The sequence below is a fragment of the Mus musculus genome, chromosome 13, assembly GCF_000001635.26.
Source record: "Mus musculus strain C57BL/6J chromosome 13, GRCm38.p6 C57BL/6J".
In the NCBI taxonomy this organism is placed as follows: domain Eukaryota; kingdom Metazoa; phylum Chordata; class Mammalia; order Rodentia; family Muridae; genus Mus; species Mus musculus.
This window is the reverse complement of record NC_000079.6, coordinates 118,539,493-118,672,526: the sequence shown is the minus strand read 5'-3', so window position 1 is coordinate 118,672,526 and position 133,034 is coordinate 118,539,493. Positions and strand designations below refer to the sequence as shown.

At 37.3% G+C, this 133,034-nt stretch overlaps 2 long non-coding RNA genes and 2 pseudogenes across 2 annotated transcripts; 3 read left to right on the top strand and 1 right to left on the bottom strand.

Annotated features, from left to right (window-relative positions):
• Positions 1–13,783: 13,783 nt before the first annotated feature.
• Positions 13,784–69,117, top strand: Gm10732 (predicted gene 10732). Its single transcript, NR_131153.1, has 7 exons — positions 13,784–13,910; positions 32,477–32,637; positions 43,977–44,167; positions 50,374–50,448; positions 58,836–58,953; positions 67,071–67,278; positions 68,689–69,117. It is a non-coding gene; the product is annotated as a predicted gene 10732 (long non-coding RNA).
• Positions 73,609–74,488, top strand: Gm18361 (predicted gene, 18361; annotated as a pseudogene).
• On the bottom strand, positions 83,898–116,359 carry 1700003P14Rik (RIKEN cDNA 1700003P14 gene). The gene is made up of 4 exons (NR_045982.1): positions 116,308–116,359; positions 107,388–107,534; positions 85,305–85,355; positions 83,898–84,641 (listed from the first exon to the last, which is right to left on the bottom strand). It is a non-coding gene; the product is annotated as an RIKEN cDNA 1700003P14 gene (long non-coding RNA).
• Gm9098 lies at positions 102,744–103,755 on the top strand (annotated as a pseudogene).
• Positions 116,360–133,034: the final 16,675 nt, after the last annotated feature.

The following is a 133,034-nucleotide window of genomic DNA, read 5'->3' as shown; positions in this document are numbered from 1 at the left end:
AATAAAACTTTATCCCAGGTATAAACATCCCAGATAGAACTTGATGACTGAGCTCAGTGCAGATCATGGTTGAAGGAGTTACAGGGTCTCTGAGTGTTCCTAGCAAATACTGTGGACTACTGAATGCCTTTTGTGGTCAATTCTATGAAAGCAATGACTTTTCAAGTAAAGGTGTTGAAAGAATAGATGAAATATTTGTAAGACTAAGTGGGATAGAGAAGCTATACTAGGGCTTGGTAACATTCTAATAAGTTATTTTCAGGTTCCTAGCTTAAGAAAAAAACTGAAGAAGAAATTTCACACTGATTTACATAATTTCCAAATGAAATGATTTCTCCTATTCGTTTTTTACTTGTTCCCAAGGAGACATCCACACAAAGAAAGGCTGAGCAAAGAAGCAGAGGAGCACAGGATTTGTCGGGGATGTTTCCCTGGGCGCAGCATTTGACAGTTGGAAAAAAGGCTATGGAAAGAGGAGTATTGTGAGTTCAGTTTCCCCAAATAATACCTTCCCTTCAGTTTAAGACTTACCTAGGCAGTAAACACAAACACAGCTGTCCCTCAGACCACATCCTTCCTGTCCCTATTCTTGTGTTCCGTGTCCCCACTCTTAGCTCACACAGTCCTGGATAGTCAGATACATGCCTAAGCTAGAGTTAGGTGAGGTGAAGGTCTTCCGGAGGCTTAGTGCATGGAGAAAGCAGAAAAGGCCACAGGATCAGAAGCCTGGATAAATAGTAGAGGGAGGAGCTAAATGATGTACTTCTTCATTCAAGAAGCAACTGAAAATATGAGTTGAGGCTATAGCCTTAAGGATATAAAAATCAAAGCAAACTTTTTTCATTTCAAAGCACTATAGTTGAATCATTTTTCAGATATATCAGACATCCAATGTAATCAACCAGTGAAGAGAAAGTTTATTTTGGCTCTTAATTTGTGAGATTTTTGTCCCTGAGCAAATGGTTCTTTGGTTTGGACTTGTTCAGGCAGTGTGTTATGACAAGAACTGAGAAGAACAAAGCCAATCACCTCTTAGGGGTAAGAAGACAAAAGTTTCAGGCTGGAGACCTTGGCCTATGGCTTTTTAACAGGGTCTACCTCTAAAGAAATTCCAAATTCAAATCCTGCTATCCTAGGTAAGCCTGAAATGCATAGCCCCTTTAGGGCTCAATTAAGATACAACCTTAGTAAACACTAGTGGTGATGATGATGACGACGACGACGATGACAATGACGATGATGCTGGTGGTAGAGGTGATGATGATGGGAATGATGGTGATGGGAATGGTGATGATGATGGCAATGACAGTGGCCATGGTGGCAGTGGTGGCAGTGGCAGTGACAGTGGTGGTGTAGACACCACCTAAAACTTAAGCTTAATCAACTTCAGTAATTGTGTTTGTGGTCAGAGGGGAAGAGGCTACATTTCAATTGACTTATTATCTATTTCTGTTTTCTTCCTTTTTGCTTTTAGGTTGACATGTCCTAAAAATCAAAAGCAAAACAAATGAAAAAAAAATCCAAACAAACCCATGAATAGAATAATTTTGACCCTTATTGGAGCCATAAGTTAGCACATGACAAGAGTTCATGGATATGAAATATAACTGGACGTCATCTGCAGTAGATCCTTCTCTTGGAACTCTGATGCTATAGAGAACCTAAGGGCTAACAGCATCATCAGGCACTCCAGGCACTAGACAGTTTAGCATGGCACAATGTTTTCAAGTCTCAGTACTTTTCAAATTTTTTGTTACTCATCTCTGAATATAATTTTTAACCCTTAGAGGAGTTTAAAATAAATGAAGGGATAAAGAAGTAAACATGGATAAAGGACAAATCAATTTGAAGGGACATGCACACAAAGACAGAACTCATCCATTCCATTATATAAGGGAAAATTAACAAATCCAAATTGATTATATCAATGCAAAAATCTAGAGGGAACTATTATTCATCATTTACTCTAAATTTGTGGGTCTTGTTGTATTTCAGATATGAGAATTTTTGTAATTAATTAATTAATAAATAATATTTAGTTTTATACATAATATTTAACATGGCATCCCTCCAAAGGCAATGTTAGATATTAATACTGTACTTTCAAAATCTCAATCTATGATTTTAACCTTAAATTGAAAAAATATAGCATATGGGATTCTCTCTGCCTTTTATAAAAGATGGTCTTTAGAAGGTGGAGAATTTTAGCCCCAAACTGGAAGATGTTAAGCATAGAATACAGCTTAGCAGACAAAAGACTCAGAGAAAGGCATAAAAGATCACGATGATGTTTTTGTTTGTGTAAAAGCCCGTGTGTGACATCGGTACATTCTAGCCCTCCCTGGTAGACCTCCCTGTTTGCTTTCTTCCCCAAGACTGATAAAAGGTGAGACCTATATTAGGTAACAGTTTGTGGAAGAAAATTATCACGCTGTCTGAGGAATCTGAGTGGCTAGATAAGAAGAAAATTGCTGAGAGACTTATGTTAGCCCATACCCCACACTCCCGCCATAAATTTGTTTCCATAGACGAACAGGAAAAGGTAAAGGAATGCTAAGAATGGTTAGCTACCTCTATAGAAAATGCCTGCTTCTAATCCTCAGGATTTCAAAACATTAGGAGAATTTTGCCAACATGTCTCAACAGATCTAGAGAACGGCAGTGGAAAAAAAGGCAGGAGACAGATCAGAAGAAGCGATCCTTGTGATATAAGGAACTGAGTGCAGCTCCCTTAATGTTGGGATTAGAACGTTCTCCCCATTCAGACCTTGCATCCGAGGAACAATAAGGTTCGGAGATTGGAATTTTGAAGCATTGGAAGATGCTCACACAACTTCTCATTATTTTGGTTTTCAAGTCTCAAAACCAAACCGCTATAATTCAAAGCCAGCTTAAGTCTTCAAATTAACATTTGCTACCAATTAGTTCATAACGAGTGTTTGTCTGAAACATTTAATGACCATAAGAAATCTTTCAAAACTGAAGAACTTTTATGTTTGAGACTTATGTTACCCTGCCCAACTTCTTATTGCAAAAAGTTTGATCACCCAAAGAGTTCATAAGGTTTTTTTAAGAAGAAGAGTTGGCCCTCAATCAGGCTGACAGGGCCTTTGCCCCTCTTGAGCACCAGGCCTAGGAAATCCTTCGAACAAAGCATAGATCTCAATTGCTTGTTTTGTATTTAAACCTCACACTAATCCCATTGCCTTCAATAGAAAGCCCCTGTATGGATGGAGTGTGGAAGACCATTCATAGAGCCACTGAGGAAAGGAAGTGCCTCTCGTTGTTAAATCCAGTTTTCTTAACTTTTTTTTTGGTCTAATTAGTACCTCAAAGAATCCTTCCTAACTTTATTGGGAACACTTCTAAAGTTTCACTATTAAAAGCACTGTTTACTTAAAAGTTTTTCTGTTCTTGGTTAACTTTTTTTTTTTTTAATCACAAATGAGTACTTTTATTGAATGCTAGATAGCACACTTTTACAAGGTTGTAGAATTTTTCCGTCTTATTCTGCCCATGGATCTTACACTAATGGCTACTCTAAATTAGAATCATCCTTATATTATTTGGGAAGCTCACTTGATCATGGTATTTTCTTTTCAAAATCTAGCTAAATTTTATACAACACTATCTTGTTTAGATTTTTCACACCAAAGTTAACATTTAATTCCCCCTTGAATGCTATTTCTGTTACTCCACAAAGCAAATTGAACTACCCTTTTTTTTTTAATTTTCCAGGGATATATTCAAAATTATAAGCCTGAAGTCTGTTGTGGAACTACCTCATTTTTTAAACTAGTAACTAAATTCTCTTTATTGCATACAATATCTATTTGCTCTTATGAATTTATCTCTTAATCGGTATTTTTAAAAATGTATTTTTCAGTTTTTTAAAGGATCACACATAGAAAATAATCTCATATCTCTTTGCACTTTCCCACATGAGTTCTGCTCTTGCTTCCTTCTTATTGCTTGTGAGTCCAGTTTGCCTGTTCTAAATTTGGAGTTGAATGTGGCATCATTATTCTCCTTTCCACAAACTTCTTGATTTAAATCCGTAAACACCTGGAACAATATGTAAATATACTCCACACATTTTAATTTATACTCATTTCAGTATTTTCAACCTCCACACATTCATTTACGTATTACTTTTTAACCCATGACATATTTGGAAGTTTTGAAACCTTTAGAGAAAAATTTTGTAAATAGTCTTCGAAATGATAATAATCTTATAGGTCCTATTTCAAAGTCATTAACTGCCTGAAGGTTCACCATTACTGTAGCTTCTTAGTTGTTTGTTAGATCTAATTTTACATAATATCTTAATTCTATTTTTGCAGCATTACTCTAACAAGTAAGTATTCTTTTTATCATTTCTTAGATCCTGGCTGGTTATTGGCTTATCCTGACAGGACTTTGTGGTGGAAGCCACTGGGTAGGGAGGAGAGGGGGTGGGGCAGCTCTTCCTGAGCAGTCTGGCTTCATGCTCTGCTTGTCTGCCAGATAGTCAAAGCTAACAGTCCTACTTCAACCTGAGATTCTGGATCTCTTGCTTGAAGCTTCCATGCAGGCTGACAATGCCTTCCTCTTTCTGGTTTTATGGGGCCTCCCACAGCTTTTGCCTTTGCTGGTAATCAGGACCACACAAAACAGTATTGTAGTCCTTCTTTTTTTCCCCTTTAAGGTAGTTTTCTGGGGTAAGAGTTAGAATGGCCATAGTCCTATGCCATCCATGTGGTTGATACTTGCTCCACAAGATATATTCGTAAGATCGACATGTAAGAGTTGTCTTAGGACAGTCCAGTGCAGGGCAGCAGCTCACTCTGCCTTCACCACCAATGATTAGCAAGATTGCAACTCTGAGATATCCCAAGCAGATCGCTTTGCCCAGTCTATGGGGCCAATGTGTTTGGTGACTTAGTGAAGACAAAGACTTCTGGTCTTAAGGGAAGGAGGTTATGGTACATCACTGAAACACTGCAAACCTCATCCCACAACACACACTGCATATACTTTCAGAGAAGTATTTGGAATTCTTAGCTCTGCTTTTCTAAGAACATTCTCCTCAGACTGCCCCCCTACCCACACCTGGACAACTGCTACTTATTATGAATGTACACAAATTCAGACTAACATGGGCATTTTCATTGAGTCATTGGTCTAGTTTTTCTTTACATGAAAAAATTATGCTGATTTTCCTTCTATCCCTTTGTTTCTTGTCCTTGTTCTGAAGTTGTACATATTAGCTTCTTTCTGTCAATGGTTTTCTCTAAATAGCTAAAGTATGTGAATTATATGTAACTTTATATTTTTTCCCAAAAGCTTAAAGATTATAGATACTTTTTATCATTCCCTGTCAAATAAAAGAGAGGATGATTGATTTTTCTTTGATGTCTTTTATATTGTTCTTATACCTTGTATTTAAAACTAAATATTTGTATTTAAAACCTAAGTTTTTGATTTTTAGGAAAGTTAATATTTGTTTTAATTAATGTAACATCAAGAATTTAAAACAGTAAACTGTACTACTAAGCCATTTCCTGAGAGATGGAAATGCACTGTCAAATATGATATGTTTTTCTACCATTTATCATTGTCCATTATTTATTGTCCTGTTCTTTTGCTCAACAATTATCTCTTGACATTCATTTTCTAGATGAAATAATTTTTATGTTGAAAATGTTTATTTTTAATAGTTATTTCAGTAATACTCTTTACCTACTTATCTCAAGTAACCATTGCATTACCATATTTCACATGCATTTAAGAAACTGTATTACATATTTCAGGCAAAGGTCAGCTAAATACTTTGAATAAACTGTCAATTAGAAAATAAAATAGGTCCAACCACACAAAATTGAGCTCATGAAATAACCCTGAAAACATAGTTTTAGTAGATCTAACCTCAGTTTATTCCTAAAGATTTTCCAAAAACAAACAACAACAACAACAACAACAACAAAAAAAACCCCCTGAAAACTAAGAATGGTCAAAGATAAGGCCAGCACCACAGTTCAATGGGGTGGGGGGGGAGAGGAGGCAAAAAACTAAGAATGGCCAAAGATAGGACCAGTATGATAGTTCAATGGATAGGATGTTTCGGTTATGAGTGAAAGCCAGAGCTGATCTCTGAAACCTGCCGAGTAGGAGAAGAGATCTGAAGAACTGCTAAATCAAGGTACAGTAAACACACACTAGTAATTGTTGTTGTTTGAAAAAGTATTAGAAGAAGGAGGATGTAGCTGGGGGGGGGGGTTAAGTACTTTCCTGACAGGTGCAAGAAACTTTCTTTGGTCCACAGCATCATTAAATAAAATAATATAAAATGGAGAATCAGATAAATGTGCATGTTGTTTTCATTTTAGTCTCATGTCCATTTTCTATTTATTGAAGTAATATTGAAGATAAATATGCGATGTAAAAATAACCTTACATGCAATAAAACTGCTTGAACTTTTCCTGTTTTTACAACATGATTAATTTAATTCTAAAAGTAGTATGCAATTATTCTTAAATATTTCTATTCTATCAAAGAAGATATAGACAGCTTTTCTTACATGTTATTTCTCTGTCTTGTGGACAATCTATACGGTCCTGTTTTACTTATTAGTAGAGATAAATCCTCAGCAGTGTGCTGTCAGGTAGGTTTGCTTTTGAGTGAGCACCATGTCATAGGTTTATGCAGACTGAGATAGGCATGATGTTACCAGGTTTAATTCATAGATGGTTAGGTCTATGAGAAATCTAACCATTAACTAGAATGCTATGTTATTATAGACTGAGTTGGTTTGGTTTAATGTGAACTTGGTCCTCTAATGAGATGTCCAGCGGGGTGATAAACTATGATTTCTGGCTTTGCTTGCACAGACCAGCATTTGAATTGGAGTAAAGATGATTTTCCTCATTGTGTGCAGGCATCCTCTGGTCCCCCAAAGGCACTGATAACAGGAAAACGTCACATCTTAAGAATTTGGATCTAGATAGACTTGATTGAACTGTATCCCCAGCTGTCTATTTAGCAGATGGCACGTTGGAGGAATACTTGATCTTCATCAGCATATGAGTTAATTTCTTCTTTTAAAGTTTACTTTATTTTTATTTATTTATTTATTTATTTTTGTTTGTTTGTTTGTTTTATGTATGAGTGCGCTGCAGCATGTGTACCTGCACTACAGAAGAGGCCATCAGATCCTTCTGCAGATGGCCATGAACCACCATGTAGGTGCTGGGAATTGAACTCAGAACCTCTGCAAGAGCAGCTGGGGCTCTGAACTGTCGACTGAGCCCTGTGAGTTAATTTCTTAAAAAGAAAATAAATGTTTCTGTGATAAATCTGTGAATAGTCCATTGATTCTGTCTCTATAGAGAACCCTGACTTATACACAGGCCTTCAGTGGTGACCTAACAGAATATGAACAGTAACTGGGCTATGTGCCCAGACTGTTATCAGCTATATTCAAATCTTGCATTTCACCACTGCATATCCACTAGCTGTATAATTTGGGGGAAAATTACTCAGTTTTTCTGTTTATTATTTTTTTCTCATGTACAAAATGGGAAAACACAGCAACTATACTTGTTCTGTACGAACAAGGTCTCTGAATAAGAACAGTAAGCTTGGACACTCCCACAAGGTCTATGCCACCTTTACCCCAGCACATCTTACAGGCAGGACAAATTGGAGGTGGATGGTTTTGTGACTGGGTTATTGTCCCATCCCCCCGCCCCCCTTGAAAGCCTTGCCTGATGACAGAAGATGTGGGAATCAGGCTCCATATTCCTTGCTACTAGGAGTCCTTGCTAAGGCCACCCTTTTAGATTCCACTGTTCTGTGTTTCTACCTTACCCTCTTGAAATGCACCCCTACTCCAATTCTAGTTGTCTCTCCTAGTACTCTGTCTCCCATCTCCACCCCAGCCCTGAACCGATTCCCCCCTGTTCCCATCCCCATCTTCTCCCAATCTATCCTTGAAATCTATTTTATTTCCCTTTGCCAGGGAGATCCATATGTTCTACCTTGAGCTCTTTTGTTATTTTGACTTTCCGGGTGAGTCTGTGGACTTTACAGCTAATGCCCACTTATCAGGGAGTACATACCCTGTTTGTCTTCTGAGTCCAGGTTGTTTCGCTCAGGATGATTTTTTTTCTAGTTTCATGCAGTTGCCTGCAGATTTTATGATGTCATTTTTTAACAGCTGCATAATGCCCCATTATGCAAATGTACCACATTTTCTTTATCCATTTTTCCATGGAGGGACATCTAGGCTGTTTCCAGTTTCTGGCTATACCCTGAGAGGGAGTCCATGTCTGAAACTGCCTGGAGGGTCAGGAACCTGAGACTGAATAGCCAGAGACCTAGGATAGAACCAAGCACAACTGGCAAAAGAAAAAAAAAAGAGTCAATGAAATGATTTTTAATGATATGTTACTATACTTAGACCAGAGCCTAACATAATCATCAGTAGAAAGGCTTCATCCAATAATGATGGAAGCAGAAACAAAGACCATAGCTAAACATTTGGTGGAACTCAGGGAATTCTGCAGAAGATGGGAAGGATTAATTGGAGGGGCCTGAGGGGTCAAAATCAACACAAGAAAACCTACAGAATAAATTAATCAGGGCCCACAGGCCTTACAGACACTGAACCCCCAACCAGGGAGCCTGCATGAGTCTGACCCAGGTTTTTTGTATATTAATGTTACAGCCCTGTACCTTGATCTTCATGTAGGAGTTCTAGTGGTGGGAGCAATGGCTATCTCTGATTCTTCTGCCCACTTATGGGACCCTTTCCTTTTACTGGGTTGCCTTGTGCAGCCTAAATGTGAAGGAATGTGTCTAGTCTTGTTGCTGTGTTTAGTTGATATCTGTGGGATGTCTGCCTCTTTCTTATGGGAAATGGAAGAAGAGTGGATCTGTGGAAGAGAGGAGGTATAAGGAGAGGGGAAACTGTAGTCAGTATGTAATATATGAGAGAAGAATAAATAAACAGATAACTTTTACAAAAGAAGAACAATGTGCCCATGCTGATGTGGATGAGGGAAGACCCATGAAGCCAGTATCCAGGAAGTACAAGAACTAATGAATGTTGAGAGCTGGAGAAAGAGTCTTCCCTACGGAAGAGCACACAAATTGCTTACCCAGTACAAACGGTCAGCCCTGAAAACATACATACAGATAAAATTATACCTACTAAGCAGGAGCACTTCAGTATTTAGGCATATATGCATGTTTGTGTGCAACAACAACTCATAAAAACAAAGGGTCATAAAGTTGATGAAGAGCAGCAAGGAGAGGTATGCGGAAAGGTTTGGAGGGTGAAAGGGGAAGTGGGGGTAATTGGGTAATTATATCATACTCTCAAAAAAAAATGGAAAGAAATAATTTAAGAACATACATTCTTTGGGGTCTTGCTAGGTGGCTCAGTGGGCAATGGCATTTGTAGCGAGAGCCCAGCAAACAGAGTTCAATCCCAGGATCCTGTAGAACCGTGGAAGGAAAACCTCGTCCGGAGCCTCTGGTTGTTAGAGGCACTTGTGTGTGGCATGACCAAGTGTTGTCTTGCTAACTGGTCACGCTGGCAAACTCCATTTAGAACGCTTATGTTATACCCACAGACCAGCTCTATGCCAAGCCTTCATCAGAGAAGCCTCTTGCTGGAGCGGAAAAGCAGAATCTGACCAGACTGCTGAGAAAGGGTGCTGGTGGAGTGCTGTGACCCCTGGGAACTATATTCCTGAGGTACTCTCTCATTTCCCGTACCGGATGTTACAACAAGAATCCTTATTTACTCAAGATAAATTCCATTAGTATCAATTTAACTTTATCAACATTTTAACACTTTTGTTCTACCATTTACTTTCCATTGATTTGGAGGCTATTATTTTGCATATTACATGTAATATTGTTTAAAGCATAAAAAAAGTTGTGTAACATTTACATTAACAGAAACTTGGGCTTAAAAAATAAAAAGTGTGTGTGCTTGATTTTAATTTATGGTCAGATTTAATATTATTTCAGCATTTCTTCTTCTTCTGTCTGTTTTACTCTCTACTTTTAGAGGATTTGCGATAAAAACAACTTTTTGTTAGGTTTCGAAAAATAGTGGTTTGGGGGTAAAGAATTTATGTTTGCAGTTTTCTTCTTTATCTTTCTCAACACCATGGATACCATTTTGCCCCTTTGTATCCATTGTTTCTGAAGTGGTCAACAGCTAATTGGGTCATATTCCTCTGTTCCTAAAACTCACATTAGACGTATGTTGGTACATTTGATTCTTTCTGTTTTGTATTTTGTAATGCTTTGTCAATTTTCTTCAGAGACATTTTTCTGCATTCTATAGATTTATTAATTTTATACCCTTAAGCTCATCCTTCTTGCTTATTTTTTTTTGTCACTTGAACTGTGTTTTTGGATCTCATCAGGTGTATTGTTTCATTACTAAATGTACTAGTCTATTTTCAGTTGTCAAAACACAATACTCGATGCTGGGTACTTTATAAAGAAAACAAACTTATTTTGTTGGCAGTTTGGAAAACTAAAGGTCCAGCTTCAGGTGGCCTCATCTATTTGTCCTCTGCTGAGGGTTTCATGGCAGATGACATCACAATGGCAACTGTCTGTACAGTGTCACATGATGAGAAGGAAGACAGAGAGAACCGGTGGTTAAGTTATGCTTTGTGCAATAACTCACTTTCATAAAAACCACATTTCAGATTGCCAGCACCCTCAATGAGCTAATCACCTTCTAACTGAACCCTGCCTCTGGAAGGTTCCAACAGCTACTAAAACAGTATGTTAGGAAGGAAAAGTTCAGTGCAGGAACCTTTTGAGAAAAGCCAAACTACGCCAGAGTCATAGCATATACTATATTTGCTACTATATTTGTCTTAATTCCTTTGAACGTAATTTTTATATGAATATATTTATAAGATTTCAATTGCAGTCTTGGCCAGGTCAGCTTAACATCTGCTCCCAACAAAAGCTGGATGTTTTCATTTCTATGTCTGATGATAATTCACACTTCTTGTCTTGTTTTTATCTTTCAAATTTTTGGTTGAAATACTTTACCTCTTTACCTATTTATGTGTTTATTTATTTACTTATTGAGACAAGATCTCACTTTTTTGGGTCAAAGTGGGCTTTCCCTTTTTATTACTTCTTTTATTTTTGAGATTATAATATAATATCATCTTCTTCTTCCCTTTCCTCCCTTCAAACCCTCCCATAAAGCCCTCTTTGCTCTTTTTAAATTTATGGACATTTTATTAATGGTTATTACATATATATTTCTAGATACAACCTGTTTAGTCTGTGTGGTACCACTTCTATTCATGTTTTCAGGGCTGGCCATTTGGTATCAGATAACCAGCTGGTGTGCTTTTCCATGGAGATGATTTTTCCCACGCTCAGCATTCCCTAGTTGCTTGTGCTTCTTCATTGATTTTCCTGCATGTATGTCTGTGTACCATGTGTGCACCTGGTTCCCACATGGGTCAGAAGAGGGACTTGAGTTACAGATGCCTGTGAGCCACCACATGGATGCTATGAACTACACCCTGGTCTTCTGTGAGAGCAATAATCACTCTAAACTGCCTAGCCATCCTTTTACACATACCCCACCCTTAAGGTTTATGACCTGGGGTTAGACAGCAAAAGGAAAGAAGAGGGAGGGAGAGGACAAAGGGAGAGGAAGAAAGAGAGGTAAGAAGGGTTTAAAGTATTTTAATCTCCATTTCTTGGTGGATACAGACCCAGTGACATAAAAATCTCCTACTGGGCCATCCATTGCTTAAAGTTTCACTGCGGCTAGATAGCAATCTATTCTAACACATCATCCGTTTTACACATTAGGATCCACATAAATCAGTATATCCTAGAAATTACTGCTTTTGCTAGTTAATGGTGTTTCAGTATTTTGCTTGGAGTTACCCCAAATCAAGCAGAATCTGGTTTCCCTTGTGCTGTTGATATGTTTGCTCAGGGTTTATTCTAATGTTAGGTTTTGCTTGGGTTGTTTTTGTAGATCAACTTTGCATCCGTATTATTCAACACTGAGATGAGGTCTATACTCAAATAGTTCTAGTCTGTAACTTTTCTCTTCTGCTGATGTACCTATGGGTAGTGAAGCAAGAACCACTGCTCAGGTAGCTGTAAACTGTTTTGCCTTATATTTTCTGAGAGGTTATTGTGAATTTCCTTGCAAAATGTCTTGTTTTTATTATTCTTTCTTTCTTTCTTTCTTTCTTTCTTTCTTTCTTTCTTTCTTTCTTTCTTTCTTTCTTTCTTTCTTTCTTTCTTTCTTTCTTCTTCTTCTTCTTCTTCTTCTTCTTCTTCTTCTTCTTCTTCTTCTTCTTCTTCTTCTTCTTCTTCTTCTCACTATTATTATTTTCAGCCAAATTTTATTTAATCCTTCATTTATTGTTTTTATTACATGTCTGTCTAGTCCACTACTGCCCCCTAACTTGAATACAGCCTCATGCTGATAAAGAGGCTTACTTCTGGTTTCGTTCTCTCTAAAAGTATTTGAATTTGATTTAATTTTATTTTCAAGGTTATAATATAATCACAACATTTCTTTCTTTTTCTCACCCCCAATTACTCCCATACATTTCTCTCACTCATGGCCTTTTTTTTTTATACCAATTGTTTTGCATGCATCTATGCATATGCATATACATCGATACATTCCTAAATATAACTTGCTCAGTTCATGTAATGCTGTGTGTATGTATGCTTTCAGGGCTGACCATTTAACATTGGACAATCAGTGGTGTGCTTTTCCAGGGGAAGGCCATCTCTTCTGCCCCCAGCTTTCGTCAGTTCTGTGAATAGAGTTGAGGCCTCTTGGGCCTTTCCAGTTCACTTAGGGATGTTTTTGACAGAATTCACTTCTCTATTCATCTCCTTACATCTGTTTCTACTAACGTGCTACTGCTGCCTGTGGTCACATTATGTAAAAACCTCCAGTTTTACAGATAGCAGCATCCCAGGAAAGAAAGGTTCAGAATCTTGCTCCAACTCACCAAAGTTCTAGCCCAGGAGATTTTGCAAAGAATTAACTAAACCATCCATACCATAGTATAAAGTTCAAAATTTTGACTCTGTTAACATAATGGCTACAACAACAACAACAACATTTATTTATTTATTTACTTATTTATTTTTGTATCCTAAAGAAAATCTTGAGATATGCAAAATATAATCAGAACCTAAATTTTAAGAGATTTAAAAGTGTTTGATTGTTGTTCATATTTTAAAAATAATTTGTTTAAACATTTTTACATATACTTATTATCTACTTACTCTAATGAATACATGCGTATATGCACTTGCCATGCACATGTAGAAAAGTCAGGAGAAAACTTGCAAGAGTCAGTTCTTTCCTTCTGCCATGTGGGTCCCAAAGTTGAGTTCGGGCTAGACACGTCAGCAGATACATTCAACCACTGAGAGTTGCAGGCCCTGGTTGTTGGTTTTAAACTGTGTGACATAAACTTTCTCCCCTGTGAAGAGTTGGTAATTGGGTCTTTGGGTCTTCTGGAACAAACTAACAATGGACTGGCTAGGCTAACAGGAGATGAGATACTAGCGTTCAGAATCTCAAGTACTCGGGTGACACAGGGTACTCATTAACCCACTGTGATAGCAAAGTGTGTATAGCCTTCTTCATAAGCAAAAAAAAAAAAAAAAAAAAAAAGGCAAGGCAGGAGGCAATTTTAGTAAATGATTTTTTTAGCAGAGACGAATGAGTCCAAAGAGTAGACTGTGAGTAGGGACAAAGGTTCCTTGAGGTTTGGAGTGTGGTGTTTCACTTTCAAGCTCTTCTTCTGTGGGAACTATTACTCTGCGATGAGATTATAGAGAGGACTCTCATGACCACTGCAGGCTTCTAGAAGTACTGAGTCAGGTAAGAGGCTTTCAGAGACGCTCTTCTTGGATTTTGGGAGAGACTGTTCCAGACGGGGGAGTCCAAGAGAACTTGAGCCTTCTTTTCTAGTTCAAAGCAGCCGGATGGTTAAATGTCACGCTGGGAGCATTTCTGAGTCCCACACAGCATCTCCTCAAATGAAATGCTAGCTCTAGATCGTTCTTAAGCAGATGACGAAAGAGCACTTTACAGGGTGGAGGCAATTTTGAAGGACATGGAAAAAAATTGAAATTGTACAGAGCAGTTGTCAAGAGAGCCCCAAGAACTATTAGAGTTTTAGAAGGACTTTTGAACTTGGAGATTTAAGTGACCTAAATTGAGTCTTAATTACTCTTCCTCTGGAGTAAGACAGTGCCCTCCCAGGTGGGTGGTGGTTCTCTGTAATGAAACAGTAAGGTAAACTGGCCTCTCCTTTCAGCAAAACATCCTGTTTTGGTTTTCAGTTGCCCCAGGCAGTGGCAAAGCTCAAGTGCGCAAATTTGTTTCTGAGGGTATTTAATTGGAAAGTTCATTCTCCTTTGGTTTTGGAAACACACACACACACACACACACACACACACACACACACACACACACACCCACCCACACCCACACCCACACACACACACACCCACCCACACACACACCCACACACCCACGCACACACACACACACACGCACACACGCACGCACGCACGCACGCACGCACGCACGCACGCACGCACGCACGCACGCACGCACGCACACACACACACACACACACACACACACTTTCTTCCCGAGTAAAAAGTGGCGAAGAGAAAGAGCTAACAGATGGTAGAACTCTCTCAGCATGGATTTAGCCACTTCTGACTGATAGATTTTACACTCTGGCCTTTTTCAGCTCTTGAGGCAGCAGAGTTGGGTCCTTCAGGCAGAGCAGAGCAGGCTGGTGGAAGTAGTCTAAACACCATTAAGTGATTCTCAGATGTAAGAAGAATTTCCCTTGACTACTACACCACAGCAATGATTTCATTGTACCTTAAGTCCTCCACAGAGGGATGGGCTTTTGGGTGAGTGTACTGCCTGAGTCTGTATAAAGCTTTCGAGTCATTTTTGGTTCATTTTTATGTTATGAGGCCTGCTGCCTCACTCTTACTACCACAGGAAAGATCTCCCCCAGTAGATAGATAAGTTGTAAGCTCTTGCACACTTGCTTACAATGAATATAGTTATGGTTTCAACAAAATGACTATTTTAAGCTATTTGGGGAGCTTTTGGTAATAGGTGTGATATTAACTCAACTTTCATTAAAAGAAAGGTTGCAAGTTCCCTATTCTGACTTTTCAGGACAGGGCAGAATTAACAGGGATTTCTCTCACTTTGCCAGCAATCTTTCATGACATCTGGCCCCTCTCCTTTGATAAGCCATTCTTGACAGATGGCAAATCAGCCGGCACACAAAGGTTCCCGGGACGATCAGTCTCACCAGACTTGGAGTCACCGGCTCCACATTTAATACCACCATGCAGTTCTAGGAGAACCTTTGGGGTATAGAAATTGCACTAAACATAGCGGCATCTTTAGTTGTGTCAGCTAAATACCTATTGGGAAGTGTGTCTTCTGTCTATGTCAAATTCTGGCTTCACTCCCTGTCATCTTTAGTTTTGGGGAGACTGAACTGTAATGTGGTTTAGGAACATAGACTTAAATCTGTGCCTTCGTTTGGCTGCATGGCAATTTTCTTGCATTTTATTTCAAGTATAGGTCTGCCACTGAAAATTAGTAAGGATAGCAACATTTACTGCTGTTACTTCTTAGACACTGTGTCAGGCTCCGTTTGTTTCAAAGTCTGTAACTTTTAAAACAGTGTAACTATTTAGCCCTCACCAACCCCTTACTTGAAACTCATGATCACTGCAGCACAGAAGTGGGAAGCATCAGCTCTTAAAAAAACCCTGTCCGTCAACAAGGTCAAAGTAGGACAGCAGAGCAGGACTCACAGGATAAAATACTTCCAGAGCACATTCCTCCCAGTGCCTTCAGCACAAAGCCTTCCTCTGTAATATATGATGTAATTTTCATTATAAACAAAGTTTACTTTATAATTAAATTTCTCCTTTTTCATAAATGGTGCTTATTCAAATGTTTCATCTGACTTCTGGGGGAATCAGCATCCTGGGCCTCAAGCTGTATTACAGAGCAATATTGATTAAAAACTGCATGGTATTTGGTACAGTGACAGGCAGGTAGATCAATGGAATAGAATTGAAGACCCAGAAATGAACCCACACACCTATGGTCACTTGATCTTTGACAAAGGAGCTAAAACCATCGAGTGGAAAAAAGACAGCATTTTCAGCAAATGGTGCTGGTTCACTTGGCAGTTAGCATGCAGAGGGATGCAAACTGATCCATTCTTATGTCTTTGTACAAAGCTTAAGTCCAAGTGGATCAAGGACCTCCACATAAAACCAGATACACTGAAAATAATAGAAAAGAAATTGGGGAAGAGCCTTGAGCAGATGGGCACAGGGGAGAATTTCCTCTACTGCTGGTGGGATTGCAAGCTGTTACAACCACTCTGGAAATCAGGTTGGCAGTTCCTCAGAAAATTGGACATAGTATTACCTGAGGACCCCGCTATACCACTCCTGGGCATATACCCAGAAGATGCTTCAACATGTAATAAGGACACATGCTCCACTATGTTCACAGAAGCCTTACTTATAATAGCCAGAAGCTGAAAAGAACCCAGATGTCCCTCAACAGAGGAATAATGCTTTTTTTTTTAAAACAAGTGACCAATAGCTAATATTTTGGAGGATCAACTACATATCCATTAGTTACTCTAAAAATTCATATAGACTTTATAATAAAAAATTCCTGTAAGTAAATAAATACATCCCACACTAATGGTACAAAGTCTACAGAACTCAAGCATGTCTATACAAGCACTCGGAGTGAAGGCTGTGAAGCTTCGTGTTAAATGTTACACTTCAAGTATCATATATATCTTATGCACTTAACTACCACTAAACACCAAAAACTCATGGCAAAATTACAATGAGAAATCCATTAGTTTTAATCCTCTTTCATAGCTAGCATCTTTTCCCTGCATTCTTGTGTTTCACATACCCTTACATTTTAATCTTCTCTTTATGTTTACTGCATCAGCATGCACATCTGTTACTTCATCACACTATGCTATAAAAATGTTGCTTTATATCTTGAGTCCTTATGCTAATTCTTCATCTTCCTGTACTCTATCTACCTCTTCTTGTCTGTTTACCTAATATTTCTTTTTCATTAAACTATATCTTAGAACAGAATTGCATTTTGGCTCCTTAGCCCAATGTTCATAGTTCAAGTTGGGAGATGTTGGTCCACAATTTAAACTTTCCTTTTTACTATGTAATGCATCCTTGCATATAATACATGTAAATAGGTGTTAATTTCTGACACTGAATTAAAATCCTCTAGGATGCAGGAAAGCAAACAAACAAACAAACAAAAAGCCTGCTAGAGTATGTAGAATGCTAATTGTGCATTTGTATAGAAAACTTGAATTTATAGTAATCACAGATTATTATTTATTTAATGTATTCCTAACAATGCTTCATTGATTTAGCCTGATTATAGAATGTTTACAATCTAGTAGATATTGAGGATCATTTTTCCTTATACATTTAAGTGAACAGTTAACTTGTTGTTTCCAAAAGAAAATACTGCAGAGAGGAAGACAGAAAGTGTTTTGGATTATTTACATTTTGTCACGAGTGTTGAAATGGCAGCTGTTTATGTGATGATGTGCCCATGCAGGTAAGAAAGGAACTTGCAGGACTCAGTTCTCTCCTACCACGTGGGTACTAGAGAGCAAACTCAGGTGCTCAGACTTAACAGCAGGTGATTTTAATCACTACACCATCTTGCTGACCCTGATTTGGATTTTTATTTAAAGTTCTAGAATTAGTTAAATGTTTTAAAGACCAAACTGGACAGTACTGTTTACATAATGTATTGATAAGTATTTCCTAAAAAAACTTCTCTCCCTCTCCCTCTCCCTCCCCCTCCCTCTCCCCCTCCCCGTGTCTGTCTCTCTCTCTGTCTCTCTCTCTCTGTCTCTCTTGGTCTTTCTCATTTTTTTTAATTTCATGTTTTAGCAGATTTTTGATTACATTTTGTATGACAGTTACTCTTCTAAGCATAAAGGCTATGCAAGGAGCCACAAACTATAGCAAAATATTATGGAGACACTCTCCTATTCTTATCAGAATACAGTTCTATGCCTGGCCTTTCTACGCTTACTTTAAATATTGGTTTAATACTAATACTAAAAATTAAGTATTGGTTTAATACTACTTGTATTCTAATGCTAAATACTGGCTCCTCAAGATGTGATTGCCCCCAAAGAGCAGATCTTCACATACTCAATTTGATGCCATGTGAAACTTTGCCCCAATTTAGCTGGTCAATAAAATGCTAGAATGTGTGATTGGCCAGTGGAGGGAGAAAGGTATGACTTTAGGTTTGAGAGAGGGATTACAGCTGGAGAGAGAGGAGCAGAAAATGGAGGACGAAGAAGCTGCATGGTTAGATCAGAACTGCATGGCCAGGAGAAACAGCAAGTAACAAGGGAAGGACTCCATAGCTATATAATAAGTCAGTATAGCTTTAGATCCATCTAGGCTTATAGCTTGCAAATAAAATACCTGGATTCTGTGTCTTTTATATGGGCTTGTTAGGATTATAAATTCATTCTACAGTAAACAAATGTGCTGTTCAATTCTGTGGCTTTGAAACACTTCAGGAACATAATGTCTTCGACTAAAGTGGCTCAACCATCTAGACTGTAGAGAAACAATATTCAGGGAATAGACTTTCTTCTTTTTTTTATTGGATACTTTCTTTATTTACATTTCAAATGTTATCCCCTTCACCTGTTCCCCCCTCCCAGAAATCCCTTATCCCATCCTCCCTTCCCCTGCTTCTGTGAGGGTGTTCCTCTACCCAACCTTCCACTTCCACCTTCCTGCCCTTGATTCCCCTACACTAGGGTATCTATCGAGCCTTCACAGGACCAAGGACCTCTCCTCTCATTGATGCCTGACATGGCCATCCTCTGGTACTTATGCAGCTGGAGCCATGAGTACTCCTTGATTGATGGCTAAGTCCCTGGGAGCTCTGGGGGGTCTGGTTGGTTGATATTGTTGTTCTTCCTATGCAGACCTGTTTATAGCAGTCTTATTTATAATAGCCAGAAGCTGGAAAGAACCAAGATGTCCTTCAACAAAGGAATGGATACAGAAAATGTGGTACATTTACACAATGGAGTACTACTCAGCTTATAAAAACAGTGAATTCATGAAATTCTTAGGCAAATTGATGGAACTAGAAAATATCATCCTGAGTGAGGTAACCCAATCACAGAAGAACATACATGGTTTGCACTCACTGATAAGTGGATATTAGTCTAAAAGCTCCAAAACCCAAGATACAATTCACAGACCACATGAAGTTCAATAAGAAGGAAGACCAAAGTGTGGGTGCTTCGGTCCTTCTTAGAAGGGGAACAAAATACTCACAGAAGTAAATATGGAGATAAAGTGTGGAGCAGAGATTCAAGGAAAGGCCATCCAGAGACTTTCCCACCTGGGGATCCATCCCATATACAGTTACTGAACCCAGACACTATTGTGGATGCCAAGAAGTGCATGCTGAAAGGAGCCTGATATGACTGTCTCCTGAGAGGCCCTGCCAGTGCCTTACAAATGCAGAGGCACCCCTTCTTAGAATTGGGAACAAAACACCCATGGAAGGAGTAACAGAGACAAAGTTTGGAGCTGAGACAAAAGGATGGACCATCTAGAGACTGCCATATCCAGGGAACCATCCCATAATCAGCCTCCAAACGCTGACACCATTGCATACACTAGCAAGATTTTGCTGAAAGGACCCAGATATAGCTGTCTCTTGTGAGACTATGCCAGGACCTAGCAAACACAGAAGTGGGTGATCACAGTCAGCTATTGGATGGATCACAGGGCCCCCAATGGAGGAGCTAGAGAAAGTACCCAAGGAGCTAAAGGGATCTGCAACCAAATAGGTGGAACAACATTATGAACTATCCAGTACCCCGGAGCTCTTGACTCTAGCTGCATATGTATCAAAAGATGGCCTAGTCGGAGTCGGCCATCACTGGAAAGAGAGGCCCATTGGACTTGCAAACTTTATATGCCCCAGTACAGGGGAACGCCAGGGCCAAAAAGTGGGAGTGGGTGCGTAGGGGATTGGGGGAGAGGGTATGGGGGACTTTTGGGATAGCATTGAAAATGTAAATGAGGAAAATACCTAATTAAAAAAAGAATATAACTGTGTACTGGCTAGTTTTGTGTCAACTTGACACAGCTGGAGTTATCAGAGAGAAAGGAGCTTCAGTTGAGGAAATGCCTCCATGAGATCCAACTGTAAGGCATTTCCTCAATTAGTGATCAAGGGGGAAAGGCCCCTTGTGGGTGGAACCATCTCTGGGCTGGTAGTCTTGGGTTCTATAAGAGAGCAGGCTGAGCAAGCCAGGGGAGGCAAGCCAGTAAAGAACATCCCTCCATGGCCTCTGCCTTGGCTCCTGCTTTCTGACCTGCTTGAGTTCCAGTCCTGACTTCCTTGGTGATGAACAGCAGAATGGAAGTGTAAGCCGAATAAACCCTTTCCTCCCCAACTTGCTTCTTGGTCATGATGTTTGTGCAGGAATAGAAACCCTGACTAAGACAAACTGTAACAAAGATTGGAGCTGAGACAGAGGAAGGACCAACCAGAGAATGCTCCACCCAGGGATCCATCCCATAATCAGCCACCAAACGCAGACACTACTGCATATGCCAGCAAGATTTTACTGACAGGACCCTGATATAGCTGTCCCTTGTGAAGCTATACCAGTGCCTGGCAAATACAGAAGTGGATTCTCATAGTCATCTCTTGGCTGGAACACAACCCCCCCCCCCACAATGGAGGAGCTAGAGAAAGTACCCAAGGAGCTCAAGGGGTCTGAAACCCTATAGGTGGAACAACAATATGAACCAACCAGTACCCCCAGAGCTCATGTCTCTAGCTGCATATGTAGCAGAAGATGGCCTAGTCGGCCATCACTGGGAGGACAGGCCCTTGGTCTTGCAATGACTATATGCCCCAGTACAAGGGAATGGCTCGGCCAGGAAGCCGGAGTGGTGGATTGGGGGGCAGGGCAGGGGGAGTGTATAGGGGACTTTCAGGATGGCATTTGACATGTAAATGAAGAAAATATCTAATAAAAATGTTTTTGTTTTTTTTTTTTAAAGAAAAAAAAAAACAAATACAGAGGCAGATACTTGCAGTCAACCATTGGACTGAGCACTGGGTCCCCTGTAGAGAAGTTAGAGAAAGGACTGAATGAGTTGAAAGGGTTTGCAACCCCATAGGAAGAACAACAATATTAACTAACTAGACTTTGTTCTCATTCAACCATAAAAGATATTCTCGGTCATTTTGCTCTAACTTTTCTCCTGTATTTCTGTAGTTCACAAAAAAAAATTCAGATATTTAGTGATTTGATGGAAAAAAAATCTAGGTGGTTTGTTGGGTGTCTCATATTACAAAGCAACCTGGTATTTATTTAAACATTAGTCTGTGTGATGTGGTATCCTATATTTTATACCTAAAATAAAATATAGTTTATTAGATGAACTAAATTTAGCTTAGAAAGATATCACTTAAGTAAAAGTAGAATCAGTTTTCAGGGCAAGAATTATAGGTAAAATTAAATCTGGGAGCAAGTGGATTTTATGTAATTAACCTCAGTATAAGATTTTCAAGAATAAGCCTTTATATTTTTAACTGCATTAATTCTTATTACTACTTGATAAGTATTTGAGAATGAGAGAGTATTATAAAATAAGAAAACAAAGTATGTCATTCAAACAATGACAAAAATAATATAGTATCAAATATGATCTTCAAATACTTTTGAAATGGAACTTTGAGTGAAAAGAATAACTTCAATCCACTTTGAATCTAAATGCCTACAATGAATAGGCCCACATACGAACATAAACACAGCTATATTCTTGTCTATGCTTCCTTGACTATGTGTATAAAAATTTGACATCTAAAATGCTTACACTCGTGAAAGAACATTGTATTTATTATTGCCTCTAGTACATTTATTCAAAACATTAATGTTAACCTTGCTAAAATGGTTTCTACTGATAGTTTGCTTTTTCTTCTATCCTCATGGAAGTACTATTTCAAGTATTTATTCATGTTTTCCTATTTTCATTCTGAAGGGTTTAGGCCCATTCGTCTTTCCAACTGCATGACTTATCTTTGTAGTCCACCTATTCCATGGGAATGTCTACTTTGCTTTTGAAGCCTTCCATGCATCTTCATGGTATCCGTGGAGGGAATTGACATAGTATAGTCTGTCTGGAGATAATAAAAAGCAAAAACAGAATTTCAATCTTAAATATGATCATATCTTCTGTGCTTAAGAATATAATATTTTTCTTCTATAATCCAGTGTTTGATGAGGGTTTCCGAAGCATTGACATTTCCTTGTGTATTTAGCTACATTCAGTTAATAAATACTTGAACTTTTCTTATGCAAAGAAGTAGTGTATTAAAACTAAAGGTCAGAACATGTCTGAAATGCTTGCGTTTATCAAAGCAAATGTGAAATAAATCATATGTAGAAAATTGGTCCATAATATCTTTGTTGTTAGATGACTTGCAGTAGAACAAAAGTGTGGGCTTCAAATAAACTCTATATTTAGAACATAGTTATCCTTGTTTGCCTTGGTAATATAAGATCAAGAATATAGAAAAATATAATTGTGGATCAAATAACTTTTTTCCTTGAGCTGTTAGATTGCATCTGATTTTGCAAGTCTAGTGTTTCAAGTATCTTTATGCCTCCATTTTTAGAGTTAAAAATGGAGGGCAGATGGACACCATCTGTATCTGTCATTAATGAACCAATATGTTTCTACAATGGGCCATGAAATAAGAAGGCAGACATTTTCACAATACTGTGCAGTAAATGAACCCTTTTTACTAGAGACCATTAAGGATATGACTTTAAAGTAGAACTAGTCATCTGTGTACTATTACAAAATGTAACCATCAGGTACTTTAAGAAAGCATAAAGGAATGAATCAGATAATGTAATTTGATATTTTGCTAACATGGAGTCTTTTAAAAACTATAGAGCAATTTGTAAGTATAATAAGCAAATTTACTCTGACATAACAGTAAAAATAAAAAAAATCATGTTGAGAGTTTCTCTAAGGGAATCCAGTAGGGAAAGGAGAGTCATTAAAAACCTGGAATTCTTCTCTCTGAAGGGATTTATAGATGACTCTATCACTTCTAAAAAAAATCTAGATGACGGACATGGCTACCTCCAGACAAATCTACTTATATAATAAAAATACACAGACCCTAGCCTTTTCATTCCTCTACTGCTAGGCACCTTATAAAAATCTTCATGCATCAAAATTAGCTATATCTAATATCTGTAAAAAAAAAACCACTGGATTTTGGTAAAGTTGAAAATAGTCATGCTGAAGTTGTAGAGCTTCACATTGGATTTTACACATCTATGGTCAGATATATTTTGCCTCACTTATTTGCCATACATAAAATAAAGAAAATCCTACAATAGAGCTAAAACTAGGAAAAACGTTGGCTTTATAGCTTCTATCATGACCCATGTGGCCATTACATGCATCTGTCCTACCCCATCACATAAATCTACTCTTTTCTCTTACTATCATTATTGTACCCATGGGTACATTTATATACACCGCCACACCCTTACAGTATAGGATACCTGTAAGAAGGAGATCATGCCGCTTTTATTTCTTATTGAAATTGTGTGACCTCACTTAATATTCTACCTCTCAACTCCATACACTTTCCTGCAAATTTTGTAATATAGTTTTTCTATAGGTGAACAGCATTTCATTATCCATTCACTTGCTGGTGGTCATGTAGGTTGATTCTATTCTCTTGCTGTCATGAATAAGGCAGTAGTAACTATGAGAGCTTAAAGAACTCTGTGGCAGGGTATGGTATTTTACAGGTGTATGTCCAAGAGTGAAATAGCTGAGTCATAATGCAATTACAATTGTAATTTTTGGAAAAAAAATCTCTAATGGATTTCCGACTGGCCCTATTCATAATCCACCCAGCACTGAATAAGCTTTATATTTCTCCATCTCCTCTCTACGTTTGATGTCAGATTTCTTTATGATGGCCAGTCTGACTGGGATGAGGTGTTTCATTTTTTAATAAATATACAAGCCTGGTTTACAAAGTGAGTTCCAGGACAGCCAAGGCTACACAGAGAAACCCTATCTTGAAAAACAAAAAACAAAAACAATAAATAAATAAACAAAGAAAATAGAATATGTTTAAACACTGGATACACCTGGGTATGGTTCTCATTATGCGATCCCCTCAGTTGAAGGCTAAAGAAGAAGGATCATTTCATCATGGGTTCAAGACCAATCTGGAATTCAAACTGGGCTAGCAATGCAAAAAAAAAAAAAAAAAAAAAAAAGACACTGAGGATCACCAGCATGCGACTGTGCAAAAGGCTTCAGGACATTAAAACAGTAATTCAGAAAAGGCTTTTGAAGACTTATACAAAACAGTAAAGCCATATCACGAGGATTTTTGTCTTAAATAAATGTGGTTTACTTTGAATTTGTCTTGGCTTTTCACTTGCTATTATGTTATAGTATCCGTTAAAAGTCAAGCATTTATGGTTTGTTTTATTTATACATTTATCATTATTTATTTGTATGTATGTGTACTGTTTGGAAGCTGGAAACCAAACTCTGGTCATCTGCAAGCAAAGCAAGTGATTCCCCGCTATTGAACAATTTCCCCAGCCCCACTGATGGTTTATTTATTTTTAGATGCTTTTCTTCAAATCTTTAAAATGTTGCTACTCAAACTTCATATTTCTAAAATATTTTTATTTTCTTCAAATCTTTAAAATGTTGCTACTCAAAATGTATAGTTCTAATATTTTGTTGTTAATTAATCAAGACACTGTAGTTGACCTGACATGTAATAACAGCCCACACAAACATGTAGCATATGCATGGAGGAAAACTTCCTGTGAAGAAAATACACATCAAAGCACAGAAATGTATGCTTTTCATATCTTGTCAATGTTGATATGATACCTTATAAGATGATATTATACATTGTATGACCCATGTCTTTTATATTTGTGTTATGTCATTTAAACAGTGTATCTCTTAAGAAAATTATCAAGCTAAAAGCAAGCCAAATTTTAATAAACTACCAAATTGACTTAAATTGCTTCAGTTCTGAAAGGCTGTGCGCATTGAGTTATACTTGATGGAAGTGGGAAGAGATAAACCATAGAAAGACCTCAGATCTTTGGTAACAGGAGGATATTGTGAGGAAACGTTTACACTTCGCGGCGCTTGAACAGGCTTCCAAACTCCATGTCAGTATAGTAATCACTGGTTACCTCAGTATCTCTGAGACAGAGAGTGAGGGTAACTCCAAAACCAAAATTAAAAAACAAACAAACAAACAAACAAAAAAAGGATGGAGATCTGGGCAGCACTGTCTGACACAGAATATTTAGAATATTTCCTCCCACGAAGCTTTTAGTCTCCATATTTTCCCAGAAAGGCAAAATGTGCAAATCTCATCCTTCTAAATACCCAGAAGTCAGTTGGGGTTAGTCTATTTTAGTGGGGTTTAGCTTTAAGCTCTTGTATGGGTTGAGTTCTTTATTCTCTCTCTCTCTCTCTCTCTCTCTCTCTCTCTCTCTCTCTCTCTCTCTGTGTGTGTGTGTGTGTGTGTGTGTGCATGTGTGTGGGTAACCTAGGAAAAATGTGATAGAATACCATCGCTTTATCCACTAGGAACAAATAGTCTTAGATGCCTGTAATGTCAGCGTTACCTGCTCAGTCTGAACGGACTAGGCTAGGGTCTATGTGTTTGTATACTGATGGCGAGTGGCTAGGATCTTACTCCTGCTTCGCTGAGGCTGTTAAAAACTCTTATCTACACTCCTAGTCCTATCCAGACCAATCTTCAGACAAGACTTGTAATAGTAAAATCATAGCACATTTTTACTGGATTACTGAACACGCTGGGGTGTGTTGGGTGCTGTCTGTCCTTTAGTCTTCATCTTGACACTCTATTAGAGAAGAGCCTTCTTCATGTTGCCTGTTTTACAGAAGATACAGAGGAAGAAACTGGGTCTCAGAAATATTTTCTTATTTGCCCAACATCATTTAGCTATCAAATGAGGAAACATGCAGAGTCATGTTTCTATACCATCTTGCTTTTTAGATGGAGAGATAGGTTCTCTATAGCATCTTGCTTTTAGGATAGATAGTTGGGTTTTGGTTTTTTTCTTGCTTGCTTGATTATGCTACTGTTATAAAATATCCTGAAAAAAAAACTTATGAGAGAAAGGGTTTATTTTTAGCTCAGTTTCAGGTTCTGGTCTGTAATTGTAGGAAAGTCAGTGTGAGAGAAGCTTAAATGAGTGCAAGCATATTTGTGATGATCTCACTTTCTCTATCCTTATACTCTTCAATATCCCTGCCTACGGAATGATATCACTTACAGTGGGTGTTCTAACATCAATTAATGTAAAATAGGTAATCCCCTAAAGTCATCACTGATTAGCCTTATCAGGTGACTCTAGATTGTTTCCATTCGACAGTTAAAACTAACACACACACACAAACTTGTCTGACACAGAATATTTCCTCCCACGAAGCTTTTAGTCTCTATATTTTCCCAGAAAGGCAAAATGTGCAAATCTCATCCTTCTAAATACCCAGAAGTCAGTTGGGGTTAGTCTATTTTAGTGGGGTTTAGCTTTAAGCTCCTGTATGGTTTGAGTTCTTTCTTTATTCTCTCTCTGTCTCTCTCTGTCTCTCTGTCTCTGTCTCTGTCTGTCTCTGTCTGTTTCTGTCTCTGTCTCTGTCTCTCTCTGTCTCTCTCTGTCTCTCTCTCTTTGTCTCTCTCTCTCTCTCTCTCTCTCTGTGTGTGTGTGTGTGTGTGTGTGTGTGTGTGTCTGTGCGTGTGTAGTTCACGTATTCTAATACTGTGGCAGGGCGCTGTGGCAGAAGACTGCAGAGGGTTATGTTCTGGCCTGTAGGCCTTGTTAAACAAAGATTTTCCCCTTCTCAATACAACCAGTTATATCCTATTACACCTCACAGGACTGTTTAACTGAAGTAGTATACAAACAGATAAGCTGAGAGGTGTCTACTTTCTCATTATTAATTGTTTGCCAGAATAAGAAGTATCTTCTGTCCTGGAACTCACTCTGTAGACCAGGCTGGCCTTGAACTCTGAAATTTGCCTGCCTCTGCCTCCCAAGTGCTGGGATTAAAGGCGTGTACCACCACTCCCGGCAAAATGTATCTTAAAAGAGATGAGAATTCAGTCTTTTGTGAGATTTGGATTTAATCTGTGACCTCTTTTACAGCATCATAATATTTTTCAAAATTTCAAAGGTCATTTTCACAAACAAAAATAGCACACAGGTCTCTGTCTGCTATTTCATATCGCCAAGTTGTTATTTGTAATTTGAGGTTAAAACTTAGGGACCCGCCGGGCATGGTGATGCTCGCCTTTAATGCCAGCACTTGGGAGGCAGAGACAGGTGGATTTCTGAGTTCGAGGCCAGCCTGGTCGACAAAGTGAGTTCCAGAACAGCCAGGCCTATACAGAGAAACCCTGTCTCAAAAAACAAAAAACAAAAACAAAAACAAAAACACCCGAAAAACCAAGACTGTAGGGACCCAATGAGTAAGAGCACTTGCTATTTGTGTAGTGGACCTGAGTTCAGTTGCCAGTACTCACATGGTAGTTCATAGCCCCAATTTCAGAGGATCTGATCCCTCTTTTGGCCTCTGATTTTTATCAGGCATGTACATAATACATATACATATACATATACATATACATATACATATACATATACATATACATATACATATACATATACATATACATATACATATACATTATACACAGGTAAAATACTCACACATAAATACATCTTTAAAACATTTAAACATTGAGGCTATGAATCATGTGCCTTTATGATACATGTTAGGACATAGCTAATAATTTGCTAGAGATATTATTTTTATTCACTCAAATTCTAATATATTTTCTTAAATTGAATAAAAAATATAATGCATGATGGTTAAAAAATCAGAAATTGTTCCTTACTACTATTTTTCAAAATTGCTTCTTCCTAAAATGAATTAAAATTTATCGTATTTGGAATATTGTCTCTAATATTTGGTATGCATGTTTACTGATTAATCAGGCTGATTTATATGTCTTTGGAACACAGTATGCTAGATAAATGGACAACAATTCTACTGTGTAGTCATCAAACAACTATGACCCTGTAATGCTGGGTGGTTCTACAAATCAAGACTTGGCTTTTCACACCTAGTTCTTTTAGCCTGAAAGTCATGAATGGCATGGCATGTATAAATTAATGTTGAAATTTGATTGGTGGCATGCTGTTATCATGAACTTTCAGAGCAAACTTTACTTTGAAAGCTAAAATCTTTTAAATCAAGGAAATTACCAATTTGCTGCAAAACAGTATATATAAGAAAAAGGGTGATGCAACAAATATTTTTGGGTACAATCAACTCAAAATACTCATGCATTTATTCTATTGGCTGTTGGTAATATGCTTTAATGCCCAGTATGTCGGTCTTGTGACAGTTGAAAAAGACAGAATTCAATGCTGTTTATATACAGAAATAGCATTTTTACATAGAAAACATTCCTTTAGAATATTGTTATTTCATTTATTAAATTCCATTTTTAAATTCCATTCATCAAAAAGCTACAAATCTCCCCCTGTTTGATACTTCATAGTCTTTGACTAATTTGTATTGTTATATGTTTATAAATATTAGTATTTTCAGTGACTGGCAGTAGGTTTATACATAGGGCAAGTAAAGAAGTGGAACAGAGAATGACAGACCCTGAAGCTCTACCAATGTCATGTTCAGAACTGTGTCTTGAACACATCCACCCATTGTCACTCTCTGTTCCTTCTTTGTTTGGTTAGGATCAAATACCAGTCTTTTGTTTACTATGTAGAGAGCCTACAAAGAAAAAACAAATTCTCAACCATTTTGGCAGACATTCGAATACTGTGTTTTAGCACGTGGATCATCCAAACAGAACCTTGGGCATCCCTACCATTAGCCGGGTCACCAGCTAGGCACACCTGAGTAACCTGAGCAGTCTTCAGCCTGGCTCTTTGATTTGGCTTTCACAGGCCAGTCGTTTTTATTTCTTCTCATCTGTCGGCTATCATGTTAACAAGCCAAGCACATCTCAGCAGCTCATTGACAGCATAATAAAATGAGATGAAAATTTCACCGGCTAAAGAAAGTCTTATTTTTATGGCTTTTGGCCTGAGACGGTTTTCATCTGTGTCTTAATAATCAAATAAGGGTAAAAATCCCCAACACAAATCAAACAAACAAACAAGCAAATAAAACCACAGTGGTTGCCTGCAAAGAACTAGGATCCCCTCTGTGGCTGATTGAAAACCAAGGTAAGTTCTAGACCAAAACAAGACGGTATTGTTCATATTATGACAAATTGCTGCCAGGCTCATCTCGATGTTGTTTTTGTAGCACTAGAAACTGTTACCTAATTTACATTTTTTAATATGAAGCCTGGTTCAAGAAAAAAAAAAAAAACCCAAGTGATGATGTTTGGAACTGCTGGGAGCCAGCTGCTTCATGTCAGGGGTTGAGAACAAATGGGTGGAGTTGTGGTCATGGAGTTCCTGAGGTGAGTATCTCATGGCTACTGGAAATTTGGGCAGCTTCTAAAGGCAGTTCTAACCAATGAAAACAAAGCTTAGGCATACAAACAAATAAACATTTCCAAGCTGGAAGGAAACAAGTATTGCTTATCGCACAGCAGGAGCTCTTATGAGCTACAAATTAATATCTAATCTCAAATACATGCAAGCCTTAATCATGTTTATATTTTCAGTATATACCATATATAATTAAGCTATTTAAAATTCTTTAATGGAAGTACTTGCCTTTAATAATAAGGTCTAAGCTTATTTGATTATAGTGTGACTTGGTATGGTTAAGTGTCTAATGTCTTATTAAGGAAATTGCATTGGCATCTTTTGTATGAATCTATACACTAGCTGTTTTCTTTATAGGTTAGACATGGTATGGAGATAGACTTGGAAAATCAGTTTACTATGTTCTATTCTACATGGTCCAAGAGACAGGGAGACACATCCAATAGAAAGGCAAATAAAATGACTCTCGACTGCACTATTCATTATTAATTAGTACAACACAAGAACTCAAAATAGCCCAGGCCATTTTAATGAGAATCAAAACATATTAAAATCAAAGAAAACGGTGGTTTTGTAGCAAATTCTATTCCATCAATATTAATTGATTTCCTTACATTTAAATCCTTGTGGTATTGAAAGGTAAAATAAAGCAGACAGTTGCAGGGCTCCTACAACAAACAATTCTTAAAATTTTCTTCTTGCCTAGCCCTATGGCTTCAGAAATCACAATCTGGATTACATACAGTATTCAGTGTTTTAGCTCTTGACATTTAAAAACAATATCCCTATGAAATTTAGCATGTTGTTTTATGATAAAATAATTGTGCTATGTATTAAATCTCTCTCTCTCTCTCTCTCTCTCACACACACACACACACACACACACACACACACACACACACACACACAGACACAGACACACACTCACACGATTCCTCCTCATGTGTCTAAAGTGTATGTGAAGACAGACTTTTCTCTTTTCTTGTATTGTTACATTAGAGTGTAAGGTTGATAAAGAGAATGAATAAATTATTAACTCTAAATTCATTTGTATTTAGTTGAGCAAATTTCATAGATGAATATGTCAAATCCTGACTCACTTTGGTTAATTAATATCTGAGTAATCAAGATGCTTCTTTCTTAGTGCTTTCTTTTTTATTAGATATTTTCTTTATTTACATTTCAAATGTAAATAAATATACTCTTTCCCGGTATCCCCTCAGAAAACACCCTATCCCATTCTCCCTCTGTTTCTATGAGGGTGCATCCCCCTCTCCTGCCCCCCCCCCCACATTCCCCAACACTGGGACATCAAGCCTTCACAGGACAAGGGCCTACCCTTCCATTGATGTCCACAAAGCCATCCTCTGCTCCATATGGGGCTGGAGCCATGAGTTGTTCAACGAGCACTCTTTGGTTGGTGGTTTAGTCCCTGGGAGCTCTGGGGGGAGGGGTATGGTTGGTTGATATTACTGTTCTTCCTATGAGTTGCAATCCCCTTGAGCTCCTTCAGTCCTTCCTCTAACTCCTCCATTAGAGACTCCATGCTCAGTCCCATGGTTGGGTGCAAGCATCTGCCTCTGTATTTGTCAGGCTCTGTATATTAGGCTCCTGTCAGCTAGCCCTTGGCATCTACAAAAGAGTCTGGGTTTGGTGTCTGTATATGGAATGCTCCAGGTGGGGCAGTCTCTGGATGACCTTTCCTTCAGTCTCAGCTCCACAATTTGTCTCCATATTTCCTCTCTTGAGTACTTTGTTCCCCCTTCTAAAAAGGACTTTGGTCTTTCTTCTTCTTGAGCTTCATGAGGTCTGTGAATTGTATCTTGGTTATTCTAGGGTTTGGGGCTAATATCCACTTACTAGTGAGTGCATACCATGTGTGTTCTTTTGTGACTGGGTTACTTCACTCAGGATGATATTTTCTAATTTTATCCATTTGCCTAAGAATTTCAAGAAGCCGTTGTTTTTAAATAGCTGAACAGTCCATTGTGTAAATGTATCAAATTTTCTGTATCTATTTCTCTGTTGAAGGACATCTGGGTTCTTTCTAGTTTCTGGCTATTATAAATATGGTCAGGACTTTAAATATAATTTTCTTCCAGAAAGATGTGGTAGTCTACACCTGTAACCTCAACACTTGGGACTCAGAGACAGGAGGTTTCCCTGAGGTTCTCTGGTCACTTTCATCTGAAAGGCTAGTGGTTCATTGAGAGACTCTGTCTCCAAACGTAAGTTAGAAAGTAATAGAGGAAGTTCCCTGGTGTCACCTTCTGGCTTCTTCCTGAAGACACACAGGTGCTCACACTCAAATACACAAATGGATACCACCCCCCCCCCACACACACACACAAACTGTCTTACTTATGAGTTCATATTGATGTTGATCTGTGTCAACCAGGATAGGTAACAAGCTCAGTGTAAGTATTAATCTGTAGACTCACAATGAAGCTTTTTATGTCTAGAGGCAGCCATGTCTTTCTGACTTTAATTGCAACTGCTTGCAGTTGTGACTAGATCCATAAAAGAAAGATAATTCAAATCCATTCTGCAACATTATCGCATTCTCACAAGATGTAACATTTGTTTCCTATTTTCATCAGGCATTAATTGCAAAATTCTAATTATGAGTGCTTCTATCCTGTGGATGTGTGTGCTATTTCTCTTTTTATAGGAATAAATTCAAAATGCTTTTGTAAATGGAAGGCTTCTTCGTTGGTCAGCAAAGAAAGGCACTGAGGTCCTCTGCTTACAAAAAGCAATCGGAAAGCACGATGTATTTTCCCACTGCCATCAGAGTTGATGAAAGGCTCTAACCAAAACTGACAGAAGCTGGTATGGCCGTATTCTTTTGTTTCCTTAAAGAAGTACTTTTGAAAGAAGATTGAGGCTAATTGTAGGAACTGTGTGATTATTTAATAGACTAGCTCTTATGCAACATTTTATTTAAAAGGGAAAAAACATCACAAACTGTTGGCAGAACCAAAAGAATGATACATTTTTAGTTACACGGAGAATAAAGTAGATAGGCTGGTGTAATCCTAAGGAAACCCTAATCACTAAAGCCAAGCATCTGAAAGCACTGAGCAATCTGTCCATTCCTCTTGTGATGGTCCAAGGATGCTGTGTTGCTGCATCATAGCAGGTCCTCTTACGTTTAGTGCCCATTGCTTTAGTTATTAACCATGTTCAAAGAGTCTGTTCCTTTGAACACTGTCTGTGGAAATGCTTATACTTACATGTGTGTATGTATTTTTACATAGAGTTCTTTGAATGAGTCATTGTCTTAGGGAGAAATTAGATCCAACAGCCTTTAAAAGTTAAGAGAGGAAATCTCTTATCCCAAGGATGAAACTCTCAGGGTTTGACAGACAGAGCTCTGTTGATATTATCTGTAATACAAAAAACATGCACTTTTAACAATCTCATTGACTAGTTTGTGTTGGTCTGTTTTGTGGAAAAATGTTATAAGAATTAGTCTTTTTTACTATCTGACACAATTTAGTGCAGGCATCATTAGAATGAAAAATAACCAAGCAAATTACTTGGTGAATATTTAGTATTTCTATGATATCAATCTTAATTAACAAATAGTAGTTTCCATGCCATATATATTATATTTATGCTTAATCTAACTTATGACTTAGAATAATCTGACTAGGAAAAGAACTTATTTTTTGTTGCAGTCTTGAAATTCAATGTTTTTAAGTTTTATTGATTTACCTTTTACCAGTACTTAATCACTTAAAATTTTCTTCTGCACATAAAATGGGGAAGCTACATGCATAAAAGGGGTGTTCAATTTGAACATAGTAATTATACATTTAAACATTATTATTATTATTATTATTATATTATCATTATTATTATTATGAAAAAATCTTTGAAAATATTGACCAAAAGAAACATGTTTTTGTTCCTATTGGAATTATATTTTTATAGATATATAATTCTCAGAACTCTTTAGACTTACAAATACTGTCCCAGAATTTTTTACAAGGACAAAATGAATTATGCATATATGTCAGAACACACTAGCTTCTAACTGCATTTTATTGTAGTGTTGAGCACTTGAACTCTAACCAGTTTAACTGAGGGGCTATAGTTTTTATTTCTGTTTAACTGGTAGAAAATTTAGTGCCGCATTCTTGTATAGCATGGAATAGAGTATTATCTTTAAAAAAACAAACAAGTGGATAATTGTCTTTGCCCTCAGAATGATTATTACTAGGAAATTAATAAACAGTATTTTCCAAGTATCATGAAGCATTCGTGCCCCTGTAATACCTGTAACTATATCTTTACTTTTTCTGGGATTTACTCTTGAACTATCTTCAGGAACAAATTACTTTTTGAATGCCTGGACTATCCTTTGGAAACTAATGACTATTCAAAATACACTAGTAGAATATGCAATATCGTAAGGCTGATTATTTTCATGATGTATGTAACTCTAAAGAACAAATTCTATTTTGAGACAAAGACAAACATCAGAAATATACCTAAATTACATATAATCCTGCAAAATTAGTCTTTTTAAGTAATGAGATTGTCAGGCCAATTCTTCAACTGCAGGCTAAGCCAGTTTGAACACTTAACAACCAAAGTGTCAAAACCTGTGTCAAAATGTTACAGTGTAAAAATTACTGTATTAATTAATTTTAACTTCTTCAGCACCTGATCATCTCTCTTTCATTTCTGGAATGCTTGTTTTCTGTGTGAGCCCTGTTTTTTTTTTTTTTTCCCCTCAGAACATGTTATTGCCCCCGCTTTTCCAGTAAAAGCTCTTGGCTTCTGTGTTTCCAATCAAGAACTCCATTAAACAGTCACCGACGTGACTGGTTATGTTTGCAGTTAGTAGCTCTTGGTTTTATCTACTAAGTGGCAGTTTACAAATTCCTGCTAATGCTGAATTAGAACTGTAACTTCTGGAGGCTTCTACTACTCCTATCTTCTTTTCTTGTTCCCCAGCTGCAGATCAGAGATGGAGAGGAGAGGAATTGCAGAGAAGAGATGGAACACTTCAACCAGCTCACCCTATGGGATAGTGGATAAGGCAGGTCACAGTGGTTTGGCCTGGGGATCTGGGACTTACTAATGTCACCAGGCTTCTCCAACCTGCGGTGGCAGAAATTTGGACTCTTTCTGTTCTTAAGAGACCTTCCTGTGAACTGAAGTTCACTAAACTTTGTAACTAAATAAAGTCAGGGTTTCTTAAAATCCCCTCCTCCCTTCAATAGCCCAACAATTGGGTTAGTATTGCTAATGTCTCCATGCAGCTGCTTGCTGTCCAGAACCTGATGTGCCAAACCATATCACTTGGGCAACTCCTCTCAGACATTAACCTGCTCTCTAAATTTGTGATTCCAAACATGTAGTTTATGAAGTCCTAGAAGGGAACATGCTGTGTTGTATTAACAACCCAGTGCTGGCTCCTGAAGTCCTAATGGAAGAAAACTTTTGGTTTTGCAATTTAACCAATGTTCATTTCTATCAAAAACATGTAAGTTAGTGAGAAATTAAAAAAAAAAAGTTAAGTGTTAAATGTTAAGATTACCTATGGAGAAGGAGGAGATTTTAATCCTTCTTTTATAAAACATTTGGAATATTTATGGAAATGAATTTTCATTCCATTAAGCACAATCTCCCCTCCTCAGTACATACATTTATATGAACATATATTTGATGACACTTAATCTGATTCAGGAAAATAGCAAATGCAAGTATGATAGAAAACTGTATGATCTTGATCATGCCTTTTATTGTGAGTAGTTGACAGTATTGATAGTAGTGGTAGGCTTGCATGCCTGAAATGGCAATAGTTAAATAGCAAAATATTTAAAACTAACTTTAATTTGTTCAATTCAATAAGACTAATTATATGAGAGGGATGTAATTTATTAGATTGAGTGGAAGAAAAATCAAAGCTAGTGAAAAACTTCATAGATTCCACTCTAATTTTCTATCTCAGAAGCTTGTAGAAATGTGAAAAGAAAAATGTTTTGACACAAAGGAAAGAACTCAGTTTGTTTTCAAGCATTGAAAGAGGCCTCTAAATTTGCCAGACTTGACTACTTGATTTATTGATGTATTAATGAATACATAGCTTCCATTCCACACTTCCACTTTACATAGATTATCCTGTGTAATCATAGACACGTTATCTGTTTAGTCATCTTGGAAACCCTGTGAGGTAGGTACCAATGACCATCTGCATTCTAAGATAATGATGCTAAGACACCAAGCTGATAAGCTTCAGGCTAGGATTTTAACCAAGAGTGTCTGGCCTAATGTCTCTGGCAGTACTTTGGATTACGATCCACCATCCACTCTTCTATTTTCAATGCGGTGGATCTAGCCTGAGACCTCATGCATAGTTGAAATAGTTTTAAAATTTTTTTTTCTTAGCATTGCTTTCAACCCCACTGTCTTACATGACTACCCTACTTACTATATCTAAATAACTGTATAATTCTCGGAACACTTTGGCTTATCAAGGTTAAAGCAGACTTTCCAGAGACTGTGACTAAGAAGGCTCACCAGAGATGGACTGTGCTGGCTCAGGAAAGACTGTGACCCTTAGTCTGTCTCTACTTGGGAATCTTATAGCTTAGTGTGACTTTTGCTCTGCTGGTCCTGTCCTTCTGCGATGTCTATAATATTCTATCAAAAGCCGTGAGAACTCCAAAAGCTTTTCTCTCTCTGTGCCTTCCAAGGGAAATGGTGAGCATAAAACAGCATAGCTCATTATTTTTACTATTTTGAGATTCAACCTGTAAGTAAAAAGTACGGGGTGGGGGGAAGCAACACCAATCAACAAAGTCATCTTTGCTGTTGAAATTTGTAAATATTATGGAACAGATAGTATTTATTATTGGTCTGGTTGTTGCCTGTATCTACACTTTAAAAGGTTTTAGAGATGTTCGATGGAGTGAGCTTCATATGTTGTTGGTACTAGTTTCCAGCTTTTTGAACACATAGCTTTTCCAGTAGAGTAAAAGGAAGGTGCATCCAATAAAAAGCATACTGTAACTTTTGCATTTTTAATCTTTTCCGAGACTGGTGATAGGGAGAAGCAGGCTTCCTGGTAGAGCTGGGCAGCAGTGGGAACCTCAGCTGAGAATTGCTTCCCTCAGATTAACATGTAGGTGTGTATAGTATTTTCTTGTTACAAATCGATGTAGGGGTTCCCAGCCCACTGTGAGCCATACCATCCCTTTACTGGAGAGCATGAGCTATATGAGAGAGGTAGATGAATGTGATTCAGAAAGCAACCCAAGAGGCAACACTGCTCTATGTTCTCTCTACTTCAGGTCCTCCCTCCGGTTCCTTCATAAGTCCCTGCCCTGGCTTTCCTTAGTGACAGAATGCAAGCGGCAAGCCTTTTCTCCCCAAGTTCGGTTTGGTCGGTGCTTTGCCACAGCAATAGAGAAGCAAACTAGACCAAACCTTGAGCCAAAGTAGCCTTCTGCCAGAGGAGCTTATTGATGGGGAAAATGCAGTCTATTACTCAGTCTTGGCTCACACCTTTTATCACTATGGTGAACTAAGCTATTCTTATTTGCGTATACTATAGACACTTGAAAATCCCAATTTCTGTGTAACTAGGGGCTGGAGATGGAAGAGGCTATGCTTTGCTTATAGGAGGTGAACAGTTGTGAAAAAAAAAAAAGGAGCAAATGTCTTGCTTTCCAGAGACTCACAGATAAGGGTGGAATGTTGTCTGGAGACCTTCCTTGGCCCTTGTGCCAATCCTTAAAACAGTAGCTCAGAAATTATAAGGTTGTACACATGCAGTATTTTCTTCTGTGTTTTTCAGTGCGTTCAGCCCAACTGTTTTTTCATGTACTTTATTGTTTTAGGAACCTTGAAAGGAGATCACTGTTTCTTGTTTTGGGAAGAATGTTTTAAATATATTTTATTTTCAGTTATTTTTCAGGTTGAGAGTCTGGCATGATCTGCTTTTAGATCCTTTCTGAGTCCTCTCCAGATATATTTACTGGCTGCCCAAACTGGTGTTGCTTACCACTATAAACAATGAGTTCTCCTTTGTATTTCTCCATTTTGATTGTTTTTAATTTTTTAATTTCCAGTCTTGTTTTTTTCCTCATGGTCTGACTTCCAAGTTGGAAGAGGAGGCTTCCTTGGCCCTTTCCTCTTTATATCCACTTCTCAATGAATTACCAAGTCATGAGAACCTTACTACAACCCTAAGTTTTATCAAATATATTTCCTTTACATCAGCCAACATTACTATTTGTCTTAAAAACTAAATTGTTTTTTTTTATTGTGTATGTGTGGATTTGATGTCTGTGTGTATGTGTACATATGTTTGTAGTATACATACATACATGTGTGTGCACATATATGTGCTCTGACATGTGCACATATCATAGGACAATTTGGAAGAGCTGTTTCTTTCTCTCTTTCCACTGTGAGGATTGAATTCAGGCTGTAAAGCTTACATGGCAAGCACTAGTCTAAGGCACTGACAAGGAGTAGAAGGTTGTTGAGGGTGAATGTCCCTCTTCACATACAATTTGGATCTCAACTCTAGTTTCCCTAGTAAGACTAGAAAGAAAGAAATAAAACCTCTGTAAATGCCATACATTAGGCCTCCTTGGCAAAAGAATGGAATACTTCATTCAAATACTTCACATTCAGGAGAATGGAATTGCATTATGGTCTTTTCCAAAGATTAAAGCTTGCAAACTTTTGCTTTCATTCTTAACAATTCATCTGAGGTTGTTGATCTCCTGGGCCAGGGTCCACTGCCCTCACAGCCTCACCATTGCGAAGGTTGATTTCTCCAAGCCATGTTGAGGAAATGGGAGGAATAATTATCACCTTAATTAAGTACTGCACTTACTCTTTCTAGAAACATCTTCCCTAATTCATGCGCGTGTAAAGCCTCTGCCATTCAGTCTTACCCACTTTTCTGCGTTCTATCTTTAGCTTCTATCTATCTATCTATCTATCTATCTATCTATCTATCTATCTATCTATCTATCTATCTATCTATCATCTATCTATCTATCTATCATCTATCATCTATCTATCTATCTATCTATCTATCTATCTATCTATCTATCTATAATCTGTCATGAATTTATATCTTTCTATAATATTTGTCTCTATCAATCATCTCTATGTCTGTCTGCCTGCCTGCCTGCCTGTCTGTCTGTCTGTCTGTCTCTCTCTCTCTCTCTTTCTCTCTCTCTCTCTCTCTCTCTCTCTCTCTATATATATATATATATATATATATATATATATATGTATCCCATCTGTCTCTCTCTGTCCATCTGTCCATATGTATGTGTCCTCTATCTATCGTTTGGATACAATTCTGTTTTCTCTAATACCGTTTCTCGGAAGGCTCTTCTCCTTTCCTCCAGGTATCTGCTTGCTCGCCTCCATTACTGATGGTGCTGGCCCTCTTCAACCAACTCAAAAAGACATGACTGTCTTTCTATCATCCCTCCTGGCAGCTGTCAGGATTTGCAGCTTTCCTGCTCTGTGTTTTTTTTTCCCATCAAATTCAAATAAAATAATTCTCAAGTTTCCTATTGAGAAGTTTTAAAAAATCTTTTTATTAATGAAACTAAGGTTCCAAAAGTGAACCATAATTTTCCTGGTGACACTTTCACATGCTCAGATATATTGTTGACCCTATTTGCAATTTTTAGCTCACACACAATTATTACTCATTTTTATATTCTTTCAACCCTGACTAACAGTAAAAACAACCTTCCATTCATGCATACGCATACAACTCTAGGACAGCCAGGTCATGTGCAATAGGCCCCTGGTCTGCTTGTACCATTTTTAGGGAATTTCTTGTCTTGTCCTGCTTACCCACATCTCTTTCTAGAACACTCATCACAGTTGGGGTCCCCTCTGGAAAGTCTTCTTACATATCTCAGGCTGTATGATGTGAATAATCAATGCTGAAGTATCACCCACTGACTATGTCTAGAAATTTCCATTCTGTGATGGTTTCTGATCCTGCTGTCCCTACTCTAGTGTGAACATTTTCTTCTAACTTCTCAAAGAATACCTGGCAAGTTTATAAATTTGGATAAATTAGAATTTCAAAGATATATCTAAAACACAATCATTTTCATTCTCCTTAAATATCCCAATGGGGAATGCCTTCAACTTCCTGCTGGATATCTTTCCCAGAAATTGTTTTGAAGAGTATCCTCCTGTTAAAAGCGCATGGAGCAGCAAATGGAAGCTTCAGGGAACTCCTTTCTGATCTCTTGTAGAACAGAAGGCTTTCCTTCAGAGTCCCTCTTTTCCCTTTAAACTCAAGTGTCACATTCTCTATCTGTACTCTCTCCCCAGCCCCAGGCTTCCCCAGAGTCAGTTCTAGCCCATTCTCTCTCCCTTTCCCTTCTCTGATCTCTGAAGAGCAGCTCTGGAGGTTTGAGATCTTTTTTTTTTTTTTTTTTTTTTTTTTTTAATAAAAACAACATTTAATTGGGGCTGGCTTACGGGTTCAGAGGCTCAGTCCATTATCATCAAGGCAGGAGCATGGCAGAGTCCAGGCAGACATGGTGCAGAAGGAGCTGTGAGTTCTACATCTTCATCTGAAGGCTGCTAGGAGAAGACTGACTTCCAGGCAGATAGATGAGGGTCCTAAAGCCCACGCCCACAGTGACACGTCCATTCCAACAAGGCCACACCTACTCCAGGCCATACCTAATAAACACACTATGTTCCAGATAGCTGCTGTAGTAGCCATTAGAAAGCCCCACCTGACCCCGCTGTATTGCTTTTTCTGTGTCAATGCTTTCTTCACTCCCTCAATGTCCACAGTCAAGGCTCCTGAATGTGGAATTTAGAGATCACAGCCCAGGGGGTTATGTATGTCCTCTGCCATTCACTTCTTTTGTTTTGGGTTTCCAGTAAACGTGAGGTTTGAGATCTTATATCGAGGGGCAAGTAGTCCTGTCAGGATGTCATAACAGACTTATCCTCTGATAGTGAATCTCTATGATCATGTTCCTGCTGCTCAACCTTGATAAACAGAGCCACCCATAACAATATTTCTATCACAGTTTCCTCTACTCACTACTTCTTGTGCTTCTGAAGGCCATATACACACCACCACATCTTATCAAGCCTGTAAAATTGGTAGCCTCTTTCCTTAGATTATATTTTCTCCTCATCTGGCTTTGTGAAGAACAATGTTCCTAATTTGAGGAACTAAGATTGGTTCCTCTTCCTTTAGTATTTCTCTTTCCCATAAAATCGAGGGCATCAATCATTTCTACTGCACAAATCATTTATTACTTTCAAATTACCACCTGTATCAGCTTCTAAATTGCAGAGTTTTGTTATTCGTTGTTGGACAATTTTCCTCCTCCACAAAGAGAACTTCAAAACCATAAATTTCATACAATAGCAGAGAGGAACAGCTAGCCCAATTTTTATTAATAAAGAAGAAAGTAGAAAAAGACAGGTTGTACCATGTTCTCTGAATCACGAAATTGATATCAGTGTAGCCTAGATCCTGCAAATTTCAATTAAGCTGTTAACAACCAAGTCTGGACCTCATGCCTTCCCATCTGGTCATTGATATTATTACCACTATAACACCCTGCTTACTTTACTATTTTATACACGTATAAATGAACTATTCTCTAGTTTTCTTTCCTAGAAAAGGCAAATGGTTTGGAGGTGTTGATTTATGCCCCACTAGTTGAAAATGTATTACTTTGGAAAGTAGATATTACCAAATTTCTCTATACATGAGATGACATTATTTATAAGCAGACAAAGCAATGCAACTTTCTTTCTAATTTGGATGCCTTTTGGCCCTTTCTTCTTCTTCCTTGCTAAAACTCTATATTTCTTTTCTCACAATCCCAAGGGTATGAAGTAGATACTACTCATAATCAATAATTGTTATTCTCACTTGTGTAAAGATTGCTTGAGGCTGAGAATCTTTTTATATTTTTGATTATTTTTATGTCATTGCTCTCCACTGAGTCATTTTCTTTTTTCTTTCCTTATTTCCTTCCTTCTTCCTTTCTCCCTTCCTCTTTCTTTCTTTCTTTCTTTCTTTCTTGCTTGCTTGCTTTCTTGCTTTCTTGCTTTCTTGCTTTCTTGCTTTCTTGCTTTCTTGCTTTCTTGCTTTCTTGCTTTCTTGCTTTCCTGCTTTCTTGCTTTCTTGCTTTACCTGATTACATTCCATAGGACTTTTAGCACACAGTATGCTAAGTAGAAGTGATGAAAAGTGGGCTTCTGTGCCTTGTTCATGATCTTAGACCAAAAGCTTTTAGTCTTTCATCATTGTTTGATGTTAACTGTGGACTTTGATTATTTTTCAGTGTTTTTGTTTCATGTCTCAAACTCTTTCAGATTTAAAATGCTGCTATAGTATTTCTTCTTCCCACAAGACAGCTTTATACCCCTAAAGTGACTTACTGGAATGCTCAGTCATATATGGCTGCAGATTCCATTAAGAGATACATGCACCTGTTTAATTATGATACTTGCCATGACACTTCCCCAGGACTGATTAGTTACCATACATAGACCTTGGCTCACTGGGATTCAAGTGGGAGATTGATAACATACCTGAGTTTATCTCACATTTTAATTGGTCATAATTCATACCTGCATGCCTGTGTATATGGCATTAATTTGTTTTTGCTGCAATGCTGGTGAAATAACTCATTGCCTATGGCCCTTCACTTCCCTTAGACTAAGTTTTGTGAGTGTGATGAATTTAGTATTTCACAGAAAGCTAGTTCTGATAAATGTGACTGAAGAGTAGTTAGGGCCTATGGAATAATTTCATTGTGATAACAATCACGTATCAACAGTCACCAACAAAGTTTGCTATTTAGGGCAGTAGTATTTCACAGCTGCTAATAAGTTCTGTGAGCAAGTACAGCTGTTGTCTGCAGTTGAAGATAACAAAAACAGCCCAGGAGCAGCAGCAGGAGACAGGGCTGCCTCTGTTAGAAACGTGCTAAAGAATCTTGATGTGTATAGTACTCTCCTTGATTAAAGTCAACAAGCATAACTAAATTAAGCCAAAAGCGAAAATTAAGATTTATTTATTTTAATGGGTTGAAATAAGTTTTGGCTTGCTTAAGCTTTAAGTGGAAATTATTATTTTTTAAAATCATGAAATACTTTAGAACTGAAAAGGGAATTTAAGTATAACTACATTAATATTTCTCTGAAGCAATAGGGTCATAATATTATAAACAATGTATAGTTCTTAAAAAATTAAGACGTGTTTTCAAGTCTCTATTGAAAATTAAGTTACCGTGGCCTGACTGTCTTTTGACCGTAGGCACTAATGTAGCAAATATTTAGATTCTTTACAAGGAAGATAAAGTAATGTGTATGGAGCAAATTATTTTAAAAGAGGTAAAATGAATAGCTGTGAAGTCAGGTCAATTGTTCTCTGGTAGAGTTATATTTAATAAAGTCCCAAACATGTATTTCTGGGAAAAATAAATAGCTGAGAGTATGAGGATAATATATTTGGAGTGATTCAGATTCCCAGCATGGTCTAATTTATAATACATTATTCTGAGATGCAATGAATGCGGTGAAGGAGATATTTGGAAATGTGCTAGTCTACTGAACATTCTGATTATTGTCTAGTAAGTAAGAGTCAGTATTTGTTATACTTAACATGACTAAGATTGGAACAAATTTGTCCCATAACAAATTGAAGAAAAGAGAAAGGGAACATCATATTTATTAACACGTACCCTCTTAATGTAAGAATATGCCATGGAAGAGGGGGTATGTTTCTCGTCGGCACAATTTTTGCCTTTTCAGGTGAGAGGTGAACAGAGCTCACCATGAGTTACTCACAGAAGTAGAAATTGCCTAATAATATCTCAGTGATCGGGTTACAGAGACTAGGGCTTGTGTGAAACAGGATTAAGTCCTCACAGCCTAAAATCATTTACACATACGGTGGTTCTCACAATGCCCTTAGCGTAAAATTAAATGGCACCACAGTAAGTTCTGATGCTTTCATCAATGAGTGCTTTAGATTTCCACGGGCACATTGGTCACTTGCTATTCATGCTGTCGGAACAAAAGTTACATGTATGACAAACCCAAACTGTCATTCTACTGGATTAGGTTTTTGAAAATGACTTATCCTTTTGTTTTCCTTATATTATTAAAAATAGGAGAGAAGGAAGGCTAGAAGTCTGGGAGGAGTTGTCGGTTTTGACTTGGACCTCGCCACTTTATTCTGAGTGGTTTTCTTGGACTAGCTACTAATATTCTCCGGTCTCCGATTTTTCACACTTAAAATGAGGATAATACAATACGCTCCTTTTGAAAGTCACGAAAATGAAATCCCCATATAATACCATAAGTGAGTATGTGAGAATGTAAAATTTCTTCTTTTAATTTCAGTTATTGGTTTTTGATAGAATTTTATTTAAACAATAGCAACTGAGTCTTTCCTCAGGAGTTAGATATCCCACGGACACAGAATGCCACCCACATGAGCTACAACTGTTCTCATGTTATGGAGGCCAAATTGAAGGATAAAGACTGAAGAGATTGACTAGAAAATGCTTGCATTAGGACAATTAGTTCTGTTAAAAGTTCTATGTGGTTTGACTTGGAAAATATTGCCACCCATGCCTAAAGACTAGGGTGAAGCAGATAGAGGCAATAATATTCATCTGTGTAGCTGGTAAGAACTTTACTGTGTCTCATAAGTAGTTAAGCCAGCAATAAAGCTTTTCTTCTTAATACTAATTGAAGACAGCAAGCTGTGGCAGCCCAATATTCCAGTTGGACTCTTGCTATTTTCTAAGTGTTTAATGCATCTGACTTTTTTCCAGACTCCAACATGTATACCCATTAAAAGCTGCATAATCGATCAGTGCTGTACCTGAGACTGCCATTTGGTTTCTGTGGCATCTCTCAGGTCTCATGCCTCCCCTTTCCCTATCAGATCTTTGGCAGTGCAGTCTTGGGACTGCTGTGGAATATTTTTGAACATCTTGTGAAGCTTCCTAGTCATTTCAGTCATTTAAGTAATCATTTAGCTCATTCTTTCTTTTTTTTGTGGGGAGAGGTGGTTGATTTTTCTATCACCAGCTATGTCATTAGTTAGGTTTAAGTACTTTGAACAAATATGTAAAAATGTTGACAAATATTGTGAAGAAAATTGGGGTTATTCATCTCTGTCTCCTCCCCTGGCAGTTTGGAGCAGGGAAACCTCCTTTCTTTTCAGAGCTTACAGGGTTCTAAATGCCAAAATGTAAGGTCATACCCAGTGCACGCACTGGCTCTAAGTACATCTGAAGGCACATAGGGAGTTGGCAGAGACCTTAGTGATTGAGGTCAAGTTTAAAGGAAACAGCAGCAACTGTTCAGCCTCCACAGACCTGAGTTAAGGAAACGCAGGCTCCATTATAGCAGATCTTCAGGGATTTTCAAGAGAAACCAGAAACCCTAGATATATATTTTTTTTAAATTATGAAATCATTTGCTTTCTAAAAGCTGTCATATGTATTATGTAAAATTCTGACATGAGCCAAAGAAAACACGTGTGTGGCCTTGATTTGCCCAATGGGCTGTAAGTCTTTGCTAGAAGCCTCATTTATTATCTGTGTGAGGATGGCTCCAAGGCTCTGTGCTCGATACCTTACACTACTTCTCCCAAAAATGCACACACACCCGCCTTGCACCAGTTTGAGCATTTTGCGTTGGTATAACTTGACTGTCAGGTATCACACACAGCATCTCCTAAGATGGGTATCGCCTGCTCTGAAGTCTCTTAACATACAGAGTATACCAGTTACTTGCTATTTAACAAACGTCTATTTTTATTTTATTTAACAAACAGTTTCAGAGCATCTTTAACAATTACTATTTTTTTTCAACTTTTCTCAACTATTATAGCTTCTTTCCTGGGCTAGATAATAAGCACATTGTAAGATATTTAAATTAAAGGAATATATAGATTATCTTGCTTAGTGTCTTCTAGTGAACTATGCATACACAAGATATATTTGTTAAATATTTGGACAGTTACATCTAAAAGTTAGTAACTCCTTTCTGAGTTATTAACCTACTTAACTTTTAAATGAAAATATGCTTATTTTAAGTGTGATTAAAATATTGGACATAGTTAAAATATATTTAAGCATATTTAATTTTAAAAACTACTTCTTAGGTTATCACTAGACACCTTGGGCTTTAAAGTCTTGCTAGTTGACCATTATTTAATTCTAATTTATATAGGTTTTAAAAAAAATCCCTTAAGTATCTGAGCTGGAGGTTTAATTTAGTGGCCTAATACTGGCCTAGCCTAAGGAATTTCTGGGACTCAAGTTTTAGTACCACAAAAATGGAAAGTAAAAGTCAGACTTGTCTCAAAGCTTTTTTCTTCAAGTCATATAGAGTATAGATCTAGTGTGTACTTTAATATTAAAAACACAAGTAACTGGATTGGAAAATTAGATGAAATGAATCACTGAAAAAATTTAAATGTAGGATAATCCAATATTGCAAACACTCATAACTCAACAAAATTGTATAATGAGTATTATTTAAATAGATTTCCTTCCTCATTTAAATATGAATATTAATAAATATTAAGCATATTGACACCATACTATAACTATTCTCACCTGTTTAAACATAATCTTCCCCTTCCCCAGTTACTTGTCTGCAAAGAATTAATTCTTTCAAAATTAGTTGGTTTTAGGAATTATTTGTTGGTATATTCATTATCAAATGAGACACACAGACAGAAATAGATTTTTTTTTCAAGTTTGTATTAGTTAAAAATCCAGGAATTAGAACCAGTAAGGTTTTTTATAGTACAGAAATAATTTGAGAACTTATTCTTAGAACATTAGCGTAGTTAGTTTTAGATAACCAGTACAAGCCTCCTGGAACCTCATTTCTGGATTGAGAGAGAACAAAGGTATGGGGCTGTCACCTTCTGATTCCATTTCTTGACTTCTGTGACTGTCTTAGCAAAAGGTAGCTAGCTGTTGATGAGGACAGTGATGCTAGGAGCTTAACTTTTAAAGAGATGGTTAACACTGCCATCACTGAAAGGTAGAAGTGCTCAGAAAAAGTAAGATATAGAGAGACTTTAAGCTAGCAACAAGAGAGAACATAGCTTTTACTTCTGAGAGAGAGAGAGAGAGAGAGAGAGAGAGCTATAAAGACATATATGGAAGCATTAAGCTATTTAAATTACCAAGAAACACTAAAACAAATATATATGGGAATATATAATGCTGACAGAAGAAATAATAGCCCAGCCAGAACTTATTTCTTCAGCACAGGAGAAATTTCATGTTCCTTTTTTCCTGTAAAACCAGCAATATGATAGACACATAGATGTTGGTGGATAAATCTCTGATCTAGTTGCCCTGCCCCCACCCCCTAAAAAACCAAAGACTAAAGCAATGGTCAAATTAATCACATCCTTTTCCTGTTTCTAAGTAGGTAATCATACATTAAAAACAAGAAGGCTTTAATTTCAATATTGACATGGCTGTGTACACATTGATAACTGAATTGCTGCTAATCTTGTCTTTGAATCACTCTGCTATTTTAGTAAATTTGAATAAAAGTGAATATAACTTGATTGGACAGCTATAGGGGGTCTCTGTTACATCCTGGGCAGACCTGCCTTTTGAGAACAGATATAAAGGGAACACAAACTAGGTTAATTTAAACTCAAACCCAAGGTCAGCTGGCAGAAAGCAAAGACCCCTATGACTTCTCGTTCAAATCCTGGAAGCTATAAATCCTACCAAACTACTCAGGACTTTATTAAGTAAGCCCAACAAAAGATAATCAGCATTGTAATTATTGTTCACTTAGGGACTGAATAATAAGCCTGGTTTTTATTTGTCAAAACAACTGGACTTAAGTCATTTGAAAAAAAAACAAAAACAAAAACAGTCTCATGAATAGTAGAAGGCTGAAGGTTACATAAGTAATTAAAGGAGAATCATAAAATCCACTCACGATGGCTTGAAATCTTAAAAGCATCTGTGTAGCTCTTAGAAAGTCTAGGTTATAAAGGTAATACAAAGGCAAAAGGTAAGGATAAAATCCATGCATATTTCACAATCTCCAGGGTCTCGTATTCATCAAAAAAGTTCAGCCGAACCAAGAAGGAAAATCTAAAAACTCCACATCCCCAAACAACCAATCACGTGACCTTCACTATCCTTGAAATGTGGGCAAGATCAAGATGTGGGGTGCTCCTAAAGCAAACATTTAAACTAGAGAAACACCTCACGGTGTCCTTCTCAGTGCTTAAAAAAATAAATACCTGCCGAGAAATCCCTCTTTAATTATTGTAAGATGTATTTTTACTTCACTGTCTGTGGAACACACAAGGCAAAGTGTTTTATAAGGCCGTTATTATTGAATATTAAATTATTTTAAAGTGTTGTATTTCCTGAAATTATGCTAAATAACTATGTGCAATCACAGAGAAAATAATTTTAAAAGTAACTTTTTGTTGAGTTTTTACACTTTATATTTTGTCAGTTTTGTGCTAGTTCTTTCTTTTATAAATAAAACCACAGAGGGCTCTTCTAAAAACAGTGGTCATGTGTGTGTGTGTGTGTGCGTAAAACAATATGTAGAGTGATCATATGACAACTTTTGTAAATAATTGGAACTCCTCTTGATATGTAAGTCTACTTTTCTCTATATGTGTGCCTTAATTTTCAAAAGCCATGAACTTCAGCCTAGCCTTGTAACTTATATGAACACATATGCAATAGAAAGGGTGCAAAGACTGCAGAGTCATCCTATAGGATACACTCCATAAGCATAGAGCAGAGCAGAGAGTCTGCTGCACATGCCACAGCAGCCTGACTAGCACAGGAGTGCCCTGACAGACTGTGAGCAGTGGTGGCTTACCCTGCAGTTTGATTTTGTTCTATAATGAGCAAATGAGGAAGCTTTCTCTGGTAAATGTGAAACTCACCAATTTGGCATTTTGACCAAGACTCAAACCCTTGGCAAAACACACATTCTGTTTCTAAGAAAAGAGGGTTCACAGAGCTCAGAAAACCTTGGACATCAAATACCTCTTACAAAACAACATTTTGATGATTTAAGTGTAGATGAATGAGACACATATGGATTAAATTTCTCTTAAAATACACATGGGTTTAAAAATTAAGGGCAAAAGTGCTAGGCAAAATGAACTTCTTAGTTTTCCTGACTCCAAAAGGTTTGAAAAATAGTTCAAGTCGTCTGACAAATCCAAGGCTCAACTGAGTTCTTTCATTTCTCCCTGGTAGAACCTACCAGCAGAACTCAGAGTCCATGAATTCCTACCTTGTTCTACGGACAGGCTAGGTGTGCCTTGACTGGGTTTTATGATTGTAACATCATAGGTTCACCAGTTACATAGTTACACAGGCATAAGCCCTAGGTTTATGTGTTAAATTATGGACTGTTCTGCTTGTCATTATATCTACAATCATTGTTTAATTGTTACAGGAAAGCAGCAAAGGCTTTTGGAAAATCATAGTTAAATCTAATGTCTTTCTACTTAAAACAAAATGAAACAAGAAATCAGAAGTACTTATTATATCAAAATATTCCAAAATATTGAATGTAGACTTGAATCAAACATAATGTTCACACAGAGACTTCTAAACTCATTTTCCTAACTTGAAATTCAATATGACATTAACACCACCATTCTCATACCATCTTCTTGAAACAATGAGAATAAACTTTCCAATACCTGTAGCAGACAGAATTAGATGTCGACTTTCAGAATGGCTGAACTGAATGAATGGCCCTCTTTTTGAACTTTGCAAGAATAGACTTCAAAATCCTTTTTAAAAAGACTTGCAACCCTATAGAAAGAACAATATCAACTAACCAGACCCCCAAAGCTCCCAGGGACTAAACTACCAACTAAAGAGTACATATGGAGAGACCCATGGCTCCAACCTTATATGTAACAGAGGATGGCCTTGTCAGACATCAGTGGGAGGGGAGCCCCTTGGTCCTGTGGTGGTTCAATGCCCAGCTTAGGAGAATGCTAGGGTGGTGAGGTGAGAGTAGGTGAGCAGGTGGGTGGGTGGAGGAGCACCCTCATAGAAGCAGGGTTAAGAGGAGGGATGCGATAGGGGGATTTCGAGGGGAAACAAGGAAGAAGGATAACATTTGAAATGTAAATGAAGAAAATTACCAAAAAACAAAACAAAACAAAACAAAACAAAAATAAGACAAAAACTGACTTAGGTGTTGCTCTCCTTTGGCCAGCCCTGGCCAGAAAGGGCTTACAGGTAGCTCTCAGAGTGTAGAAGCAAGTTAAGTCAGATCCTGAGAAGAGGGCACGTTCGGAACTCGTGTCGAAGCCCTGTAAGTCAAAAGCATCTCCATATCTCTCTCAATAACAGACAGGGACTTTATTATTCCTCTTTTCATGGGCTCTGCTTGCTTTAGATCCTATGTGTAAAACGTTACAGGACTGTTGCTCTGATCATTTTCTTCCTTTGGATATTTATTTATTTATTTATTTATTTATTTATTTATTTATTTATTTATTTATTTATTTAGTGAGAAGAGGTCTCTCTGTGTAGCCCTGGCTGTCCTGAAGCTTGCTCTGTATACTCTACTATTGGCTTTTAACATGTAAGTGCAAGAACATTTAAATAACATCACATGAATGAGAAAACAGTATAACATATCGCGTGCACCATCTAGGTAATATTAATCCACCTAAATTGATCCCCTCTCCTAAATCTCATAAATAATTCCATCAGGGGAGTAAATGTTAAATCAAGGATACAGTATCTTCATAGTCAGTTGCTTAATGACTCCCTGTCTGTATCTGGTATCACAAGAACAAGCAGAAAGTTTATCCATGTAAGGTAATACTATGAAAGAAAAATAAGTGATGAATCACAATCAGATAAAATATTCATGGCTCAAGATACAAAGAAATGTAATGACAGGAGAAGAAATACTTTCATGCCTATCATTATTAAAAACTTTCATTTTAAGAATAAAAACTTCACGTGGCAGTCATTTTCCATATTTATTAAAATTTCTGTATTTTCTAATTGTGAGAAAAAAAAAAAAAAAGGAAAGCATGACCAAAATGTCTTTTTACAGTTCAAGGTCAATGAGAATGCCAATGATTCAAGGACTCTTTTCCTCCATCAGACCACCTTAGATATTGAGTTTTGTGTTTAGAAACACACATACAAACACCATATATATCATATAAAACCATACTAAAATTCACAATTATGGCTAAAAATTAATGTTTCCAATTAACCCAACACTAATAATTTTGTTATCAATTATTTCTCACTTTATGATTATAAAATAGTTTATCAATTTCATTTACTTATATCCTTAATTTCATATATCTATGTGCATTGATAATTACCCAACTCGGTTTTCAAGCATATCCCTGCCTGGTTACCTTAGGACAGACTTTTAATATCTACTTGCTCATGATGGTGAATGTTTATCTGACATGTTTATGAGGCTGACCCCGAGTTAAACTTTTCCTGAGCTTTAGCTCATACATCCTTTGCAAAAATACCTGTGAAACCAAGGTATTAATTTCCTATTTAACATTCTTAGAGCCAAAAAGGTAGAATGAGATGAAGCTGGGCTTTGAACTCAATACAGGTTCTTTCCAAGAAAGGTACACTATACCTGGATCAAATAATGTGTTGAAAAGTTTAACTATTTCACTGTTTGATATCAAGTTACTTTGAGAAAAGTTAAATTTGAAAACCCCATAATAACTGAACAATGTCAATATGTTTGACAAAAAGGGGCTTATCTTAAGTTTTCATTTAATTTTTCTCTCTTCTCTTCTCTTCTCTTCTCTTCTCTTCTCTTCTCTTCTCTTCTCTTCTCTTCTCTTCTCTTCTCTTCTCCCCTCCCCTCCTCTCTCCTGCCCTCCCCTCCCCTCCCCTCTTCTGTTCTGTTCTTTTCTTTTCTTTTCTTTTCTTTTCTTTTCTTTTCTTTTCTTTTCTTTTCTTTTCTTTCCTTTCCTTTCCTTTCCTTTCCATTTTCCTGGTAAGGAGGCTAGATATTTTATTCATGTCTATGTTTCCATACTTTCTTGCCCATTTTTTTTAAAAGAACATAGTCCTCTTATGATTGCTTTATGAAAAACAAAAGCAGCTTTATTTAATTTTTCCCATTTTGGCACTTGTCCTTGAATTTGAACTTATATTTTTGATTTATAGAATTGATTTATTTAAGAGAGACAGAAAAATAAACAACTTCATATTGCTGAAGTGGTTCGTGCTTAATAAATCCCCTCCTTTCATGTGTACCCAAAGTCTCATTTTTAATTTTCTCTCAATTTTCATATTTAACTCCATTTTACTTAAAGTTGGTGTTCATGTCTAAGAGCAGTCTTTGAAAATATGAATTTGTCCCTCCTTGCATAGTAGCAATTCATACATCTAGTAGAATAGTCTGTGTGGAGAGTGTTTGATCTGCAAAGCAGCATCTTTTTGTTTCCACTTCTCAAGATCTGCTTTTGGTTCCTTTTCCCTTTCTGCCTGCAGTTGCTAACCCTCTAAGGAGTTCCCAAGTGAAGTGGGAAGAGCAAGCAGCTCAAGGATCTCATTTTCAGCTGCTTCTGATGAGGGAATTCCAGGGGGAAAAAAAGAAAAAAAGCAAAAAAGCAGGACTCTAGAATTTTCCTATTTATTTGCTTATATATTAAAAAAATCCTGGATGGCAATTATTTGCTGGCCTTCAATACTTGAATACTTCAATACTGGCCTTGAAATAGTTGAGCTAGAACTGTAACTCTTTATGTTGACTTCCTTATTCTATGATTATCAAAGATTATCATGTTTAGGTTAAATGAATTTCCTTGAGTCAATAAAGTAAGATATTTGAAAATACTATGCATTCAATTTTTCCAAATGTCTTTTTTCTTTGATTCTATTGTGATAACTCTTTCCAAGCTGCCAAGACTGAGATCAGCACTGATGATTTCAGAGGGTTGTCAATGTGGCAGGTTAGACTTAACCCTTTATGTAACCACCACTCCCCCCAAGGATTGAATAGTCCAGGAATCAAATACTGAACTCTACGAGAGAAAGAAAGAACATCAGAAATCACAAATGAGACTGGATTGAAAAGCCCAGAGGAATAGATGACTAAATAGTATAATAAAACAACAACAACAACAACAACAAAACAAAAACAAAAACAAATGATCAAACAAACAAGCATAAAACAAAACCCCCAGAGGAACCAGTTTACCTGTCTGTGATAGAGGAACGGGGCTGGGGACTTTCTCAGACTGGTAGTCAGGTGGCCTTACATTAAGAAGAGGCCACAGTTCTGCCAAGAGACTGCAGTTCTGTCAAGCCTCAAGTACAAGGTGACCGTTGAGACTGAGAGTCACTTCTGTGAGAGGTGTCAGCACTGGAGGTGTCCACATGGGCATGCTTCACACCAGGAACTGAGCTACACAGGTACAGTTCTGATAGCAGACAGGTGACTTTGAGACTGAGCCACCTGGAGGCCAGATTACAAGATTCTCAAAAGTCCTATCTATCCCCAGCAAAGTGATAACTGCATGAGAAAGTCGAGGGTGAGGCAGAGGTGAACATAAATGATCTGAGAAGGCCTGATGACAGTGTGAAGGATTAAAGAAAACCTTTGGAAGCCTCGAGTTACATCATGGTGGGTGTCTTTAATTGTAAAAAATGAAAATCCTGAGTCAGAGGAAGATGGGGGACTAGAATTCTATTTACTGCTTTAAAAATGGTATTTTTCATTATTCATGAGAATTTCATACATGTATATAACGAAACATAATCATGCCCGCCTCCTCTTTCCTCTTCAAACTCCTCCCAAGCAACCGATAAACGTGACCCTCTCCCAACTCCATGTGCCCATAATGTATTAAGTTCACTTCGTGCTGCCCATATGGGATAGATTTAGGAGGCCCACAGAAGGATAGGTAGTGTACTAGTGACAGCACAATCAAAAGGAGAATGATTCTCCTCCCTTCTCTCCCAGCTATCAACTGCTTCTCTGTAGGACATGGGACGCCCAGAGATCTCCTTCCTCCTCTATAACATGACTGCTTCTTTGCCTCTTGTTATTTTACAAATGAGAATGACTGGGGACTCTGAAACTCAGATCCTGTGGACTCCACACAGCTACCTCCTTCTGGAAAGGCAGTTCATATTTAATAGAATCAGAAAATATGCTGAGTAGTGTTCCCCAGGAACAGCTCAGTGATCTACCTGGCTTCCCCTTCTCCAGCAAGTTCAAGTAGTAACTCATTCCTTAGACAATAGATAAGCAAAGGTTTATAAGCTGTCTGGTTTGTCAAATTGAGTGGTAAGTCAGAAATGTACAAAATGTAGGGAGGGCTTACAGGATTGCAGCACTGTGGACAGACTGACTCTTGACCACCGTTGGCCCAGCACCACGACATAGCAAGTCTCCAACTTGCTGACCCAACTTCTTGTGCCTTCCCACTTGGCCGGCTCTGACATTACAGAGTGGAGAAAGAATCTGCTCAATACATTCGTTTTGTGCCTTTCTACCCCTTTTCTTCCTGTATTAGTCTTTCTTTTTTTATTATATTCTTGCTCTTTATGTATTAAAAACAACTCAATGTTTCTGCTCAGTATTCCACTTGTTACATTTACATATTTACTAACTCATTTTTGTTATTGTATAAATATTAATATCTGGTTATTTTCTCTCCTTCTCAACCTTCCTATCTTCAGATCATTTGTTCTCATACTTAGTCTCGATTATTATCCTTTTTCTCGTTACCATCTCCTTACTTTATCTCAGTCAATAGTTATTTTCCCCTAAATGATTATTTTTAAATTTTGTTGCTTACTCTGCATTATTTTGTTATTTTCTTTTCTATGGTCAATAGTCAATGATGTATCATAGTTAAGAATCAATCAATTTAAAATGTTTTCTGTATGAGTTTTGGTGTAATGATGTTGCTACAATAGTTTATTTTCTCCTTCCAAGAGTGGTACTGGGGACTGAGCACTTAAGTCAAAATTGCTCACACTGATTTCCAAGTTAAGCCAGAGATAGCCTCAACCCACAGATGTGCAAATTGCAACACAGAAGGAGAGCCATGAAAAAGCAATACAGTTCTTTCCAAAGGTCGTAATTTCTCAATTACCAAATGCAAAGATAATGAAGTGGGTGAAGTGCCGAGTCCTTAAAGAATTCAAAGCGTAGCCTGTGAAATCCATCAGCAACTCTGAAGAGGGAACCAGCAAGAAGAGGCATGAAGAAAATCAAGTAAGGACCCAGGGAAGAAAGCACAGAGGAGAGTGTCAGCAGAACGGGTGCAGAAGACATGAAATCAAGTACAGTTGTGAGGGACAACAACAAAGCACATGCACTGGACATGGAGCACTAACCAAATCCCAATAAAATAACACAAGAACAAACATCACTGTCAGGCTAGACCAAAGAAGAGAATGAGTAGGAGAAGTAAAGAGGGAGGAAGATCAAGAATATGTGTGCTACTTCCAGGTAACAGCAATATGAATAAATATAGAGATGTGTGTTTGACAACCAATTTCAAAAAACTTTGATCAAGAGACCAAACCCTAAGAATCAAATTATGAAAAGGAGCCACAGCAACAAAGCCAGCATGACAGGAGCACGAAATACAGACACAGGGACTAATAGAAGAGAATAGAGTAGTCGTTTTCAAGCTGTGGGTTGTGACCCCTTTGAGGGTCCCATGACTCACTCACAAAGGTCAAATATCAGATATACTACATATCAGATATCTACATTATGATTCCTAACTATAGCAAAATTACAGTTATGAAGTAGCAATGAAATAATTTTATCATGGGGGGCAGGGTCACCACAACCTGAGGAACTGTATTGTGAAGGGTGAGAATGACCAGAAGAAAGGATGCAGACCCAACCCATCTACTGACAGACATACGGTTCTTTCAGAGGACATCCAAAAAAACAAACAAACAAAAACAAACAAAAAACAAACAAACAAAAAACAAAAAACACACATTAAAGAAAAGAAAGCCTCTTCAAACGGCACTTGCAAAATTGAATCTCCACAGATGGAATGATGAGACTACATCTCAGTCTCCCACTCTGTAACAAACTAGTTAAAAATTGATCAAATTTTTTAAGCTAGACCCTACACGTTTGAAATTGCTGTGTAATGCACATGTAAAACACTGTATGATCGCAAGCATGAGCAAGGACGTTATGAATAGGACTCCCATAGCTCAAGAAACAATTGTAAGAACAGAATGAAATTTAAGTATTTCTGCACATGAAGTCACGAGACAGCCTAAAGAAAAAGGGGGGAAAAACTTTGACAACTACATGTCCTGTCAGTTTTAATATCTAGAATCTATAGAGAACTGCAAAACCAAACACTAAAAGTCTCATTAAAAATGGACAGGTGAGCAGATAGTTCACAAAAGGTACACATATTCCCCTAATCCCTTTAAAAATACGAGAAACTGTCAAACATCCTTTGCCTTCACGGAAATGGAAGTTAAAAGGACATTAGGATTCTATCTTAAGTCAGAATGATTATCATTAAATAACAACAAAGACACGTCAAGTATGGTGGAGAAACTTGTACTTCCAGTGCTGGGTAAGTACAGGTGGTAGTTCAAAGCCATCTGTTACAAAGTGTGTTCAAGGCCAGCCTGACCTACATGAGAAACAAGTAGGAAAAGAAACAAAAGTTTTCAGCAAACTCTGGTGCAGAGGTGAGGAAAAAGGAACCCCTGCACAGTTTACTGGGAACATATATTTCAGTCAGTGTATAAATAAACATAAAGTGCAGAAAACTAAGCATACATCTTTTCTATCTCAATTCTAGCAAGATCCATGAAGGAGTCTTAAATCAGCATACTACAATCATACTTGCCATGTTCACCACTGACTGTTCATAATCCTTATAATATGAAGGCTGTTTATATACATAGCTGTCCATTAATAGGTGAGTAGCTAAAGGAAATATTACACACACACACACACACACACACACACACACACACACACTACACTGGAGCTTTAATCAGTCATAAAGAAGAATAGAATTATATAATTTGTAGGATAATATATGGATCTAAAGAATATTGCATTAAGCAAAATATCCCAGACTCATAGATACTATATTATTCTAGATTAAAATATGCATATATTATTGAAAGAAGAAAGGAGGCTATGTAGGAAGAGGAAAGAGGTGTAGGGGAAACAAAAAGAAAAGATCTCATATTCTTTCTTATATGCATCACCTAGATTTAAATATACATATAAATGTATATGAAAATGACTCAGAAACAGGAGGGGACATATTCATGGGGAGAAAATGATCCAGCATTTGGGAGCAAAAAAAGGGTGATAGATATGAACAAGATACCAAGATAGTTATATGAAAGTATTTCTACACTTCTTAAATATTTAAAATATTTATGATCTAATATTAAATATTAGTATCTTAAGACAAACCAAAGTTGGTTACAATACATTTCTTATATAAACAATTTTTCATGTTTGCAAACTTTATTCATTAGTTATGTGTAGATTTCTTTAAAAGTTTTAGTTTTGATATCTAGTTTTGATACAAATAATATACTGGCTTTAGAGAAGTGAATAACAGCCTTCTCTAAATTTTCTGTAAGAAGTCATGTCACATTAGTACTTAATTATTCCCAGTTTGATAGGATTCACATGACAATCAGTTTGGACAAAAGAATTTGCTTTGTGAGTTTATGCTTGTAGATCTACTTTTATAAAGAAGTACAAAAGATCCCACTTGTTTTTGTAGTTGTTGTTGTTTTACTGATTAATTTTTTCTTTCAGTGAAAATAGAAATATTCCCCCCCCCATATAATATAACCTGATTATGGTTTCCCCTCCTCTACTCCTCCAGTTCTTCCCAACTTCTCTTCCCATCAAGATCCATTCCCTATCTGTCTCTCATGAGAAAAAAATCCCTAAGGAATAAAAAACTTAGTAAGATGCAACAAAAAGTAATACATCAGAATAGGACAAGGTGAACAAACAGAAGGAAAAAAAGCCCAAGAGAAGTCACAAGAAACAGAGACCCACTGGTTCACACAATCAGAAATCCCATAAAACCACTAAATAATATAAAATAAATATATATTATAAATCTGTAATATACATGGAAAGGACCTAGAGGGTAAAGAGAGAAAAGGAAAATACACAATAGAGATAAAAATAATAAGTTTAAAAAAACCTAATGGGCAGTGTTGGGGTAGAGGGGTAATATAACATTATGAGACAAGGAACCCCCAAGATGCTGTTGCGTTCATTTTCCGTTGGCCTTTTACTCACCCTACATCCCCAGTCAAACTCTCTTTGCTGAAATTAAAATTTTGTTTGTAAGTGGTTATCAATTGCAGATTGCTCCAGGGTTATGGACGCAGGGACGGATCTACTTCTTTTAGTCCATCTGATGAGACCCATGTAGGTACTGTCCATGTTGCCACAGACTTTGTGAATTCATGTGTACATCTATCCCATTGACTTATTCCATTGGTGTCCTCCATCCCTGTGGCTCTTACACTCTTTATTCTGCAGGCTTCACTGAGCACTGAGGGAAAGGATGATATGATAAAGGCACGCTGTTTAGGTCAGAGTCTTCCTAGATCTCTCACTCCCAGCCTATTGTCTGACTCTGGGTCTCTATTTACGCCCATCTGCTGCAGGAGGAAGTGTCTCTGATGATGCCTGAGCAGGAGCAGAGCAGAATGTCCTTAGGAGTCATTTATTGCTACCATGTTTCTAAGAGTAGAATTTGGCTTTATCCTAAGAGTATGGGCTCTCTACTCTCAGGTTCTTGGTCACCCAAGCAGTGTTGGAGTGTTGGTCATGAGCTTCATCTTGTGGAGTGAGCCTTTTGTTTATTCATATTAGTTTTGTGCCACCATTGCCCTAGTATATTGTGCAAGCAGGATACCATTGTAAATCAAAGCATTTGTGTGGCTAAGTTGGTGTTTATTTTTATCCTTTGTTAGTTTGCAGAGTACCTTCCTGTAACAAAGATGCTAATATCAAGGTGTGAAGGCTCTCTGTAGACACCCGTTCAACGTCTCCATGATTATTGAACTCCTCCTCGGCTGAAGTCACCTTTTGGTGAGCATTTACATGGGACACAAATATCTTCACATCCTTTGCCCATTTGGAGAGATCTATCCACATACTTCTTCCCCAGATGTCTTTCTCACCAATTTTCCAATTGTGATCTTTCCAAGTCCCTGACCATCCAGCCAATCCATTGGCTACAGCCCATGAGTCAGTGAATAATCGTACATCTGGCCATTTCTTCTTACAAACAAACTGTAATACCATGTGTACTGCCCGAAGTTCTGCCCACTGTGAAGATTTCCCTTCACCTGTGTCTTTCTTCACCTGTGTGTTGTGTCCATGTTTTCTGAAGTAATGAGTCCTTGCTTTCAATTGAAGGAGGGCAACCTGTGTTCTTGACAACAGCCTTGGGATGTTAGCCTTGGGACACTTGGGCCAATGACTTAATCAGGTGTAACACAATCCAGTAATAGCAGTTTCATTTCATGACAAGAGATTACCTCTTGGGCTTCTGTCTCTCCCATTATTTGGCAATTTCATTTAGATCCCCTTCATTTGTGTATATAGTTTAGGAAGGTTTTCATACTACCCTCCAAGTGTCTTTTAGCTCTCTCTCTATATTTGCTCCCTTATACCTCTATTCCCACATCCTTTCCAATTGATCTTCCCATTTCTGCTCCTCAATCAATATGTAACTATGTAGTCTATTTCTATTTTCTAGGAAGATCTATCTATCCCACCTTAGTCTCTTACTCTATGACTTAACTCTGTGGTTCTGTAGATTGTTGCTTGTTTCACATTGACTTAACAGCTAATGTCAACTTATAGGCAAATAAATATCACATTTGTCTTTCTGGGTTTGGGTTACCTCACACAGAATGACATTTTTTTTTTTTAGTTCCACCCATTAACCTTGGAATTTCATGATTTTATTTTTTAAATGAATGAGTAATAAACTGTTGTATATTAAATGGATCACATTTTCCTTATCTATGAATCTTTTGAGTAAGGGACATTTTTCTTTTTCAATTTCTGGCTATTATGATTAGAGTAGCAATGAACATTGTTGATCAAGTTTCTCTATGGTAGGATGAAGCACCCTTTGTAAATATGTCCAAGAGTGGTGTATCTGAATCTTGAGATAGATCTATTTCCATCGTTCTGAGGAACCACTGTACTGATTTCCATAGTGGCTCTAAAAGTTTTCAGTCTCACTAGCAAAGGACATTATGGACTATCATTTGTGTTGTTGATCTGACAAGTATAAGATGAAATCTCAAAGTAGTTTAAAGTTACATTTCCTGGTGGCTAAGGATGTTAAACATCTCTTTGTTTCTTAGATATTAGAGTTTCTTGTTTTCTGAAGTCTCTGTTTAGACCAGCACCCTATATTTAAACTAGGTTTTTTGTTTGCTTTATATCAAGATTTTTTAGTTCTTTGTAATTTGGGACGTTAGCTTTTTATCAGATGTATAGTTGATAAAAATCTTTTCATATTCTGTCGGCTGCTGCTTTGTCCAAATGATGGTGTCCATCTTTGAGCGGAAGCTTTTCAGTTTCACAAAGTCCCATTTACTAACTGATGTTCTTAGTGCTTGTGCTAATGGTCTTCTGTTCAGAACACCTTTTCCTGAGTCATGAGTTCAAGACTATTCCCTACTTACTACTCATCTGCCAGGTTCAGTGTGTCTGGTTTTATGTTGAGGTCTTTTTATCCATTTGTCATTGAGTTTTGTGCAAGATGTTAAGCATGGATCTACTTGCATTCTTTTACCTGCAGCCATGCATTTTGACCAGCGCAAGTTAGTAAAAATGCTGTTCATTTTCCACTGTGTATTTCTGGCTTCTTTATAAAAAAAGTTAGGTCTCCATAGCTGTGTGGATTTATGCCTAGGTCTTCAATCCTTATCCATTAATCAATATGTCTCTTTTTTATTACTATAACTCTAGTACAACTTGAAATTGTGGATGGTGATAGCTCCAGCAGTTGTTTTATTACTCAGGTTTATCTTAGCTATCATGTTTTTTTGTGTTTCCATATAATTCTGTCAAGAGTTGTATTGAAATTTGGATGGGCATTATACTCAGTCTTGCTTTTGATAGGATGATCATTTTTACTATGTCATTCCTACTTACCTATGAGCATGGGAGATCTTTTTATCTACTGCTTTCTTCTTCAATTTCTTCTTTTCTGTAATAAAGTTTTATCATGCAAGTCTTTCACTAATTGGTTAGATTTATACCAAGATATTTTATATTATTTGAAACTATTGTGAAGATGACATTTTCCTGATTTCTTTCTGCGTCTATTGGTCAATTTTATAAAGAAGAGCTACTGATTTTTTTGCAATTAATTGTTTTATCCAGCTACTTTTCTGAAAGGTTTTTTGTTTGTTTGGTTGGTTGGTTTTTTGTTTGCTTGTTTGTTTGTTGTTTTATTTTCTCCAAGCTGTAACTTTTCCTAGTGAATTTTTATGGTGACTTATGCACACTATCATGCCATTTGCTAACAAATGCTTTTTTCCCTTATAATTTGTATCCCTTTGTCTCCTTCAGCTGTCTTATTGCTTTAGCTAGGACTACAGGTACTATACTGAAGATAAGGGGAGAGTGGACAACCTTGTTTTGTTCTCCCGCTTTAGTAGAAGTGTTTTGACTTTCTATATCAGCTGATGCTGGATTTGGGCTTGCTGCAAGTGACTTTATTATGTTGAGGTATATCCCTGGTATTCTTAATATCTCCAGGATTTTTGTCTTAAAGAGCTTCTAGATTTTGATAAACCCTGCCCCATTTTTGCATCTAATGAGATGATCTTTTGGTTTTTGTCTTTCAGTTTATTTATATGGTGAATTACATTTTTGATTTATATATGTTAAATAATCTATGTATCTCTCAGATAAATCCTACTTGTTCACAATGAATGACCTTTGTGTTGTGTTCTTGGATTTGTCCTGCAAGTATTTTTTTGAGAAATTTTGCATCTATGTTCAGTAGGGGAATTGGTCTGTAATTCTCTTTCTTGGTTGGATCTTTATGTGGGTGGAGTATCAGGGTAATTATGGCCTCTTAAAATGAATTGAGTAATATAACTTCTGCTTTTATTTTGTGGAATAATTTGAGGAGTAATGACATTATCTCTTTGCTGAAAAATCATTCCATTAAAACCATCTGACCCTGGGATTTTTTTGATAGTTAGACTTTCATTACTGCTTCTATTTCACTAAACCAGTAGTGTATAATGTGATAAACGTAGCTCTCAAGGAGTCCTTTATTACTGTCCGTACAATTCTACGTGTCACACCTTAGTTAAAAATTATGAACATTGCTAATTCTTATTTGACTCGCAAATTCTTTAGGAGAAACTCTTTTGTAAATTGATGTCACTTATACATTAATTATGTTGTGATTTAAGAATATATTTTATAATTTGTTTTTAATGTAATATTTTAATTAGAGAACTTTATATATACATAAAATATATTTTAACCACATTCTCTCATTTCTCCCCCTAAGTCTTTCAAAATTTATATTCTCTCAAATCCATGTTCTCTCTTTCTTTGGTATTTGTTTTTTGTAACCCACAAAGTCAAATTAATGCTGTCATATATCCATGGGCGTAACATGAACTATTGGAGCAAAATCCATTTAGCATGGGCCATATCATTATAGAAAACTGACTCTTCTTTCCCTAGTGGCTATCTACTCTCATATCGCCTTAGCTGGGCATGGAGGCTTGTGAACCCCTTCTTGCTCCATACAGAAGTGTTGACTGACTTGACCTTCCACAGTTCTTGTGTTCACGACCACAGCTGCAGTGAGTTCATGAGTATTATGTCCAGAAATCACTATTTCCCAATAGTGCCCTCCCCACATCTGGCTCTTAAATTCTTTCGGTTTCTTCTTCCACAATAGATTTTTATATATTCATTTCCAGAGCAGCTTATAGGAAGGAACGTGATATAGATATACTTCCCACTGGCTAAACATACCAAAGGCACCTCTTTGATCAATTCTAAGGCTACTGAGTTAGGTGAAAGAACAACTACTAATAGAAAGACATAGTAAAACACAGGATATCTGAAAGAAGAAAAGGAAGTGGAGAAGGGCATGGGAGAGTAAGGCAGAAAAGGGAGGAGGGGTGAAAGGGCTAACTAACAGGAAGGATATTTGAGAAGGACAAACAGAAACATGTTATATAAGCTTTATATATGTGTGTGTGTGTGTGTGTGTGTGTGTGTGTGTGTGTGTGTGTGTGTACAGAGAGAGTCAAATAGAGACAGGGAAAAAAGAGAGAGAGACAGACAGAGGGGGAGAGAGAGAGAGAGAGAGAGAGAGAGAGAGATTGAGAGATTAATTGTCATTATGCTATACAGGTGATTATGCTCCTCCAGATGCCATAGATTTCCCAAAACAAAAAACGAAACAAAACAAATAAACAAGCCCCCATCCAATACCAGATCTGACATATCTCTCTTCAAGTTGTTGGTGGGAGATGTTCTGTAGACTCCTCAAACAATATAGACAAGTCTTATTGTTCTTTGTTGCACATCAGAGTTTGACTAAGACTCTATTCCTGAAGATGTTGCACAATTTAGTCATAATACATATAGAAATCAAGTTATTACTGACCAAGGAGCTTCATTTCTGATGACTACCTATCATAGTGCCAGAAAGTATTATATAGCCTGTGGGTAGAGAAGAATCCTTAATAGTCTTACCCCAGCCGTAAATGCTGTGCAAAACACTCCTGGTAAGATATTCCCACTGGAGCAACAGTGGCGAGAATGCAACTGGAGAACCCAACAGCTTTCTAATTGGCTCACTCTACTGGAGGAACTGTATGCCTGTTTTGTAATTCTGACCAACATCTATGCTAGGAAGTACCTAGATGACCCTATTATTATCATTTAGTAAAATTATACTCTATCAAACTTTCCTCCAATGTATATCTCTCTACTCGTAGACTAGTGAAACTCTCATTCTTTCTCATAGAAACGTCTTTGTGCAGTGGATGGCAGTTAATCCAGAAACACAGAACTGGTGAACACATGTGTTCTTCTAGACCAATTAAGAATAAAGGAAATTTATTGCACCACTAATACTTGCTTTCCATTTCATAGAGATCTGAATTTCTCATCTATGATGTTTTTTCTCTTCCGCCTGTAACTCCTTTCAACCTTTCAGGCACAGCGTGTCTGTGACAAGGAGTTTTCTCAGTGTCTCCATGTTGAGAAAAGATTGGTTCTCTGACTTTGGGTGATAAGCTTCAGTTGTTCTAGAATGCTAGCTAGCTTGATGGTTTTACAGTTTCTCTGTAAACACTTCACTCTCTCGTTCTTGCTTGCCTGGTTCCTGATGTAAAGTCTCTTCTTCTTTTATTTCTTCCTCTTCCCTCTCCTTCAAGCAATCTCACCATTTTGTTTTGTCTAAGGATTTTCAGTGTATTTTTTTTTCTTTTTTGCATTTATATGAGCTTCCCAGGGCCCCTGTAACAAATCACCATAAACTGGGTGACTTAAAGCAACAGACAAGTATTTTCTCACAGTTATGGCAAGCAGAAGCCCCATATCAAGGAGCCAGCATGACTGCATTCTGCGCAAAGGCCTTAGGGAGGCGTTGTCCCTTTTGTCTGCCAGCTAATGGGGGCTGCTGGCAATCTGTGGTCCCTTGGCTCACATGTATGTTGCACTACTTCTGCCTCTTGGTTCATTTTCTCTTTCCCTCTGTTTCTGTCCTCAAATCAGCTCTTTTCTTATCAGGAAAAGATTTAGGGGCCACCCCGAGTCCAAGATGATCTCAGCCTGTGATCCTTAAATTAATTATTCATGCAAAGACATGTTCCAGGAGTTCAGATTTGGTTGTGTCTTTTGAGTGGCCACTATTCAATTCACAAGAGGGGTCCAGTTGGGGACATTTCTTTTGGTATTTCCCGACGATCCCAGTTACTTTCTCCTGGCCATGTTCAGTCCACTGCTGAACCCATCAAAGGCATTCTTGCTTTCTTTACTTTGCTTTCCAGGACTTTGTTTTAGTATGAAATTAAGTTTTTATCTTTCTAATTACACCACCATTTGTTCTTGTGTATTGTCTACTTGTACGATTTTTCCCTTAACACATCAGCTTATTACCCAGAATATTAATCATTTTAAGTTCTTTGAGTCAACTGAGTCCAGTTCTAATGTTTGCCTTGTAAACTCAGGCTGGTTTTGTTTTGTTTTGCTTGCTTGCTTGTTTGTTTGTTTGTTTTTGTTCTTGCCTTTTGGCATACCTTAGAGACTTTTTTCTTATTGCAAACCAGGGATGATGACCCAGTAACTACAACTGAGATATGTAGTCTTTTATTGTGAGGTTTTATGTTAATCTGGCTATAAAATAGGCTGCCTTTAATTTTTTATGTAGCCATAGGGGTCAAATGTTGCAATTTCTCTTGTTTTTTATTGTCCACAATCTCTTGGTTTCCTTGAGTATTCCTTGTCCTGAATAGTCCACATTTCATAGTTCTTCCACCTAAGAATCGTTCTTACTGGAACTCTGTTGCTATTGTGTGCAGTAAGGGAGAAATTCTATAATTTTATTATTTATCCTATAGCTTATATTCTGGTCTGTGATCTCAGATTCTTCCCCTAACTCTCTTCAGGTGAGACAAGAAAACTAGAGTCAGATAGAATTAGAGAAATGCCTACCCTCTGGGTAGTTTATACACTGGTAAAATTATACCCTGGCAAGTAAGATTTGATTTAAAAGCAGGGGACAGTCTTTACCTATGTAAATGGGATTACTCTTTTCCAAGTTCACAACTGGGTTTCCAGAGAAGGCTTTACACCTCAGCATTGTGAGAAACTGGTGGGTAAAACACAAACTCACATCCCTTCCCCACAAGATGGGCTTTCAAGTGTTACTAGAATAAAAACATTTATCATTTATCATTTCTGGAGCATGGGGGAAAAAAAAAGAATTTCTCACTGGCCAGCTGCTCTATATTTGGTCTTCAGAAAGTCATCACAATGGCCATTTAACTATTTCTACCTGCTGTGGCTTATATTTCCAGATGATTGTATCTCATGTTGGACTGCCTAGATTTTCTCCTTAGTTTGGGGTGTGTAGTTTTCTGAACAACAGCTATCTGAAGTTAGGCAGCTCTGTTACTCCTTACAGCTCAGCAGTTTTCTTGCCGTAAGGGCATCTGTGAAATCCTACTTTATGTAGATCATTTCTGCTGCCTTTTGCTGTTACATTACATATTCAGAGTCTCCTACTATTCGTGATACTGTCTTTCTCTTGCAGAAGTCCTCTCAGATGGAGTACTTCTGATGTTCTTCAACATCAGTTGCCTCACACTTCCTGTCAGAGTTGAAGCAGGAAGTACAAGATTAGGGAGAGAAATCCCAAAATGGATGCAGAGCTTCAGTATTCCTGTCTTTTTTGTTATCCTCTGCCCTTTGTTTCTTGGCTCTGGCTTTCTTTCTTTTTTTTTTTTTTCTTTTCACAATCAGTTTGACTTGTTAATTGTTCTTTTTACAATATGCTTTTATCTGTCAGATTACATACACTTCCAGAGATCTTCTGCTTTCTTGTAAAGAGTGACCTAGTAAATGATGTTGTTCGCATTCCTAACTCATTTCAACCTTCATTCAGAAAGCCTTGCCTGCTAAGACAATCGAAGGGGATCTCTCATACTTTTGTTTGTCTCAGAAAAGTTATTTGGAGACACTGAGGAATAGATCAGCAGTTAAAAGCAGTTGCTGTTCTTCCAGAGGACATGGGTTAATTTCCTAGCACCCACATGAGGTCTCAAAACTGTCTGTAACTCCAGTTCCAGGGGGTTCTAATACCCTCTTCTGGCCTCAGAATGTACTGAACACATATGATACTTAGAAGCTGATGAACAGGCATATACATAAAATAAAATCTTTGATTATCTGTATGCCATTCATTGATTGGTTTATGATGTAGACAAGAGGATCTCCAATTCTCTTGATCTAGCTGTGGTAGAGAAGCCTTAGTCTTGGGACTGGGCTCGATTTAGTGCAGAATCTGAACCCTGCCCAGCCTGCTCTGAAGTCTTAGGTGGAATAACTTCCTGAGATTCTCCCTGTAGCAACTTGTTCCAGTCCTGTACTGATATAGAACTTTTCACTGTGGAGTTTTCTTGTTCCTTTCCAAGGTCTATTGCCTCTCTAATGGATCCTGGGAAAGAAGACTTTCCCGACATATGCTCCCCCCCCCCCCGGCCCGCCCACCCCAGCTACACACGCACAAGCTGAAGAGTTTGCACCTATCTCGCAGTGAATGGAATGAGCACTGGCTTTTGTAAGGGCTGGGGAAATGGAAAACTTCGCTGCCTACAACCCGGGTCCTGAAGCTTTTAATCTGTAAGAAGCCGATTGAAATTTTACAGCCTTATCCTAATGTGCTTCCTCCCTGATCTGCTCCATTTTTAGTTTTCCTCATGAGTATCCTGTCAAAAAGTCAAATCTCATAGAAGTTTGCAAATAACATTTCTTATCCCAGTGGTATTTTATAGTTAAAGAGGCACGTTAGTTGAAGTTAATTTTTAAGCCAGTAGGTATTTCTTCTCTGAAATTGTGAAAGCAGAATCCCACAGTGTTTTAGCTGCCACTGTGCTATGGATAAGAAAGCTCTCACGGACCCTTCTCATCTTTGAAGCTTAAAGCTATACTTTAACATTTTAAAAACCTTCTTAGAAGTTTTCATAAATGCCTTAAATTTTTTTTTTGTTAATGAGTTTGTATTCAATCCCAACTTACTTTTTAAATGTGACACCAAGAGTCTGTTCTTTAAACATCAGTGTTTATAAATTTCTTAAAATTCTTCTTCTGAGGACTGAATATTGAACACTGTCATAAAAGAAGATGCAAATGTCATTGTCTTTATAGTTTTCATCCTGTCATAGAGTTTACATTCTAATATTTTTTGATAGTGAAAGTAGAAAATCCAAGGTGAAGTTCCACAGGTTAGTAATGGCTAATCTAACTGTATATAAGTTCATTGATACATATAGACCATGGGTCAGGTCAATCTTTGTGTATGATGTTTATTTTATTTGTGATTTTTTCATGTAATAAGAGTTATATAATATATAGAAATTCGGGAGACAGAGGCAGGCAGATTTCTGAGTTTGAGGCCAGCCTGGTCTACAAAGTGAGTTCCAGGACAGCCAGAGGTATACAGAGAAACCCTGTCTCAAAAAACTCAAAAACAAACAAACAAACAAAAAAAGACAAGTTTCAAATTTCAAACATTTTCCATTAAGTTTTGATTGTCTTGTTGATTATCTAAAATATATATGCATACTATGTCCATGTGATGTAGCATTCATTTTCAGCCTCTGTATATCATAACATAGGTGTTATGTCCATCTTCTTGGGCTTCCATGGCTGCTTGGGCAGCTGGCCTTTATATTCTCACAGTTCTAGAGTCAGGATGTCAGAGATCACAGCACCAGATGGCCCAGGTCTGGTTCAGGCCTCTAATTCTCCTTCCAGGAACTTGCCTTCTCTTTGTTTTTCTACAGTTTGCATAGAGATAAAGGTATTTCCATATAATCAGAGTTATCTTCTTCACCTGTTCTGAAAAGATTACTATTCACAGTTTGTCTCCTAAACCAAAAGACCTATTGAAGTCCCAACTCCAGAAAACAGCCCCTGTGTGCTAGGTTGGGGCTTGATAGAGATTTTGGGGACTCTTATGAGGTCCCCATCAAGTGTCCTTAACTTGTAGTTTTATTTATTTATTTATTTTTTGTCCTTTCTTACTTGTAGGGTTTGCCTTGAGAAAACTCTTCAAAGAAGTGTGCTGGTATAAGGAAGACATTTAACTAGGATTCCTCCACCCTCTTCCAGGCAATCAGTTCTCTGCATGCCTGTCATTCAGAGTCAATCAAGTCTTGAGATAAAAGACACCAGACTCTAGATGCCTTCGGACACAAACAGGCTTTCTAGTAAAGCTGGGTCCCTGTGTTTCAGCTACTTGCGCAGCATGTGACACCGTTGCTGCGAAATTGGAAGCTATTGTAATGTACAAGAAACAAAGCAGCAAGAGCTGTTTACACAATACTCTCCATTAGATTTGTATCGCATGTTTTCAAAACTGTTCTGGGTGTTCTGCAGCCTCAGCAGTGTGTTGATTTCTAGGCCGCTTTCTCATAAATTAAATAAAATAAATTAAATAAATTAATAAATTAAAACAGAAGGATTCGTGACAACAAGCTGTTCTTTTAGAAGCTTTATGATACAAAGGTGCTTTTGAAGAATAGATAGACTGTTGGGTGCCTCTTATAAACTTGAGAAAGTAAAGTTGTGGATAAAGGGTACTGTTATAATGCTTTCCTGAATGCAGTCTGAGAATTACTTGAGCTTAAGTCAAAGATAATTAACAACATTTTCTTGCTCTGGAATATAAGCGTATCATGTTTAGTCTGAAGTGAGTTTGGAACTTTGTTCATGATTTGGCATGTGTGGCAATTTATACAGGAAACAGAGACACGGCAGGATGTGTCATTTACAGCTTACTCTCAACACCTTTTCTGTTTAATGAGCTGAAAGCAACCAGGACATTTTGGTGTCCCTGTATCATTTTATGCACTTGCATAGGTAAAAAGAGTTGTATTTTAATTTTACTTTTAACATATTTATGCATGCCAAAAATGTAATTACCATATTTGACATATTAATAATGGGACATAAGAGAATACAAGTTTGAAATTCTAGTATTTGAAAACAAGCTATTTTATCAAATATTCATTTTAAAAAGTACATTTCAGTAAAGTGGACACACATGTAAATTTTATTTGGAAAAAAAAAGTAATTTTAAAGATTTTTCCAAATCTGTATCTTCTCTCTGCACATGGCAACACATACTTACAAATGCGGCACCATTGCAGAGCTAGTAGCATGGGTTCTGGTGGTTTACCTGTGAGTATAGGGTACATCTTCTTAAACAAAGTTATAGTAAACAATTCCTAGTTTAACAAAATAGCCAGACCATAGGAGAATTTCTTCAAAGTCCCTGACTTCTCTGTATTGTATTTTTACTTTTGTTTTCTACTAATGACCTGATTTATGAACACACATTGCACTTAGCAGTTATGTCTTTTTGCTTAATGTGATGCTGTTTGTATCCCAGCTGAGGTGTTCTTGTAACAGATCCACCTTCACATCTTGTCTGATATTTTTATCACTATTATTTAGCTTGCTCCAGTATTTTCTGTAATGGAGTTGGAGGGATTTGATTAGATTCAGGTTAAGTATTTTGGCAGTGATACTTCATGAACAATGTTTCTCTCATTTTGTGTAGCATCACTTGGCAAATGCTAGGATGTCTCACATTAAGGAAAGCTAAGCAGTCACGGAATTAAGAATGTGTAGTCTCCATTTTTTGGGAGAGTTTGTGGATAGTTTTACTTTGGACCCAAGCTTGTTCTTTCCTGGTGATACTTTTATTGGTGACTCTAGCATGCTTTAATAATTCTTGCCTAAGAAACAAACCAACTTCTAGTCCTGAATGGGATCAAAATCAAGTCATATGCCCTTTTATCAGCAGACTGTCTTGTGATTAATTACAAGTTCATTTGACCCCTACTTATTTTCTTAACCTCATGTCTTATACACTGGAAAGATGCAAAGTACAACTTGCCCACTTAAAACCCTTGATTTATCTATTCTCATGCTTTTCAATTTCTTTTTAGGTTACACACATACACATACATACACACATATAAGAGAGAGTATTGTTTGTAAGTTAGTGTGTGAGGTCAACCTAAATTTATTTTGGACCCATTATTATGTCTGCAGATATTAACCCAGGAGTCACATTAGAGGAGAAGGGGAAGAAAGAAAAGAGAAGGAGGAGAAGAAGGAAGAGAAGGAGGAGGAGGAGGAGGAAGAAAAAGAAGAAGAAGAAGAAGAAGAAGAAGAAGAAGAAGAAGAAGAAGAAGAAGAAGAGGAAGAGGAAGAAGAAGAGGAAGAAGAGGAGGAGGAGGAAGAAAACCACCTATATCACTCCTATTAAAAGAGAGTTCTAGATTGGCAACATGTTCTTACTGACAGAATTTGTCCATCTCTTGATGCTTTTTGCTTGGTATGGATATTCCTGTAGTGGAGAGTTAAGTTTCTAGATTCAAGGAGCCCATTTATGAAATGATTATGATAGAAACATCTGATTGGGCAAGAAGCATAAGTATAAAAAGTTTTTAAGTGCCTCTCAGGCTTCCGTCTTGCAAGCTAGAGCTAAGTCATCTTGAAATGATTACTTCTTTTAATAAAAGTCATGACTATAAAAATGGTATTTCTTTTATTTTCATAAATTGAATCTAAATTATTTACACAAATGAGTTTTGATTTCTCTACTGTTTTGAACCTCTACAATGTTGAAACATTTTCATTTTTTGAAGATGAACTTTATTTCTGAAAAAACAATTGGAATTTGTGAACTAAGCTTGGTGACTAAGAACTGTGAAATAAACAAAATAATAACCAATTTGGTAACAACAAAATATTTTTGCTGAAAGTACACAAAATACTGCAGTGGATAAGGGACCAATTATTGTGTCATAACTCTCAACTATTTACAAATATCAAATGCTCATGGTTTATATAGTTTATTGGTTTAATATTTATTTAGTAATCATATAACACAAGCACTATATCTTCATTACAACTGTTGGAAAATGAAGAAGCCTTGCTATACCTTGCAGTTGGGAAGGAATAGGTCTCCCTGGGTTGCCTCTACTATCTTTTCCCATTCATGGGATCTTTGTCTCTCTAATTTGTTTTTCCTTGCTCACAAACATCCTGTGTTGTCATGATCCATGGCTCATGCCCAAGGTGTATCTGTCAGAAGATTATATAAGGGCATCCTCAGCTCATTAATTTAACATTTCCCATGGTCTTTCTTCTGTCAATCAGGACAGCAGTCTTATTTTTCTTCTTTACATAGTAGTTATTAACTCATTAGTTATAGATTTATTAAGTTATCTGTTAAACACAAGGCAATCTACTAAAGTATGAAATTATAAAGATGATGGTGAGATATATCTTAACCTAAAGCACAGGCTAATTAGCAAGGCTTCCAAGTACTAAGCAATAATAATAATAATTTAATATTATGCTTGTAATAAAGTACAAGCATATTCTATCACTTAGGGAACTCCATGGCTGACAAATATCCAATCAACTCTTGTTTGCCAGTACTGTTTAGTCTCACATAAAATAAATATGATGTTATTTGGCTTTCTCAATTACTCTTCACCTTATGTTTCATCACCAGGGTAGGGTCTCTCACTTGAACCTAGAACTCACTGATTGAGTTAGTCAATGTAGCCCACTTGCTCCCAGGATCCCCTGCCTTCCGCCCCCCCCCCTGCACTAGCATTACAGGTGGGCTGCCATGCATGCCTGATATTTCTATAGGTCCTGAAGATCCACACTCCGGTCCTCACACTCACGTGTGTGGCAAGTACATTACCCATTTCCAATTCTTTATTTTTATTGTTTGTTTAAAATAGTTTTCTTTAAGGGACCGGCCACTGGCCATGCTCCAGTGAGTATATGGGCAGCACAAAGTAGACTTAGTATTTCTTTTGTTTTTGTTCATTGTTTTTCGTTTCTTCTTTGTGTGTGTGGTGAGGAGGAGGGGGAGGGAGGGTTCATAAGGATGGAGGGATGAACCTGGGAAGAATGGGGAGCACTGTAATCGGGGTACATTATGTGAAACTCCCAAATTACCAAATAAAAAGTATGAAAAACATTAGGCATATTGCAGTGTTGGACTACCTCAGCTACCAATCATCCTTTCACAGTCAAGAGAAAGATCGTTTTCATTTTTCTTTTTTGGTAACATTGTGACAACTAAGGATACTACTTTCCATGTGAGAATACAGGTACTCTTTAAGGATATGACAAAACATTCAAAAGTGAATAGAAATCTGATCTGAAAATGCAAAGAAACTACCCTTGAACTGTTGCTTTATTTAGGGATATGATTCGAGTTAGAAGTCCTAAGCGAACTTTCTGCTTCTTTGCTTAGTTTTTGTTTGCTTTTCTTGTTTTGTTTTCTATTAGATTGCATTTTGATATTTTTAACTTGTGCTTTGAGTAGATTCCATGAGATTAGAAGATACATACACTTTTCCCTTACTCTTTGGTAAACTGTCAAGCATACTATTAGAACCTTAGACATATTATTAGTCCTTAAAACATCTTTGGAAATGTGGGTTCATTTTTTTCATTGTGGCCCTTGAACACAGGCTCTCAACTTTCTTTGGTATATTTTAAATGTACAAAGAATCTAGTAATAACTATCTGTTGCAAACCTCCCTGATTTCTGGACGTTTAAAAATTACTGAAGAAGCTGGGCAGTGGTGGTACATGCCTTTAATCCCAGCATTTGGGAGGTAGAGGCAGGCAGATTTCTGATTTCGAGGCCAGCTTGGTCTATAGCGTGAGCTCCAGGACAGCCAGGGTTACACAGAGAAACCCTGTCTCGAAGAAACAAAAACCAACCAACCAACCAACAAAAATTACTGAAGAGAAGCAACCCTGAGTCCACACTGGGAGTAGCTGCCTCTTTGCCGTTGCCTGTTTGTTTTGGTGTCTGTGTCTTTCTACTCCCTAGTTTGTCTCTACTCCAGAACTAAATCTCCTAGATGCTGACAGCCCAAGACTCCCTTGGCATTTCCCGAGGCAGGCTACTTACCTACCAAAGGCTACTAAGCCCCTTCACCCTACTTCCCTACCCAGTCACAGTCACAGCTGCATAGCCAGAGCCTCAGCTGCATCCTGGACCAAGACAAGCTCCAGTGCCTGCCCAGGTGTCTTCTTCCCGTGGTTTTCCTCTCTTCTTCTTCCCAGGCCTCATTCCCCCAGGGTCTCCTGCTCCCTTCCTGCTACTGCTAAGGTTGCCTTCTTGCCCCTAGTTCTTAGGGCAAATTGATCAAATCTTGATTCATCACAAGACTGAATGAATGGAAACATTCCTAGGATAGGAGACTTGTGATAGGAATCAGTTGCACTCTGGGACTGTGAGCATCCCGGTCAGGCAGCTGAAGAGAGCAAACATTGTGTCTGTCTGTGGGTCTGCTCTGCGGTACCCACTGTCTGCTTTGTGTCCACCTAGCAGTCCCAGAGGATCCGGAATTCCCTGCCTCCACCACCCACTCCACTGTGGCTGCAGCTGCAGTTCATGTGGTCTTCAGGACACGGAAGTACATGCTCCACTCGGGACCACTGCCGACCATGTGCAACCTACCTGGCCACCCATCCTTCCTAAACTTTCTATCCTAGACTTTGATTACCAAACTGTCCTTTGAGGGGTGGGGCTTTCCGGAAGTGCGGTTGTGATACAGAGGCCAGTTTTGAAATAAAGACTAAGGATGGTTCTTGAAGAGTGGGCCTCATCTGTGAGGGGTTGCTTGGAGGGTAGCTTGGAGAAGCACTCACAGACGCTGATGGCTTTGTCCTACATTTCCCTGTAGATCCAGATGTCAGAGTGAAGGCCATGCACCTGGGAGCCACATTCCCTGTTGATTATGTGTTCTTCCAGAAGCCCTCTGCCATCATGAGTTAGAAGCCAACTCAGGATGAGGAGACCACCAGCCACCTCAACTGGAATTCAGGATGGTTGCCTGCCCTGACCTTTTTGAAATCTCCCGAGGTAACCCCTCCTTTGGTACACAAAGCAGCAGACAGACAGGGGTGGCAGAACATCTGGGGGGCATTGCATCCCATCCCTTCTAATTCCTCTCTCCTCTTTCACCTTTGGACTTGAGAAGGAGCATGTATGTGAACTGTTCTCACTGTGTCTCACCATTTCCCAGCAGCCCCTATGCCCACAATCCACTCCTTCCTATCTTTCTCCAAGACCCTCTGCACTAGCTGTCTATAACATTGGCTGTCCCATAATCTATACTATTTGGATTAAAGAGAAAAAAGAACCTTGAGTCAAAACACACACACACACACACACACAATTACTGAAATAAAATAATATTTGCTCAAGTCAGCTTTGGGATATCTAGTCTGAATAATTGTCCACACACGAAGGGAAATGAAGCATTTTGTGCCTCAGCCTTTGCAGTTATCAAGTGCATGCATGTACGGATTTAGCATTTGATGATATTGAAGATCTTCTTAGGCTCCAGAATTCCGTTGTTTTTATAGATTTTTTTTTTCACTTCAAAAAAATCCCCTAAGCTTTATTATGACAACCAACATCCAAGTCACTACGACAATGAGCATGAGAATCGTGGATAGCACAGTTACCGAAATATTCACTGAAGAGGTACAACATGGTTAGCGATGCCAGCATCCATCTCACCAAAATGAGGAAGGATTAGGTTTCGGTAGTTATTCTCCAAGCGGAAGCTGATGTCTGGTCTTCTGGGTTGAGAACAGAGGCATAAGATGAACCGAGGACAGAAATTTCAGGAACCATGTTCCCAACATATTCCAGCTCTAGTAAATCGAATCAAAGAAGTAGGTGCCACTCCACTGTCTGAATCCTAAAGATCCAGCCCCCACAAGGACCGGGGTCACACCCTCAGGTATTCAAACCCAAGCAGGAAACTGTCACCAGGTGGCGCCAAACTGCAGCTAAGGTCATGGTGAATTTTAATCATACAATGTGTACCTTGGGTCCCCAAGTAATTTTTAAATTTTTTATATTATTTTTTTTTGAGTCATCTATTACATGATGAGCAAATTCTGTAAGTTCTGACAACTCATTGGTCCATATGGGTAAAGTTGTGAACTTTCAAGTGTTGACCAAACTAAAGCCTTCTTCCTTTGTTTTTTTGGTTTTTGGTCTTGTTTTCTTCCTTCTGAGCACTTGTGTTCATTCACTTGGAAAGACCAACTATTTGTTAAGTTTCCATCTCCCTATGCCTTTGCCAATCCTCTTCTTTTGTCTGGGATGCATTTCCGGCCACAGCTTTTGTGTTCTAGATCTAATTAAAAGCTTTTGCTCTGAAAAGGTCAAACCTGTAGTCATCTCTCCCCGAAGTGTCACCTTCTGTGAACCTCTTTGGATCACTTCCAGTCTTTCAAAGGGCAGAGTCAAGAGTCCGAGTTCTCTAGGCTTCCAAAGCACTTTGTTCATGTTTGTTGTAGTTATCACATTAAGACGTCTTCATTGTGTTTGTCAGTTTGCTACTTAGTAGGAAGGCCACTCAATCACAGGAGCAAGCCAGATTTCCTAGCTTTGCATCATCATTGACTGCAGTCACACGACTCTCATGCTGTGCCTCTAAACACACACCACAGTCGTTTAATACAATGTGTATGTTTCACTTCTAAGACAGATTAAATTTGAATAAGTGAAAGAAGGTAAGCATTAAAAAGAAGAGATAGTGATCATCTTTCTACAAAGGAAATAAGCATTTGAAAGTGTGGGTAAACACTGTGTTCTTTGTTTTGTGTGACTGCAGCTGTAAGAAAATATTCGTAAGCATTATAACATGTTCTTACAATAATGCTCCTCAATGATATGGGTGTTTGTATGTGTTAAGATTTGTTTTCTTGTAAATTGATTATTTTATTTACATTTCAAATGTTACCTGCTTCCCAGCTTCCCCCTCCACAAACCCCCTATGTCCCCCTTCCCCCTTCTTCTATGAGACTTCTTCCCAACCCACCCACCCACTCCAGCCTCAGCACCCTAGCATTCCCCAACGCTGGGTCATTGAGCTTCCACAGGACCAAGGGCCTTCCCTCTCATTGATGCCAGCCAGATAAGGCCATCCAAGGCTACATATGCAGCTGGAGCCATGGGTTCCATCATGTGTACTCTTTGGTTGATGGTTTAGTCCCTGGGCACTCTGACCAGTTAGTTGATATTGTTGTTCTTCCTATGGGGTTGCAAACCCCTTCAGCTTCTTCAGTCCTTCCAGAAACTCTTCCACTGGGGTCCCCATGCTCAGTCCAATGGTTGGTTGCAGGCATCCTATCATGGTCTTTGTATAAGAGGGAATAGCATGCAAATATTCCTCCTAGTTTCTCACTTACCTACTTGATTATCATTAAATAACAACTGGTATATAGTTTTACAATGACAACTAAAGTACTACAGCTTAGGTTTAAGTCAAGAGGTAGTTTATTTAATAAACCAAAAAGGAATATAACCCTACTTCTGATTTTCATAGAGAGGGGAACATAATATAGAAAATTTAGTTGGACTCCAGCTTCTTCATGACAAAATAGTAAGCAGAGGCCCACTTCTTCCACTGCTGCTGACTTTCCTTGACCCACAGTGTAATGGGTCATGTTGATTGACTTACTTTATGAGATGGGTCAAGAAATCTGAAAAATAGTGGGAGAATAAAACCTCAAGTGGCACATACAACTGTAACCGTAAGCTGAAAAATCCTCCCATTCAAAGGCAAGCTTACTTTATAATTCCATGCCAATGCTGTGGTTCTTAGATCTTCTTTATGCTTGTGTGAAATGCTTTAGAGATGCTCTAAATCCTTCCTGCTTTTGATCTGGTCTGAGATGCTATTTTGGCAGATAGAAGACTTAGAGTATCCCACAGGGACTGTTTGCTTTCTTATCTAATCTTTAGTGCATCTAGCAGCAAAACAGGCCACTTGGTGATATCACTCTGCCAGATGAAGGTTGTTTGAGGATACACAACTCTTGTCACTTTTAGCGTGCATTTGGGTAAATAACAAAAGGCATCTCCAGCTCCTGATTGCATCGTGTGTTTATAAATCCGCAGCTCCATTTTGCATCTCTCTTGTAAGGACAGGCTTCGATTCAGAACCCAGCAACTGTTTTCTAAATAGAATTGGCCTTCTGCTTAGGCAGCCCAAGTTAAGAAACCTCACAAAAAGCAAACTTGGTGTTGTTGTATTTTTAATTTGCTACTATCTCCCCACTTGTGAAATACTTGGCATGGCTCACTTGGCCCGAACTTTTCACCTGTTTCTTCTTTTTCATCTCCTTAGTCACTTGTAAAAGTAACTCCAAAGAAAAAGACCCGTTGCCATGTCCTGTCCCCCTTTGATCACACACGAATTGTTTGGGTAAAGCTTCATACCCTGCGAGCCTGTCTGCTAAATAAGCTTTAAAGTACCCACGAGGCTCTGCAATTTGTAAAAGGGCTGATACCAATTTGGGAACTGGTGAGTTCCCTGGGTTACTTCAAACACAAGTTCCTTTTTTTGGCAGGCTGGGCCACCTGCTAACAAACCAGAAACACACAGTAGGTTGCAAGCAATGCTCAGAAAGAAAATAGATTGATGCCAGAAGCTTTAGAGACCATTACAAAATCTCAAGAAGGAAGGAATGGAGAGGGTAGATGCTGGCGACTGCAGGAGAATCTGGCTCGAACCATAAACTGAAGCATTTTCAACTGGCAAGAAACTCAGACATAGCAGAAGAACAATGACTTGATTTACCACTGGGCAATGGATGAATGCTACTCTGTGACGCGGCTGATCAGTTTGATGATTGTCTCTTCCATGTGCAGGATGTGCTCTCTGACTCCTCCTGCTGAGAGGGCAGGGGGTGTTCCAGGAACACTGTTGTGCTGTCTGCTGAGTCTTCTTGTCACCGTGTGGGGGTGATATCCAGAAACAGATGTTCGGCAGGTTTTGCTTCAGGCTTAGATTTCCACCAATCAGTGATAAAGAAGAGTGAGAAATCTAATAACCTATATATACAATGAAGGAGGTCAATGTAAAGGGCTGCTTATTCTTTTGAAAATTGCTAGATAAAATGTGGGTAACAATGCCCATACATTTGCTGCATAATAGAGAAAACAGAACAGAGATAGTAGCCTTCCTTTATCAAGCAATGAATCCCTGCTGCATCCAGACAACTCTTGTCAAATTAGAACAATTTTAAGTAACCGAGACTGCATTTCTTTCTTTTTAACCTCTGGATGGTGGGTTTAAGTCTCTATTAGGCCTTTGCTCTAAGTTTTTTTTTTTCAAGTATTTGTTGAAAATGTTTGGCAGCACGTGCTACAGGGACACCTAGTACAGTGAAAGTCTCTTGTCCCTGGTACTTGCTGCTACCCTAGGGTACCCGGTGGAATGATCAAGTAAAGGTCTGCTCTTCATAGGCAGGTGGGACTGCATCTTTTGCCTAAGTTTCCCCTTCTCATTAAAACTTGTTGTTATGTGTTTTGTTTCTTTGGGTATAGGGGTGGTGGTGATCCACGTGTATGTGGGACATGAGTTCTTGTAGGAGGGGGCTGTGGTTGAAATCATGTCTTCCTCAGTCACTTCCCTTCTCATCTTTTGAGACAAGACCATTCACTGAATTTGAAGCTCACTGACTTGGCTCTGCACCTCAATCTCCTCAACACTGGGGTCACACATACAGACAATGCTGCTGCACCTCCATTTGGATGTGATTGGTGAAGATCTTGACTCAGGTCCTAATGTTTGCATGGCAAGTATGCTACCAAGTGAACTGTATCCTTAGTCTCTTTATTTATTTAAGACCATTCTAAACATTAGTTCTTTTTATATAATATTAGTTCATATTTTCATAAGCAATTCATAAGTTTATATCTTATTGAACTTAATGTATTATAGAAGACTGCACACTTAAGCACTATTCTATAGAAGATTATATCTTAAAAGGTGTTATTCCCTCTGTTTCTGGCATAAGTTACATTTTGCTGCTGGTCAGGAAAGAAGAAAGTCATAACAATACAGGAAAAAGGTGTAGAGAAGGGAATTTTAGAATATAAACATGAAGCAAGGTAAGCCATAAAGGAGAACTTTTTTTCCCCCTCACTGAACGAATAACTTAATTTCATGATGCAGGGAAGTCTGGTGTCCCAGGAAACAGGCATTTTGAGACTAAGTTCCTCTTCCATAGAATGTATCTTCAAATGTATTTATAGTCAAATTTCATGTTCCCTCATAGCTATTTCTACATATTTAAAATGTATTTGGTTCCTTTAACTTTTGGAAAATGTTTTGTTGTTGTTGTTGTTGTTGTTGTTTTTGTTGATTTTTGTTGTTGTTGTTGTTGTTGTTTTTGCATCCTGAATAGATTACTTGGTAAGAGTTATCAAGTATATTTTGATAATAATATTCTATTGTATCAAAAGAAATGAAATTTTCTGTGGGTGTCAAAGAATTTTAGCAATAACTTCAGAAGGTTTCTGGTTAAAAGACTAATATTTTCACTCAACTTGTTGAAGTCTTTACCCATATACACCTGCTTGGACATATTGTGGGAAGATCATAGACAAACAATTAAACTTGAGATGCTTCAGGCAAACCATGCTAGTTCTTACTGTAAAAAAATAGGGGACATTTCTGAGTCATTGCAGTCTTGGAATGCAATACCAAACAAATGAGAACCAGACCACAAGTCGTGGGGCCAAGTACATCATTACCGAGGGAGTAATGCGAACAACTTGCATAAACTGTGGCCGAAACTGAGTTTTTAGCAGACAACCATAACCTTTTGATTGCATCAAGAACAGTTAAAAGCTCTTTAATCTGCATGTTGTTCTTCAGGAAAGAAAAATTCATCAATCCAATTCATAATCTCAGAGACCTGTGATGCTTCAAGTTGGAGCTAACCCTGGTTTTTCTGACTCTATTCCTCTTTAGCTACAATAGCAGTCAAGTAGAATTAGCTGGGTTCCATGTATGTTTCTACTATCTGTCAAAAGAGGGAAAGCATGTTAGAGGTAACTGAGCCTTTTTCCCTTCCTTTCCAGTGCCATGAAATGGCTCCTTTTAATGCTTTAGCTAGGAGAACAGATTATGTTACTTTTGAGTATTTGTGTGGTATACTACACTTATCATCTTTTAGGATATATATTTTCATATATGTCAAGACCATTCCTTAATTCTGATGGATCACAAGTGCCACAATCCAATTTCCTTGGGGTCTTCTAAATCCTTCAAATAAGCAAAAGGCCAAACATCCTTTCTCAAACACTGTACTCCTTGCTGGCCTTAATTTGTAGCAATCCCTCTACATCTGCCTCCCAAGTGCTTAAATAACAGGTATCAACCATTAAGCCTGACTTTGTCCAGCTTTCCCTGCTCCCTTCAGGGCACTCTGTGCTATAAAAGCAAAATACACAAAAAGCACCTTCTCTGGAAATCAGTCTGGTGGTTCCTTAGAAAATTGGACATAGTATTACCGGAGGATCCAGCAATACCTCTCCTGGGCATATATCCAGAAGATGTCCCAACCGGTAAGAAGGACACATGCTCCACTATGTTCATAGCAGCCTTATTTATAATAGCCAGAAGCTGGAAAGAACCGAGATGCCACTCAACAGAGGAATGGATACAGAAAATGTGGTACATTTACACAATGGAGTACTACTCAGCTATTAAAAAGAATGAATTTATGAAATTCCTAGGCAAATGGATGGACCTGGAGGGCATCATCCTGAGTGAGGTAACACAATCACAAAGAAACTCACATGATATGTACTCAGTGATAAGTGGATATTAGCCCAAAACTTAGGATAACCAAGATATAAGATACAAATTGCTAAACACATGAAACTCAAGAAGAACGAAGACCAAAGTGGGGACACTGTGCCCCTTCTTAGAATTGGGAACAAAACACCCATGGAAGGAGTTACAGAAACAAAGTTTGGAGCTGTGACGAAAGGATGGACCATTTAGAGACGGCCATATCCAGGGATCCATCCCATAATCAGCTTCCAAATGCTGACACCATTGCATACACTAGGAAGATTTTGCTGAAAGGACCCAGATATAGCTGTCTCTTGTGAGACTATGCCGAGGCCTAGCAAACACAGAAGTGGATGCTCACAGTCAGCTATTGGATGGATCACAGGGCTCCCAATGGAGGAGCTAGAGAAAGTACCCAAGGAGCTAAAGGGATCTGCAACCCTATAGGTGGAACAACATTATGAACTAACCAGTACTCCAGAGCTCTTGACTCTAGCTGCGTATGTATCAAAAGATGGCCTAGTCGGCCATCACTGGAAAGAGAGGCCCATTGGACTTGCAAACTTTATATGCCCCAGTACAGGGGAACGCCAGGGCCAACAAAATGGGAATGGGTGGGTAGGGAAGTGGGGGGGGGAGGGTATGGGGGACTTTTGGGATAGCATTGGAAATGTAATTGAGGAAAATACGTAATAAAAAAAAAAAGGAGACAATTTGGGAAAAAAAAAAGCACCTTCTGTGACAAAGAGTAAAACCGATAATTTCTGCCTGGTTGCATACACTTTAGTATTCTTTAGCAACCATTTGTTAAGAATTCCATAATATATTTTGTAATTTTTTTAATATCTTAAATTGTTTATTGGGTATGAATTTTACAAACATTGTGTGCATTGGCAGTAATGGAGAAACTGAGGATATAGTGAGGTCTCCAGGTTGCACACTGAATGTGATGGAACTTGGGGTCCTTTCCAAGACCACTGCTCTTGTAGCCTGTATCAGCCCACTCATCTCTCTGTGCTTGGTGGCTGGTTTGGTGATCCACTGGGTGTTAGGATTCCTTCTGAGAGCTTTATGGATTGGATCAACGAGGATAGCCTTAAATAAATTTTTATGTGGGATCTTCACCAACCCAGAATTCAAAACTCTCAATACCCTACAATGGCATCCGTTCAGCCACATACTGAAGGCTTTGGGTAAACTTTAGCTGTTTATCACCATGATGGACAGGCTTGCCATACGTTGAACCCTTAGGAACTGGGCATTTGCAGCCACTGTGAAGTACACATAACCTGTATGTGACATAACCTTTCATGGCCTTGTATCCCAGCTTTCATACTCTATCAGGCTGTGTGAGGCAGGGAACCCTGTGCAGGGCAGAGAGCTGGTCGTATTGTCAGCAGCAGACCCTTGGATTAGAGTACATCACAAAGAACCCCTTCCTCCACAGCTCCTAGATGTATTTATATGCACTAAACTGGCTTGCCTGGTTGCTGCCACCAGAAGAAAGGAAGATGCCTTTTTCCATATTAGGTAATTTTTATCTTGGGGAAAAAAAAAAGTCATACATCATTCACTACCTAAATAAAATGTTTATGTTCAAAGTTCTACATATATACAGAACACCTGTTTATGTATTAGACATCACTAAACATTTTCTCCTAGTTTGGGCAGGATTATTATTTTGAATATCACAATGTAATCTGGCACTATGCTGTTTGAAAAAAAAATCCTTTAAAAAAAAGAAAGTTAAGAATTCTCTCGAGTAGCCTCTGATATACTTTAAACTCAAATTTTTATATTCTGTCTGACTCTTTCTTCTTGGTCAGTACATTTTTTTTCTACTGTGGTACATTTTTTTTTCTACTGTGGTTATAGGAACTCTACTCCGTACCCACCAAATCAAAAGCTTGACTTTAATACGAATGATGTTAATAAGGCAATCTGTGTACATGTTTAAATATGATCGAATCTATTTGCTCAGTGCCTAAAATGATTAAAGTCAGTTATTCTTACCTGATAACTCCTATTACCCTGTCACAATTATCCAATTTTAAAAAAAAGTGTTCCTGTCTAATGTTAAGTCCCTTCTATTCTCAACTCTTGAAAAGAAAACAAACAGAACAACATAATCTCGCTGTGCATAAATGGCTTATTTTAAATATCTTGCCTTTTCTGCTCTCTGTCTTGCTGTCCTACAATTGTCCAGTGCTGCCCCCAGCTCCTACAACCCCCGTGATTATATATTTATCTGAAATTGTTTAAAACAGGTAGATCAGCAGAATCATTCAGTGGGCAACAATGCTTGTTGCCAAGCCTGATGACCCTAGATACTTTCCCAACTAAGGGAGGAGAAAACCAACTCTTGGGAAAGTTGTCCTCTGATCTCTGCAATTAAGCTGTAGAACACATAAATAAATGTGCACACACAGGCTCATCCCCCACACCAATAGATAAATGCAATTTATAATTAGCAGTATTATCATCTGTCATTTTGCTAGTAATCCCTTTCTTTAATCATTGTTATGAAATACATGACTTGACAATGTAAGGGAAGCAGTGCTTCAGGCTCATGGCTTAAGAGATTTTATTCTAGCATGGTATGTGCTGGAGAGCAGGTCAAATAATATTGGTTAGGATTTAGAGAAAGAATTCATGCATAAGCCTTTTCCTTAGGTCTTTAATCATATTGGAGCCCTTAGCTTATGGGATAGTATTACCCATAGTCAGCGCCGGACTCACTAGCTGCTTGATCTTCCCAGGAACACTCTCACAGAAACATCCAGTGGTGTGGTATGTTTTACCGATAATTTGCGGATTTAATTCAATCTTTGGTCTGCGTTCATCATCACAGCTGCAGCATCAGTCTTGAACACCCTGATCTTCACTGCTATTTCTCTGATTTCACCTCTGCCTCTTAAATTTTAATGATCGTTTTAGGGGCTACAATCCACTTGGTTCTCCTTTTCTTCTTCTCATTCTTCTGATCACATATAACTTTTGTCTTTACTTGGCTTGTCTTCTATTGTCTATCAGTACCTTCTCTTCCTCACCTAGCATTTCACTTTGGAATGTCTTGCCCTGTTATTCTCGTGTTACAAATGTTTATTATGGGCTAAGTCAAACCCCTTATTACTCTGTGCCTCAGTATACCATAATTTGGCTGTAAGAAAAGAAAAGAACAAGAAAATAGAGTCATTCTGCTGACAAAATTTCAAACAACATTAACCTTCAGTGAAATTCTGGATTGCCTGATAATTCCATTTTGTATTTTTCCCCAGAGTCAATTTTCTTCTGTTTACTCTTTACTCAAATCTGTAAAGAATAACGACAACACATTTTATTCACTGTTCATGTGTTCCCCCCAGACCTGACTCCTTATGGATGACTTCACTTCTTATTCCACAGATTAAGTCTGGAAGAAACGAGAAAGGTCTCTTCTATGTACAAGTATATACATTTACTAAAGCAATTGGGACCTGCTTTCCAGTTAGAACTGAGAGTAGTATGACTTCCAGAAAATCTTCTAAAATGTTAACACTGGAGACCCTCTGCTCTGCACCAGTTCTTATTGAAAATTAGCAACTGTGTTTCAAAGCTCCTGTCTAGCCTCCGGTTTGCTGAAAGTCTACTTTAAAAAGTTAACTTCAGAGATCAAGGCCAGACTGGTCTACAGAGAAAGCCTGTCTTGAAGAAACAAAACGATTGGTGGCTAAAGGTTTCTTTGATAAACCCCTGCCTCAGCAAGGGGCTCCAGTTGGATCCTGTTGAAGCTCAGCTGCCATGAAGGTAGGGCAGAGAAATCTGGTATGGGAGGGGGAGAGCTTCACCTGGAAAGCGGCCTCCATCTCTCTAGCCCTGCAAAGAGCATTGGGAACTGGGAATTGATGTCCCCACACTCAGCCTGGTTTTAAGGGACTTCTGTCTCTATGGTGGGTCAGGACTGCTTCTAAAGGACGATGAAAATCTAGAGCTCACCCATATCCCAAAGAAGCATCATCAGCAAATAAATATGGTGCAGCTTCCACTCTGAAAAACAACAACAAAAAAAGGTAACTATAGTTACTTTCAAATTTTTTCTACTTTATTACATCCATTCCAATGATAATTATGCTTTTATCTCTCTACTAAACTTTTGGTGGGTTTTGGTCAAGTCATTAGCAATTTTTGTAACTATATACTATTATTAATGCTTAAATTCCAGTTTTGCTTAATCTATCAGCTGTGCTTGGGAAACTCTTCCTGATTTTTCTTGAAGCAATTTGTTAAAGAGATTTCAGGTTATCACTTTCCTCTGCTTTCTATACTTACTTGGTTTTTCTCCCTCAGTGCACTCTAGTAGTTCCTTGTCTTCCTCAATTTTTAAATACTGGCATTTTTTTCAGAGCTCAGTCCCTGGCCCTATATTTTTTCTGTTTTCTCCCCCTTGATATCGCTCATTTTTAAAATTTCCATCTTCAGCCCTGACTTCTCTTATATGCAGCTGCACACTCCACATCCCCAGCCTGGTGCTGAACTCTGAATTTAAAACTTAGCATACTCACTCTCTCACTCAGCCTTCTCCAACATACAGATGTCCATGTTCCATTTGATGACAATTCCATTTCCTGAGCTGCCCAAACCATTTGAAGTCATTATTGGCAGCCAATAGAGCAAGCCCTGTCAGCACTACTGTCAAAATGAACCTTAATTCTGACCCCTTTCTATTGTTATGCTCTTCCAGTTATCCGTGTGGCATGCCACCTATTTCTGTCCCTCTTAACACACCTTCCAATCTCTCAACAGCAGCCAAAATAACCCTCTGTAGTGATAGCTCAATCAATCTTTCTACTCTTCAATAACTTCCAAGGTGTTTACCACACCCCAGAATAAAACCAAACTCATTTAAATGAACCCACATTATCTATGCCTGATTTTTTTCCCCTCCAAATCATTTATCTTGCTTTTTTTTTTTTTTCGGTTATTCTTTCTAACTTAGTCACAGAAGAGCCTACCTCTGGGCATGAGCATATTCTACTTTTTCTCCAGAAGTATTTTCTCCCCAGTTCTTTGGAAGTTTTGATATCTCTATCTGCTCTCCATTGCATTTAGCACAGAGATACCTGCATCTCTTATTTCTGATTTGTCTTCATTGACAGAATTCAACCCTGACAAGAAGAATTTAAGAAAATTTTGTTCACTGTTGTATCTGTGTTTGTTTAGTGACTTTACTTGAACTAAACATGTTTGTTCAGTTTTAGACTGTTTGATTGAATGGGTATATGAGTTTTCTAATACTTCAGAATAAGTCCATTTTGATATCCTCTTAAATGATGGGATGTTCAAAGATCTCTTCCTTGATGGGCTCCTGACTATAATTATTTAATGGAAGTTCACTGGTGGACTGCCTTTTTATTTCTGTGAGACTCAGTATAGATGAAGCATAGGGCTCAGTTTTAATTTAAACTCCCACTTGAATTTCATATTATTGTGTCATGAAAAAAATCCTCTTGTCATTAGCATCGTTATGGATTTTTACTAGAATCTCACAAATTGCCTTGCACCCAAATGGGTCCTTAAATAAATACTTGAGTAGTGACTGACTACAGTAATTGAGTCCACTTGAAATTAATTATTTTTATCTTGATCATTTATCCTCCAGTTTGACAGCAAGGCAAGGCTGTTGCAATTTGTTTTGGGTTGTTGTAAACAAGTGTAGTGGCCCCTGGAGATCCCAAATATATGTTAATTGATGATAAAGTGGATAGTACTCTTTCTGGCATCTGTTATAAATTTTCAAAGAAATCTCTCTCGTATATTATCATAGAATTTAATAAATCTAGAAACATTTCCAATACATATGTTTATAGTTTTGTGTTTTGAACTGTTCCAAGAAGGAAATCTCCTCACTGGAATCCCAGCCTCCTGCCTCTCTCTCCTCCACACTGTCTTATGCACATACAGAATTACAGTCCCTCATCACAGCCCCAAACAAGCCATTTTCCTTTTGAATACTGAGGTTGATTTCCTACTGAATTCTAAATAAAGTCCAACATTATCAGTATACATATACACATATGAAATGAAGGACCCAGTATCTACCCTATAGCCTCTTTTCAATACTCGCATAAAGTGTTTTGTGAAATATTTGGGTAGCATAGAATCAATAGTTTCCCAGTGAAGACAAAATAACTAGAATTTATGTGAATTTAAAATTGCCTAATTAACATGTAATTGGCTTGATGAATTCAGGATTTTACCTAGACTTTAAGCTTTTAATTGTGATTACATGAAATGTAGATTGTTTTGACTATGAAACTATATTTTGAAAAGAACCAGCTATAGGTCATACAGCTTGGAACATGCTAACTACACCTTTCCTCTCAGATTGCTGTCAACCAGCTGACAGTCCTTATTATGTAACTGGGTGGCTCCAGTCTTTGACACTTTCTATAAATTTTTAGTATTCCTAGCAATTACATATTATGTTTAAAATGCCTCAGTGACAATATCTACTTAACTCATTACTCATCTTTAATATTTGGGCTATGTAATCATGGAAGTCATTCTTGTTCTCTCAATAAACAAGATACTATCTCACACCTTAGATTTACCACATGATTTTAACGTGATCATTTTAGACATCATCATTTTCCTCCTCTACCTCCAGCTAAATGAGAACAGAGAATGTGACTTATTCATTGTCACATACTTAATGCCAAGTATGCTACATATAAAACAGTAGGAATTTTATAATTATTTATTGATCAAAAATGAAGATAGAGAATGACAAGCATTTGGAAAAGTAGACTACATAAATAATTTGCAAATTGCATTTTACTAAGCTAATATAACATGCATCTGTGAAAACAAGAAAATTAGAATACATAAAATCATTGCTTATATGGATGACCTTTATCCTACATATGATAGACATCTCAATAGTCTATTATATTCCATTCTTTTTCTATTTTAATTTTTTGAGAATTGCTTATTGGAGTACTACATTTCTATCATTTACACCTCTCCCTCTTCCAACTCTCTGTGTCCCACCAGACTTCTTTCAAATTCATGACATCTTTTTAAATTATTCTCTCTCTCTCTCTCTCTCTCTCTCTCTCTCTCTCTCTCTCTCTCTCACACACACACACACACACACACACACACACACACACACATTCTAATGAATCCACTTGTTGTTGCTCATATATGTGTGCTTCTAGATGACTGTTTGGGATAGGCTAAAATGTATGGGTTTCTTCCCTGGAGAAGATCAATTCTCTATCTCTCAGCAGCCCATTGATTACTTATAGCTCTTTATCTCGAGTAAGACCTTATGCAATTTTCCTCCTTAGTATTGACATGTCAATGGGGTATTTTGATTCTGTAAGTATAGTTTAAGTGACAGTATTTTTGCAGTATCATGGGCTCAGCTGTCCTGTCACACATGGACAGGGACCTTGGCTAATAACAGATACGTGGGCCCTCTGGCTCTTACAGTCTTTCTGCCCTGTCTTTGAGAATGTCACCTGAACCTTGGGTGTAGGGGTTGTGCTAGGGATATGTAGATGTATCAATTGGGGCTACACACCCCACATTGAGTTTTCTTTTCATTTTTCCACTTGTGAATTGCTATAATAGTTTTCATCTACTACAAAAAGTGGATTCTTTCATAAGTGGTGAGAGCTACTATATATATATTCTAAATGTAGTAAAATACAGTTAGAAATTATACTGGTTCAGGAAAAGTAAGTCTAGAATCTATGACCTCACCAGGCACATGCAGATTTATAGACCAAAGCATGAGTCCCCTCTCTCAATTGTGGCAGTTTTAAGTCAAAATAAATAACTAGGTTACTCTAGAAATATATGTTTCACAATTGCACTCTGTGTGTATATTGCCATGGTGGGCATTGTTGTGGCTCCTAGGATTTACAACTACTCAGGACTAGGGATTGCTTTTCTATAGAGCTCCCAGGGACTAAACCATCAACCAAAGAGTACACATGGAGTGAATGACCCATGGCTCTAGCTGCATAAGTAGCCGAGGATGGACTTGTCAGGTATCAATGGGAGGAGAGACCCTTAGTCCTGTGGAAGCTCAATGACCCAGTGTAGAGGAATGCCAGGGTGGGGAGGCAGGAGTGGGTGGGTGGGGAAACACCCTTATAGAAGCAGGGGGATGGGGATGGGATAGGGGGTTTCTGGAATAGAAACCAGAAAAGGGGATAACATTTGAAATGTAAGTAAATAAAATATCCAATAAATAAAAGTAATACTAAGTATCAATGCCTGAAAACATCTTGGAATGTTTTAACCCTCCTAGTAAGGGAAGTAACTTGTGCATTTTAATTATCTTTGGTGGTAGTAAGATCCAAGATGATTTGGCAGATGATAGTAGAAAAAGAGGCCAGTTTGTACCAAGGGAAACCTCTCCTTTTGATTTCCAGAACTGTGATGAGGTAGAAAAGCTGAGGGAGAGAGAATCCAAAGCTCATTTATTTTCTACCTATTACTAGGTGGTAGGAATGATTGTCAATGTGCCTAAACTGAGAGATTCCATTCTGGAAATTATGCTTTGTTAATGTTTCTGAATAATCTTGTATTTTATGATGGGGAACGTTCAAAGACAAGTTAAGTAATCTCTCATCAAGGAACTCATATTATAATTGAGTAGGTAAGATCAAACTTCACATAACTATAAAGTAACCAGACAGTAGATACCTGAATTTTGAATAGCACAGAAAAAATGGTTAAAAATGCAGGAGAATTCATTCCATATGGGCTCTTCTGGGAGGTCCGTGTGGAATAAAGAACACGTGAACCACACTATGAGTCAAATTCATTATAGAAATTTGAAGACTGAAGAGGGAATTCAGAGTCACTGGAGGGCTAGTGGTGCATAGATAACAATAAGGGAATCCCAAGAAGAGCCTTAATCTAGTTCAGGTGAAGTATATGATTTAGGTTGGGTCATAGTAATAGATTAGAAGTATTTTTTTTCCCAACAGTGACTACAGTTTCAAGTCTCAAACTAAATTTGCTCTTTAAAAGAAGGAATAGAACTAAAATGAAATGAAAAAAATAAAATAAAAAGAGAAAGCAGATACCATTGAAGGCACAAGAGAATATCTTAACCATGGTACCTGAGTCTCTCTTAGGGCATGTGTGCCTTGTCTGACCTCTGAAACATATTGCAGGATAAATAAACAATAAAGCTGATCTCTTTTTCAATAAACATATAGGGCTCAGTGTAGCTAGGGGGAAGTGAAGTAGAAATTGGAAGGATTTTTTTTTAATAGTAGATACATTGACTTCTAAAAATTAATTTAAAACCTGTGTTTAGAATCATAAGAATGTTTATTAACTTTTCAAAGGCTTATTAATAGAGGAAGTTCTAGTGAATACATTAGATGTTGTGGAAAAGGTGAATTGTGGAAAGAAATGAATACTATGTGAAATCGGCATGTTAGAAAAAAAAAAGGCAAAATATATCACCAACCATGCTGCACCTGAAATACTAAATCCTCTAAGATATAGGTTAGATTGTTTGAAAAACAGTATATTCTATTAGTTATATATAAAATATCAACATAGAATTGTTGGAATTAAAACTATTTTTATCTAAAGAGGTATGGTTTTTGTGTTAGGACCTTGAGTAACATGGTTTCTGAATGGCTATCCTAAGTGCAGAGAAGTTCAGTGATGTGTGTAGACTTTGGGTGTTGCAAACCTGATTATGAAATGTCTTTTATTTGTGAGTTACTTGTAATCAGGTGGTTTTTGTTTAAAACATAAAAGTGAAGTGAAAAAAAACTCAGCTTATTAACTATGAGACTATACTTCTCTCAATATTTTTTATTCATGCTAGAGTTCCTATGGCTATCTAACTTAAATATTACCGCTTCAAGATGAGATCCTGAATGTACATTATCTGTGCAATTGTTTTAAGTGACAATATACCTTAGGATCTCTTTTTCTTTTCCTTACACATAGATAATACACATAAGAATGGTCGTTTCCTCATTATGTTGATTTAGTGACCTCACAGAAGCGCAACCTCTGATCAGAACTGAAAACCTTATTGAGAACCTCAAAGAATTTCTGTTCATTTTATATGATTTATATCACTGGTTTTTAATCTTATTAAAATGAAAATGGGGAATTGCAGGGAATTCTTATTATTTTCTTCACAGTAACAATGATAAATTTACTGTATGTCCTTACAATTACCTATTTAAAAACAATTTTTCAGTAATAAACAAAGTTATTACAAAGAGTTGTCTTGTTTTCAGCTTTGCAGAACTTTTCTGTGGTGATAAATAAAGGATGCTGGATTCTCCTGTCAATTCCTTGTCATTTTTTTATTTTAGTTAGTGTCTGGCAAATCCCGCTGGCACTCACTAAATATTGGCTGTGAAAAGTGGCATATTAGTATTCTGAAAAAAGTAACCTCGTTCTCACAGAACTTCTGAAAGCAAATGCATGGCCAGAGGACTTCCTAGACCGAATGTCAGGAGGGCTAAAATTTAAAAATTATAGAAATACTAATATGAAGGAAAAGAAAACGTAATGTGAGAATTCTTACAAAGAACAGAAACAAAAGAAATTTGTGCAAACAGCAACCAATTCATCAAGAGCATATAATTATAGGTTTTCAGAGACATAACATCAGAAACCTAAACTATATCAAGCAAATTTGACAGAATTACAAAGAATTTCTTAGAAATTCATAGCCATTAGAGGAGATGAGGATCTTGCTTAATAAGTGGTTAAATAATTAATATGTACATTGTTTATAATATAATTAGTAAGGCTGTGCTTTGGGTTACACAGAGAAAAATTCAGGGTAAAATAACAAGGCACAAGGTTTATAGAAATGGGAAAATAACTAAAATCATTTTCCTTATGTATTTCAAGCTGATATGATGTCAACAATATGTTACTATAGTTATTAAATTGAATAGAAAATAATTATTAATTTTATATTAAGAGAATCTCAGCAAACTTATTATATAGACAGCCTCAAAATTATGATGGCTAAACTTATGATGTTCAGACTTCATAAGTATATTCAGTAAACAGAAATCACAATTTTGAATGTTGAAAGTGTTCTGCCTAACAATGCACAGTGTGTTTCACAAGTATGGAATGGCAGGTTATGGCAGATTGATGGTATTTCCAGTTGGACACCCAATCACGAAAGTAAATATTGATAATCTGCAGTTCTTGATGTGAGCAATTTGTATTATAAAATAGGTTTCATGTCAGAGGACTTCAGTGGCTGTTAAGAGTTCTGAATCTGTCGAAGGCAGATAAGGTTAAACTATGATATTTATTTTGTAGTTGAGGTGTACAAAAAACACCTTTGACTCATGACATTTGTACTTATGATGGCTTTATCATAGCACACCACATTGTAAGTTAAGGAGCACCTTCATATAATTTATGCATTGTTTTCTCATCACGATGCTTTAACATCAAATACAAACTGCTATCCAAAAAGGCAAATTTATCCATGCATTTAGAATTTTCTAACTAGATTTCTTGATAATTTAGAAAAAAAACTATATTTGCATAATTTTGTCAAGCTATTGTCTTAAATAGTGATGTAAATGACTTAATCCGTCAACTCTAGAAACTGGATGAGGTTGAAGATGAGGTCGCTAGTAGAAAGGAGTAGGAAGGAGAAATACTAGATACAAATCAGAAGGTAGGTTGAGTGTTTGCTGAACTCAGAGTTCAGTTGCCAGCATCTTTATTGGATAGCCCCAAGCCACTTGTACTCCAGAGGTCAGACACTCTCTTCTGGTCTCCATGAGTCCCCATATGTAAATTTACACATACACTCTCTCTCTCTATCTATCTCTCTCTCTCTCTCTCTCCCTCTCTCTCTCTCTCTCTCTCTCTCTTTCACACACACACACACACACACACACACACACATACAGAGAGAGTCACACAATACTCAAACATGAATACATAATAAAATAAATCCTTTTATAAAAAGAACGGTATAGTTAAATGATAAATTGCTTGCACAGCATTTATGAGTTCCTGGATTAATGAATTTGGCAGTAAGCACTAAAAACAGATGTGAACAGAAACAATATTTTTTTCTCCTTAAATAATAAGATAAAACTCTGGCAAGAATGCAAAAATAACATAAAAAAAGAAGAGACAGTTTTTGTTAGGAATGGACAGGCCTCATGGGAAAGGTTGAATAGAAACTTTTTATAAGGTGAGTAGTTTATACAATTTTATGCATAAGAAATTGTTTTAAAAAACAAAATTATTGAAAGATATACATTAATGAATGGAGAAACTGTGATCAAAACAAAATCTAGATGAACTGAAGAATAAAAGGAGAATCAGTAGGTGAATTTTCTCCATGAATATGCTGCCAAGTTCAAACATTGTTATGAGTTAAGTTGCAGCAAAATTAAAGTTATTATATTATCCTCTCATATGAATATTATTTTAAGATTAGCAAGGAAAATACAGCTATAGAAATCAATTTAATCTTAGTACCTAAGTAGGACAAACAAAACTATTATCTAATTTCATTTAACCAATTCCTAAATAAAATGTTGAATTCAACCACTTGTTGGCATACTCACGCAGTTTCATACAAACACAAGTATGCCTTTAGTATTATGATAACGATATTATAACTCATGTCCTATGAATACATAAATAAGTTGTTATAAAGGGAATATCAATATAATTTACCATATTAAAAAAAACTTAGGGAGAAAAACCATGGTCATAGAGATAAGACTGTAAAAATATTCTAACTCTGTAAAAGCTATTAACAGGAAAGAATTTTTAACAGAACACTTTTCATATTACAAAAGGTATAAATGGTTAGAATGTTAAAAAAAAAAGAGGTTATGGCCTGTGGTGAATGAAACCTTAGAAGCATTTCCATTGAACTCAAAAACAATGAAAGAGGATAGATTTCTTAGTGGCATGCTCAGTATAAGGGGAAAGGGTAAGTTATTTGAAAAATAGGAAAAAAGAGACCATATTATTTTGATAAGATTATCTGCAAAGATATAGATATTACAAGAATACTCAGAAAAATGATGACATGAAAAAAGAGATAAAAATAGTGTCAACTTTTCTATTTGTAAGTTTGCACTCACTCAATGATCACTTCTTTTCATTTGCTTCCTAGGTGCCTCAGATATATGAATACCTCACAAACGCGAGATAAATATTACAGTTGCTGCACCCTCAACATGTTTCTCAGAAGTCATACTTGTTTATTTTTAAATGTCAACTGCCACATTTTACTTATTTTTATATTATCTCGATGAATATCCTCTCCTGTACTTGTTCCATCCCTGTGGGACGAGTCTTACCTGTAAACTATGTTAGCCTAAGAAGCAGGAAATTTGCATGCCTTTGTGGGGACACCAATTAATGTCTAGATGTATCAAAACCCTAGTAAATTTCATGGTGACTTATTTTATATTATATACCTAAATAGAGCTAAGGTCTCTGAGTAAAGATGATAGCTAAACTGGGATTTGTTTCTAGAGTCTTGTGGATAGAAGAGCTTACATATGAATGACAATTTTATTGTGAGAACAGGAATCTGTCTCCATGTTTAAATGATAGACATGCGTTCACCTGTAGTGAATACAAGTAGCCGTGGCACAATGTAAACCACAACCAAAGCTGATTTTAAAAATATCATCATTACTGATATTAAATATTCATATTATTTACTAATATATTTATAGCTTTAACTGTCCTATTTCAATATTCTATAGCTTTTCAAGGTGTTTAGTTGAACAAGGTCATTGAAAGTCCTTAATGGTGCCATAGCAGAATTAAAACTTTCTCAATTACTGTGAAAAAGACTATTGTCTTGAAATATTTTTACTGTAGCTGATTTTAAGCTACTGGTGATGTGGCCTATGGACAATGTGTTTGCAGTATGCTAAAAAAAATGTCCAACATAAGGCTCTTGTCCCCTGGTTATTCAAACACTAAACTAGACAGCATTGTGAAAAGCCTTCCTAGCTTTCATTAAGATAGTCAACCCTGAATTCCCTGAAAGTACTGTCTTACTAAGCTTTTAAGAAATAAAAGAAGAGAAGAGGAGAAGAGAAGAGAAGAGAAGAGAAGAGAAGAGAAGAGAAGAGAAGAGAAGGGAAGAGAAGAGAAGGGAAGAGAAAAAAGACGTATGTCATTGAGATAAAGAAGTCAAGAATGTGCCAAATATAAGAAAGACTCAATGTATGTTGAAATAACATCGGAGGATGATCTAAATCTGACAGTCATGAGCTCTTGTGCGCGCTCGACTGGCCAGGAAGAACGACACTGCAACAGGATCCTTCTGCACACGTTTATTGGGAGAGCTTGATTGTAGAGGCGAAAAGACTTCGAGCCCAGAACTGGTGCTGCTTTTATAGGCCTAGGAGAGGCGTGTCTCATACCCGGATTGGTTATGCACTAAGCCTCATTTGTATGTTCCTCATCTGTTGGCTACTCTCTCTCAGTACCTCACAGAGCCTCATTATCATACCTCATTTGCATGTCTCACATCTGATTGGTTATACTCTCAGTACCTTACAGAACCTCATTATCATGCCTGGGCCAGGCAGTGTCTTTGCAAAAAACTTTACTGCATATGTACACATTGGTTGTTTGTCCAATCTTATGCGTGGTGGCCAGCAGTAGTCAGTGCCACTCAGCAACGGCACATGTGGCTTCCCACAATGAGCGATAGACCTCAAGTGTATGAGTGCAAAGAACAGAATTTTGTGAATTACCTAAATGAGATTAGGAGCAGATTGTTTTCAGAGATTCTCAATAAGAGGCCAGCAAGCCAATAAATTGATTATATCCCTGTAGGGCCCTGAGCAGGAAGGCTAGTGGAATCAACCTAAATTTTGGTGGAATCATGAGATACTTCTTTTCTCCTTAAAAAATGGTTGCATTTTAAAAAAATTATTTTATCAATTCTTTGTATTTTTATCTTGTATTAATGATTAAACACTTATTATGAGAATACCTATAGTTGGCAAAAACATATTGTTACAATATTATAGAAATCTCTCACATAAAACACAGCAGATCTTGGCACTGGATTTGCCACCGTTTTCTTGTGAAAGTAATTTCAAAAATTCAAATAATACTCAAGGGCATTAATTCAGATCTTGAAAAACTATTCAAAATAGATTGATATCATAAATTTTTAAAAAATATTTTTATTAGGTATTTTTCCTTATTTACATTTCCAATGCTATCCCAAAAGTCCCCCATACCCTCCCCCCAACTCCCCTACCCACCCATTCCCACTTTTTGGCCCTGGCGTTCCCCTGTACTGGGGCATATAAAGTTTGCAAGTCCAATGGGCCTCTCTTTCCAGTGATGGCCAACTAGGCCATCTTTTGATACATATGCAGCTAGAGTCAAGGGGTACTGGTTAGTTCATAATGTTGTTCCACCTAAATGGTTGCATTTTTAAAGCAGTCAAGTCACAGGAAAACTAGGAGGAAGATGTACCACTGTGTTTGGGGGGGGGGGGGAGGTTCCTATTTATACCCTTCCTCAACCTACAGGTGAACTTCCTATTACCAACCTTATCTAGTGTTATAGCCAGTGTTCTATCTGAGAAAAGAGTCTATAAGTACAATAACTCTTACAAATGAAAGTGCTTAATTGGGGCGAATTTACAGTTTCAGAGGTTAAGTTCATTATCATCATAGTAGCATACAGGCAGACATGCTGGAGACGAAACTACGACTTCTACATCTAGGTCTACAGGCAACAGGAAGAATAAGATGCTGAACCTGGCATGGGCTTTCAAAACCTCACAGACCACCCTAGTGACACATTTTCACCAACAAGGTCATACCTATTCTAACAAGGTCTCACCTCCAAATCCTTCTCAAGTAGTGCCATTGATGACTAAGCATTCAAATATGTGAGCCTCTGGGGGCTATTTACATTCAAAACACCACAGCCTCAATTCAAGTAGTATATTTGTTACCAATGATGGAGCTGCACTGACACAGCAGCACCCAAAGGTCACTGTTACCATTAGAGATCAACTTATGGTATTATGTATTTTTTGTTTTAAACAAATCCACAGTGATGTGTATTACCATTATATTAATATGGTGTCATAATGACCTAAATATTCTCTGTGTATCACCCATTTTCCTCTCTTTCCCACTTTCTAAATCCCATCAACCACTTTTATCAACTTTTATTTTTTAATACAATTTCATGGTTTTGCTTTTTTACAGAGTGCCTGTTGCTGAAATCATAAGGCACAGAGACCTTTTAGAATGGCTTTAATCATTTCATAATATGCATTGAAAGACCCTTCACATTCTTCCATTGACAATTCATTTCTTCTTATGATATATTAAGATTCTAATATACCAGTTTATTTACCTAGCTACTGAAAGATTTTTTTTTGGTTCTTTAGAAATTCGGGGCATTATTAATTAATCTTCAGCAAAATTTTATGGGCAGTAACTTCTATGAACATTAGTTTTAACCCCCCTCTGATATAAGTTTCGATGACTTCAACTGCTGGTTTATGTGGAGAAATATTTTTAGTATTATAACAAATAACCTCTTCTGTTGTACATCTCTGTTAGTATTGAGCATATATTTGGTAGCTCTGTATCCTCTCCTGCATGTAGTGATGTCAATGATCTGGGCAGTTGCCATTCTGAAGTCAATTGTATTGAAGCCGATTGCATTTATTCCAAATTCTTTTATTATTATTATTATTATTATTATTATTATTATTATTATTATTATTATTATATATTTTCTTTATTTACATTTTAAATGTTATTCCCTTTCTCGGTTTCCCTTCTGAAAACGCCCTATCCCATCCCCCTTCACCTTGCTCACCAACCCACCCACTCCCATTTCCCTGTTTTGGCATTCCCCTACACTGTATGTCTCTTAATGTCTTTGAAACTTTAAAAATTGAATTTTCTTCTAGGGGTATTTTAAATTAACTTTTGTTTTATATTTAAGTCTGAGGTACTTTTTATGTTGACTCTTATAAGAGATATGAAACCTGTGTCTACTTCTTCTATTTTCTGCAGGTGGATATCCAGTTGCTCCTGCACTGATTACTAAAATGTATTTACTCCTCAGTCAATGATACGTTGACTATATTGATGCAAATTTATTTTTAAATATGCTACCCAGATTCCCTTGCTGTGTTCCTAGATTCTCTAATTAATTCCACTGTCTTAATTATGGAATTCTGTTTTAAGATTATACTAAGATGAGATTGGTAGTATCACTACCCTGTATTCTTTTTCTTTACAAGGGCATTGGCTACTTTTTTTCTTCTTTGTATAAACTTTGAAATCATCTTTTAAACATCTCATACACAGCTCACTGGAATTTTGATTGTGATTATTTTGAATCTTCATATCATTTTACATCATGACAATATTGATTATATATGTAATATTTAATCATTCTCCACTAATGTAACTAATATTATTAATACATGCAATATTCTCCATATTGTTGACTCATCTTACTAATTCGATATACAGAAAAGTGCTAAAAATAAATCTCATGGCTTCTATTTTAAGAGATTGTATTTAACTTATATGAATATGTAACCTATGGAGTTAATATATATTATTAAATTATATGAATACAGATCTATTTTGAATAAAAATTGGGAATTCAGATATAAGAGAAAATGTGGAGGTTTTCTTCTTTCTCTTGGTCTCAGTTTTTGTGCATCTGTTTTGTTTTGTTTTTATTTTTGTGTATGTCAAACATCTATTAGCTTTCTTTTTTATTTTTGATTGTGACCTTTGCCTTTAACAACTGAGCTATTTTTCCAGCCCTCTATTAGTTTTCTCTAAAGCTAACTGTGGTGTGTCTGTAAAATTGAAAATTATTAATATATTTGATTTGTTACCTTTCTAACACTTTAGTTTGCTCATAGTGTCTAGAAATATCCCTACTGGATATATTATCCAATTGCCAGAGTATCTACTTCCAAAGCTCCATTCTGTTTTAAATTAAATAAATTTTGAAAATTGGAAATTGGTTAACACCATTGTTAGAAAAATAAACTGTAACAAGAGAAGAAAGTCAGAGATTTTACTGAATCGATGTTATGGCATTTCTCCAGGAATTTTTGGTTGAAATAAAGCTCAAATATCCATGGTTCATTGTATCTAAAAGACAATAGTTGCTTTATGTTATAAAATTGTATTAACTATTTGTGAACTGTTTGATTAAGAGCTTACATCAATTCTTTTGATAAAAGTACAAATAAAGGAGAGGCCATTTGTCCATCTTGTTTGATGACAATCAGTAGGTAGCTGGATCAAGTTGGCTGAGGCAAATGCTTGTGTCACTAGTAATTATGTGCACCAACTCTTTCAGCTGTGATGGACTACCCCAGGGAGCAATTGGCATAGTTGTTTGTTAGCCTGTGGGGTAACCTGTACTTTCAGAAGTTTCTCTGTTTTCTGTACCGCCAAAGGAAATATGATCTGGCATGCTTGGAAACCCTGTCTACTGACTCTGACCTTGTTCAATGTGAGCTTGCTGGTCCCACTTTGAAGAGGGGGGCCCAACTGAGCAAATCCTCTTCCTTAAAAAAGGAAAGCTAATTAGGCACTAAGAAAAGTCTCATTCTTTTGAGACTGAAAGCATTCCATTTTGTTTTGTTCACAATCAAACAGTCTGAACGAGCTAATAGTTCGAAAACAGAATGTCCCATTCACAAGTAATTAGGGCTTTGTATTTATTTGAGTTATTAGAGGAAATAACTTTACAATTTATTTTCCTAGCATATATTTAAATTTTAGGACAACTATCTTGACATCAATTATTTTCATATTAAGTAAGACTTTTTTCCTATAATTTGAACGAAAATGTGATTTAATCGCTGATTTAATTAACCATTGATTAAAGCGGTTGCATATTAAAGACTTTAGAAAATTAATAAAATTCTCTACTTAGTGGCATAGGCGTAGGAGAGCTTTGCAGAAACTAGGTTATAAAAGCAGATATATAACAAGTAATTTTTAATGGTAAGAGTGGTTTCTATTTCCTTCTGTTTCTCTTCAAAAGAGCCTCATAGATTTTATAGCGTTTCCTATTAAAATGATGGTATAAGAAAAATAAAAGAAAATAATTTTACCCAATTAAAAAAACATATGTACTAATTTTTTTCTATCATATAAAATATATTTTTTATAGTTTCTTGTCACACTTTCAGGAGTATAAACACTTGGTTAGATTATTTTTAGCTTTTTTCTAAAGAAGATTACCTATCAGAATGTAGCCAAAGATTCCCATATGAGCAGTCCATCTACCCCTCTCTCCACAACTGTTTATATCTGGTTTAAACTTGTGTCAAATTCTCCCTGGCGGATGAGCCAGATATGTTTGTACAGAATCATTCTATCTGAAAGGGGTAAGAATGTAGTTTCTATTGCTTTGTACCCTCTTCCCTGATTAGTAAGGGACTCCAGTTCTAGTTTGCACTGAGGTCCTCTGACCTCACATATGTACCAGAAGTGCACTGCCCAGACACACAGACTCGAGAACACCCATTTTTGATTGTTTTATTAAATATTATGTTTTATTGCTTTCCTTTTTCTCCTTTTCTTCAAAACAATAGAGGTTGATTACTATTATCTCTGTGGATTCATGTGACTCATTATTGACTGGGCTGAGCTACTTGGAGAGGTGACTTACGTTGCAGGAACACAATTTAGATTTCTTGTGGAAAAAAATGCAAGCTGTTGAAGGTTTAGGCATGTCACAGTAGCTTATATTTTAAACTATGACATATTTCTGTGGTACATTAAAGCATTCGACTTGTACAATGACCAAATTATTGCCTCAGGTCAGTCCTTCAGATGCACGAGGCTCAACAGATGCAGAGAGTTCTACATGGCACAATTTTGAGACTTCTCTGGATGATATATTCCTCTCATAAGCTGCATTGGAACAAGAAGCTTGGTCTCAGTTCACAGTTCACGTCAACACATGGAGACAATTCTACCTGATAGCTTTGTTGAGCTTGAAGGTTCTGAGGCTTGTGTCTGAGTCAATCTGAGTCACACAGTGACACAGAGTATTTCCGTTCATGAGATTTGTAGCCCTGGAAAGTTACTAATTGGTACTTGAATACTTATTCCTTTGTAACACATTTGGCTTCCACCTGTGATTTTACCAGAATGCATGATAACAGAAGAGCTTATACTAAACATTTTGACTATACTTCTATAGCAAACATTTTCACAGTAACATCATGTCTTCCTATTCAGAGTCACATTCATTATGGCGAGGACTCATGTAAATGGAATCAAGGCGTTTACTTGGGAAATCAGTAGGAAGCATCCACTTTACATAATGAATATGTGGGAAGATGAGATTTGTGGGAAGCCTCAGTACAGAAGAGTAACTAGTTTGGTTCAAATCTTAGCTCTTTGTTTTGGTTTCTTGGTATTACTTCAAATTAACAAAAAGTAAGCAGTATTAAATATCAATTTCCACTTTTGAATGATAAATGATAAAATAGATATGATAAAACAAAGGTGACCTTCCAGAATGATGTGAAAGGTTTGCTTCTTGGTGTAAGTTAAACTTGATTGTGATTTATACGCATTCCAGTGATTGTAAAACATTTTCCCTTCAAAATTCTACCTTAAAAATAAAAGAATCGCTTCAAGGATAATGAAACATTTTTCTAGAAAGTTCTGTGAGAGTCCCCCATATGATGTGCTGTTTAACATGCTTAAAGGATAGATGTGACTGATTTCAAAAGTCCAGTCACCTCTTCAGATGTAATAATTACTTAATTTAATTATAACTTATTGAAATATTGCCAGCTTTATTGCCATCTGTGATGGCTAAGCATGGTCACATCTAGCCACCCACTAGGAAAATTTTGGCTTCCTGTTCCCAAGACCTTATACTCTCCTGTCCTAGGAATTTTGGTTCCAAACAAGGAGGGGTACACCTGTTAGGATATACAACAAAAATTTCATTGAACTGAAGGTCAGATAGGGCCACTTCCGATGTCCATACATCATATGGCTAAGAAAGAAGTAATAGTATTACAGTGAGTGTGTTTATAGACTACTAGTGAGGAAAATGAATTGTTTCTCCACAATGACAGGATGGAAGATAACAGTAGAGCAGGAGAGCCTTTAGGCTCTCTCTTGGTATCATCACCATGCCCTGTTACTAAGGTTAATGGGAAATCCTCACCTAGCCCAGACAAGATGACAAAAGGTCTAGATCTTTAATGATGAACAAATGCTCACCACTCTAGGTAAAGATCGAACAGCTGCCGCAGTGCGTGCATAGGGCAAGCCAATGTAGAATGAGTAGTCAAGGAAGATCATTGTAAATACCAGTGACACGTGCTTAGTGAACTAAGGGCATCATGATATAGAGATGGAGGCTCGCGAGACCTGCGCCTTCAGGAACTTTAACGTAGAGAATCGAGCGGAGCAGATCAGAAAGAGGAAGCTCTCCAATGGCACCCAAGCACCCTTCTACTCACGGCCTCCTGCAGGAGCACCTGAGTCAGTATCCAGAAATTGAAGAAGAAGTTTCTAGAAAAGATAACAAGCTGCTGTCATTAATAAGAGATGTATATGTTGATTTCGAAGATCCGTACCTTCCTTGCCAGTAAAAGATGTTGAACCACCGCAAGAACCAAAGGAATTCAGACTTTAGATAGGAGATTACTTTGATAAGAATATCATGGATTGCATATGCAGCAGAGGGTGGCCTAGTTGGCCATCAGTGGGAGGAGAGGCCCTTGGTCTTAAATGTAAATGAGCTAAATACCTAATAAAAATGGAAAAAAAATAAAAGGAAAAAAAAAAAGAAAGTGGATTGGAAAGGAGCTCAGATGTTAGTGTTCTGCACAGGCATGAAGGGCCTGTTGGATGGAGAGCAAGAGATGGATTGGTTGTCATCCTGAGATAAAAAAAATGCCCCCAGGTATTTCACTTGATAAGATAAGACTGACATAGTAAAATAACTTTAATCACAAAAAAAAAAAAATTCTAGACCCCAGTATAGGGGAATGCCAGGGCCAGGAAGTGGGAGTGGTTGGGTTAGGGAGAAGGGGGAGGAGGGAGGGTATAGGGGATTTTCTGAGAGGAAACTAGGAAAGAGGATAACATTTGAAATGTAAATAAAGAAAATATCTAATAAAAAAAAGTTTAAAAAAAATAAAAAGAATATCATGGACATTCCCAAAGGCAAGATAACTGTTGTAGAACCATCGAACCTTCTCAATAACCATAAACTCTCTCCAGAAACGTGGACTGCTGAGAAAATCGCCCAAGAATACCATTTAGAACTGAAGGGTGTAAATTCCCTTCTCAAATATTTCGTTACTTTTGAAGTCAAAATCTTTCCTCCAGAAGGCAGAAAAGCAATACAATCAAAATGAAGAAAATTACAAAACAATTTCCTATGTGTGCTCCCAAGCTCAGTGTCCTTGTTTTTCATGTATTAAATTATATGTTACTTTGAGTTGAGGGCCATAATGTTGAAAGCTCTTTGACCTTGTCAGGATTGTTCATGTAATTTATTTTTAAATTTATGTATATGTAGTTCCTGGGTATATGTTAGCAGTATTGATTATGTGGCCAAAATGATTCAATATTAAATTTCACTTTCCAGTTTAGGATGGTTTGTTCTTTGTAGGCGATATTTAAAACAAGAACCCCTGACTCCTATAAGACTGACATTGTGTTAGGGACAGATAATCAGCAGGGAGACACAGTGACTATATTTCCCAAGTGAATAAAGAGGAAACTGAGTGCAAAGGAAGAAAAATATATATTACTACTCTAGAAAATAAAAATTCATGAGGGTTTTTTAATATTTAAAATTGTTTTTAAATATGAAATACCCTTTTAGAAGAATTAGTGGTATCTGTGATATGCTAGCTGGCTCTCTTTTGACAAATAGAAATAGGTAACTTGAAAAGTTTTCTGAGAGGCAATACTTAAGACTATTGAACAAATAACTTCCTTTAAATTTAGAAATGAGAGAAATATGAATGAACAGCTAAAATTAAGAGGATCTAATTTGATAACCAAATGTTTATATCTGTTTTCATTCTAGGAGAAAAAATAGCCAGTAGAAGTATAAAATAAATCCCTGAAGGGACCTAGAAAGTTACTGATTCATTTACTTAAACTCCGGAGCATGACACATTCCAGTAATAGCATCTCAGATGAGGTGAGATGAGTTTGGCTCATTCTGGCATGTTACACCTGTGGTTTCTTGGCCATATTGTTTGACCTCTGTGAATTTGAATTTCTATAAAAGTATAACTGTCTTATGTAAATTCCAGGACAACAGTGAAGATAAATGACAAAAGACCAGGTAAATATAAAAGTCTTATAGTTAAAATGGGTGTCTACAGAACAAATGACAGAGTTGTCTCTAGTTTATGATCCAAGGAAGCCCAGATTTAGGTTCTCAAAATCCTACCAGTATTTTTATTTATTCTGCCAAAATGAGACACATTTCAAGAGGACAGAATGGAGTTGGGGGAGTTAGGTTTGTCTGTATTCTTTCAAGGGAACAGACAGACATTCCTGCCTCGAGATTCCCCTGGAAAGGATGTGGACAACGAGAGGAGTCCAGCATGGTGATGGAGGGAGGCAGATGTAACAGCAAAGATGGAAGGTGACTGAAAAGTTTGTAAGCTTTTTCAGATCTAGTTCCAGTGAATAAACTATACCTTTTTTGTGATTCAGTACAGAAGTTTAAGAGAACATGCTAATTCTAATCATTGCAGATAATATTGGAAAGTGCAGTAAAAAAAAAAAACTTAATTCAAAGCGAATATGTGAATCAGTAGTACTGACTCCTGTTTCCTAAGTGGCTAGCAGATGTAAATATAGTTATTTTTAATCTAGTATCACACAATAAAATCCACCCATTTTACACATTAAAAATGAAATAAAATAAATACCAGTGAATGCTATGTGACCAGTTGCAGAAGTGAGGCTGGTAACTGACATTCAGGTTTATGTTGTATTTGTTAAAAGCATGTTTGTATACACATATGTTCATATAATTGTGGTTTTTCCCTTCTATTTATTTGTCATTTAACATGACATTGATGGCAAAAATACCAGAGGTTAATTAATCCTTGTGAAGCTATAGTATCTATTTAAGTTGTGAGATACTAAGACTAAGCACTCCTCAGGGGACATTACCACCTATTCTAAAACACATGGCACGTCAGCAGTTGTATGTGGGATAGTTACAGTAGGTAGAATTTTGACCTGAATATTGTTGTGATTTAAAAATCAAGCATGACACAAGCAGACGTGATTGTATGTCAAATTGAGGACTTGAGATTGACAATTCACTTAATCTGGAATCAATCAAAATGCAAGCTGCTGGGCACACCTGTGGGGGATTATCTCCATCAAAGTTTGAAGCATGCATTCCCACTGTAAATGTGGACAGAACCAGTCCAGCCACAAGGACACAGGAGGCAGACTATTTGCTATTTGCCTATGTGTCCTCACCCTTGCTGACAAGTACATAGATTTTGTTACTGTAGGATTCCTTCACTGTTATTAGAATCCATTTCTTTAGGAACCCAATGAAGACCAGTGACTCTCCAGTATTCTTCCAAGTCTTAATTCCAATTGGGATTTGTGAGACATCACAGTCATGTATTAAGCAGGGCCCAATGTGAGATTGCCAGTGTTCCACTGTTTTACTGTCTGTAGCATATATTTGTGTGTGTTTGTGTGTGTGTGTGTGTGTATAGAGAAAGCACACACACACACACATCTCTCTCTCTCTCTCTCTCTCTATATATATATATATATGTGTGTGTGTGTGTGTGTGTGTGTGTGTGTGTGTGTGTGTGTATAATTTGTCATCATTTTAGAAGAAAGAAGAGGGAAAGATGTGTATCAGCAATTTTTCTAGGTTTACAGTGTTTGTGAAGGCCATTACCTTGCATCTTCCTTAAATTCAGTCCTAACATTACCTACAAATAAAATGGAAGTCTTCAACTCAGAGGTGACAGTCAAAACCCTCATATCCCAAAACAGCAGGGACAAAATCCTCACAAGATAGGGCTATCAAGCAGTTAGACTGGATCCTAGCCATTAGCAACCATTACAGTCAAGCTGGGACCTAGTGGCTGACAGCCCAAATGAGTGACACTTCTGATTTTGTTCCATTATTCTATCTTCTTCAAAGCAAGCAAAAAAGAAGAGAAAGAAAGAAAAAGAAAGAAAGAATGGGTGAAAGAAAGGAGAGAAAGAAGGAAAGAAAGAAAGAGAAAGAAAGAGAAAGAAAGAAAGAAAGAAAGAAAGAAAGAAGGAAGGAAGGAAGGAAGGAAGGAAGGAAGGAAGGAAGGAAGGAAGGAAGGAAGGAAAGAGAGAAAAGTTAAGATTAGATTTTTCCTTCAGACAGCTATTAATACAAAGCAAGATGGGAAGTTTGTTGTTGATTATAGTAAGAACAGCCTTTGTCTTCACATAACAGAGGTTAAAATTTGGCAGTGAGCATCCTGACTCCCTATTTATGCACTATCAGCAGCTGTCTGCTACCAATCTTGATGAATATTTGATGGAGTAATATTCATAAACAAGGCAGGCATCCAACATGCAAAATGCTTCTTGTTTCACAAATTCCAAACATAAATTAAATAAGAAAACTTAAAAGAGATTAAAGTTCTGGATAGCAAAGCAGTTTATATTAGAAGCAGAGAATATTACAAAATTCCAGGCCAGTTTTTAATAATAAGAAAACACATTCACACACATATACACTCATAGGCATACTCTCATACACAAAGATGTGTCTCTTTTTTACTAAGTGCTGTGCATAACACAAATTCTCACAGGTGATTAAGATTCTGACAGCTGCATGTGTAGTGATAAATCATATATGTATATATACTGATAAATCTTAAAATCTTATGGATTAGAATATTGCCTCTGAAAATATGCATATTCTGGTCTTAACTAAAACATCAACATTCATATTACTCATTTTTACTTGTTTCTATATCCCAAACGAGGTTTGCTGAAGCACCTTCCAACTATTCTGTCGTAGTCATTTGCTATCACTGTAGCACATCAGGGAGACAACAGTTGCTGAGGTTTTAGTCCATGATTGGTTGGCTCCTTTGCTCTTCAACCTGTGGTTCACTGTGTGTGGTCCAGCAAAGTCATTCATTTCCTGGTGGAGAGATTGAGAGAGGAACACTTGGAGCTGGGTCCTACTATTCTCTTCAAGTACATGTCTCCGATGAATAGAAGATGTGGCTGTACATACTTTTTCAATTTTTCCCCAACTCTAATAATAGAAATCTGTGAGCAGGCCTTTAAAAACATAGGGGGCTTTTGAGCCCAAACTTAAGCAGGGTCTATGGTTGAGACATGGCTAAGTGCTGATGGAAACATATGTAGTCTTTGTTCTCACTGCCCAGGAATAGAACCTCTGACTTATCCACAGATTTGGCTTATTATCTCTCTACTTTAAATCTAAATGAAAAAAGTAGAAGGGAATAAACATAATCAGTTTCCTGTATATATAATTATTTTCTTTCTGAGTGTGCCTGTGCATATTTGTGTATGTATGTGTGTGTGTCCATGTGTGTGCGTGTCCGTGTGTGTGTGCGTGTGTGTGTGTGTGTGTGTGTGTGTGTGTGTGTGTGTGTGTGTGTGTGTGTGTGTGTGTGTGTGTGTGTAGTGGCTTTGCCTGCATTTATGTCTGTGGACCACATGCATGCAGAGATTGTAGAGACCATAGAGGACAGATTCCCTGGAACTGGATTTACAGAAAGTAGTAAGCTGTTGTGTGAGTGCCTCTAGAGCAGCAGTTCGCAACCTTCTTAACACTGAGACCCTTTAAGACACTTCATGTTATGGTGACCCCAAACCATAAAATTATGTTATTGCTACTTCACAACTGTAATTTTGCTACTGTTGCGAATCATATTGTAAGTTTCTATATTGTGGTGACCACTGTGAATGGGTCCTGTGACCTTCAAAGGGGTTTTGACCCACAGGTTTAGAACCACTGCTCTAAAGGAGTGCTGTCTCATACAGAGTGATGTGATGTCCTATAACTTACATTGCTTTCTGGTCATGCCTCATCTTCTTCATTAATCTCAGTTCAAATGCTACTTTCGTCTCAATGCAACTTCCATGCTCATTAAACAGGCCAAGGCTACTTACTCATGCACTGCAGCCTTGCCTCTGCATCAAACATGCTCCTGAAGTCTATATTCCATTTCTCCATTTCTCTTTGGTCTCACGCCTGTCTCTCTAAGAAGCCTTTCTAGGTTACCAACATTTAAATAACTATTCTTTTTTTTTTTCATTTTTTATTAGGTATTTAGCACATTTACATTTCCAATGCTATAGCAAAAGTCCCCCATATCCACCCACCCCCACTCCCCTGCCCACCCACTCCCCCTTTTTGGCCCTGGTGTTCCCCTGTACTGGGGCATATAAAGTTTGCAAGTCCAATGGGCCTCTCTTTCCAGTGATGGCCGACTAGGCCATCTTTTGATATATATGCAGCTAGAGTCAAGAGCTCCGGGGTATTGGTTAGTTCATAATGTTGTTCCACCTATAGGGTTGCAGATCCCTTTAGCTCCTTGGCTACTTTCTCTAGCTCCTCCATTGGGAGCCCTATGATCCATCCATTAGCTGACTGTGAGCATCCACTTATGTGTTTGCTAGGCCCCGGCATAGTCTCACAAGAGATAGCTACATCTGGGTCCTTTCAATAAAATCTTGCTAGGGTATGCAATGGTGTCAGCGTTTGGATGCTGATTATGGGGTGGATCCCTAGATAAGGCAGTCTCTAGATGGTCCATCCTTTCATCTTAGCTACAAACTTTGTCTCTGTAACTCCTTCCATGGGTGTTTTCTTCCCAATTCTAAGAAGGGGCAAACTGTCCACACTTCAGTCTTCATTCTTCTTGAGTTTCATGTGTTTAGCAAATTGTATCTTATATCTTGGGTATCCTAAGTTTCTGGGCTAATCCAAGAACACATTAAAGCAATCATCCATCCTGACCAAGTAGGTTTTATTCCAGGGATGCAGGGATGGTTTAATATACGAAAATCCATCAATGTAATCCATTATATAAACAAACTCAAAGACAAAAAACCACATGATCATCTCGTTAGATGCAGAAAAAGCATTTGACAAGATCCAACACCCATTCATGATAAAAGTGTTGGAAAGATCAGGAATTCAAGGCCCATACCTAAACATGATAAAAGCAATCTACAGCAAACCAGTAGCCAACATCAAAGTAAATGGAGAGAAGCTGGAAGCAATCCCACTAAAATCAGGGACTAGACAAGGCTGCCCACTTTCTCCCTACCTTTTCAACATAGTACTTGAAGTATTAGCCAGAGCAATTCGACAACAAAAGGAGATGAAGGGGATACAAATTGGAAAAGAGGAACTCAAAATATCACTTTTTGCAGATGATATGATAGTATATATAAGTGACCCTAAAAATTCTACCAGAGAACTCCTAAACCTGATAAACAGCTTCGGTGAAGTAGCTGGATATAAAATAAAGTCAAACAAGTCAATGGCCTTTCTCTATACAAAGAATAAACAGGCTGAGAAAGAAATTAGGGAAACAACACCCTTCTCAATAGTCACAAATAATATAAAATATCTTGGCGTGACTCTAACTAAGGAAGTGAAAGATCTGTATGATAAAAACTTCAAATCTCTGAAGAAAGAAATTAAGGAAGATCTCAGAAGATGGAAAGATCTCCCATGCTCATGGATTGGCAGGATCAACATTGTAAAAATGGCTATCTTGCCAAAAGCAATCTATAGATTCAATGCAATCCCCATCAAAATTCCAACTCAATTCTTCAACGAATTGGAAGGAGCAATTTGCAAATTTGTCTGGAATAACAAAAAACCTAGGATAGCAAAAAGTCTTCTCAAGGATAAAAGAACTTCTGGCGGAATCACCATGCCAGACCTAAAGCTTTACTACAGAGCAATTGTGATAAAAACTGCATGGTACTGGTATAGAGACAGACAAGTAGACCAATGGAATAGAATTGAAGACCCAGAAATGAACCCACACACCTATGGTCACTTGATCTTCGACAAGGGAGCTAAAAACATCCAGTGGAAGAAAGACAGCATTTTCAACAATTGGTGCTGGCACAACTGGTTGTTATCGTGTAGAAGAATGCGAATCGATCCATACTTATCTCCTTGTACTAAGGTCAAATCTAAGTGGATCAAGGAACTTCACATAAAACCAGAGACACTGAAACTTATAGAGGAGAAAGTGGGGAAAAGCCTTGAAGATATGGGCACAGGGGAAAAATTCCTGAACAGAACAGCAATGGCTTGTGCTGTAAGATCGAGAATTGACAAATGGGACCTAATGAAACTCCAAAGTTTCTGCAAGGCAAAAGACACCGTCAATAAGACAAAAAGACCACCAGCAGATTGGGAAAGGATCTTTACCTATCCTAAATCAGATAGGGGACTAATATCCAACATATATAAAGAACTCAAGAAGGTGGACTTCAGAAAATCAAATAACCCCATTAAAAATGGGGCTCAGAACTGAACAAAGAATTCTCACCTGAGGAATACCGAATGGCAGAGAAACACCTGAAAAAATGTTCAACATCCTTAATCATCAGGGAAATGCAAATCAAAACAACCCTGAGATTCCACGTCACACCAGTCAGAATGGCTAAGATCAAAAATTCAGGTGACAGCAGATGCTGGCGTGGATGTGGAGAAAGAGAAACACTCCTCCATTGTTGGTGGGATTGCAGGCTTGTACAACCACTCTGGAAATCAGTCTGGCGGTTCCTCAGAAAATTGGACATAGTACTATCACTAGATCCAGCAATTCCTCTCCTGGGCATATATCCAGAAGATGTCCCAACTGGTAAGAAGGACACATACTCCACTATGTTCATAGCAGCCTTATTTATAATAGCCAGAAGAGGAATGGATACAGAAAATGTGGTACATCTACACAATGGAGTACTACTCAGCTATTAAAAAGAATGAATTTATGAAATTCCTAGCCAAATGGATGGACCTGGAGAGCATCATCCTGAGTGAGGTAACACATTCACAAAGGAACTCACACAATATGTACTCACTGATAAGTGGATAAATAACTATTCTTATTCCTCTACTCCTATTTTAAAAATAAAGTCCATTTTCTACCTTATAACATAATGCATTTTATTTATTGATAACTTTCTGCTTATTTTGCCAGAGATCAATGTCACTCTGCTTTGTCCACTGTTATGTCCTCTGTACCTAGACAGGTACATACCACATAGCAAGTGAAAAGAAGTGAATTACAAATCCTTTCTCCTGTTTCTAATGCTTCATTTATCAGGGGATTTGATGTAATTCTACTATAGTAAAGCAAGCTTGTTATAGCTTACAAAGCTTTTGATAACTTCAATATGTTTGTATTTTTTATTTAAAACCTATCTGTATGGATTACCAAGGGTTGTTTATGTTTATACTTCCTTTCACTGTAGTTATTGGCCATTTATTTCTGAAAAACAAATATCTTGGTTTATTTCTGGCCTAAGTTAGCCAATATTTTTTTATGAAGATCAAATAAGCATTTTCAAAATGCCAAACTGGTGACTCCTAAACTTGGGGTGAAGTGACATACCATTTCCCTGACCTGTTTGAACGTAGCTGCTTTCACCACAGAAGTGAAGTGAGGGCACTTAGTTTTCTACCTTTCTTGTTCTAGTTCTTTTGTGGTATTTTTAGGAAGTGAGCATCTTGTTTTGAAAATAGGAGTGGCACCCATATTTAAGGAATACCAGATTCAGAAATTATAAAACCATTAATGATAGTTTTGTGACATGGTTTATATCATTTCTCATATATTAATTAATAAATATAACCATGCACATGAATACACACACACATACAGAGAGAGAGAAGGAGGAAATGAAATGCATCCATGAATGTTCGACAATAACTGAGAATTTCTATTCCTTCATAGTAATTTTTTCCTTACATAGTACTGTGTCTTTATTCTTTTTATTTTGTTTTTAATTTTTAATATTATAATAAACCATTTCCCCTTTTCCATTTTTCCCTCCAAACACTTCAATGTACATATATATTCTTTATATATCACAAATGTAACATCCCATACTCCTAAACTCTTCTAAGCCCTAAATTAATTTGAAGGAATCCCTTGTAGTGTAATGTAAACCAAGTTATAATTGCATCTGAACAATTCATGTTTACAAGACACTAATAATAACCAGAGATCAAATATACACTTGAAAGAATATTTAACATACATTAGAAACCAAGAGGGGTCAAATAAACATAATATATTCATCTGAAAGAATGAGGAGAATCATAGACAGCTATCCAATTCAGATAGTCTAACAATAAGGAATTTAAAAAATACTAGCATGGGGAAAAAAGGAGGTTAGTTAATGTTACTTGAAGAATCATCACCAGTAGATAGACATGGCCCCCCAGTTGAGGGATGGAGCCACCCACCCTTCAAGAATTAAACCAGAGTTCTTCCTATCTAAAGGAAATAGCAGGACACAAAAAGGAGCAGAGACTGAAGTATGGGCCATCCAGAGACTGCCCCACCTAGGGATACATCTCATCTGCAGACACCAAACCCTCACAATATTGCTGATGCCAGGAAGGGCTTGCTGACAGGACCCTGGTATGTCTATTTCCTGAGAGGTTTTTCCAGCACCTGACCAATGCAGATGCAGATACTCATAGCCAACCATCAGACTGAGCCTGGGGACCCCAGTGGAAGAGTTAGGAGAAGGACTGAAGGAACTGAGGGGATTACAACCCCATAGGAAGAACTATATCAAGTAACCGGACCACTCAGAGTTCCCAGGGACTAACCAACAAGGAGTACAGATGGAGGACTCATGACTCCCGCTACATATGTATCAGAGGACTGCCTTATCTGGCAACAATGGGAAAAGAAACCCTTGGTCCTATAGAGACTTGATACCCCAGAGTAAGGGGACCCTAGAGTGGTGAGGCAGGAGTAGATGAGTGGGTAGGGGAGCACCCTCATAGAGTCAAAGGGGAGGGGTGATAGGATGGGAAGTTTGTGGAAGGGAAACTGGGAAGGGGGACCACATTTAAAATGTAAATAAATAAAATAACCAATGAAAAAAAGAAGCATGGGAAGCTTAAGGGTGGCTCTGCCACTGAAGAATGGAAAAATCCCTCCCCACTAGCAATATGTATATCATCTTTATCTCCTATCCCTATCCCTATCACCATCCCCATCCCCATTCCCCCACCCTCACCCCCACCCCCACCCCCACCCCCACCCCCACCCCCACCCCCACCCCCATCCCCATCCCCATCCCATCTCCATCTCCATCTCCATCTCCATCTCCAATGTCCTATGTCTATCTATCTCTATATCTGCATGTCATGGCCTTGGAAACCCATCCCCCCTAGCAACTGTTAATTGCCAATAAATCTTGTGGAGGATCAGTACCTGGTAAGCACACCCCAATTATTTGTTAGCTATCTGTGAATCTCGATGAGAGACAAGAGTCCTCTCACCGAGTGACCATTAATAGTCTATAAATGCTTTGGTTGGATATGACCTGATCAACCCTTCTGCATCTCCATAACAGAAAATCAATGGTCTAGTTTCATACATGTCTTCTTTGGGTAATCAGTGCTTCCATTCAACAAAATAAGATGCTGACATGAGATGACAGACTTCTATATCGCGACGTGAAAAAGGGCAATGACTATGTGTATGCATGAGGGAAAAAGAAAAAATCAAAAGGTAGCAACACACCAACTTGCTTTGGGAGCTTGGGTGAAGACGGGAGTTTTGGGAAAGTGGGTATGAAGTTTTTCTTTTGTTACAAAGGAGCTGAAATCATTCATCACCATCTCTCAGCTAGATATGGCGTCAGTTTGTGACTATACTGAAAAAGATACCTGAAAAAGTAGGTGTAGGTCCTTGGGAGAGAGGCTTTCCTATCCAGTGTGAGTGAGATATCATCTTATGATTCCCGTCAAACATGGTAGGCTAACAAGGCTGTTCTGGTTATAGTCACCCAAGGAAGAAGTCAGAGCCATTTCAGAATCTCTGAAATAGAGCAGCTGCCCAGTACACCACTGGTGCCTAGCTAAGAGCTATTTGCCCTACAGACAGCTCCTCACCTGGAAGCCCTTCATTTTTATCTTCTAAAGTGATCATGGATGTTTACATCCTCCTAGATTATCTCCTCTCTCTGCTGTAACAGCTCCTTGACTTCAGGTGGGGAAAGCTCTCTGTTGGCATCAAAAAATAGCAAAGGGCTTCATAATAAGATATTGTTTCTACTGTATGAGAGGAATTGTTGTGTGTGTGTGTGTGTGTGTGTGTGTGTTGCATATGTTAAGTATGCCCATCAATCATCAGACATGTATCCTATGGGGATATGTATAATTAAATTCTATTTAAGTAGTAGAATAAAATTCTACAAGTAACATTTTAAATACTCTAGAAAAAAATCTGAAAAATGTTAGAGCTTTGGCAATGAGAACAAGGTTTTGACGTCTTAAATTAAAAACAACAACAGCAACAACAAATCTGTACTCTAAATAATCTTTGCCTCTTAAGCTCTCAGAGAATTACAAAGACTATAAATGCATTAACACCAAAGACAATAATACTCTCTCAAATCACCTTCTATATTGTCTAAGTGGTTTCTCTGAAATCAAGTCCAAAACTCTTTGCAAAGCTTTTAAATAATATATTTTAAGCCATTGGTACAAGGTTACTTGATATTGAACCAATAAAAAGTAACCCAAGGTTAGCAATCATGTTTGTATGTTTGTATTTGTAGTATTTTATCTATTTTATGTCATACTTCCCATTCACTTTGAAAAGCTTTAGGCTGAGTCGTGTCTTATAGCCTCTTCAATACAAGAAACATCCATGACCTGATACAGTTTTTGTTATAGATGTTAGTTTCTCAGTAGGGAACCCTTGAGATAGCACTGGCCTATATTTAGAAGCAATTCATGATCAATCATCTTATTGACAGAGTATATTTTCATCAAAACTTCTTTTTTTCTTTATGCAATCAATGAGCAGGGTCTGTAAGTTTTTTAAATTTTTAAGTGATTTCTGTTTTCAATTTTGAGATTAAAACATAATTACATTTCAGCTTTTTCTTCTTTGTAATATTATTACAACATTCCTCCCTTCCTTTAATACTCATACACCTAAGGCTCAAGAAAAATTGTTGAAGATAGGGCAGCAACAGCCAGAGGTTGATGGAGCCCACTGTGAGATTGTGTTTCTTAGTTAAAAAAAAAAAAAAAAGACAACTGAGTAGATAAATGAAAGGCATATAAAGACATATTCCTATTTTACTTCACTCATTTTTAAATTATACTAAATAATGACATAAAAATGTGGCTAAATAGCTAAATAATCTAAATAAACCTTTATAATAAATTAAAATTTCTAACTGAAAAATACCTTGTTGCATAGTAGGTTAGCTAGTAGTATTAGTACTTATAAATTTATATAGTAGCTGTCTTAGTTACTGTTTTTTTTTTTTTTTTTTTTTTTTTTTTGCTTAGTTACTGTTCCATGACCAAGGCAACTCTTTAAAAAAAAAAGCGTTTAACTGGGAGCATCCTTACAGTTTCAGATGATTAGTTCATGATCATCACCGTGGGAATCAAAGAGGTGTGGTGCTCAGCAGGAGCTGAGAGGTTAGTACAGTGATACACACACACACACACACAATTCACACACACACAGCACAGAGAGAGAGAGACAGAGAGACAGAGACAGAGAGACAGAGACAGAAACAGAGAGAGACAGAGACCTTGCAGAATGTTTCTCAATATCAAGTCACAACTTGAGTTGGGAAGTCATTAATGTTACCTGACTCAAATGACATTGATTTTCCCTTTGCTATCTTCTCAGACATACCTATTCGTTTTTCTTCCTAGAAGAGCTTGGCCTGGTTCTTCATCTCATAACTACTTTACTGTGCATAGAATTGTCAAAAATATTGTCCAGCTTCATTATGACATCAGTTCACTCACTATAGTGCCATAATAAGAATGCATTCTTAATTCTAGAGAATTAAAACATAATAGCATCTTATCCATTCATAACAACCTATTCCTCACCAAGCCTCCCTATAGACTTTCTTATCCTAGCTCAAGCTTGATCTTTCTAATGCTGCAATGCCTGTCCTTGAGCTAATTTGCTTATTCCAGAATGTCAGTGATGTTCTTGCTTCAGTTGTATAAACTGTATTGAATGTCTCATAAAATTCTTTCTGACCTGACCACAACTATCTCAACACCATATCCACTTATCTCCAACTTCTTTTTGGCTGCAAATGTCACTCTACTTACTCCTGTTTCAGCTCTGTAATTAATTTTCTCACAAGGCTTTCTTTTGGCTACTCTTTTGCTTTCTGTCTTCTTCTGTTAGCCTGATAGCGACATAATAGTCCCTTCATTCACCTTTTTGTCCTTGTTCATAATAATATTTTCCCACAAAGTCTAAATTCTTTCCTTTTTTGGAAACAGCCTGAAATGACTCTCATACTTTGATTCGCCTTACTTTATGCATGGTAGGGGAAAAATCCCACCCCACCCCCCAACCAAAGCAACTTAAAGAAGTTGTCATTCACATGTTGCTGAGTACAGTTACAGTTCATCCGGGTATGGAAGTGAGGTGATAGCTCCTTAAAGTACCTGGTCACCTTGCATCCATACTCAGGAAGTAGGGGATAGTGATTGCTCAGACTCACCTTACTTCTTCCTTTTGATGACGTCAGAGAACTCCTCCCAGAGAATGATGCTTCCCACAGTGGGTGTGTCTTCTCATGTCAATTAACATGAGGTCATCCTCCATAGGCCTGTCTAGAGGCTCGTGTCTCAGGTGAGTGTACATTACTCAAGTTAACATTTAGAATTAACCGTCTCTTTCAATTTACTTTTTCTCTCTGTAAAATTATGTGGTTATTTAATTTATTATATCTCTTTATCATTTACTTGCCTAGCCTAGAAATACTCGCTGGCATTAAAAGAATCTTTGTTTTGTTTTAAGGTTTCCCAAATGCCAGAGCAGCACTTAGAACATAAAAGGTGATCAATAACTATTTGTAGAGTGATGAAGATGAATCCATTTTAAAATTTGTATTTAGTTCCCTCTTCCTAGTAAAAATGAATAAATGTGACTTCCTATATGTATTTATCTTTATTTTTACCTTTGTATCATTCTGTAAAAATTACACAGAACACTTTAACATATGACTGTCTTGTAGTTCATACTGAACAATATGAACAAAAATGTGGGAACTACCAGCTATGTTTGGTGATTTGAAGTGGCTCGATCATGCATTCATTCATTGATGTGTAAAACAACAACACACGCTTAGCAATGATACATGTTCTTTTAGATGCTGTTTGCTAGATAATTCCAAAACATAGCAACTGGAAACATCACATTTGTGATCTCTTTGCCTTGTTAGCTCTGGCTGAGAGTCTCTGTCTGTTTGGAGTCAGGGTGTCAGCAATAGCTGATGTTTCTGGAGTCTTGATTGAGGCTGGTGGATTAATTTACATGTTGATCATTCAAATGACTCTTGTCCTTCTGGATCTTGATTTTTGTCTTTAAGAGCATAACAGTTAAAGTCAAGCAGAGAGAAAAGAGGAAGACAGACAGTCAGAGACAGAGAGAGACAGAAAGAGAAGGAGAGAGATGAAGAGAGACAGAGAGAAAGACAAAGAGAAACACACACACACACAGAGGGGGAGAGAGAGAGAGAGAGAGAGAGAGAGAGAGAGAGAGAGAGAGAGAGAGAGAGAGAGAGAGAGAGAGAGAGAGAGAGAGAGAGAGATTGAGCGTGTCTGGGTATGCTGAGTGAAGACACATTCTACCAAGTTCCATTTCATTTTGTTTTGAGTGTTTATTGTATTTTCTACACCCTCTCAGGAAGGGACTTAGCTTCAGATCTAGAAGGGAGGGATAGTGTGGACATAATTTAAAACTCCCTCTCTGGGAATCATCTTTTCTTTGTTTCATATTTTCACTGGAGAGTCATTCCTGTCCTGGTCTTCATTTTCTTCCACACGATCCTTCCATAATTGCCAAGGAATAAGAGTGACTAACTTGACTTGTGAATGTTAACGAAGGAATTGGTGGACATTGCATTCTCTTTCTTTCCCCTCACAGGCTTGTTTGCAGATTTTTACTTGTTCCTGAGAATGGATGAGCCTCTCAGGCATGCTGTGTCCCCAGGTCAACTAGTTGTCTGTGACTGAGTGCATACGTGTAATAGAGAGATGCCATATTAAAAATGTACCTGGCATGAGGCCAGAGTCTTCATCTGTAGCATCTCTTTTATTAAGTAAAGAGATCATATTTTGAACTCTGTCTTTTCACTTCTCTGTTTTGAATTAGTTTTGGTGGGCAGGAAAAGTGATGCTATTCATTGACCTTATAGATTGTCAATATGACTCTTAAATGCAGAATATAAAAAATAAAACAAACAAACAAACAAACAACAAAAAGCCCACACAGTAAATATAATACAAACCAGACATGTAAAAGGGCTGAAAGTAAATATGAAGGGTTGTAGACGGATTGTATCTAGGGGAAGATTTTGCTAGATGAATTGAAATTTAGCAGTAAGCTGGTGACTAACGTAAAGTCAATCTAGGGCAAAGGGACACAGTATAAAAAATAGTGCGCACATGAGAACCACACACACATACACACACACACACACACACACCTACATATACAAGGTAAACATCAAAAACCACTGTGGTATTTTCTGTAAGGAAAATTTTGGTTTGATTGAGTTGATGTGGCATAGAAAGCAACAAAGATGGTGTGTATGAAGAACTATGATTAATTTTAAAGTAATAAACAAGATTAATAAGTATATTAGCAGGCAGAAAACTCAGGCAGCAGGATATGGTAATACAGGAGGCAGGTAGAATGATTAGAACATATACTGGCACCCCATTTCTATGCACAGGGAGAGGAGGTAATGTCAGGGGGGCAGCACCTCAGACATTTGGGATCATTTGATTGCTTCAGTGATTTTATATCAGTAAAAGAGAAAGTTAGATGAGATCAATGATATGTACTGGGATAGTAAGACTAGGGTTTTAAGACTGCTAGAATCACTTCACTAGAAGGAAGAGATGTGTAGGTAGGTAGGTATCAGGAGGACACGATATTCTCAGGTAGATATGCTAAACAATTTAAATCTAGGGTAAAACTTTCTTTTGTAATTGGAAAACATTTTCCTCAAGGGAAAACTACTAATTCTCTTTTTTTCCCTAAACTTCCCATCTAAAGATGTTGGACAATAGTGGACTAGGTAATAGATCTCTTCAATTCTACACTGGCATGGAGACAGTAACCCCTTCATGTTGATGTTGGCAAGAAAACAAAAAAAGAAAAGATGTCAAACCTCCACATCCCTTGAAATGTACAGAGCATCATGGTGTAATTTAAATGTAAAGACCAGAGAGGAAGAGGAAGAGAGAGACACAGAGAGAGACAGAGACAGAGACAGAGACAGAGAGAAACACAGAGAGAGAGAGAGAGAGAGAGAGAGAGAGACAGAGACAGAGAGAAACACAGAGAGAGAGAGACAGAGACAGAGAGACAGACAGAGACAGAGGGAGACAGACAGAGACAGAGGGAGACAGAGAGAGAGAGAGAGAGAGAGAGAGAGAGAGAGAGAGAGAGAGAGAGAGACTTAATATAACTGCTTAAAAAAGACAACTCAAAGAAGATGGGAGAGAAAGCCAGCCTTGGTGAAGTAAGGGCGAATTTGGCAGCAGAGGGGAAAGGATATGAAATGGAGAAAGGAGAACATAGAGGAAATTCAAATTCACACTGCAGCCTGCCCATGTTTTATTGAGTAAAAGCTGTCACCTTGCCAAGTCAGAAAACCATTTATGTGCCTTATAGAATCCAATGACTTCTTGCCAAAGAAATAGTGAGCTTATTTTAGTGTTCTCTCTGGGACTATCAGCCACTTGGCCATTACTGGCTTTATGATCACTTTATAACTAATAGTATTTCAAAAGAGTTTACATTTGTTGGCTAGGAATAATAATATCATTTTTAGAACAGTGTGCGACATTCATCTACTGGTCTGGTTCACTTATACTTTGGTTAATCATGCTTAACTTTCCAGGAATTTATTTAATTTATTTTATATGTAATTTCTTTTAAGTATTAAGTAAACTTGAATCTTTTTTTCCCACTTAAAAGAATTGCTTATACACCAAAAGGTTCACTCTCAGAGCTAAAAGTCTAATAACCTTTCAGTGCTTTTAATTATATTAACACCAAGCATTTGCTATACTATACTTACTATACTTAATTACTATACTTTTAAGGACAAAACCATAAAACTTAATTGATTCCAATTGTTTCATTTAAAATAGGCAGGTAGAACAAACACACAGTTTTTGGGCTCATATTTACATTTATGTGGGACTTGATCCAGTCAACTATAATTATTTTTGATTATTCACTATATGAATACTAAAAGGTTACCCATATTTCAGTATTGGTGTGTATGTGTATCTCAATGTGTATGCAGATGCATATGCAAGTACTTGCACATATGTGTAAGGTCAGAGGTTAACCTTGGATGCCTTTTCTCAAGTACCACACATATTTTCTTTCTTTCTTTCTTTCCTTTTTTTTTTTTTTTTACATATTTTCTTAAGACAGGGTCTCTCACTGGCACAGGACTTTCCAGGTAGACTATAAAGGCAGATCAAGCCTCAAAGATTTGGCTGTATCTACCTCCCTAGAACTGGATAACAATCAGACATTCTCACCCTTGTATTGTTGTGGGGCTTATAGTGATTGGACTCAGGACTTCATCCTTGAAAGCAAGCACTTTACCACCAAGTCATTTCCCCAGCTTGCCATATCTTAGAATTTTAAAGAATGAGAACTACAATGGGTAAAATATTATCATTTATTTAGTCATTACAAAACTCTCTAAAAAGAAGATGCTAAGATATTTTTGTCCATTTCTTTTAGCAGTTTTTGCTCTCACCATTGCTGCCTTCTAAGCTCTTGCTAGAATAGCTCACTAAACTCTGCTTATAGATTCCAAAGGTTTTTGGTTCAAAGTTGTCAAGATTTCCCTAAAACACAGCAGAATCAGGCTCTTGACAGCAACACCCCACTTCCTGGTACCAACTTCTAAATTAGTTGTCTGCTGCTGGCATAAACATAACAAAGGCAATTTATGGAAGAGATGGTTTATTTGGGCTTATGGTTCCAAAGGGATGAGTCAATTGGAGCATATTGGAAGAACAGCAACAAATGGTAGGTAGAGCTGCTGGAACAAGGTACCAGAGTGCTCACATATTTTGCTTTCTCCAGAAAGCTTGCACTTCTTCAAACTCTTGATCTTAGCATTGACAGTCCATTTGCAGTCAAACTCCAAACCATGATCGGCCATCACAATAAGGAAATCAACTGTAGTAGTTAAATCGTTTAAGGAACATTTTATAATAATCCATAAACAACAACTTCCTTTATATTAAATGGATTTAAGAATCAATGGCTATGGTGGACTCAAAAACCTGTAAAGTTCTCTGCTATACTATCAAGTTTAAGAAACCCTACAGGAAACTGTGTTTAACTAATTTAGATCCATTGCTTCATAAACCTATTGGCTCCCTGAGAACTGTTCTGGCACCTGAACTATCTTCTGTGATCTAATTTGACAAAAATCACTATGGTCTCATAAGAATATAGTTATCATCTTTCATATGAACCTTGAGCAAGTCAAATAGCTGGTTCAAAAGTGTGCCACTGGTTTATGACAGTGTATCGAACAGTCCATACAGCTTCCAGCTATTAACAGTTGAAAATCAAAATTGTTTGCCAGCACAAGGGTGTTATGATTCTTCACTATAGATATGTACTTAATAATCTACTTTAAAATTTTCTAACTCCTGATTTGTTCAAGAGATCTCCTATTCCACTCTCTATCCTTTGTTTCATCATCTGTTCCTTCAGACAAGCTTGGGGAATATTGAGTCTTTCTTTCAGGCATTTCTGACAGTTAAAAAGACAGATATGTACAGGGACTATCACTCTACCCCCCTAGACATATACAAAGGTATATGCTAATATTTTCAACTTTCTTCCCCCTGAGGAAATCATTCTGAGATCATTCTGAGTCTTCAACAGTTCCACACTGTCACTTAGAGCTAAGTTTCTATATAACCACTGGTACTTTACTATGAATCAATTATATAGAAAGATCAGTTGATAGTTTCATCTTGTGAGATAGCAAATAGATTATATCTTGCTAAGCAAGAATCACCCAGAAGGATCTAAAATCACAGGTCTCAGTCATTACATATAATTCATCATAAAAGTTCATAACCCTCAATTTCTGAAATTTTAGTTTATTGTTAGATATGATCCAGAAAACATTTTGTGATGGAACAATTATAGTCATTTTAAATATTCCTTTCGTTTTTGAGATTTATAATATAATTAAATCATTTCCTCCTTCCCTCTCAACCTCTTTATTATTATGCTATCCTGTGTTGACTAGTTGTTTTGATAATGTTGTACATGTACATGATGCATTCTGATTATAACCCTCTCACTTCACTCTCCCATCTCCGTCAATCCCTCTTCATTGATATCAGACTCTTTCTAAGATTCCTAATTCTTCATTTTGTTTCATGACCTGGCTATATTCACCAAAGCTGTCTATGGTGACCATTGAGTAGATCAAGAACTATACAATGAAACGTTGTGAAGGCATCAGTACCTAGACAGCTGGAGACTGTTCCTTCTTCTTTTTAAACTGCCAGAGGTAAATAGTTAAGAAATGAAGGGTTTGGACCCCTGAGCCCCTTTTCCATTCATATTTGATTGCTGTTGGAACCATTCTTATGCATACTCAGTGCAAGCTTCTGCAGCTGATGAAAATTCATGGTTGTGAAGGTGGGGTTTTTTCCCCAGCCTTTGACACTTCACAGCCCTTCTTCTTACCTAGCTTCTACTAATACTCCAAGTTCAACATGTAAAATCAAAAACTTGAAGCTAGAACCCAAACATGAGAGGAACAGGCAATGATGTGTTATTTTTTGGTGCACGGTAACCTCACTCCCTTCCATTTATGTAAAATTTTTATAATTTCATTTTTAAAGCTTAATAGAATTCCACTATATTCAAAATGTGCCACATTTTCATTATTTATGGTTATCTAGGGCAATGCCATTTATAGGTATTTCTAATATAATGACAATGTATATAGATGAGAAAGTTTTTCTGCAATAAGTTGAACAGACATTTATATGTCCAAGAGTGTAATATTTGGGTCATATACTAGTATATTGTTGACACATTTGCATTTATGTTGATAAGAGATATATTGGCCACTGCCTAACCCCCATCTTTTGCGCTATCATTTTATGGTTTTGGTACTGCAGTAATACTTGCTTCATAATAGACTGGGAATGTTATTTCCATTTCTAGCTTGTGGAACAATTTGAGTAAACATGCATTGCAGTTTTTCTTTAAAGGTCTGGAATAACTCAACTGTGGATCCATCAGAATTTTTTTTAGTTACTACTTTGATCTCCTTTTTTTGCAATTCATCTACTTATTAATCTGTGCTATTTCTCGGTATTTCAATGTAGTCACTTAGAACTATAAATTTTCTTCTTAGGATAGCTTTCATTGAATCTCAGAGGTTTTAGTTTGTTATATTTTCATTTCCATTTAATTCCAAGAGTTTTAAAACTTCCTTATTGAGTTCTTCAATGGCCCATTTAAATACAATGTGATTTAATAGCCATGAATTTGTGCATTTTCTGGAATTTCTTTGGGTTTCAAGTGTTACTTCACTGTGGTCAAATAGATGCATGAAATTATTTCAATTTTCTTAAAATATGTTGAAATTTTCTTTGGGTCCTAATGTGATTATTGAGGTTTAGTCTGTTACTATGTATTGTAATACTAAATTCTATACCTGAAGGTCTAGTCCTATGAGTGACTTCTCATATTTAATAGCATTTTTTTTTGTGAAAACCTTGTTTCTTGATTTGAAACTACTGGTTAAATGAAATTGGCTACAGCCAGTTGCTGGAGGGATTAGAGTTAGGTGGGTTGGGAGTGAGCTGGTTTGAGGAGAGAAAGGAGAAGAGAAGGAAGAAGGAGAAGAAAGGGGAAGCCACCATGAGGGAAGGTAGACCATGAGAACATGACCAAGAGAAACAACAAGCATACTACTCTGGAGGTAGCCAGACCAGCAGTTAGAAGCATAGATTAGGGATTTACCCCCCAGTAAATTTCAAAACCAAATAAAATAATCATTGTCTGAGATTCATTTATTTGTAAGCTAGTCAGAGATAAGCTTAAATTGATTCTACTACATATGGTCTATTTTACAGAAACTTACTATGTGCTGCTAAGAAATTGTGTATTAGGGTGAAATATTCTTTAGATGTCAATTAAATCCATTTGGTGTGTGGTGCCAATTATCTCTAATGTTTCTCTGTTTTGCCTCTATAACTTATTAATTAGTGAATATGGGGTGTTGAAGTCACTTAGAATCATTATTTTAGGGTTAATTGGGGTTAATCTGTGGCTTTATGCATATTTGAATTTGCTCTTTGAAATTAAGTGGGCCATATTTAGAATTTTGGTGTCTTCTTTGTAGACTAGTTCCTTGATCAAAATGAAGTGACCTTCTTTATCTGTTTATGATTAGTTGAATTTAGAGTATATTTTGTCAGATATCAGAATAATAACAAGTACTTATTTACTGGTTCTACTGGCTTGTAATAATTTTTCCATCATTTTACACTAAAGTAACGTCTGTACTTGAAGGTGAGATGTGCTTGTTGTAACCAGCAAAACAATGGATCCAATGGGCTAGCCTTTTCTCAGGAGAGGGAAACTGCTGTCACTAATATCCAATTATTATTGAAACATGTTTCAATTGCTGTTATCTGGTTGACTTTGTAGCGTAAGTCTTAGTCTGACTTTGTATAACAACTATCTAAGCATCATTAATTTTATTCCCGGGCATCTCTGGGGTGTACTTATCATTCCTTTTGATCTGAAGCATTTTTCTAGTATTCTTGTAGTGCATATTGGTAGCTATAAATCTCTTTGATCTGTTTTTGTCATAGGAAGTTTTCTTTTCTCTTTCAGTCATGACATGGGTTTTCAAGTAGTCTGGGTTAGTATTTATGTTCTTTCAAAATTTGGGTATCCAGACTTGACTGGCTTTTGAAATTTTTACTAGGAAAATCAGCTGCTATTCTAATGGGGGTGACTCTGTATATAACTTGGACCTAAATGTCTTACAGCTTTCAGGACCCATCTTTGTTCTATATATTTAGTTTTTTTTAAAAAAAATTAATGGGCATGAATGTTTTGTTTGCATTTATGTTTATATACTGCATGAGTATATAAGGCTTTCAGGGGACTGAAGAGGGAATTGGACTGCCTAGGATTGGAATTACAGACATTTGTGAGGTGTCATATGGATGCTAGGAATTGCACCTAACTCTTTTGGAACTGGTCTTAACCATTAAGGTATTTACCCAGCCCCAAGGTTTCAACCTTAACATAAATCAAGGAACTTCTTATGTAGACCTACTTGGAGTTCTTTGTGCATGGATGGACACTGCTTTCCCAAGATTTGAGAAACTCTTCTTTATGAGTTATTGAAGATATGTTCTATGCCTTTAATCTGAAGCTTTTCTTTGTGTCTATAATTGGTAGATTTGGTCTTTCGTGGTGTGTCAAATTATCTTTATAAACCATGAATGTAGAGAAAAACATAGCATTTTATTTTATTGAGTGATCCATTCTCCAGCTTTGCCTAAAAAGGTTTGATAGTCTGTCTCCTATGTGAACCATTCTATCGGTGAGCCTCTTCACTGAGTTTTATTAGGCTTATTGAATATTTCATTTCCAGTTTCATTTAAGTTTGGTTTCATTCAATATTTCTCTTTATTGAATTGTGTTTTCATATCCTGAATTGTTATTATTTCATTCAGATGTTTATTTGTGTTTTTAATATATTTCCATCTCTAGTATATTCTTGTCTTGTTTAAGTTCATTTGGGTATTTATTGGTGTCCCCTTTTGATTTCTTGAATTTCTTGAACATGTTTGTAATTATTCTTTTGAATTCTATGTCTTGAAGTTCGTATAAGCCATTCTTCACAAGGACAATTAACACGGAACTGGGATAATTGCTGGAGAAATATTGTTTTTGTTTTTCATAATTCACATTGCTCTGCTGTCTTACTGTAGGACCCTGTGCATTTGAAATTGGGTTGTTTTTTATGTATTTTACTATGAGTTGTTAGTTCACCAGGTTGAATAACTCAGGTGGGGTGGCAGGTTGATTGACCTGGGAAAACCCGGAGGCCTATAGTCAAGGGGGATATGTCTCTTAGTAATATGGGCAGGTAGAAAGTGTCCAAAGACAGGAAACTAGGCTATGTACATTGGGAGGGCAACAAGGGTACTCTTGATTGGGATGGCTAAATGGACTGTGTACCATTAGAGACTTCAGGTAGATGATGGGAGAGCTGAATTTAAAGAGGGGTCTGATCTCTGATCAGGGGCTGGCACTGTCAGGTGGATGCTGTCATGGATACATAGGAGCATGATCTTCAAAGGGTCCACAGCAAAGTAGGTAAGTTTGGGTAGACTAAGAAAGAAAAATATGAACACCTGTTCAGCAGTGCAGCCTATCTGGGTCTAAGGAAAGGTGGGTAGGGTTTTAGGCAACAAAGTTTGGCACAAGAACAGGGTTATAACTCGTTTCCGCATTGGCTTAGGGTGTTGGAAAATTCAATGTGGGTGTTGGGCAGCATATGGGTGAAGAATGAAAGAGTCCTACGTGGTAGTGTGAAATTATGGGTAAGGTAGGCAGAGAGTTGGTCTTAGATGATATCAATTATTTAAATTAAGATTCTGAGAATATGAGAATGAAGCCAACAAAACTTGAAATGGATTTAAAAAACAAAGTTTGACTTTGCTGATATTATGTGATCAAGTGTTATGAATCTAGTCTCCCCAACTTTAGAAATAGATGAATCAATTATATCCTTTCTCATTTTAAGATATTTCACATATTTTGCAAATTAACACTGGAAATCCTAAGCTGTATATAATACTGTCACTGAGTATGTTTTGTGTCATGTTAGAGTCTTCGCAGTCCGTTAGATTATGTTGACTTTTAAATAAAGGATGAAACTGTTTCATATTCTTTTCAATTTGTTATGTTATATGTATTTTCATGGTTATAGGCAAAATGATTGTCTTTGTCTGGACTAATAATGTTTTTCTTAAAATACTTTATTCGGGTATTTTAATTAATTTTTATGTATATGGTTGTTTTTCCTGCACACATGTCTATGTGCTTTGTGTGTACAAGATGTAGTAGAAGCTAGAAGAGGCCACCATATTCCCTGAGACTGGAGCTACATTTGGTTGTAAGTTGCTATGTGGGTGCTGAGAGCCAAACCCTGATCTTCTGTAAGAGCAGCCAGTGCTCTTAATCACTGAGCCATCTTTCCTACCCACATCTGCTACAAGAAGATGGGTTGATGCTAAAGGTTACACATGTCCACTCATTGTCTTTGAGATTAAACTTGGATCAATCATGACTATGAGATGAACATGGTGCTAATTTTATTTTATGAAAATATTATTTTAGGCTTGTTCACTCGGCCTTATTAAATGTTGAGAACATGAAGCCATGGAAGTATTTTCTTTTTACTGATGCTTAATATATATGCTAATTTTCTGATATCATTGGTTCATTTATAAATAATTGTATCTATCTCAAGAGATGAACAAAGAAAAAAATAATAAATTCTGGGCAAGGGAGTAGAGATTTCATAGCTCCTCTAGCTACCTTTTTCCCCCCTTCCTTTCCTTGCATCATGGTGTCAGGCATCCTGTACATGTGAACAGCATCAGCAACATCAAACAAAGATATCTTTATGGATATTTAGAATAAATCAAAGAAAATAAACATGAACCCCAAAAGGCAGCAGTTGGTGACTGTAAATATTATACCTTCTTGGAAGGTGATGGGAATGCATGATGTATGTGTGAAGCACTAGAAACTGACCTGATCAAAAGGAAGATGTACAGGGAAGGATGGGCACTCAGTGCAGATGCATAGCAACACTTAGAACAGTGTCTAGAAGAACTGAAAAAGAAAAGCATATGTGTAGCTCTGAGACAGAGCAACATACAGCATGCTCAGGAAGTACAAATAGAGTAGATCAATGTGATCTGGACATGGTGACTTAAGCCTGAAGAAGGAATGTAAATTTGAGCTATCTTGTCTCAAGAAAAGAAATCAAAAGATGTAAGACAAAACCAAACAACCTAAAGCAGGCCATTGTGCCTGCCCTGCAGACAATGAAAGAAATAGAATACAAAGGTGGAGAGAGACAGTGGGAGAAGGTCATGCCTAATGGTGCTATCTTTATAAAAAGTTGTCTTTAGCCTATGAATAAAAAAGAAGTCATCAAAAGTAGAAACTTGAAGAGATTCCAACAACCTGGCGTTATTACAATGTGTAGTGTGGAGAGAACAACTTAAGGGCATAGAGAGAGATTCATAATAATATCCCAGCATTGGTTCATGGTAGAGATAATGCCTGGTTAGAAATGGGAAGTATGGAGAGGATAGAGAGAAAATGAACCACATGCAATGTAACCCTGGAGAGGAATGCACAGTTTCTGTGATGGACCTATACTTGAAACTCTAGAACCTAAAACAATTTTTAATGTTAAAGAATTAAAAATAATTTTAATTTCAACGTGTTAGTGACTCAGATACTATTCAGTTTAAGTAAGCTTACTTAATAGAAATAGATATATAAATACATATTGAGTTCTTTTAAAACTTTCTTTTTAAAGAAGTGTTAGCAAGCTCACTAAAGCTTGGAAGTCTGTCATTATGCTGTATAAACAGCAAATAGTCCAACTTAGCTCCAGTTCCATGTGTTTTCCCTTTCACTGCCTGGGCTGTCACTGGCTGTAGCTTCAATGAAGGAGATCTAAATTCCTCATTGAGGGAATGACTCTTCTGGAAAGTATTCTAACTCCATTTCAACACTAGGAATCACTTCCAAAAAAAGAACTGAGCCCTTTTTACAGGAAATTTTATCCCTAGAAAGTCACCCATTTTGCAGAATGTAAGAAATAAAGACATAAACATTATATTCTCCAAGGAGTCTTTAATTACATGTCTTCCCTTGTTTTTAGAGAAATCTTGTTAAGGTGTCAACTTCGGAATAGCATTTGAAATGTAAATGAAGTAAATATCTAATAAAAAATTGGAAAAAATATGTCAACTCCCCTTAAGATGATTGTAGTTTGAGAGAAATATCTTCTAAAAAGAGCTAGAAATATTTGTTCACCTATGAAAAAGTAGGATCTCAAAGGCAATGAATAAGACAAAGATCACTGAACAACACCTTAGAGGTAAAAGTTTTCCAAGGTGTTTTGGTAATTACAATGATTACTTTTATTTCTCTGTAAGATTAGTTGAAGAGAAACTGCTATCCTAACATCCCAGTAAAGTTAAAACTATTCTGAAAGCATTTAAGGAATATCAAGTAATTCATGCATACCCTGCATGAATAGAATAGATAAAAAAAATTTTCAGATTACCTTTGATATATAGACAGTGGTTTGTCATATATTCTTTGTTTGTTCTTCCTTTTCTAGTATATTATGCAAAACCTAATTATAAATTCTTCTAGTTTTGGTGTTTCTCAACAAAATATTCTTTTACAGGGTGATAAAGTACACACAAGGCCAACTACTTGTATTTTGTTTTATTGCTAAGGGAGAACAAGTATCTATGTGTACACTTCAGACAGGCAGCAATGATAGAACAAGGAAATTATTTCAGTTAAGTTTACCTTCATGACAATACTGAGTTTAATTACGGTTATTTACCAGAATGCAAGTATAGGGTTAATTACAGGTACACAGGTTTATGAATAGCTATACTCCTAAATGAAAGATACTTCTTTCACCCAAAAGCTGAAATGAACTACAAACCTTTGGGAAAGGCCATAGCCTCATGAGATCCTGGTCTTACAGGAACAGTTAACATATTCGTTCATTTTTAAAATAATTTAAACTTTTATGTGTATATATATATGACTTTGTGTGTTTATGCTAAACGTATGCAAGTGCCTGAAGAGGCCAGAAGAAGTAGTGTATCCCTTAAAGTCAAATTTGCAGGCAGGTGTTGGGAACTGAGATCAGGTCCTCTAGAAAAGCAGCAAGTGCTCTTACTTCCTGAGCTGTCTTTGTGGCCCCAAGGGCCCAATCATATGCAGGTTTACCATTACATTTCTGTTCTGCTTTTAGTTAGGATATACACTACCTGTTCAGATTTCACATCTGAGAGACTTGCTTTGCCCCATTGTACATGTTAGGTTTGTGACTGTGAAAGACGGAGGGCACTGGTATGAAGGTCACACTCCTGGGTGTTATTAAGCAGAATAAAGTCTAATACCAAAACCTCATCTTATGTTGCCTTAGTCTTGACAGATGGAATACAAAATTTAGTCATAGGTATCAAAGGGCTCTTACTTAAAAGTACAATCTGTGAAGCAACAGATCACAAATAGCCCAGGTTTTGCTAAAAGCAGCCTTAATTATAATGGCCAGAAGTTGGAAGCAACTCAGACATCCCTTTACACACAAATGGATACAGAAAATGTGGTTCATTGACACAATGGAGTGCTACTCAGCAATTAAAAGGAATAACTTCATGAAATTTGCAGACAAATGGATGGAACTAGAAAATATCAACCTGAGTGAGGTAACCCAGTCACAATACCCACAATACAACTCACAGATCATATGAAGCTCAAGAAGAGAAAAGACTAAAGTGTGGATGCTTCAGTCCTTCTTAGAAGGGGGAACAAAATACCCACAGAAGTTAGAGGGTGGGAGGGACTTGGAAGGAAGAGAGGAGAGGGAAGGGAAACGAGGGAGCAGGAGCAGGTATGAGAAGATATGGGATGATAGACAGAGGGGAAGAGAGGTGTGTAGCAGTGGGGGATGAGCAACTGGGAGTAGACACCAGAAAGTCCCAGATGCCAGAAAAGCAAGAGGTTCCCAGGACACCCAACCTAGACACTATTGTTGATGCCAAGAAGTGCTTGCTGATATAGCTGTCTCCTGAGAGGCTCTGCCAGATTCTGACCAATACATATGTGGATGCTTGCAACCAACCATCGGAATGAGCACAGGAATCCCAACAGAGGAGTTAGGGAAAGGACTAAAGGAGCTGAAGGGGTTTGCAACCCCACAGGAAGAACAACAATATCAACCAAACAGATCCACAGAGCTCACAAGGAGTAAACCACTAACCAAAGAGGACCCATGGCTATAGCTGCGTATGTAGCAGAGGATGGCTTTATCTGGCATCAATGGGAGGAGAGGCCGTTGGTCCAATGAAGGCTCCATGCTCCTGTGTAGGGGAATGCCAGGGCAGGGAGGTGGGAGTGGGTAGGTGGGTGGGGAAGCACCCTCATAGAAGCAGGGGGAAAGGGAGTAGGATAGAAAGGTTGCAGAGGGGAAACCGGGAAAGGGGATGTCTTAGTTAGGGTTTTACTGCTGTGAACAGACACCATGACCAAGGCAAGTCTTATAAAAAAAACAACATTTAATTGGGGCTGGCTTACAGGTTCAGAGGTTCAGTCCATTATCATCAAGGTGGGAGCATGGCAGTATCCAGGCAGGCATGGCGCAGGAGGAGCTGAGAGTTCTATGTCTTCATCCAAAGGCTGTTTGTGGAAGACTGATTCCAGGCAACTAGGGTGAGGATCTTATACCCACACCCACAGTGACACACCCATTCCAACCAGGTCACACCTATTCCAACCAGGTCACACCTATTCCAACAAGGACACACCTTCAGATGGTGCCACTCCCTGGTCCAAGGATATACAAACCATCACAGGGGATAACATTTGAAATGTAACGAAATAAAATAACCCATAAGAATTTTTTAAAAGAAAAATTAAAGGCTTGATTAAAAGTAAGATGATTAGGTATATTTGAAGGTGCTATATGAAGAACTTTTGTAAATTAAAAAATATTATCATGGAAGAACAAGGTGTAGAGGAGAGAGAAGCTGCCATGGGTCAGGGGAGTCATAAAAACTTGGCCTGGCGAGCTGGCCAATTTAGGACAGCCCCGTTGAAACATAAAAAGTAGTAAGTAATACTTTGGGGCTATTGATGGGAAAGTGGGTTCTAATAGCATAGAGAGTAATTATCTGCCCAGCTCTTGGGTTGTTTAAGACTTACTGTAAATAAAATATATTATCACAAATGTTTTCTATTTGAAAAGTAATGAAATAAATATTAGAAGTGGATTTTGAAGAAAAATAATTACAGAGGAAAGTACTTGAATCAACACTGCCTGATTTTCCAGCCTCAGTGATTTATCCTACCTTTCTGTGTATGATAATAAGTGTAGACACAGAACAGACACCCCCCACCTTTTCATTACATGCCATGCCTTAGCATTGTTTCTATAATTTATCAGAACAATTGGAAAGATTATTGCCTTAGAGTTAAGAGTGTATAGAAAATAAATTTAACAG